Source organism: Saccostrea cucullata, unplaced genomic scaffold (genome assembly GCF_032062105.1).
Source record: "Saccostrea cucullata isolate Sc308-1 unplaced genomic scaffold, CSIRO_AGI_Scuc_v1 ctg6, whole genome shotgun sequence".
NCBI lineage: Eukaryota > Metazoa > Mollusca > Bivalvia > Ostreida > Ostreidae > Saccostrea > Saccostrea cuccullata.
This window is the reverse complement of record NW_026938995.1, coordinates 654,014-797,521: the sequence shown is the minus strand read 5'-3', so window position 1 is coordinate 797,521 and position 143,508 is coordinate 654,014. Positions and strand designations below refer to the sequence as shown.

At 34.5% G+C, this 143,508-nt stretch overlaps 7 protein-coding genes across 16 annotated transcripts; 4 read left to right on the top strand and 3 right to left on the bottom strand.

The window, feature by feature from the left end:
* The first annotated feature begins 16,942 nt into the window (after positions 1 to 16,942).
* Positions 16,943 to 55,852, top strand: LOC134252009 (autism susceptibility gene 2 protein-like). Of its 5 annotated transcripts, none has more exons than XM_062734420.1 (16): positions 16,943 to 17,364; positions 19,463 to 19,552; positions 35,142 to 35,273; positions 35,604 to 35,639; positions 36,374 to 36,400; positions 45,907 to 45,952; positions 46,084 to 46,549; positions 48,712 to 48,989; positions 49,285 to 49,502; positions 49,893 to 49,937; positions 50,133 to 50,225; positions 50,565 to 50,663; positions 51,837 to 52,029; positions 52,317 to 52,388; positions 52,636 to 52,855; positions 53,072 to 55,852. In XM_062734420.1, the coding sequence occupies exons 1-16, from the start codon at positions 17,134 to 17,136 to the stop codon at positions 53,970 to 53,972; spliced, it is 3,147 nt and encodes a 1,048-aa protein (XP_062590404.1). In that variant the 5' UTR covers positions 16,943 to 17,133; the 3' UTR covers positions 53,973 to 55,852. The 5 variants fall into 5 exon arrangements, with proteins under 5 accessions (XP_062590404.1, XP_062590407.1, XP_062590405.1 ...); XM_062734421.1 differs by having other exon boundaries at positions 16,944 to 17,364; positions 51,837 to 52,023; XM_062734423.1 differs by lacking the exon at positions 50,565 to 50,663.
* A 6,448-nt stretch (positions 55,853 to 62,300) lies between these two features.
* Positions 62,301 to 67,029, bottom strand: LOC134252027 (coiled-coil domain-containing protein 86-like). The gene is made up of 4 exons (XM_062734443.1): positions 66,849 to 67,029; positions 66,346 to 66,475; positions 66,095 to 66,169; positions 62,301 to 62,954 (listed from the first exon to the last, which is right to left on the bottom strand). The coding sequence occupies exons 1-4, from the start codon at positions 66,959 to 66,961 to the stop codon at positions 62,889 to 62,891; spliced, it is 384 nt and encodes a 127-aa protein (XP_062590427.1). The 5' UTR covers positions 66,962 to 67,029; the 3' UTR covers positions 62,301 to 62,888.
* Positions 67,030 to 67,074: 45 nt separating this feature from the next.
* Positions 67,075 to 78,596, top strand: LOC134252026 (pleckstrin homology domain-containing family M member 2-like). Its single transcript, XM_062734442.1, has 16 exons — positions 67,075 to 67,240; positions 67,471 to 67,580; positions 69,043 to 69,152; positions 69,525 to 69,649; positions 69,942 to 70,004; positions 70,478 to 70,603; positions 71,053 to 72,152; positions 72,430 to 72,499; positions 72,724 to 72,879; positions 73,241 to 73,329; positions 73,554 to 73,680; positions 73,831 to 74,057; positions 74,356 to 74,581; positions 74,923 to 75,099; positions 75,674 to 75,793; positions 78,037 to 78,596. Exons 1-16 carry the CDS (start codon positions 67,169 to 67,171, stop codon positions 78,145 to 78,147), a joined length of 3,009 nt encoding a protein of 1,002 aa, XP_062590426.1. The 5' UTR covers positions 67,075 to 67,168; the 3' UTR covers positions 78,148 to 78,596.
* A 620-nt stretch (positions 78,597 to 79,216) lies between these two features.
* On the bottom strand, positions 79,217 to 99,123 carry LOC134252056 (espin-like). Its single transcript, XM_062734491.1, has 10 exons — positions 98,549 to 99,123; positions 97,364 to 97,547; positions 95,870 to 96,055; positions 93,492 to 93,614; positions 87,087 to 87,174; positions 86,012 to 86,564; positions 85,359 to 85,614; positions 84,162 to 84,329; positions 80,287 to 80,366; positions 79,217 to 80,119 (listed from the first exon to the last, which is right to left on the bottom strand). The coding sequence occupies exons 1-10, from the start codon at positions 99,040 to 99,042 to the stop codon at positions 80,086 to 80,088; spliced, it is 2,166 nt and encodes a 721-aa protein (XP_062590475.1). The 5' UTR covers positions 99,043 to 99,123; the 3' UTR covers positions 79,217 to 80,085.
* Positions 99,124 to 108,479: 9,356 nt separating this feature from the next.
* LOC134252019 (uncharacterized) lies at positions 108,480 to 114,223 on the top strand. The gene is made up of 15 exons (XM_062734438.1): positions 108,480 to 108,553; positions 108,880 to 108,936; positions 109,061 to 109,187; positions 109,489 to 109,578; positions 109,797 to 109,984; positions 110,432 to 110,480; positions 110,682 to 110,781; positions 110,974 to 111,104; positions 111,475 to 111,951; positions 112,076 to 112,377; positions 112,471 to 112,647; positions 112,776 to 112,924; positions 113,335 to 113,461; positions 113,689 to 113,824; positions 113,877 to 114,223. The coding sequence occupies exons 1-15, from the start codon at positions 108,490 to 108,492 to the stop codon at positions 114,100 to 114,102; spliced, it is 2,400 nt and encodes a 799-aa protein (XP_062590422.1). The 5' UTR covers positions 108,480 to 108,489; the 3' UTR covers positions 114,103 to 114,223.
* A 1,722-nt stretch (positions 114,224 to 115,945) lies between these two features.
* Positions 115,946 to 136,146, bottom strand: LOC134252055 (NAD kinase-like). Of its 5 annotated transcripts, XM_062734489.1 has the most exons (12): positions 135,715 to 136,141; positions 135,157 to 135,177; positions 131,651 to 131,734; positions 121,021 to 121,150; positions 119,646 to 119,754; positions 119,469 to 119,554; positions 119,247 to 119,349; positions 118,685 to 118,818; positions 118,270 to 118,369; positions 117,835 to 117,992; positions 117,602 to 117,684; positions 115,946 to 117,448 (listed from the first exon to the last, which is right to left on the bottom strand). In XM_062734489.1, exons 1-12 carry the CDS (start codon positions 135,888 to 135,890, stop codon positions 117,274 to 117,276), a joined length of 1,359 nt encoding a protein of 452 aa, XP_062590473.1. In that variant the 5' UTR covers positions 135,891 to 136,141; the 3' UTR covers positions 115,946 to 117,273. The 5 variants fall into 5 exon arrangements, with proteins under 5 accessions (XP_062590473.1, XP_062590474.1, XP_062590470.1 ...); XM_062734490.1 differs by lacking the exon at positions 135,157 to 135,177; XM_062734486.1 differs by lacking the exons at positions 115,946 to 117,448; positions 117,602 to 117,684; positions 117,835 to 117,992; ... (4 more) ...; positions 119,646 to 119,754; positions 121,021 to 121,150 and adding an exon at positions 126,595 to 128,691 and having other exon boundaries at positions 135,715 to 136,146.
* A 195-nt stretch (positions 136,147 to 136,341) lies between these two features.
* On the top strand, positions 136,342 to 142,904 carry LOC134252054 (TRAF-type zinc finger domain-containing protein 1-like). Of its 2 annotated transcripts, none has more exons than XM_062734484.1 (10): positions 136,342 to 136,490; positions 139,193 to 139,385; positions 139,787 to 140,315; positions 140,404 to 140,471; positions 140,757 to 140,917; positions 141,062 to 141,164; positions 141,373 to 141,931; positions 142,065 to 142,146; positions 142,339 to 142,447; positions 142,540 to 142,904. In XM_062734484.1, the coding sequence occupies exons 1-10, from the start codon at positions 136,450 to 136,452 to the stop codon at positions 142,570 to 142,572; spliced, it is 1,878 nt and encodes a 625-aa protein (XP_062590468.1). In that variant the 5' UTR covers positions 136,342 to 136,449; the 3' UTR covers positions 142,573 to 142,904. The 2 variants fall into 2 exon arrangements, with proteins under 2 accessions (XP_062590468.1, XP_062590467.1); XM_062734483.1 differs by having other exon boundaries at positions 142,330 to 142,447.
* The last annotated feature ends 604 nt before the right edge of the window (positions 142,905 to 143,508 follow it).

Here is a 143,508-nt window from a genome sequence, read left to right as displayed (position 1 = left end):
GAAAGAGGTTGTGATCTTGTTATCGTTAGTAACATGATACGGAAAGTCTTCATGTAGGGCTTTGATGATCTAAATCAGTTTTCTCGGTATTCTATATTTCTTTATATTAACCCAAAGCCTGTATCCGTGCACCGAACGTTTTCTAGAAGTCCACACGATGGATGTACAGGATAAGGTTCCACTCGTTGGCTTGCTCTGGGATGTTACTTAAGATGAATTTCTGATTATCAGCCTCTCTCCCTCTCCGAAAATCTGCCTGCTCTTTTCTAAGAGTGTGGTCAACTCCAGCCACTATTCTGTTGACGATTATTTTGCTGATTGACTATAGACAGCAAGCTCACTCCTATCCAGTTGCTGCAGTCCTATAGGTTGCCTTTCTTGAGAATTTTAAGATTAAGATTAAGACAGTTAATCCATGAATTGTCATATTAGTTCAGAAGCATTCTGAAGGTAGTGTAGATTTAATGTTGTTCAAATCATGTTCCCTGGGAGAAGGGCGGGGCCAAAATAGAAGATCAAATATGTAGTTCTAAATAAATCTTCTGAAGCCATGATTATCAAAGAAATATTGAATCATCCTCAAGTTGTGTAGATAAAAAGTGTGAACGAAACATGACCCCTCTCCCTTTCGGAAGGGGGTATTTGGAATCACTTCCATTGCTGAACGATTATTGCTTTTTTCTGAGCAATGTTCTCAGGTGGGCGATGTTGCCAACGGGTTTCTTGTGAGGTTTTAGGCCAAAAACTCGTCTTGATGATAGGTAGCATTAAAGAATCAATCGGATGCGCTTTGTTACCACCATTTCTCGCAAAAGTGCAATTTTCCCCCATTAAAAACGTTCTTGTAACATTCATCCTCCACATCCTTCGGAAAATGGTTGATCGAAAATGTCAACGGTTTTTACGTTTCCCAAGACGTCATATACTCTCACCACAACCTTTTCATGAGAGTTGTGAAAAAGTAACTTAAACGAATACGGTCATAATGTATTTTTGGTCATAGGCAGATATAATACCAGCTATATACAGGATCACTTAACTAGAATGTAGGGTGATATTGCTAAAGTTCTATTAAATTTTGGTCCATGAATAACTTCCGGGATTATTGATTTAGCACCCGCCCTCGCAAATGAATCAATGTCTGGCTATTTGCAGATAGTATGCAGTGATCAGGATCAATGCTGCTAACTCTATATTACATGTATTTATAGGAGTTGGTCTGAAATAACATACATGATTTAAAAAAGTATATACTACTAACATGAATCTTGGTTAAATAGGCTGCATTAGAATATTGAAAAGGGATATCACAACATTTTGAGCAATAATTGGGCGATGGTGAATGGATTGATTGATTGATTGTATTTTGTTTTACGTCTCATTCTAAATGTTTCATTCATAAAGAGACGTCACCATATACCGATGAAGGGCTTCAAATTGTTGATGCCATCGTAGGCAAGATAACGACATATTAGGAAGACAAGGCAACATAAAATCAGCTTTACCTCAGACACTGAGTGCAAATGATTGCCATAGTACAAAATCGATATGTGCTTGAAAACTGATTTTAGAGAGACTTGTAGAAAAAACGCAGTTTTCACGCAAAAGTTGACTACAAAAATTAATGCTTTACATTCAAAGCCTTGTTTCGAATTTCAGTGAGTACTAATAGTTCTTCTCTCCTTAGCTTCATTCATCTTTTCCAATTAGAGTGAAATTTTGGATTGATTGGATCAGTTGAAAAAGTTACCCAGAATCGATAGAAGTAATTAAGACCTCATCCTTACCACTCGCATCCAAGGAATCACTGACACTAGACTTTATAGTCAAACAAAACGTTGGATCCTTCTATTCTGCCGCGACTTCTTGTCATATGATCTTAAAATGATTTAAGATTTTTTACCTCACACTATATCAGAAGTAGAGAATTAAAATAAATAATCTCTTTTTATAAAGTTTTTTTTTTAAATCTACGATGATTACTGTAAAGAAGAGAGTATATTTTGTGTGAACACTTTATAACAGGACGTCATCTCTAACTATCCTTTGCATTTGTCATATTTTGAACGTTTTCCGTTTTGCAGCGTTCCTCTGGAACCCCTGAGTTTTCTATTGATACGATTATCTAAGTTGCCCAATACATAAAACATTCTTCAGCACATTTCTTTTCTTCAATACAATGTTATAATGTATAGATTAACATCCCCAGCTATCTATACCATCAGTTATTACATGCATAAATGTTTTTGATAAAAGAGAAGTTATCGCTCTTCTTTTTTTTACTTTCTATATGGTCATTACTATTAAAATTTATTTCATACATGTATTTTTTAATCACTGATTTTGCACTTCGATTTCAAAGAAACATTGTTAGTCGTTGAAATACGATGGCCATATTTAGCTGGATCTAGGCAAACTGTCATAAGAATGCATTACTCCGGGTCTATGAAATCCTTTTTTTGGCAAAAAATCATGAGCACATGTATAAGTTATTTCAAACATATATTATCTGATATTAATGCAATTTATTTATCTTTCTAAAATAGCTTAGAATGTTACACAAACGTGCTTCAAGTCCTTAGGATTATAAGTAATTTAAACATTCACAAAAGGAAGTTAGAGTGTACTAGCAATTGAAATTATCCTACAACAGCAGTACCACTAGCCGTTCGTACATTCACATCAGGCTATCATTTCCAGGAAGTAATAATAAACATTCAGTATCTCCCTCAGAGACGACGGGAAACATTTCCGTGACATATTCAAACAATGAAGTGTCGACCAATATTAAGAGGAGAATCGCAATTGGTTTCTCAAGTCATAGTGCTCTTTCTGACAATGTAAGAATGCTGCCCCTTCAGACAAATGGAAAGCTTATAGCTATTACGATTTTTAATTTCTTATCCGCAAGCACAGCTTATCATTTGGACCGACCATCTGAAATTAGTGACTGGTTAAATAAAGCATGTATAAACAATTCCCCCCAAACTTCTCAAGATTGATTTTCATTAACTATACGATAACAATAACTATGACATGAAATTAAAATCGAAAACAGTTAGAAGTATGATGTTGTGCTTTCCTGGCCCAGTGCTTCTTGAGAAGAGGATTTTTAAAGATTTGTTCAATACTTTTCTATGTAAAACTTGGAATTCCCTATTGTGGCCCTGCCCTACCCCGGGGGTCATGATTTTAACAATTTAATATCTACACTACCCAAGGATGCTTCCGCATAAGTTTCAGCTTTCCTGGCCCAGTGGTTCTTGAGAAGAAGATTTTTACAGATTTGTTCTATATATTTCTATGTAAAACTTGGATTCCCTATTGTGGCCCCGCCCTACCCCCAGGGGTAATGATTTTAACAATTTAATATCTACACTACCCAAGGATGCTTCCGCATAAGTTTCAGCTTTCCTGGCCCAGTGGTTCTTGAGAAGAAGATTTTTACAGATTTGTTCTATATATTTCTATGTAAAACTTGGATTCCCTATTGTGGCCCCGCCCTACCCCCGGGGGCCATGATTTTTACAAATTAATATCTACACTACCCAAAGATGCTTCCACATAAGTTTCAGCTTTCCTGGCCCAGTGGTTCTTGAGAAGAAGATTTTTAAAGATTTGTTCTATATATTTCTATGGAAAACTTGGATTCCCTATTGTGGCCACGCCCTACCCCCAGGGGTCATGATTTTAACAATTTAATATCTACACTACCCAAGGATGCTTCCACATAAGTTTCAGCTTTCCTGACCCAGTGGTTTTTGAGAAGATTTTTTAATGACCCCACCCTATTTTTGTCTTTTATTGATTATCTCTCCTTGCAAGGGAACTTGGCCTCTCATTTTAACAATGTAAACTTCCCTTTACCAAAGGATGCTTTGTACCAAGTTTGGTTAAAATTGGCCCATTGGTTCTTGAGAAGAAGTCAAAAATGTGAAAAGTTTATAGACGGACAGACGGACGGATAGACGGACGACGGACAAAATGTGATCAGAAAAGCTCACTTGAGCCTTTGGCTCAGGTGAGCTAAAAATCAGTAGAAAATGGTGAAAAGATTGATTGATTGATTGTATGTTGTTTAACGTCCCTCTCGAGAACTTTTCACTCATATGGAGACGCCACCACTTGCCGGTGGAGAGCCGCAAATTTTTGTCCTTTACTCGGCACTCAGGGTCATTGAGCTGGGAGGGATCTTTTTCGTGCAAGCACCTACTGCGACACGGGACCTCGGTTTATACGCTCTCATCCGAAGGACCGGTCTCCATGTCCCACAGTGGGATTCGAACCCGCGACGTAATGATCAACTCCTTACTTTGTGACTCTAGAGCAGACGCTCTAACCACTGCGCCATGCGGGCGACATGGTGAAAAGAATGAAAAGAAACAAAAAAATGAAAAACTGCCACTTTAAGATGGGATTTGCGAAATCTAGCAAGTGGATTATAACTAAGTAACACCATATAAGGAAGATAAGCTTTCTTTGGTGAAACGGATGTTAAAGATCACGATAGGAACAGAAGGTTACCGAAAAATGACGGAACGAACATGGACAAAAGCACAACTACTAGTATCCACTCACTCACATCCAGACTTTTTGGCAGCAATACGTTAACCTTAATTCTCTCCGTATTAGAAGATGCAGAGCTTGGAAAATTTTTCCACTGGGATCGGTCAGAGGCTACTCGGCGTGGCGCTTTCCAGAGCCCCTGCTAGCACCGTTCCACCCAACCTCAACCATCCACCGCCACAATGTTTTGGGGCAGCCTCGTTTCCTTCTCCCCAAGGAGGTCGGACTGAGGGCTACAGCACTATAATCCGTGCTAATTCCATCTCCTCCTTCTAAAACTCGCTTTGTTACCGATGTTTCTGCTTCTGTTATCTCAAGAACTGCCTTATTTGGAATACCTTCTGACATGAAAATACTCAGTAATTCTGAACCACCTTGTCTGAAAGAAGTAAATCCTCTTTCCTTCTCCCATAGTAAGCTTCCACATCTTACAACCTGTAAAATTACGGACAAGACTAGGCTCTAGAAGAGACTTTGATCTCTTTTTTTTATTAACACTATCCATTGCTTATATATATATACATATAATTATATGCAAATAAATTTCTACAAAGACGTCCGCGACTTGCCTGATGAAGTCTAGTCTCCAGAAAGATGCACCGGTCAGCACTATCCTCTTTTTGATATCAACAGTACCTCCACCGTCCTAAGTGACATTGGCGACATGATCTATATGAAGCTATGTATATGAAGCTATACTGGATTCATTATTGTTGTTTTTATTCAACACTTTGCATTTCAGCTTCATTCTAACTTTTGCGGAGCAGTCTTCTAGTTTTTCGTCTTGGACTGGATATACCTCATTATTGATGATAGTAGGGTAATATCATCCGCAAGGTCTTTAAGCATGGTTGAGAAGTCCAATCAACTTTCCGATTTCTCTGCCTCTGTCTGTTGCATCAACTAGTCTATCACAAGGAGGAAAAGAAATCTGACATACAGCAGCCTTGTTTGACCCAGTCAGAAAGAGGACGTGATCTTGTTATTGTCAGTCACATGATACGGAAAGTCTTCAAATAGGGCTTTGATGATCTAAATCAGTTTTCTCGGTATTCTATATTTCTTCATATTAACCCAAAGGCTGTATCTGTGCACCGAACGTTTTCTAGAGGTTCACAAAATGGATGTACAGGATAAGGTTCCACTCGTTGCCTTGCTCCGGGATATTACTTAAGATGAATATCTGATTATCAGCATCTCTCCCTCTCTGGAAAACTGTCTGCTCTTTCCTCAGAGTGTGGCCAACTCTAGCCACTATTCACCAACTCCTCATGGGAAATCCATCTGCCTGCTCTTTCCTGAGAAAGTGGTCAACAGTAGCCGCTCTTCTAATGACGAGTAGTTTGCTGATTGACTGTAGACAGCAAACTCAATCTCTCCAGTTGCTACAGCCCTGTAGGTTGCCTTTCTTGGGGGATTTTACATATTAGTCCATTGGTTCATACCTTGGACACCTTATTCTCCTTCCATATCTGGTAAAAGGTATGCTTCAGCTCCTGTTTGGTGTGATCGAGGTTTGTCTTGAACAATGCTGCTGTAATCTCATCTGTTCCAGGGGCCTTTCCAGTGTTATGTGCTTTCAATGCAGCCCTGGTTTCTTTTGTGGTAGGTCACTCGAATTAAATGTCCAGAACATCCCCTCTTCATGTTCGTCTTGTGGTAGTGACTCTGGAATGTCTATGTTGAACACTTTCTCAAAGTGTTCCATCCGTCTGGCAAGCCTTTTATCCTTATTCTTCAGTAGTTTCTCATCTTTGATCTTCACTGCTGCTGTTTGTCTGTTACTCTGTACTGTCAGCTGCTTTTCGATGCTACAAATAAAATTCACACAATCTTTCTCCAGTATCTTTTTGTGTACCAATTTCATTGACCGCCATAATTCTGTTGTACCCATTTTTATCACTCCTCACCTTGGCGTTGAAGTCCCCAATGACGATAATGATTTCGTTCTTGTTGCATCCATCCAAGGTCTCGGGTAGCTTCTGATAAAACGGGTCCATCTCTATCTATTATTTCTCATTATGTCGTGCGTGAGCTTGAATCATCGACACTCTCACTCGACACTGCATCTTGTTTAGAATCGTACTACATGTATTATGGTTCTCTTGCTGATGGGATCCATTCCATGATTGACTTCACTGCCTGCTCATGATGGCGACCACTCCAGTATGCATTTTTAAAAATTCCTGCTGTAGATCACAGTATGGCCCAGGTCCAGTCTTATCCTTCCAACTCTAGTTCATCGGCACTTGCTGATTCACAGAATGTCCAGTTGTTATCCTTTCATATCCCTCGGGATCTGTGTTGATGACCTCTCCGAACACAGTTCTTGCATTCCAATGTCCTATGGTAATTATTTGAGTGTCGCGTTTCAACAGTCGTCGTTCTATTGCCACTACTTACGGTGCCCGCTTTACCAGCTAGGTCTTCTTTGCTCTTTGAGGTGATTGTTTCCGTAAAGTTTGTCCTGTTTTTTCCTGGAGGAGGTAGGTGGCATTCTAGTTAATCTTGGAGGCTGAGTGGTTTTCTCTCAGTGTCTTTTCCTTTTTCTGCGTCGGTCCATGGCATCTACTTCAATCTATCCGATGCACTCATGACGATCAATAACTCTTATCCATGCAGCCCCAGCCGAAGGAATTTTTGGCAGCAAAGGGTCAGAAATGTTATCAGCTAAGAGAGGAAGTTCGTTTATTTCAGTACGATATGCACAGTGACCCAAGGAGTCACGAAGATTCAGAATTCAGAGGACAGAAAGAGTCAAGACAAGGTTGAAGGAAAATTACAGGGAAAAAGACAAAGCAGTCAAGAAAAGTGCGATAGAGGACAAGAGGAGACGGGTGGCAGAGAAAGCTGAGCGAGTACAGAAAGCAGCTGGAGGCAGAAGGAACTGTACAGCATAGAAAACAGCTGACAAGAAAGAGTAATAAACAAACAGCAGTCGTGAAGTGCAAAGATGGAGAGCAGCTGAAAAATAAAGAAGTGAGGCTTGCCAGATGGAGTGAACATTTGAGCAAGTACTCAACAGAGACACTCCAGAGTCACCACTACAAGATGAACATGATTAGGGAGAAGAGGTGGACTTTTCAGTTAAGCCACCCACCACGCAGGAAATAAGGACTGCACTGAAGACGCTTCGAAATTGAAAGGCTCCTACAGCAGATCAAATTACTGCAGAAATGATGAATGCAGACCTTGATAAGAGCAGCCAGTAGTTGAAGCACACCTTTGACCAGATATGGAAGGTGGAAAAGGTGCCCAAAGAATGGACCAGCGGACTGATCTGTAAAATTCCCAAGAGAGGCAAGTTACAGGACTGCAGCAACTGGAGGGGAGTCACATTGCAGTCCCTAGCCAGCAAAGCACTCAGGAGGATAATCATTAACAGAATACAGACTGGAGTTGACCGCACCCTGAGAAAGAGCAGACAGGGTTCAAGAGAGGAAGAGAGACTATAAACCAGATCTTAATTCTCAGGAACATTCTGGAGCAAGTCAACGTGTGGAATGCTACACTGTACATCCATTTTGTGGACTCTGAGAAAGCTTTCGACTCGGTGCACAGAGACAGCCTTTGGGTCATGATGAAGAAATATGGAATATCCAGAAAACTGATTATGATGGTCAAAGCCCCGTACAACAATTCTCAGTGCTCTATGATTGATGACAACGAGACCACAGACTCTTCCTGTGATGAAAGGTGTAAAACAAGGACGCTGCATACCAGGCTTCTTGTTCCTCCTAGTGATAGACTGGGTGATGCAACAGACCGTCAGAGAAAGAGAACAGGAATTAGATGGGACGTCATCACTATGCTTGAAGACCTCGACTTTGCGGACGACATTGTCCTAAATTAATCAGCAATGAAACATCTTCAGTCTAAGACAACAAACTGGAAGAAAACGCAAAATTTTGGTTGAAGCTGAATGCTAAGAAGTGCAAAGTGATGAAGATTAATAGCAAGAGTGACTTCAAGCCTGACAGTTGGAAACAGCGAAGCCGACGAGGTGGACAGCTTTACCAACCTCGGCGGCAATGTCACCAAGGATGGAAGAGGAACTGCTGACATCAGAAAGAGGATAGCAATGGCCAGTGCAACCTTCGGGAGGGTAGCCAATATCTGAAACACTACAGACATCAGTAGAAAAATAAAAGTCTCCTTCTTTAAAAGAAGGTCCTCTCTGTATTATTATACGGATGTGAGACCTGGAAGCTTACCAAGACAGAGAAAAAGAAAACTGACATCTTTCAGAGCAAGTGCCTCAGAAGGATCCTTAAGATAAGATGGCAGCAGCATATCCCAAAAAAGACAGTTCTGGAGATGGCAGAAGTAGAAAGCAGCAGTGGCGAGGTGAGGAGGAGGATATGGAATTGGATCGGTCATGTGCTTAGAAAGGATCCCACGGAAGACTGTGTTGTGGCCCTCGGTTGGACGCCTGAAGGGAGAAGGAAGCAAGGTCGCCCCAAGACAACATGGCGACGGATGGTGGAGGTGGAGCGAAACAATGCTGGCTGGAACTCCTGAAACACGGCACGCCGTGCAGCCTCAGACCGGCCCCAGTGGGAAAAAGATGCCCAAGCCTTGTGTGCCTCCTGGCACGGAGAGAATTAAGGTAAGGTCCGAGTAAACACGAAAAACCCAGTACTAATCAACAGCCAATAGAAGATGAGGAGATAACATACATGGGTCACCAAAACGAACGACTACCACAAGGAAATCGGCACCAGGATCAGCAAGGCAAACAAGGCTTTTGAATGTTTAGGTCCAATTGGAAATCCACAGACTTAGCATCCACACTGAGATCAGGATCTTCAACATCAATGCCCTTAGTGCCCTTCTGTATGGGTCAGAGTGCTGGAAGACCTTTTGGCCATTGCAAGAAAACTCGAAGTATTCTAAACCAAATCCCCTAGACACATTCTTAAGATCATTTGGACAAACACTATTTTCAATGAAGAACTTTTGGAAAGAACCGTTAGAGCGTCTGCTCCAAAGTTGCGGAGTAAAACCCTGTCACATCGGGACTGCGTCTTCACCGAGATCGCACAACGTCCATAAAAAAGGAAAAACACCGGGGTGAACATAGTAGAGTCTCCTACATCGCTGTGACAACGCAGCGAGATGTCCAACGAACACGCATGGGGTCTCCTTTGGCCATGCACAAAGTACGCAGGGTCTGAGGAGAACACAGAAGAACGTTGTAGGATCGTGTAGAAGCAAGGTAATATCTCCAATTACCCAGCTCCAAAGGCATGTCATGAAGACACATGATCGCAGCATGAACGCAGTGATAGAAAGTAGACTGCGCTTCCACAGAGACCTCATGCAGTCCTTGGAGAAGTCACTGCTTTAACGGCTTTAAATGAGATTAATCGTCTTGTAATTTTTTACTGAGATTACACAGCACAACAAGGAATTGTCATTGCGGTCATTGCACGCCCTTGCTTGGCATTTCTACCGCGTCCGTTGGCGATCAAAGTGCGCTGTTTCGCCGCTGTTAAAGTGTTGTCAGTCACCTCTCAAAACAAAAAGATGACCTCATATTCGATTAGAAATAATTCTTCTAACGTATTTTTTAACCTCTGGTCACGTGCCTGTGAGTCCTGAAAGATTGATTGATAGATTGTATTTTGTTTAACGTCCCTCTCGAGAATTTTTCACTCATATGGAGACGCCACCACTTGCCGATGGAGAGCTGCAATTTTTCCTATATTCGGCACTCTGGGCCATTGAGCAGGAAGGGATCTTTTTCGTGCTACTGCTACCTACTGTGAGACGGGCCTTGGTTTATACGGTCTCATCTGAAGGACTGGTCTTCACGTCCCACAGTTTACATTCATAATGAAATTAAAGAATTGATCAATTTGAAAAAGAAGGGTTTAGATTTTTAATAAAATGTCCATAATTCAGTTCTAAATTATTCAAATAGATCATTTTTAATTAATATACAATGTACTCGTATAACGTCGTGTGATCGTAACCAGCGCTGTGAAAACGCCGTGAAGGCGGGGTTACAACTCCTAGCACGCCTTTAAAACTCCGCGGAAACGCATTCGATCCCAAGAAATCTTCGTTGGAATGTAGTAGTAAGCGGCGAGATGGCCGTAGAAACACGTCAGTCGCCGTAAAATTGTAGTAATTTACATTTTTTTTGAAATCCCTTGCAAAACCACTTTTAAGAATTTAACAACGCCGTAATGACTCCTTTGGGACGCAGCTTGGTGTGATAGGGCCCTAAAGTGTTGATCCTTACAACTTGGGTTTGAATCCTACAGTAAAAAATGGAGACCGGTCCTTCGGTTGAGACCGTAACAATCGAGGTCCCGTGTCATAGTAGATACTGGCACGAAAAAGATTCTTAAATGCTCAATGGTTATGGAATGAAATGTCATCGTTCCAAACCAAGGCCAACTTGTAATTTTTCTGAGAGAGCTATATGCGGACTCATTTTTAGAATTGAAATTAGACGAACTATGCGCAAAACATTTATGGTCTCTGTCCCCCTCTCCTTGGGCCTGATGGGTGGGCTGAAACCATAAAAATAAATGTAATCTTGAAAAATATTTTTTTTTACGTCTGGTCATCAAGCAGTCAAACAATTGGCATACTAGTACTTGTAATAAGCATTGGACCTTCTACTAAAATTTTGAAATTCATGCCTCAAGGGTCAAAGGTTCTGGAGCTAGGGCTGGGCTCTATTGAATGTATGATAAAAATGCATCTTTTCTTTAAAAAATATTCTTCGCTTCTGGTGCCCGTTTTACAAAAGAATTACGACTTAGACCTAAATTTTATTCTGATCATTACCTTCTATTGCTTATTGGTTTGAAAAAAGTGTAATCTTTTTAAAAAGAATGTTCCAAGACAGTTTATTGAAGCAATTTCAAGCAGAATTTAATAACTTTTGCAGCAGTTTACAATAAGCTAAAAATTAATTGGTCTTAGTCGTAAGTCCTTTTGTAAAACGGGCCCAAAGATATTAAACAAACTAAATGAATAGTTACAATAAGAAAGGGTGTCTTTCCAAAATTCTGAATTTCATAGCCCTGTGATCAAATGTTCAGGTGTTAGGGCGGAGCTATAATTATTACATAATGAAAATGCAACAATTCTTTGAAATTTTCTCCGTGGCAAGTATTATGCTGAACGCAAATCGCAAAAGCAAGGATGCCTCTTCAATGCTCAATGGGTATATAGTGAAATGCATTGGCTGTTGATCGTTCCAAGCCATGACCTTCCAAAATTAAGTACGATCCTCTCCAATTCTGAGAGGGCTATATGCTTTGGAATTTCCTTCTTCTGCTTTTTGGTATTTTACAAACAAACTAATGGCTTAGTTATGATGACACTAGACAAATCTCCGTTGTGGTTGTATATTTTGCAATTATTATCATTACTGTAAAACTTAGGAAAACAATATATGATCCCAGGGGGATCACTCAACGAAGTTTGGGGACCTTAGACGGACTATGTGCAAAAAGGTTTTTGGCAGTTTTCTTCCTGTCCTTGGGCCTGCATGTACTTGTGTATTTCATTGAAACCATCAGAAATTTCAAATGTAGTTTCTGGTAAAAAAACCTGGGTTTTTTTCTTGCTTTAGTAAATGTATAAAAATGAAAACAAGTCATATGTTCAACCATTGGCATGATTATAATAAGTGACAACGCTCTCTAGCATGTTATTCACAACGCGTTTTTGCACTTTTATAAGTGATAATGCACTAGCGCAAGGTCACGACGTGCTAGTGTGAAGTGACAACGTGCCGGTGCGTTGTTTCTTACGCTTGATGTTCTTTTGCATGTGACAACGAGCTATCGCAAAGGGCATGACAACGCGCCGGTGCGTTGTTTACAACATGCCAAGATGACCTATTGCTATATGTTTTCGTCCGTCGTCGTCGTCTTGCGTCTTCCGTTGACATTAAAACTTTTTCAACTTCTCTGAAACCGCTAATTTCAATCAGTTTTGACATATACTGTATACACTATATCACTTTTTATTCGCGATAACTTTATTTTCGCGTATATACGCGAGACAGTGTATTCGCAAAAATCTTATTCTCGCGTATAATGGTATTCATCTAGATTAAACAAAGCAATAACCACAATTCGTGAAAAATTTGTCTCCCTAATCATGCAAGAGTCGATGACTATCTCGCGAAAATAATGTGTCGCGAAAATGTTGTGATCTACAGGACTAGCAACTTTTATGGACGAAAGGAAACAAAATTGTGAATTTCATGGTCCCTGTCCTCCTGGGTCCTGATGAGTGGGTCAAAAACCACTAAATTTAATACAGTCTTTAAAACACCTGGACGTCAAGCAGTCAAACTGTTGGCGTGATTGTAATAAGCATTGAGCTCTCCATTAAAATTGTGAAATTTATGGCCCCTGCTGCAGGGGTTCTGGTGCTAGTGTGGGACTCTTACTGTTGAAATTATAGTGAAAATGTATTATTGTACTAATATTTCTCGAAAATTCTTCTCCTCTGCTCCTGCGTATTAAGCCGAACTATGTACGTAGTTTTAATAAGGAAGGGTTTCTCTCCTAAAATTGTGAATTTCATGGTTCCTGGTTCAGGGGTGCTGATGTTAGGACGGGGCTCAATTGATCATAATGTGAAAATTCTTTGAAAGTCTTTTCCTCTGTTCCTGGTTATTGCGCCGATGAAATATGATGAGCAATAGTGCTTCTTCGAGAATTGTGAATTTCATGGCCCCTGGGTCAGGTGTTCTGATCTCAGGGCGGGACTCTGTTGATTGTGTAGTGAAAATGTATTAATTCTTTGAAAATCTTCTCATCTACTCCTTGGTATTAAACCATAAACCATGTATAGTTATGATAAGGAAAGATGTCTCTTCCCAAATTTTAATTTCATGATCCATAGGTCAGAGGTTAGGGTGGAGCTTTATTGATTTAATGGTGAAAATGCTTTTTAAATTCTTTGAAAGTCTTCTCGCCATGGGTGTTATGCCGATGATCTATGTACATAGTTATGATGAAGAAGTGAATTTCAAGTTTGTACCTATAAAGTTGTGAACGTTTATTTATTTGATCTCTCATTGTCCACAGTCCGTGTACCACTTTAGTTTCTCCAGATATTATGCGGAAACAAAAATGTTAAATAAGATAGAATGTATGAGGTTATAACCTTAACCTTTGATATCAAAATCAATAGTGTTCTTCTTTAGACCAAAGGAAGTTGATATATAAAATTTTATTGCAAAAGCTCGAAACATTTGCGATATTTCGCGCGGAAACGAAAGTGTCACAGACAGGCAGAAATACAGACAGGCAGACAGCTATAGACGGACAGAAGGACAGACAGACCCAAATCAATATCCTCCACTTTCACTGAAAGCAGGAGAAAATAAAGTTGACAAACTCTTGTCAAAGTGTAACAGTGTATGACTTTTGATTTAATGTCTTTAACTTTCTTTATTAGCAGATTGTTCGAGTAAATGACAGACAGACGGATAGATTGAAAGAAAGTCAGGCAGTAATTAGTCTATTAAAATCGGATTTTTGGATCCGCCCTTTTTTATTATTGTTGCCTCACCTCGTTAAAAAAAGGATTGGGTCTATGATCAGATTTTAATCTGTTTGAAATCGATGGAAGACGGACATGTCTTGTTTATATTAGTGGCGTTCATAAAAATAGTCTAAGACAAGCTAATTCAGAGAATCTGTCTCCCCTGCTAAAGGAAAAAAGAAGTGCTAACCTGGGAGGGGGCTGGGACAATCTAAGACGGGTGGGAGGGGCTTAGAAAAATATGGTATAAAATTGAATTGCAAAAATTCAAAAGCTTCCTGAAATATCGCCGGAAATGAAAGTTTTACACAAATACAGTCAGAATATGTAAATTAACGACCTTGACCTTTTGACCCTAATAGGGGGTTGTAGTATAAAATGTCATTACAAAAGTTCCAAGGCATCTCGAGATATCGCGCAGAAATGAGTGTTAAAACAGATTTTTGAATATCTGACCTCGACCTTTGACCTTTTTACCACAAAATCAATAGGAATCTTCCTTTGGCCATAGGGAGTTATTGTGTAAAATTTCATTGCAAAAGCTGAAAGGCTTCTCGAAATATCACGTGTAAAGGAAAGCTTAACAGACAGACAGAACTACAGACGGACAGATAGACAGCTATACGAACAGGCAGACAGACCGAAATTAACATCCTCCACTTTCAGGGGGGGGACAAATATATAGGCACTTGTTTTTTTAAAACATTTTTTTTAACCATAGTTATTATAAATGGGCCAGGGGTTCTTGTGTTAGGGTGGAGCTAATCTAAATATGAATGACAGAAACAAGTGTCCATGCTCAAAAACAGCAAGGCTCCGCTGAAAGTGGTGGATACTAGTATTAATTTCAGTCGGTCTGTCCGTCCGTCTAGCTGTTTGTCTGTCTAGCTGTATTTCTGTCTGTAACGCATTCGTTTCCAAGCGATATGTCGTGAAGCTTTTGAACCTTAGCCATGAAATTTTACACAATAATTCCCTATGGCCTAAATAAAGATCCGTATTCATTTAGAGGTCAAATGGTCAATGGTCAAGGTCATAAAATAAAAAAAATATATATCTGTTTTAACACTTTCGTCTCCGCGCGATTACTCGAGAAGCCTTTGAGCTTTCGTAATGGCATTTTATATCAAAACTCACTATGGTCCAAGGAGGACTCCTATTTATTTTGAGGTAAAAGGATTCAAAGGTCAAGGTCGTAGATTATATCGTATTCTGTGTGTGTAATACTTTCATTTCCGGGTGATATCTCAAGAAGCTTTTGAGTTTTTAAATTTTATGCTATAAATCCCTTTTTTTCTTTAGCGGGTGACACAAATTCTCTGAATTAGCTTGTTCATATTATTGAAGTTCAATACATACAGTGTGAATTTAAGTTCATCTATAGTCTAGCCTGGGTCAAAGAATTTTTTTCATGTGAACAAAAAGGGGTAAAAACTTTCAAAGTCGACCAAGATTTTTTTCTGTTTACTGATTAGCATTTTCTAATAAGCGTGTCTGAAATGGTTATTTTAAATCCCAAAACTCGAATAGGATTTACAGTATTAAATGTGAATCTGTTATGATTTTATTGTGAATCTATAGTCACCCCCTTTAATACATAGCCACTTTAACCACTACTATAGTTAAGTTATCCTGAGTTATACGTGCATTCCTAGTATACGATTAACTTGAAAAATCGCGAAGATCTGGAATATGCTGGTTGTATCTCTTGATTTATTTCCTCATAGGGGAAAACCTCGCTGGAGTCACTGAAATCTTTGATGTGGAAACCCACTTACATATATACATCAGAGAGTTGACTGAAATAAAATGCCCAACCTTTGTGAGTCATTTCATACAGTATAAAGAAATAATTTTTATGAATGCTTTCAATATCTGATTAGGGCATATTTATTTGGGTCTATGTACCATACATACAAAATTTATAAGAAAAAAAATGAATCATCCTAATTTTTAATTTTCATTATAGTTTAATTAAAATATAATTAATACAATAAAATATATCCATTTTAATATCTCACATTCTTTTATTATAGCCTACACGTATAAATTTAAGTTTCATTGTTAATAAAGAAAAATTTCAATCTATCATCTCAGTCAGATAGTCCTTTCTTGAGCCTGCGATATTTTATTTTGGTGCTTTCGTGCACAGGCACCTGACGTTATGTACATTTGTTTCTTTTAATAAAAATATACCCCCTACCTAAAATTTAAAAAATATACCCCCTACCTATAATTAGGTCGGGGGCATTTTTTAAAAAAGAAAAATAAGTAACGTCAGGTGCCTGTGCATTCATGCATTTAGAAATATAGAACTGTCATTAACAACTCCTTGATTTCAGAGAGAGAGAGAGAGAGAGAGAGAGAGATTTAAATTTTGAGCTAAAGAAAAAAGAAAGTTTTTAATTCAATTTTACACACAACTGCTTTGACCAATTAACGCGATAAAAGTTGGAACATGCAGACTGCTCATTGCAGGTGTAGCTTTAAATTTCAGTCGCATATCTTACATTAGACCAGATAAACAAAGAAATGCTGATGTAGCAAAGATTTATAATATAGAAATTGTATGTTTTAAAAAATACGATTTTCCTATTAGAGCTTCTGGATGGAAAATATTTGAAATTCAAGAGATTATTAGCAACCTGTCACAAGAGGCGGATCTCATTTTTCGTAAGGTGTGAATCAATAATCAGGTAATTCAAGTTATGAAGTTGTGATCCATTCAAGTAAAAGATAAATAAGTCAATATTTTTCGTGTCTCCAAATCACTTATTTGTTTAATCTTTTCTCGACATTCCAATGCTACATTATTTCGGTGTAGCGGACCGCGGAGGAAAATATGAATCAATTGAGTTGTTCGGCCATATTGTATTTGTTCCGCCATTAGAAAGAGTGGATGTGTTTTGACTTTACTTCGATATGGATTCCTGTTTATGTTATGTTTGATTGGAGTTCAGATGTCCCTTCCTCAGTACCTGTTGACTATTACAAGTCAATTAACGAGGAGGACTTTTGCCTCATGACTTGGATTTTCCGATGGAAGGCGATCAAAGAAAACAACAGCGCTTCACAAAACGCCGCGAAAGAGTGCACAGTAAGCTAGACCCGGACGGGGGCAAAGATGAAATGGACAGTTCTCCCTCGCGGTCGGATTGCGACAAACCCAGGGCCAAGCCACCCCGACGACGGAGAAACCGCTCCCATTCCCATGACGAGGACATCATTGATGGATTTGCCATCCTAAGTTTTAAATCTTTAGAAGATTTGGTAAGTTTGATAAACTGACTTCAGTCAATCAGTGACTTCCAACATTTTCTACACACCATATATATTAGCCTACCATGTGTTTTGTTTATGTTGGTGCCTTGAAAACATGTATTAGGCTAAGTACTGAAAGTATTAAGATGTTTTTGCTTCACCAAGAGATGTAGGACGAATGAAGATGTAATTTAATCCGAGATTCCTCTGACCACCCTAATCATAAATAATCTCTCCCAGGATATTGTGCATTATGGTCTGACATTTCTGGTTTCACTAAATTCAGTATTGTTCTCATTAAGTGCAATGAGCTACAAATTTATTTAAATGGATTTTACTCTGTCATTTGTATATTTATCATGAAATTTGTAATCAGCTGATCAGCAAGCTAGACAGTCCTGATTAATTATCATGTGTATTGAACTACTATCAAAGGGAGTTGATCAATTATTCTACTGTCACATTCTTTTGACTTTTGCCTGCATAGTAAATGACCATAAAATGCATTAGGATTAAAATAATATTTTTTTTTATTATTATCATTGTCCAAACAATAATGTGTGCCATAATGTTTATAAATTAGATTTCAATCATGCATGTACAACATTGACCCATGTCAATGTAACAAACAAAGCACAAAAAGAAGAAGAAATCAAAAGGGTGTAACATAAAAGTGTATTTGATTTGAAACAACATTCATTTTTTTCCTTTTTGATTCAAAAAATATTAAATGTATACAGTTATGTACAGATTACATTTGGTGGCAGTATGACTAAAAAAAATTCATTCAACAAATTTATTAATTTGAAAAATGTATTCGCATGCAATCATTGAAGGAAATAATGCACATATTTTAGTTTTTGGGGGTCTGAGTCAAACAGTGTCTGAATTTGTCTTACAAATATTTCTAGCATAAAAAGTTTTCACAATCATTAGTAAGGAAAACAAACTATGATTCGATACAGAAAAAGTCTTTTATGTTGAAAAGTTTGGGTGATAATCTTGTGAAAGATAATGATCCAAATTCAAGACATCATTAAAAAATATCTGAAATATTATGATCAAGATAGCATAGCTTTTGAGTTACTTTGTCTTTGTGGGAATGAAGTAGAATCTCAGTCTGAGAAATTGTCCATGATAAGGCAAATTTTACAGATATACTACAATTTTCAAAATGAAAGCAACCTAGTAAATTTCAACCATTGCGATTGTATTTGTAAAGTCTAAGAATAAGGGATACTTTTCAAGGGTAATTTTCAATAAAATTCCTTAGAGGTGATAATGAAAACTGATTTATTTTAATAAATGATCAATCTAAATATATGTAGATGATAATATGTGGCGTCATTATGTATTTAGCAACTTGTTCATTTTCAGTGGATGTAATTTACACCGCACAATATTAGTGTCTGTGGTATATCATGAAAAAGACTAGCAAAACAAAATTGTACATTATGTAACATGTATAGACTTCGAAACTTCATACAATAGGACTATCAAAGTTAACAAGTACACCTTTACAAAGTTTGTAGACAATCAAATCACTCTTACTGAAGTTTTATTTGGTGCCATCTTCAAAATTCTGAATTCCTAGTCTCAACAACAAACAATGTTGAATGAAGAAATATATTGATATACATAATACATGAAACGTTTAATGTGTCAATTTGATGAACTTTAAAGTGTCTGTCTTACTGAAAACGTGTAAAGGCAGTGTCTAATTTGATCCAATATAAAGTATTCTTTCCCTGTTGCACAGAAACAGATTAAAATTTTCAATCATGCATTTCCTCTTGTTGCTCTGAAGTGAACCAATACTCAAGTAGGTGTACAAATATTATAGTGTAAACTGTAGATAGTTATACAGTGTTAGATGATTCTGATAAAAAACCTATACAGCTTCAAATGACAATAGTTGTTTTGTTGAGTTCATAAATGAGTTTTCATATTGATAGAAACATTTTTCAGTGCACCTTATATATTAAATTCATCCAGTGGTAATACTTGAAGCTAATTGATTGATGCATGCATGCCTTGTCAACTCACAGCATACAAGAGAACAAAGGAAAGTCTAACAATATTTTTATCGTTTGTACTTTGCTTTCAGAACAACTTGATGAAACCCTCGAAAACCATTGAACAGAAAGACAAAAAGAACGATTTTGTTAAAAGAAAGAAAAAGAAGACGAGAATAAAGGTAGTGTTGATATTTAGCGATTGTATGTCATTAAGAGGATGGTTACATAATAGGGGCTGCGATCAGAATACAGAGGCACTAGAAACCTGAATTGTCAGGCTTGAACCTTCTAAACAAACATCAGATTTTGTTACAACATCTGACAAAGCACAGGTTTAGCATTGTTAACATTTTTTTTTAAAAAATGAAGGGTCCATAAAATAAAATAAAAAAAATCAATTGAGAACAGGTGACATATGCAGTTGGAATGTGTTGAATTATAAACATGTGTTTTGAGTTTTAAGATTTGTTTGAGGGGAATTTGAAGGCAGGATAAAATTAAATGATCAGTGAAGGTGGTTATATTGACATAAGTTTTGACTACAGATTTTTTTTATGTAGTGGATGTGTTGTTGAGATTCTGTTTGATTAAGAAGACTTTTACAATTGAGTAGCCAGTTCACTTTAAACTCAAGTTGATTCATGTTGGGAAAATGTGTCATTCGGATATTTGTGAATTCTATGAAAATTAAACAGTGTCAAGGTTTCTTATAATCATTCCACTAAAACCAATTTATTACCCCCACACCAATATTTTCTCTCTGAGTCATTATCCCCATTTTTTTATCTGATTGTCACTATAATAAATGACATGCAAAGTAGTTACACAAATATGTTTTCTCACATTATTTCTATCAGCTGGATTCACCAAGTAAATATGTGGACATTCTTTCACTGTTTCTCAACATGTCATCAGTGTGCTTCATACACAAACCCCTTTTCCCCCAATACCCCCTTTTAAAAAGATTTGAGGATAAGTCGCTGCTATAAACAGAAAGGAGTGACACGGTTAGAAAGGACAGGCCTGGGTCAAAGGGTGGGTAATGAGAGAGATGGATGAATTAGTCCGCTGTATAGGAGCTGTCAATGAGAAAGACTCGCGCACATCATGACAGGAGACTAATCATTAGCTCACATGCAACTGATAAGAATTCTGGGAGAGAAAAAAAATGCCCTCTCGGAGCAATGATACAGTGGATTACATTGTCATGTTTTTAATTTCATATGCATGCCTTTAATGTTAAGCTAACCACTTTTAATATCTTTATTCCTTTTAGAGGGGGAGTCACACACCACAGTGAAAATAAGTGTAAAGCTCAGGGGGGAGGCTCAGTTCCACTGTGTCTGGAGCCCGTTATAAAATTGGCTCAATGCTTGATTTAATTCGAGATAGATTTTGTGTATAGTGCAGTCATAATCAGAGGAATGGTAGCCAGGATTATGAGAGGTTAGCTGTAGGCTCCTCTTTAAATGTGTGCACTTTTCAGATTCATTTTGCCAAGCTTGATGATTGCCCTTTTCGTTTCCTTCATAATGTGACATTTTGTTATGGATTCAAAATGTTACATCAGTATTTTTTCTGATACAGAATATTTCTACCATTATATCTGGAGTCAGTTTAGTTGCTGAGAACATACATGTCCCATTTATCCCTTGATAAGCTCTTGATTATCAAGACATTTTACCCTATGCAAATTAATTTTGATTTTTCGTTTATGTGTGACTGTCTAATTTGCATCAATATTATGGTCTTACCCACTGGCCAAGGCTCTCTTTGAAGATAATAGGGCTATGTAATAATATTGATATTCCAGTGTATTGAAGTTTGTTGCCAAAAAAATATCTCGATTGCAATACAATTTTTCAGTACTCCATTATACCAGCATATCACTTGGGCTTTGGATTTCTTTAAAAAATATGAAATGTGAGATGTTGAAAATGTTTGCAACTAAGCCAAACAGTAAGGTTGCCATTGGTTTGTTGCATTTCTGATTTTCAGTGCAAAACAACAAGAACTTTTTTAAATCATAGATACTAGATAGACGTACACAAATAAACATTTCATGCTTATAAATGGAGGTTAAATGAAAAAGAAAAGATCATCTTAACATTTAGTGAAAATATTGCAATACATATCGTAATACATTTAAAAATATTTAAGTTTATTGCAATCAGAAATTCCCGGCTGATACCCAGCCCAGGATAATTCTTATCCCTCTGAGTTACCTCCCCTAGATCCACACGTAGGAAATTTCTGTATATTAGTAATTAATAGTACAATAAAATATTTGGTGATTGATGACATTATATCATCATTATAACACTGTGTCATCGTTTTCTGGTTGTTAATGAAGTGAGATGTTAAGATTAACAAGTGCTCTGATACTTGTAATCTGATAAAATTAATCATCAAGTTAATATTTTGCAAGCTGCTTTACTCTTCTACTTAGGACAATAGAAGTGCTGAAATTTTAGTCATGTGGTAACTACCCTGTCCACTTTACTGTAAGTTAAATTTTGACTTTGCACATGTTAATTGTATAATTTTCAATATCAGTTTTAGGCAATAGTTTGACTGGAATTTATCTAATATATGATCTTGAAGATAGTACTTAGAATTAGAGATCGTGGAAGAAAAAAATGCACTGTTAATTGTAATTAATTTCAAATGTTATGGTGCCAGAAAACAACGACCTGTGTCTAAGCTTGATGCACAAATATGCATGCCTTCCTGGGAGGTCTAGAACTGAAGTAATCTTATGATTCAACTAAGACTGAGGAAGAATTATGAAAATTGAAAAAAATCAACTCGGTTTTCAACTTTGGAGGAAAAAGATGCAGCTAAAAGTGCAGTGATTTTTTTTTATTAAGCTTTATTCTTTACTGTGCATTATGAACAAGAAAAATTTCGTTTGGTCAGATTTACTTAATCATTCACTTTCTTAATTTTTTTTTGTTGAACATGTTGAAAAGTTCATTTGATTTTTAAAAAAATTATTTTAAAAGGAATGAATTTAAATTCAAGTGTATGATACAAAGTCTAATGGGAAAATTGATTTTTATGAAATTCTTGATGAGGAAATTGATTTGCACCAGTAATGTATTGGATTATAATATAAAATAGATATATATTAAAGGTAATACTACCATGCGTTAAATGATTATTAACATGGATTGACATTAACAGTGTAGAATTGCATATAATTTACATGATATTTCCTGAGCCAGAGATTTAAGGATAATGAGGACTTGTTAAACATATTGGAATTGTAGTTCCTATGATTCATTATTGATGATAATTTCAGGTTTTCTCATTCTGCTAACCTGCACAGATTCCTAATGTTTATGATTTTAGATTGTTGGGAATGATTTTATTCAAATTTCAAGCATTAGCAAGTTAGGGTTAGGTAAACAGAATTTGACTTATGGAACAGTTTTTTTGAATAGTTGACCTTTGTACACAGTAGCATTCCAGCTCTTCTAAATTCCCCTGAAATTTTTTGTGTGCTAAAAAATGTCTTTCATCTATCCATTTTGTATTTTTCATAAAATAGTGTGATGCATAGAGTTAATATTTTATGCTTTTGTATGTAATAATAGAATGTGCAATATTACTAACATTGCACATCTTATTAAGCATGAAGATGTTAGAGTGTCAAATAAAGACCTATGCATCGCTTTGTTACTGTGGAGTTGAGTGGTCTGCGAGATAAAGTAAAACTGAGTCAATGCTACTGTCAGGAATAACTCCTGAGTCAGCAATTAGATAATAAACTTCAAGGACACATGTACTAGGAGCTTCTAGACTGGCCCAGAAGTAACTGCCTTTGGTTTGGCCTCAAACCAGTGAATGTTCACCATCACTCAAAAAATATATTCTGGAAATAAAATGGGCAATGGCTTGACTACCCTCTTGACTCTTTTTTTAAAGAACTTTTTTGGGGGTAAACAACTGCCAAAAAGATATGCTGTCAGAATTTCAATGCAAAACTTGACATTTGTGTAAACAAACAAAGGGGAGGGCAGTTGGTGAGAGAACTCCTTTGTCTGTTCTATTGAACACTTCTTTAACTTCTGCTCACAGTCTGAATTTTCATTTTCTTAGTAAAGTTGTTGTTTAGATAATCTTTGGATGAGCTTCAGCATCAGGTGCCTTGTAGAGTTTTCTTGTTTCCTTATTACTGATACGATTAATTAATTTTGTTCATGTGAAACAAGCTAAAAAATGCTTCTTTCTGCTTGCAGAAATTTTTTGTTTCAATATCTTTAATAAACACTACAAAGGACTTGGTCATCCATGGAATTAGAGTGAAAGGAAGAAACCAAGACAAAAGTTGCTCACTAAAATAGTTTTCTGTTGCAATGAACTGATATCAAAATGTATAAAGTAGTAGGTGATTTATATGTATCTAATAGGGCTCAAGACAACATTATGTTACATCTAACTGACTGGGTCTAGTTATGTCTAAATGTATAGATTTTTTTATTGCAATAAACCTGATCATGGTGCTGTGGACAGTTGAAAGATTATTTCTGTATGCTTAGCGATGTTTATGGCGGGGCCATATAGTGTTCATGTCTGTCTTCCTTCTTCCTTCTGTCTATCCTGCCATCACTGCATTTAGCTTGGTTTTAAAGAATCTAAATAAGATAAATTTATCGAACTTCGAATGCTGATACAAATTGATTAGATCTATTCAGCTGCATTACCATTTGTGCCTTGACCTTCTTTTGACCTTGACCTCATATTTTCTTTAATTGAAGTTAAGTTAATTAAGTTTAAAAGCAACTATTCAAGATATTTCCATGAGACTCATTTGCTGATATATATGAATGAATAGTATTAATTTAAAACTTCATAAAAAATTTGTGACCTTTGATCATCATTCCTTTGACCTTGACTTTAGTCTCTTAAATTAGTGATTATCTCAATTCTAGAGACACTTGAGACATTTCATCAATACGTGTTTGCTTATATATGTATACATACTAACGATTGAGAGCTGAATAGTATTATGTCTAAACCATTAGACAGTTATCAATATTTTTGTCTCAACCATAATCAGAACAAAGCAAACATGCATTTGTTCATGCTAATTCAACAATGTCATCTTGATTTGACGTTGCATATTTCTCTATGTATATGAGTTTTAAAAAATATGACATTTAATAATGCAATTTAAATTATATCAGTTATTTCACTTATCTAATAGATCTTTGGACACTAGTCCAAATGTTCTAGTCAAGAAAAAATTTAATGCTGAACCCAGCCTCATTTGGGAAAGAAGATAACCAAACTACCAGATGCTTTTATATAAAAAACCATAGGGATGCTTTCTCATTATCTGATTGATTTGACTAATGCTTTAATATTCTTCTAATAGGACATGAAATAAATGTATAGCATATTTTATCATAGAATATGGCAGATTGACATCATGTTTTTATTGTCCTGTTAGTAAATCTAGGAACTCTTTTCCAAAGTACTATCCATAATGGATGGTGAAGTGAAATCCAGATAGCTCGAGATCTTGCTGGCAGAGAGAATTTGATTTCTAAAGTCGAGGGCCATGATGTGCAAGCTAGTAATTCATTTGTTTGTCTTGCAGGAGTGTTGTTATGCAATGAAGGCACCATCATTTTAAAGTCAAAAGACCCACTATAATGGGCAAAAGAAATCAATAAATCTCATACAAAAAAAAAAGATCACTGCTTATACTTGAATATTTGATGAGATGTTATGATTGCCGGCACTCTATTCAGAAAAAAGAATGAGGTGCCATGTCGATTGATGTTGTCCTGAATAATTGATCAGGGTAGATATTTTGAAACATCCAAATTTAAGAGTTGTAGTTCTTGTTACTTACACGCTTTTGACAAGTTCACCATATTGACATGCAGGGACTTTCTGCTCAGGAAGTTTAGATGTGAAATAGATAAAGCAAAATGACTTGCATAATGCGTAGCTGGAAATAAGAAATTTCTTTCAAATTTGTGGTTTTTAAAAATGATTGGCACTTGACAACCATAGCATTAAAGGTGTTTAATTGAAGTGCATGTGGTGTTTTCAAGCTGTTACCTATATACAGTTGGTAAAGCACACCAGTAGAGGAATGGTTTGTACTTATACATATAGCCTGACATATGACACTCTTTTACGGTGTACATGAGGACAAATTATTAAGCCTTGGTGGTCCCTTCTAATGACTCTTTAATTGTACATATATAGTCTTACTGTGTACATCCATTTCATATGATTAGTGGCAACACAGAGAATAAATGTGTGAATTTTAGATGTATTTTATCTTCCATTAATTCAGGATCCACCAACTTGTCCAATAAACATGGGTAAACAGTCAATGAATTAATGGCTTAATTAACATGATTAAATTTGTTTTTTTCTGTGAATTAAGAAGCTAAATAAGGGAGGTAGATTTTTAGGTCTCCTGAGTAAACTCAGGTGACCTATTGCTATCCGTTTTTGTCCGTCGTCGTTCGTCGTGCATTAACATTTGAACATTTTCAGCTTCTTCTCTGAAACGACTGAACCAATTTCAACTAAATTTGGCATAAAGCATCTATGGGTAAAGGGGAACAAAAATTGTGAATTTCATGATCCCTGCCCCCTGGGGCTTGAGGGGTGGGGCCAAAACCACTAAAATTAATGCAATCTTTAAAAATCTTCTTCTTTACTTCTGGACATCAAGCAGGCAGACTGTTTGCACGATTGTAATTAGCAATGGTGCCTCTACCAAATTGTGAAATTTATGGCCCTAGGGTCAGGGGTTCTGGTGTTACAGCGGGGCTAAATAAGTATATAGTGAAAATGCATTATTTCTTTGAAAATCTTCTCTGCTCCTGGGTATGAAATAAACCAACTATGTACATAGTTATGATGAGCAAGAGTGCCTCTACCAAGATTTTGAATTTTATGGCCCCAGGGTCAGGGGTTCTGATGTTAGGGCAGGGCTCTATTGAATATATAGTGAAAATGCATGAATTCTTTGAAAATCTTCTTCTCTGCTCCTAGGTATTAAATAAACTAACTAAGTGCATAGTTATGATAAGCAAGGGTGCCTCTACTAAAATTGTGAATTTTATGGCCCCAGGGTCAGGGGTTCTGATGTTAGGGTGGGGCTCTATTAATTATATAGTGAAAATACATGAATTCTTTGAAAATCTTTTTCTCTGCTCCTAGGTATTAAATAAACTAACTAAGTGCATAGTGATGATGAGCAAGAGAGCCTCTACCAAAATTGTGAATTTTATGGCCCCAGGGTCAGGGGTTCTGGTGTTAGGGCGGGGCTCTGTTGATTATTTTCTAGTGAAAAAACATGAATTCTTTGAAAATTTTCTTCTCTGCTCCTAGGTATTAAATAAACGAAGTACATAGTTATGATGAGCAAGAATGTCTGTTCCAAATTTGTGAATTTTATGGCCCCAGGGTCAGGGGTTCTGGTGTTAGGGTGGGGCTCTATTGATTGTATAGTGAAAATACATTAAATCTTTAAAAATTTTCTTCTCTGCTCTTGGGTATTAAGCAGATGAACTACCTATATAGTTATGATGAGCAAGGGCCCTAATCTTCCAGAATTGTGAATTTCAAGGCCCCAGGGTCAGGGGTACCATAGAGGGGGGGGGGGCTGTACTTATATACTGAAAATGAATGAATTGTTTGAAATCTACTCCTTCATATTAATCAAATATTTTTGAAAAGCAGGGATGCCTTTTCAAGATCTAGAATTGTGCAATGTGTGGATCTAGGCCTAAGGGTCAGGGTTTATGTATTGAAATGCATTTTTTGTTCCTCTACTCTTCCCATGGGTATTAAGTAACCAAACTAAGCAACTGCTAAGTGTATAGTTATGATGATCAATGGTGCCTCTTTCAAATTAGTTCAATCACTGGAAAGTTGTTGCATAATGCTCAGGTGACCTATAAGGCCGTTGGGCCTCTTGTTTATCATAAATATGAACTTAAATTAAGTTTATAGGTCCTAAAATGCTGGATTTACAGAATTTTACATTAAATATTTTGCTTTTCCTTGGTTGCCGGGTTATTTACTAGAGAATAAAAGTACACCGTACTTTCATCTTTACATGATACATTTTTCTTCTCTCTTTGACACTAAGAAGATGATTACAGCATAAGCTACAATGCTGTGGAAAGATAATTTTATAAATGAAGTCAAGGATGCCTCAGATACCGCTGCTTCAGATTTACATACAATCTGTTTTTATTTCCTGACATCAATACATTGATTTTTCTGTCCCATAAGTAATCCCTGAGATTTATAAAAACCATGCATTTTGCTTGGTTGTGGCAAGGAAATTGACCTGGTGCTAGGTTTAGCCAGAGATTTGGTATGTTTGTGCTCCTTCGCAGATTGAAATGATGCCTAATTCTTTCATCTCTTGGTTGGGACAGAGTAGGATCGGAATTCTAAGCCTCCTTGAATCTGATAAATGTCTTCCCTTCTAAGTAATCTTTTCCAATACTACCAATTTAGACTTGGGAGGGGTGTACTGCATAAAACGTGTTTGTCAACAGATTTCCGTTGAATTAAGTGATGCTTTATTGCTAATTACAGAAAGAATTTTCTCTCTTTTTCCACCTTTGTGGCTGATGTGTTTTTTGGAGTGTTCCTTTTATTGTTGCACCTACATGATATTTTGGTAGCTGGATTCTCGACAGGGAGATACATTACGTTTCATGTTCGCAGTAGATTGCATGAAAGTGTTACGCCTGCCAGCTAGAGCACAATTAGCAGAGAGGGCTTTTTATTTGCATGAGGATTTTGTAATACCGACAAATTTAACTTCATTAGATAAAGTGGAGGTGTGACCTATGCATATCTGTAAGTAACTTGATTTATTAATGAATTACATTAATTTTTTATAGGTAAGATGGGTTCAACAGATATGCATAAGCTTTTTTTTTAAGAGAATTGTTATAAATCATAATATATTGAATAAAAAATTGTATGAATATTGGATGTAAATTAAAAGTAATTATATTCACACCATTGTATTAAATCAGGACTATTTTTGTTTTTCAACTTTATTGGAAGGGAAATGCTCATTCATAATTTCCTTTCAGATTCTGTTTGTAATCCCTGTTTCATTTTGAGTTCTTTCATGTAAAACAAATGGCTCAACATACTAAATTTGAAGTTGAAAATACCTCTGATTTAAAAAAAAAATGTGTGGAAGTCTACTTCAGAAAGTACATGTATAAGTCCAGAGTGAAAACAAGATGCTCATGATGTTAAGTCATTTGCAATTGTTAGTAGATAATGCTAATTTGCATTCCTAGTAATGAGACTGAACCATTTGATTGTTGTGTTGGCATTTCTGTCAGGGCTGATGTTGTTACAGTTGAGGAGAGCAGTCCCTTCTGGGGATCCCTTCAGCAACACTTGATAATATCAGATCTTTTTCTCCTCCACTCAGGAGACTCTACAGAAATTGCCAGGAACACTACCATCAATATTCATTTACAATCTTTTGTGTGTATGTCTGTGTTTTGTGTGTTCTAGATTTTTGTGTCCTCATAATGAACTTTATAGTTATATTTTTTTTTATTTCTAAGAGATATATAAAAGGAGAGGAATTAGTTTTCTTGGACATTAATTTTGGTTTATGAATATTTTAATTTAGTACAATAAATTTTGATTTTAAACTCAATGTTACCATAAATTTAGCTAAAAATGTAGCAGGATAGGATTGTTAAGTGAAAACAAATTTGGAGGCTTTTTCTATTTGAAAATCAAAAAAACTTCATATGATGACTTTACCAGAGCCTCAGCTCTTTTTTGTTCAATAGTTAGCACATGTATGCCTTTGAAATTCAACCCCCCTCTTGGTGATTATTCTTCAAGATGGCTGCCAAAAACAAACAAATGGTCAAACAAACAAAAACAAGCAAGAATGACAGTATAAACTTTTTCTTTCTGTGTTTGATGATTAAGTTAGAAAATCTGGATGAAACATCTTCTTCTAAGACTCCTTTCAGTGACATAGTGGATGGGAGTTGACTTCATCAAGCTTGGCTTAGAAATCTGTCAGATGCTATAAAAACTTGTCTTTCAGTTTCTCTTCAGAGCTTGGCGGAGGGAGATTCAGTGCTGGCTTGTTTAATGAAGATTTGCGCTGGTGATAGGTTCAGAATAAATCAATCGGCAGAAATGTTAAACCTCTTTTATGGAGAATTAATCCATTTTCACCTTTAGTTATAGGAATTCCAATTATCAGAATGCAATGAGTCCCTGATTACTTATTATATCATCATTGATTTAACAATTAGAACATTGAGAAAGATCTGTTACTGCAAACACTTATTAGGAAGTGGTAGGGTAAAGAGATTTATGGTGTTAAATTGTCTTTGTCAATGTCATCAAAACCAGAATTTGTCCTTTATTAGCACAATTTATTACCTTAGAAATGTAAATTTCATCCAGTGGCGTAGCGTGCCTCAAATAGATGTGTAGGCACTAAAAAATGAAGCCGAAGGCTTCAGTGAGGCGCGAAGCGCCGAAAGGTGGTAGGTGCGGGAGGGGGTCACCCCCTCCTGCGGGAGGGGGGTTGGGGGACCTCCCCCGAGAAAATTTTGAAAAATAGACGCAAAATTAGCACTTTTGAAAGAAGTTTTTTTTAAAGCAAACTCTTATAGATTCCAAAGATATATCATATGTCACCTCAATGTACATAGAAGTTGAAAAAAAAATTCTAAGCAGATTATTTTTGGAGACCCCCTCCCCGTGATTTAAATATTTGGAAAATATCGGCATTTATATTATTTGATATAAATTTGAATAAATAATTAGAAAAATTGGTGTTTGAGTAATATATTTTCATTGTTTTGTAGAAACAGATAAATTTTATACAGAGAGAGAGAGAGAGAGAGAGAGAGAGAGAGTGAGAGAGAGAGTCTCGAAAGAGATTTGGTCATAGCCGATTCTCACTCTCCCTTTGCATGAACCTGTGTAAAACAAATTTTAAAGTTTTAATTATTTAATATAAATATATAGGAATGCTGCTGAGAGAACGGAAAAATGGAAAGAACGTTTTAAAGGTTTGAAACTGCATGTAAGTTTGATACTAAATTTCGGTTTCATTTGAACGAAAACACATTACACTACAGTAACTTGGTTAATTGGTATTAAAACATCAAAAGGTTTCTACTTTGTTGGGAAAACTCGATTTTTCTTAATTTGTCAAAGATTGCAGGAATGTCTCAGGGCATCTTTGTATGGGGTACTCAGTTTGACTGCTAACGCCACTAAAAGAAACAAGACTGTAAATTATGTTTTACAGCTATAAAATACATATGTACTGAATTTCATTTTTTTGATTTTATTTATTATTGACAAATTAATTTATTACATTAATCTTATTTTAAAAAACATAAAAAACATGACCATATATTTTGACCAAAATTATGTGTAGGCATTTGCCTTTTTGCCTTAATGGACGCTACGCCACTGTCATCACAAGCTTGCCTTCAGAAACTTTTGATTTCAAAAGGTGCAAGTATTTAAGAAGCTTAACTGCTTACATAATTGAATAAAATACACATGCATCTTCCTATCATAATCTTGGCTGTTATTTAATTAGTTCATAAAAAAGCCTTTTTTAATTCTGCGCTATTTTTGTGTGTTTAATTGCAGGGATAGTACATATCAATCCTTCACACTAAAAAAGTTTGTGTTTAAAATAACAATTATTGAAAGGTATTTCACAGTTTATTAGGACAAGGAAATGAAATGTGTACACTGGACATGTAAGCATATCCATTTATAAAGAAAATTTAACAATACATTTGTGGCTCTTTAATCATTTTAAGCTACTTAATGGACTGATTTTGCATTCCTTAAGTCAGGGTGCCTGAGTGCAGTTCTTACCAAGGCCAAATTTGGCATTCAAAAAGTCTCATTTTTTCCCCCTTTGAACTTAGTACGAAACACATTATTTTTCTTCTTTCTTCTTTTTATTTTTTTTGGACTCAAATTTGATGATCAATGTGCCCACATTTAGCAGCTTTGATAATCAGAAATCAAGGTAAAAAAACAGCAACTTGTAATTAGCAGGTTGAACAAAAAGCTTAAAAGATGAATTATGCATAAAAATGATTAAAGAAATCATTTTTTATGGAAGAAATTAGATGTTATTGGTATAAAAATTTCCATATCCATGATATCAGGACAGATTTATAATACAACATGCTTTCATGGGATTGAAATTTAATTACATGTTTTAAGATAATTTGAGACATGAACTGAAATTTAAATGAAATTTAGTTCACAATTGAGTGAATATGCATTTAAATGCTCCTCTGAAGTCCTAAATCTTTTTCATGAAATAAAATATGCACATTAAATCTGATAAATGTGCTACCAATTGATGGCAGTCCTTTGTGCTTTTTTATACTTTAATGGCATAATCATTTTAAATGAAGAAGCATCTAGAGCTTTTGATGTGATGGTATAGTCTATTTTTTGCCACTGAGAAGAGAAGTCTGCCACTGAATGAGTGCTCCTTCTCATTAGGTACATCCCTGTTGGGCTGGGAGAAAGAGACAATTATTTTGAATCTGATATAAAGAGCAGGATTGTCAACCTAAAGGCAAGCATTCCCAGCGTACAGTAGGACAGGGAGCAATAAGAGATAGTGGTCAGCCGGTCTATAAAATCAGTGTCTGCTGATGGGCATTTTTTCACTGGAAGCAGATCAGCTCTTCTTTTCCTATTTGCTCATTGTCTAGTCTCGGCAGAAATTTAAAGTAAATTTGATTACTTGCTTGAAGAGTTGGACCGTTCAGGCAGATATTATTGCCATGTATGGTGAACTGTATGGGGATCAATACATTTGGAGAGAATTAATATCGGTTACAAACCCTGGGCCTCGTATCGATTCACAGTGTCGAGTGAGGAAGGGCGACATATCTGTATTTTAGTTTTCTTTAAAGAGGGTGATGAACATTTGATAGCACAAGGGAAATTTCTCTGTCGTTGGATATTTTTACTGGTAGCCATTCACTTCAGCAGGTAGGATTTGTAGAGCTTGAGCAATGATGTGTGTGTCAAGGTGTATTTGCTCTTGACCACTCATCCATTTAAATGATAACACTTTGTCGAAAAGCAAATTATTGATTGGCAAATGCATTAGTTTTATTTTGAAGCATTTTAAAGAGTCTAATCAACTGTACAGTAGCATGTTTCCAAGAGAATGAAATAATGAGGGTTGTCAATTCAGGTACTCTTTAGCATGGGGTTGTCCGATTAATTCATTATAAAACACCCTCAGTGGCATTGATCCCTTAATACTTCAAAGTATGTTGATTGTAACACTATGCTGAGACATATAAACTTGAAAATTGCAGAAATTTTTCAAATGCATTACCACAGATTGCTCCTCAATTTACAGAGTTTATAATAATAGAACACAAGACTTCTGAAATGTGTTGTCATTAATTGAAGAGCTCTTGATCTGCCAGATGTCTTTGCACGTAAAATGAATAATTTCATGTGTGGCGCAAACACAATTTTAAGAGGGAAAGAAAAAGGAGCCCTAATAAACAATCTTTCATCTCTAGTGCAGAGGATTGTCCTAAAAATCTCTTACTTTAGTGTAGGAAGTCTTGAAGCTTTTCAAGAACAGAAAATATCTGGTGTAACTTAGTTTTCAAGCAATGCCGATTGTGTTGAAGTGACATTATTGAAAATGCCTCATCAGTTGATAAATTCAAATTTCATAGGATTTCTCCATCAGACATGTAATCTTTTGCTAAAAAAGGTTATTTGTCATTTTAAAAGGATTACGTTAATCCATGGCCGTCCTTTGGGCTTTTTGGCTGATTGAAGGTGGTGCGTAACACAGTTAATATCACTTGTCTGGAAGGATCTGGTGTTTAATTTCGCTGAGACTCTGTCAAAAACTTGCGCTTCAAAATACTACAGTAGCTAGAAACATTGCACTTTTTATCTTAAAGAGGGTAAGGCTGCTCATCACAGGGAAACGCAGGGATTACATAGCACAATATCCAGTCTTTTTTATCCCCGTCGTGAGATAACAATCAATAGCAATGACTTGGGCACAGCCACGCTCTTCCATTTCCTAGCACCGGACTTTATCCCAGGATATGTTCAAGTGAGCCCTTTAACACAAAAGTAATAAAAAGTTTATATCAATTCTTTTCTTAATCATAGATTTTTGAGGGAAAGATAAACTAATACACAGCTGGGTCCCGGCCCCTGTTTACAGGCATGTGACAGATTGATAAGAAAATCCTTGTGTATGAAGTGCGCTTGTTGTCCTCGCCTGTCTCCGAGACACCGCGTAAAAGCCGTGAACAGGAAGCCTAGCGCACCACAAAATCCTATCAAGGTTCCGAGTAACATCATGTTTTGTCCCTTTTTTTAAAAGGCAGTGTCTTGTCAAGTTGGCAGAAGAAAGCATTTGTGTTTATATGATCTGTTAAATTAAGACATTTAGCAGGGTTTGATGTCATATGTCAAGATTAAGTCATGTCGGTAAAGTAGCTGGTAGAAGGGAGGTGGTGATTTCAGGAAAACAAATGGTCGTCTAAGTGTTTTTAAAAAGGTCTTTTGTAGATATGTACTTTTTAACATGTCAGAGATTATGTTCATATGCATGTTAAGTGCCTTAAATGGAAAAATTTAAAATTAAAATGAAACCACAGATAATGACCATGTAACTTAATGTAGCATAAATTATGTATTGCCTCTTTTTAAATAACATTTTACTAATCTTGACAGTGTCTTCTTTCAGACAAAGATTTAAAAATGTGTCCATAAAAAATATTAATAAACCTTTGGGTAACAAAGTTATTTAAGGCATGAAATGAGAGATTTCTGTTGAGAGAAAGAAGTAAAAAAAAAATTAAGAATGAATGTTTGAGAGATTCGAAACTTTTGTTGAAATATCTGAGGATAATCCGCTATTATAGGATGGATTGTCTATAGTCTTTTTTCTGTGTCTGACACTTCCATATTGGATCATTTGTCATCATTAAAAACAAACAAAGGAGAAAGGCAAACACTCCTTATGCGACTGGTGTCAAATAAAATATTCAAAAAAATATATTATCCATATAATATTACACATGCAATAACAAACCAACAAAATCAGTTAAAAAAACACACAAGCTATTGAGACTAAACAAAATTGGCAATATATGGTTATTACATGCTCAAGGAAATGCAATAAATTGATGTACATTGTATTCCTCATTTTGAAATTTGAAGATTAATAATATATGAAACATGAGAAAAGCATAAAAAATTTGCTGAATTGTGTGCTTTATGCAAGTATGCTAGAAGTAGAAGTGAAGATAGCACATCAAAAAATAACTAATTTGGGGAAAGCAGAGAAAAAAATGCATTTGAATGACGGCATAATGCTAAATCCATGCAAACAGCAGAATTAGTTCAATTAGTTTGAAAAATACTGTGGTCTCATCAATTTTCACTGGCAACAATTTTTCGTGGATTTTGTAAAAAGATGTTTTCGAGGATACATAATTTCGTGGACAAAAGCATTGCTCATACAAATGAATATCATTTTTCTTAAATCAATGAACATTTGAATTCGTGGATCTGCTCAACAACGAAATCCTCGAAAACTTGTTCTCAACGAATATTAATGAAACCACAGTAAAGAAAATGATTCTTTATTTGAATTTTGCAATACTGTATAAAAATGCAAAATTTAGAGTTTTGTAATTCATGTAAAATTTTATTTTGTTACAGCCCTGTAGGCCTTTATCCCCAGCCCTGAACCATCGATTCAGTGATAACTCCTCAGTACACAGTCCATACAGTGACAGGACGGAAGAATTCTCAGACCAGCGGTCGGGATGTCGGGATGGAGGACTGAGTGACGTAAGTTTGGTCTTCAGTACTAAGGGTGATCGTAATCTATTTTCAGTCCAATTTTCTATTTAAGAATAAACCTTTTTTTATAAGAAGAAATCTTTTGCAGAAATGACCATATCATACAAGTCCTCTTTATTCATTTATTCAACATTCACCAGAAATTTCTGTGTCTGTTTTATTAGCAAGCTGCGTCCTTCTCAACATTATTACCATAAAAAATGTTTTTTCAATCACTGCAATTTTCAAAACCTGTCAAAAAAGTACCTTGAGATTACGGAAGATCTTTTTGGTTAAGATTTTACATTAACATTTACTGTGAATATTCATGTATTGTAGGTCAGTACCCATTCAAGCTCTGGAAGAGGATATTTGGTAAGACTTTTATTTTAGTAAAACATTGTACAAAAAAGGGCAACATTTAGATTTCAGTTGTTTATGCAATATGTCTCAGTATTTATGATGTCATTGGCAATTAATTTGTCAAAATCTGAACTTCTGATCTCTGCTAAATGCTGAGAATAAAAGCAGTCATCCCCCAAAGCTACAAAATGCAGATTAGAACATGCGAGAAAAGTGATATTGGTAATATAATTTGAGGGTAGAAAATGTAATATCCTGATATTGTGATCGGTGCAACAACTTGCAGCAAAAAATTTAATGTGCTGCATCTGTCACCCTCAAGGTCCTGTTTTCCGTTTTCATATTATCAGCTTGAAGCCGTAAACCTAGACAAGCTTAAGTTCCATACAAGGCATAGAGGTCTCTTTGTATTGATAAAAAAGAAGACACACTACTTGAAACCTAACCCTGTAATAAGCCTAGCCATAAATCTCCGGCTCCCCAATTCATCAACACAAATTTGACAGTCATTCAGGGTCATTGATTTTATTCTGCATTGAAATTATACACAGATTTTGAAATCTTAATTTGAAGCCCGAAATATCGACAAGCCCTGCAACAAATTTTTGTGATTCGTGACAAAGAGAAAGCAACAGAAAATTGTGTGCAATTTACTGACACACAAACCTCATTAATGACTTTACCCATAATGCAATCTTCCTTCGCATGCACATGAATATTAATATGCTGTCGTTTGTTGTTTGCAGTGTGACAGTGAAAGTGGAGATGAACGGGTAAGTGCATTTAAATCATTCGACGATGGCTTGTCTTTTTTTACAGATATATATATTGGCGCATATAATAGGTGTCAATGAAATGTTTGTCAAAATTGAAATCGATAGTGTACTATGCTAATCCGGTGCTTCTGGAGGCTTATGTCTTTTGTTAACACGACACTGGCGGGGGATATCCAGCGACTGTTTGTTATTGCTTTTGTGTCGTGGATTAGGAGGAAAGGTGAGTGAATCACGACTAATGTCAGTTTGGAGGGCTGTAGAGTTTGTACTTTCTCATCTGAAGAACCTCTTGAGCTACATACACACTCTCTCTACTTCACACACACTGCATTGAAGGACACTCGGCATTGTCAAAGCCAGGGATAGAAGGTCTGGGACAAAACGTAAGAGCTGTATTTCATTGTGAAGGGCCGTGTGTGTAGCTTTGAGGGTGCTCAGATTTGCTGCTTTGTGCAACCATTGTGGAGCAGCTATTGTGTAAGCTATTGTCATGTTGGATTTCTATGAAGGTTTGTGCATATGAATTAGGATGATGGAAGATTAAGTTTTCTTCAATTTGAAGTTGAGGTAGAAGGAAAAAAAATTCAGAAAATGTAGTCATTTCAATGTTTTTTGTCATGAACTGCTAGCTTTAATATTTTATGTTTTCAGTGTACTCTGATGAGTATAAAGATGATCATGTGCTTTATATGTTGATAAGATATCTACAAAAAAGGAAGGAGATAAGAGTACTTGACAATGCTTTAGTCTCTGTGTTTTTTTATTGTTGAAAGTAAGGTAGCTATAGTATGAAAGTATTTCCATGAATCTGACACACATCCTTTGGGGTCCTTTGGGGATGACAATCAAGAATTTTTTGTCACTTGATGTAAAACATTATTAGAAGAACAGTGTTATTTTCTATTGATGAAGGCATTTTTTTGACAGAATGTTCTTTATATTCATGAACAATGACAGTTTAACTTTGGTATCATGAAACACCTATATCTCAGATACCATGGATATGTCTAGGTGACTTGGAAGTCCCATCCACTTTTTCCGTATACAAGAATTGCCTTGATATCTCGAATCCTTGAATATCTCAAAGTTTTTTCTCCGCCTCATAAAATTTGAGGTTAGGAGATTTGACTGTATCCTCTTCTTTTCATGTTGCATTCATATGAAAAGTGTTAATATATATTGATTGTTTTGTTGGCTAAAGCACAGAGGTTTTACTGAGTGCTGATGCAAATATAATAGCAAGGCTTTCTGTCATAAAAAGAAAATCTTTGGAAGAGTCCTAACTGGTTCAGGTATCCTATTGTTGTTCAAAGATACTGGAATAAGCATGCCAAGTGAAATGTTTAGTTAAAAATACACATTTTTATCTTAATTACAATATAATAAGTTTGTGGAATAGAATATGAAAAGTTTGCATCATTTAGTAAGAATAAATGCTTTGATAAACACCTTAAGGATGGAAATGTGTGCCATAATAATCACCATAAACATGCAAAGCTGATACAAGATAGATTTGGATTTAATATCCTACCAACAGCAAGGTTTTCATGAAATGAATAGAATGTTTTATTTGGAAACACCAAAAAGGATGTAAACATGTGCCTCACAAAATTAATGACCTGACTTTCTGCAGCAATTTTCCAGGACTAAAATTGTCTTTGATGCAATCATTCAAATTAATGGTCAATTTATTGCCAAGTTGCCTGCATGCAATACCTCATCATTTTGTAGATGCTTCAATTTACTTAATAGGTGAAATAGTAGAGCTTGGTAGCAAAAGTATTTCAAAATTGATTCTTAGATGTTAGCTAGGTTTGCAAAGATATTGTAAGTGAAAATAAAAATGGTTCTAAAGGACTCAATTTCAAACAAAACTTGAAGAAGGTGGAGGTGTAATATCAATATTTTCAAGGCCTGCTGTGGCCAAAGAGGTTGAAAGTTGAGATATAATATGGACGTGTATGTTGGAAATTTAACACACTATTATTATCATTCAGTTATGATGTACAATTATATTGTAAAGGAGACTTATCGTGACGACAAATAGGTGTAGGAGAAATGACGATTTTTTTGCAAATATCATAACATATCATTATTATTTATGAAGCAAGGACTATTGTTGTGAAATTTTATTTAATTAGCATTTAAGCTATAAAAACATAATTACCGTACATGCAAAATATTTTTGTTTTTGTTGAATGTGATTGTTTTGATTCCATATCCTGATGATGATTAAATTATAGCTTAATTACTCAACTTAAATTGACATCATCATTCATTTTAAAGTAAATTATCATTCCGTTGAGCTAAATTTGTTAAAACAAATTATTATCTGCCTATGATAAAATTTATAAATCTACAGTAACAAGCAAATTCAAAGAATTGTGGTCCCCTGCTTTCAGTGTCTTGTGTATGAGATGTCATTTTTTTATGGCATTTTGTGTCAAATATGAAGGTCCTATGAAATATCATTCAGAAATTATCACTGAAGTTGATTTTTTTAAAATAAGGTCAATTGTCAAGGTCAAGGGGTCAGAAGTCATAGCATGCTCGGAAATATCTTGTCACGAGTAATGCAAGTCAAATATGAAAGCCATATCTCTTCTCAATCAAAAGTTATAAGGAAAAATTAAGATTTTTGAAAGTAGGTCAAACTTCAAGGTCAAGGTCTCAGATGAAAAATTATAGTGTTTTTAGAAAGGTCTTCACAGGTAATACAAAAGTTTAATATGAAATCCCTGTCTCTTCTCATTCAAAAGTTATGTCCAATTTAAAGTAATGTTTACATTTTTTAAAAGTAGGTCAAACTTCAAGGTCACAGGGTCAAAAATCATAGTGTATTTAGAAAGGTCTTGTCATACATTATACATATATTACATGGCTTCGAGGGCAGCATACCAGAATATTTGCCCCAAGGTGATAGGAAAGCCCTGGAGTGTAATGTCGCACGATGCCGAAAGCAGAGGGCGACATAACACTCCAGGGCTTTCCTGTCACCGAGGGGCAAATATTCTGGTATTGCTGCCCGAGAATAAAGCCATGTAATATATGTTATATAACATTTTTAAACATTGAACCCAAAACGGTCATCCGACATCGAACATATTTATTGAACACTATGTACACATGTACGTTGAGTATAATTCCGAAATTTCCCGTCCTGTTTCATGGCAGAATGTTTTCAGTATGCTGACACTTTTGTTGATAACCTTTGTTACAAATTTCAGGAATTTTTCTCCTCAATTAAATTATCTAATTCCTCTGAATTCAAATGAACAAATCGCAGACGTTGGTGCGACTTTTTAATTTTCGCGGAATTGTTTACGTTTGCTTAGCAACTGCCTCTAAGAATTTCGAACCCGACATATTTAATATGCAGAATTATTGCACATGAGGGAACATAACTGTGTTTGGGAGGGCAACATAACTGTTTCCGGTGGAACATAACTGTATCCGGCGTGATTCGGCAGTTTTTCAGGGCATATGGATAAAAGTATTATATTTGTGATATAATTGGAAAACTTCTTCAAAAATGTTATATAATAAACTTGTATAATATGAAAGGCGTATCTCTTCTCATTCAAAAGTTATTTCCAATTCAAAGTAATGTTTAAATTTTTTAAAAGTAGGTCAAACTTCAAGGTCATGGGGTCAAAAATCATAGTGTATTTAGAAAGGTCTTGTCATACATAATAAACTTGTATAATATGAAAGGTGTATCTCTTCTCATTTAAAAGATATGACCAAGGTTAAAGTTTTTGTGACATACAGACAGACGAATGAAATTTAATGCCCCTTCACTATCACGAAAGCGGGGGACAAAAATAGGCTATCCAATAAAGAATAAGATCCATTACATGTATATGTATATGCTGAGTACAGCGTGTTAAAATAAACGAAAGCAAGAGAAACTCAATTAAATAATCTGAATGATCTACAGAAATTTTTGATTCATGCTTAGTATAATAATTTACAGTCAATCATCAATATTTTGAAATCGCTTGCACCAAGAAAAGCTATGAGATATCCCAAGATTTGAGATATTGAGGTATAGAAATATAGCGAAAAAATGTGTTCAGACTAAAAAGATCAATTTGATATACGGATGATATTTGACATATTGGTGTTCAAGATACTGAAATTCAGTTGTACTTGACAGTGTTTGAAAGTTTTTATGCCGTTTTTCATCCTTGATTGACAAAATGCTTTTCTCTGCAATAAAACCTAATTAATGATGCTTCTATCAGAAACCAAGTGCTTTAAAATCTGATATTTTCATACAGCTCTAATGATGATGTAACTGTGGAATCATTATGAGGAGGGTATCTATCACATTCTAGGCTGTAGGGATTTCTATTGTTGTGTTGTTTTATGAGTCATGTAATTTGTTAAATTCAAAAGATGGTTCATCTTTCATGTAATTTTTTTTTTTGTCATTCTAACTGGCAGGTACCCCAAGGAGGCTATATCAGTATTTTATTTCCTAGTGTAGACAAATTAAATTGGTAAATTTATTGTTAAAAGGAATATGATCCTGTCTGTTATCAAATTGGCAGAGTGAGGAAAGAGGGAATGTTTTTGCCCTGAAAAGGATAAAATGTGTGGTACAGTTGATTCCCTTGATGTAAACCTGTAGATGTAGATTTCTAGTTTTCCTTCAACCAACCACTGTTTCAGTATCCTTTTGGGTATTCAACTGAAATGGTAAAGGAAAGATGTAAATCTGCCATTAAGGTGAATTATTTATCCCACAGACACCATCAGACTGTAATACATTTTCTCTGTGTTCAGTGTGGGTATTAGAGGAATTAGTTTTTATCAGATGACTGATTCATGGTCAATTTGGGTCTCTTGTTTTCTTTTTTAATATCCTCGGGAGAGTCCCGGCTCACTTAATGGCCTCTTTTGTAGCCGTAGCTAGAACAACCCTCCAACCATCAGTATGCACCAACAAATGAATTTTCTCCTGGAAACTGCCTCCCCAGGGATCACTTGTAATTGTCAAAATAATTGTGTTACGGTAATTGAAATTCATTTTTCATTCTGTCTGAAAACATAAAGCATTGCATTAGTCTGAATGTTCCATAGATGGTGTGAAAGCAGAATAAAAGCAAATTTGATTTGCCTCGCAGTGTCTTATTTCCCCAGTGGCGTTTATTTGTCAGCACGGTATTGGAGGCAGTGGAATTGCTGCTACTTTTGATGGGTTACGTTAAATGATCTCTTAACTCTCTCACCTCCCTCTTGGTCCATCAAGATAAAAGTCCAACTCTCTCATTCTGCTTTTGGGGAGAAAAAAATATCGATTTTGAATTTTAAGATGGCTAAACTAATGTTTTTAAACCAAAAAGCCAATTAAGGAAAAGCCTTAGGATGTATTAATTAAATTAAGCTTTTTAATACTTTAAACAATATCTTGAAATTGACAAGTCATAGGGTTTGTATTAGTGAGAGATATGAATGTAATTTATACGAATATGAAGAGTGAATGAATTAATGAGGAAATTTTTTTTATAATGCAGTTAGTTGACCTTTATTAATGTTTGTTAAAATTTCATAACACTCCCACCAGCAAATACCGTCCTTCACTTTGATTTATCTCTGGAGAGTTTATGTTTTGTGCTCTCAGAAATACAATATACCTGTATTAAAGAGACCTTTTTAAAAAGTTTTTTATAATGTTGGATGAAAATAGATGTTATATGAAGAATAATACATTAAAATATAGTATGTCATTCTTGGCACTTGTGTCATAACACTAGCTCATTATGTCTGTCGTGGCTATTTTTTATAGTTTTGTCACAGATATGTTTAACATGGTCTTTGACCCAGTGTATGTTTGTTTGGAACCTTTTAGCAAGTTTTAATGGGAAATTGGCAAAAGGTCTGCCTGTCATTTTAGTTGTAAGTAAATATGGGCAGATTTTCAAACTAGCCCTCAAAAGGCACAGCTTACCTTTCATTAGCCTGCTTTAAATGTTTTTCCTGTCGGTAGTTATTTAAGGAGTATATTGTATTTACTGATATTGAACCATTGACACTCAAATCAACACTCATCTGTTTATCGGGTTAAGTCTGTGTGTTGGGCCAGATAAAAAAAAAAAGCTATGAATGATAAATCTAGAAAATATGTTTATGGACTTTAAAAATTTGACAGGGTAGAAATGGTGTTTGAAGTCTGTGTTAGAACTGAAGAATAGTTTATCCATATGGATCATAGTTCTTTTCAAAGACAGATCAAATACGAAATTTTCCCTAGAATTAATGATCCATGGCGCTGTTTTCACCCGGCTTTACGTGCTAAAAAGGATTTAATTAAGATCTCTCTGCTACAGACTTTTCGTATTTGTGACATTTTTTGTAGCGAACCTGAAATGTTATTCAACACAGCATTGTATAGACCTCTCTCTTTAAAATATTTAAGCCCTCTTAAATATTGGATTAGAGCTGTTTTTCGTTTGAAGTTAAATGTATTTGGAAATATTAACACAGTGTAAGCTTGTTATATTAGCATTGATAGCTTCTGATGTAGGACAGCTGCTCTTATGTACATGTAGCTTTTTTTTGTTGCGGAAAAATTGATGGTAGAAGTATATACATTTCATTGTGAATAATTTACATGGCGACACAGCTGTTGATATAGTTACATAAAGGGACATCCTTCACAAAGTGTGCAGGAAAAATAATTTGTATTGATTGTGCATGAGCTGTTATATTGAAAAATGTGTTGAACAAGGGATACATGGATTACGCATTAAGTGCCGTCTGCTCACCAATACACTTGAATGGTGAGTACTGTATGTTTTCCGTAAACGAGGCAAAAAAACTAATTGGGGAGCCTATAGAATGTCCAATATAGCAGGCATGATTACCACTAATTTCTGTTTAGCTATCATAAAATTGAGAATCGATTTCTTCTTTTCCAATCAGGTTATGTTTTTCGAGATACTAAAGAAAATTTAAGCCAGCGGATATCTCTTAGTCCCAGCAGGCAATTTCATTTAAGGATTTGCTCAAATAATGTAAGTGTATCGCGGGTCCCACACGGTGAAATGTGGCATCGCTCATTATCAGATGTTATTTCATGTTTTATTCTTACGTTTTAGATACCTACAAAGTCAAGGGATTCTTTCATTTCAAATTCCCCAGACACCTTTATTTGACTTATCGGAGCTTTTTATGCAATCTTTAAGGCCCCCATGATTACTATAGCAGAGCCTCGCTATTTTATGTTTTGATGTTGATCTAGGGTTTAGCTGAATGCAGGGGAGTATGAAAAATGCATTCATTTGAACTGTTAAAAAAACCCATTGGAATTATTCATCAATAATAGGGGAAAAAAGCAACACCAGCCAACAATTACTGAAGAAATCAATGTTGGGCTTTTATCTTTTGTTCCAAAAAGGGTAGCAAAGAGAGAAAAATATTCGACTGATTTGAGAAATACTGTGTTAGGTATGGATGAAATTCATTTGAGCGGTGCTCTTCTGCATCCCTGAGTTTGTACAGATATTGATCTGCCGAGCCAGGGCTGATGATCTATCACCAAGGATTTATGTAAATTTGTGCATTTATTCATACCATGTACAATTACATGCATGGAAGCAATTGCTGGATGTTTGTAGTGTATTAATAATAGCTCCACCAGATTAGCTTGTAATACCAAATATTATCATAGCAGATACTGTCAGCGGTGTACTGTTGGGTTGGCAGCAGTGTTAGTAGCTCTAGCGAGCATAGTACAGCGTTGATAGACTCTGACAGCTTCACAGGAGAGTACGTGTATCATGGAGTGGTTTTTTTTTAATGGGAATAAGTAAATTACCTCTTGGTGAGTAGGCTTGCTGCTATTTTGTTTAACCCTCATTAACCAGTGACAAATCTGAGCAGGAATTAGTGATAAAGCTCTTGTAATATTGTGTTTATTTTGCTCTCATTAGACGAATAGGCTTTACAACATCTTTGCAATTCTCTCCAAAGGTATGGACTGAGTATTAGACTAAACAACCTTCTCAAACACCGTACAATTAGAGGGCTGTGCAGGGGCTGATGGGACCATGTTTGTTCGGGGACCACCTCTCCTCGCTCACTCTTTTGTGTAACTCTTTAATCTTCAAGTATTTGATAGGTTTTAAGCAGTAAATACCATCCTCCATTATCCACTTATACAATATGAACAATACTTTTATTTGGTCATTGACAGAAATTTTCTGAGGATGGTTGAACTGGTTTTATTTTTAGATGAGTTATTTTCGTCTGTTGTCGAAGTCTTGTATCGTAGTCATCAGGGGAGATTTCGTGGATGGCCTTCGGATATTTAGACTAAGATGTCTGGATAAGAGAGAAAACTCAATTGTCAGTTTATATTATATACAATCATTGCGTATCCATATTAATATAATGTCTCTTCATAGCAAGTGGATGACTTGATGATCCGTGTTACTCCTGTGTATGATTTGCCTGGTACGAAGTGTATCACTTCAATGTTTTAAAGGGTCTCGTTAATATATCTTTGGTGAAAACTGTAAGATGAAACTGATGCACTTGATGTTACTGGTTTGTTAAAGATCTATTAAAGAGAGCTGAGAAGCTTTCAAGCATTATCATTAGAAGATTATTATATACATTATTACAAAGATTTATGTAATTGAAATGAGTTATAGGGGGGAAAAAGATTTTTTTATAGAAATAATACATCCTGTATTGTGATTAAATTTTGATCTTGGTGCCAGTAATTAAGTTGGTGTGGGATTAGATTGGTGGTGATTAGCAAACTTAGGGCTAGTAATTTCACTGATCTGAATCTAAGCCTGTATTTGAATTTTTGGTTGAGAAAAGGATATAATGCCCAACTAGAGACAAAATTAAACCTTGTTAATAGCTTTAAGAGTCTAGGATAAATTAAATAACTTAATGATTTCTTCAAGCTTTTACTAAGAGAACAGCATTAATGGATTACCAATATGACTTTCTAAAAAGGTCTCATTGAAAAGAGAAAACCACATTGAAGTAAGTGTATTATAAACCAAGACTTAGTAGTTTACAGATCTGGTGAAGCTGAGAATGTGCCATATCGGCCTGGACTTTGTTTTATACATGCTGTAGAGGTGATAGATTCTGTGCGAACTGACAGAATACTTGTGCTTTGCTGTTGGGCAGCACTTGAGTCCATTCAGCAGGCTTAGGATTTATGAAACATCTTGTCAGTTACTCCCTCTTTGTGTATATTATTTGTCTGTCATTGATAAACAATCACGGGGTGATTTTTTTTCATTGATTGCAATGCACCATGTAGCTACAAGATTATTAGTCTGTAGTTACTTCTTGCAAAAAGATGGTGAGCGTCATTTGTGTCTTTTCCATTATTATTTTTGGTCTATTTGTGATGTTGCTGCCATTCATGGAAGGAAGTTTTACTGAGACTATAGTTTGATTCCATTTACAAAGTTCATCTGGCTCTGAGAATTTTTATTTATATACATGTACTGTGTTTTTCATTTCAGGCATCTAATGCAAGTTCAGATTTATTTTCAACATTGAACCATAATCGTAAGTATAAAATTTTATTTTATTTTCACAATACATTTAGATTCTTGTCAAACGAAAAAATGTGTTGCTTGTCATATTATCTGTTGCCGAACATGATAGGTGAATGAACCTTTATTTTGTATGATTGACAGGAGAATGTCCCGCCCCTTCCACCACTTCCTGCAGCAGTCCCTGCTCTACACCAATCACATCCACTGCATCATCACAGACAGATAGTGGTATAACCACGGCAACTGTTACCACGACGACAGCAGCCAGCGCGTATACCACCGCTACAGAAACCAACCCTACCGCCTCTACGACCACCACCACCAGTTGTACTGTGGGAACCACCACAACCAACTCATCTGTGATAGCTAATGGACCTTTGATCACATCCAGAGAAAAACCAAGGTCACCCATCTCATCAAAACCAGTCGACTCGAGATCCCCTCATCTGAAGAAACCATTTCCAAGGGCCTCCAGTGACACACTTCTGCACAAGGACCAGCACAAGTTTTCTCCCTCCCCCATACGAACCCCTCGTAGGGAGGACCCCAGGAGTGACAAAGACTTTCCTTTGCCACCAAGTTTTGGATTTTCCAAGCCTTGGCATAGGTATAATCTATCACTGAGTTTTCTACTATCTTTTATTGGAGTATGATTCTTTAAAGAATGCCACATGGGGTAACATGTTTCTAATACATCTGTTTATCAGCTGCTGTGTATGAAGAATAGAATGTAAACTGAAAATTTTTAAATGTTAAATCTAAAAGAAGATATATTATTTAATAATTTTTTTGATAATAGTATCTTAAAAATACCAATAAATCTGAGAATCAATAATTTCCTAATTTACAACAATTTCTAGTCTTAGATAAGTTAAAAAATTTGAAAATCATTTTCATTTCCTTATCATCGATTCACAGGCACAATGAATTTAATTTTTCATTGTATTCAAGAGCTTTTTCTTAGAAAAGAAAAAAACGAACAAATGTCAAAAGAGAATCAGGCTGCCTAGAGTATTTGATAACATTACTCAGGTTTAAAGATGGATTATTAATCCACAGGGATTACTTGAAAATGAACATCACTTGAAATAGTGAAATGACATTTGTCATCAAAGTAAGCAATTTGATTTGAAGTCTACTTAAAGATGATGATCAAATGTCGAAGGAAGGGGTTCATAAAGGGAAATTCTCTTGCTTGTATGGATCTAAAACAAATCACTTGTCAAATAATTTGTCAGATATTGTCAGGAATTGAATACTTTTGAATTTTGTGCCAAGTGCTAAAAAAATGTTTTAACACTTTTTCATAGGCAACTGATCGGCAAAGCAAACAAATCACCAACACGGGGTTAAAGTCTGCGATAAGTTTGATTTACCTGTTCTGCTGAAACTTGATTTATTCTTTATTGTGAGATAAACTGGCTTGGATGGCTCTAATCCTTCCTTACAAATCTGCTTTTTAATGTCATCTTAAGCTTGTCAACAGCTGAAATGCACAGAGATAATACCTTATCGTGTTATAGTCGTGACTGTTTTTACATGTGTCGAATATGAGACTAAGCCTCTCTGGTATCACTTTTCATTATGCAAATTGATTTGTCGAAAAAACTTTCAGTTTGTCAAAAATAAAATGCAGATTATGAAATTGATGCTGTCTTAAACATTCACCTATAAACCTTGTTTTGCAAGAAATAAGATTAATTCTGAATCGGAACGAAAAGATATTAAATGGATGTCGTTAATCTTCATTATGGGCTGTAGGGATCAGAGAAATGGGTTTTACTCAGATATTTAAAACTCACCTGTTATGTAACCTGTTCATCTCCCCGTGCTGTTACTCGATGCTTTTACTGCCAAAGCCAACCTGTGCTGATCTGTATTTGTTGGCATGGAGTACAAGTGCATACTGATATGCTCGGATACAGATTTCTTTGGCAAAAAAAAAAGAAGAGAGTGATTTACAGACTGTCAGTAAAAGTAGTAATGAGATCTGATAATTACTAGAGGCCCAACTTCTCTCTGCTGACAAATGATAAGTCTCTCATTCACACAGAAACGTTATAAATTAGTTTAATGTCAGAATATGTGATAAAGAGAACAAAAATCCAGGAAAAAATGTAATTTGGCTTCAAATGTATATTTAATCCAATCCATAAAGCATGCATTATTGATTTTAAACATGCAGAACTTTCATCCGTCTTTATTAATAACATCTGGAATGTAGAGTAAATATAAAACTATTGTTATTATTCACTGGGGGGCCTGAAAAATTGATTTATGGTTATGCACAATGCAAGTAAAGTGTTCAAACATATTTTTACAATTTGTATATTTTTATTACAGAAACATTATTTATTTAAAGGAGTTTCTTGCTTCAAATGGCTTGAGAATTTATATGATTAAAGCAGATTTCAAAAAGTGTCTGTACTAATTGTAGGTCCCTCTTTATATTTTTTGTGTGCTCTCTCTTGATTCAAATCCTTTTTTTTTAAACCTCAGGTAAGGATACTTTTCTTATTTGTTCCAGAATTTTAACATCCCATCAACAACTTGTTAATTTTATTGACACCTTCAATTTCAATAAATTTGAAAATTCAGCATAGATGTTTTGAATTTCTTTTTTTTGGGGGGGGGGGGATTTTTTTGTAATACCTACTTACCAACCCAATATTTGTATCCTAAGTCAAGAGAGGACAAACAAATAGATGTATTTAAATAAAGCCTTATACTCATATTGTTGCAAATATACATGCTTTTTTTTTGTTTCAGTGGCAGTACCCCTCACCTCCACAACCCCTATCCCCCTGTGACTCACTCCCCGGGGATACCTCAGTTTGGTCTGCATTCCAGTGCCCCTGGTCACAGTTCCTCCTTCTCCAGCCTGCCCCCCAGCCCCCTCCACAATCTCCTCCCACCCCCAGGGCCTCAAAGTATGTTTGCAGCTCCCCTGCCTCCGGGGGCTGCCAATGGTTCTTTGACGTCACCACACACACTAGGAGGGGCCGGTCTGTCAGCACACGCTTCTCCAGAGTCCATGTCCCTGGCCAGTAAGTGATTTAAGCTCAGGCAATGAAGAGTGGCGAAACTTGTTTATTTCTTACACTTGTATCTCAAAATAAAGGGTTTTATATTTTTATACAGGACAGTAAGCTTTTTTATATAAGAGCTAGTATTCAACATTATTGATATATTTATTTTGCTTCATGCATGGCTAAAAACAAGTCAAAATAAAAACTGAACAATCACTTGAAATCAAAGCCAATACTATGAAAAGCTATATGTAAAGTAAGAAAGATGATAGTTTTAAATGAAATTTGATTAAAATAATTCTATTTGTTTTAGGTCAAGAAATTTTGCGAGAGGAACTGAATCGACGATTTTTGGCGGCCCAGGAGCGTACAAGTCTCCCTGTCATTGGCTCCACCCCGTACGGTCGAGCGGACATACACCAACATCAGCACATGCATCAACATCAACACCAGCATCAACACACACATCAACACATGTTTGCCCTGCCAGGTCTTACTGGGTCATTAGTCCCCTCCCCAGCCCCACATCTGGTAAGTTGCTGTAATCAGTGTAGAATGTAAGTGGTTAGATTAAGATGACAAGCCATCAAAGTCATGTGAGTGATGACAGGCCATCAAAATCATGTGACAAGATAAATAATACAAAGATAACAAATATACAGTGCAAGGTAACTTTAAAAATTCGGAGTTATTTATTTATACAGTAAAACTTTTCCTATTTGGACACCACTGGGCACTGATTCCTTAAAAATAAGCTGCAGAAAACAATTTATTAAAAGAGACAAAGTTTACATCAGTATATGCAAGATTTCAATTAACTTCTAGATTAGGCATGTTTTACTGTTTAACTTTGAATTACAAATATTTTCATTTAAATGTAGGTTAAAATAATGTATTTTAAAACTATCTATTTCTTTTCAGTATGACAAGGTCCCAAAACCATTTGAGTCATCATTTTATAGAGCTGTAAGTTGTTTTTAATATAGAATTGGTAGTGTTTTCTACATTTCTTTGGTTATTTTTATATTTAGATTTATTTTATTCAAATAGACTTTGAAGATGTGTTAAAAAAATTGCTGTTTAGATTTAGAGTCAGATTTGTTCCACCAAGTTAGGGACTTTTTGAATTATAATGTCAGTATTTTTGTTTGATTACTTCAGACTCCAGGCTTGCTGGGCTATCCCATGGTGCCACCTCTTGTTCATTCAGGAAGTTCCCTTAATTCCAGTTCATCGGGAGCTTTTCAACCAAAGGTATGCATATTTACTTGTTTTCCATAAAGAGTTAGATATTCAAGAGCCATAGAACTACCCATAGACATGTTTGTACTAATTAAAATCTAGATGATGCTTTGTTGTCTTGCATTAGATATACATGTAACTGGTAATCATTTCTTGATTTAAAGGTGTTGTTTAAAATTTAGTTTATGTCATCAATGGCTATAAATCAATTTTGGATAATAATTCACACACTTTATTTGATGGGTGAGGAGAAAAAAAAAATAACTCATTACTCAGTTGCTACACAGAAGTGACATAACTCTGTGAGAGCATTCAATAATGTATTCCTTGTGTTATGTGCTCCCATTGTAGAAAGTAGCTGGTGGCCTGTTACATCCCGGTCAGCTGATCCCAGCCCTGAGAGAGCAAGAGAAAGTCCCTCCTCCGGCCGCTTCTCTGCCCCACCACAAAGTTAGTGTAGCCACAGGCTCTATCCTCACCCTGCTTAGTGTTCTGTCTAATTGTTCTGTTTAAATAATCTCTGTCGTATATTGTAGTTGCATGCAGTAGTACTTGTTTCTAAGTGATTTCAGTTTTAGGGAAAGGGGGAGGGGTTCTCCTCAAGTGCTGTATTTTCTGTAAAATATAATATAGCTGTATCCAATACAAAAGCAGTCAAACAATCTTAAAATATTTTTTTCCTGAAAAGAAAAATAGAAATGCTCTCTCACGATTTAGTAAAAAAAAAAAAAAAAAAATTCACATTTCTTAGATTTGTGAATGACATGCATTTCTGTCCTGTACATGACATGCTATCTTGACAGAAGCTTCCATTATCTAGATAACTCAGTTTTCTTAAATGTTGTGAATTGTAACCTCTTTATAGACCTCTGTGTGTTGAAATGTCAGTATTTAAATGTAGTATTTTCTTCATTAATATAATATTTAATTGGACCAAACAGTACTTGCTTGCTGAATCTTATTTTGTTATAGAAATGAATTTTATTTTGAAAAAGTAATGCATTAGGGATGTACAGTGTATTTGGGAAATTACACATTATTCCATTTGATTAGATGGAATTTATATGTTACTTAATTTTAAAATCATCATATCTTGTCACTATAGAGCACTTTTAACAAAATTGTTTTGTCAAAAAGTATGTGAAGATTCTTAAAATAACTCTCCCTCGTCATTTCTCACATGGTCTTTAATTCTTATGTCATTCATTTAAAAATGCCTGGTACAGTTAGAAGAAAGTTCTGATGGGCAGAAAAACTTATTTTCAGCAAAGTTTTACTTTAAGCAGGGCAACTTTTTGAAAATATTAAAGTGAATCTGAAAACAGTGAAAAGCATTTGAAGATTGTGAATTCAGCTTGAAGTTTAAAATAATGTTGTTTAGGTATGAAAATTTTGAATATAATCAAAGCAGTAGATTGATGCCATGTAACCCATTACCAGTCTTTGAACACAGGACAGGAAACCCGCATCTTGTTACTAATAAAGTACCTTCAAATCATGGAAAGAATTCATGGTATTATCCACTGATTGAAACTACCAGTATGAAAGAAAGTTTAGGGTAAACTACAATACATGTAGTTGATTGTAGAAGTTGTGTGTACATGTAATTTACTGTCTTTTCAGAAAAGTGGTAAGTGGTGCACCATGCATGTTCAGATAGCCTGGAAGATTCACCGGCACCAGCAGGAGAGTTCTGAAGTCTCCAAAGGAGGGGAGGGTAAGAGTCTGGACCCCCTCCAGTCGGGGCGTAACCTGTCCAGTAGTAGTCTCCACCGACCCACCGATCTGTCCACACCGTCCTCACTCCTAGGTAAAGGTCTGTTACAGTAGAAATGTTTATGTTGATTTACGTACCTTTCAGGTACAGATCCATTAAAAAAGAATTGTATATCTTGATTTCTGTTTGAAATAATATATGTTGGATTCTTCATTATTTTTGTTAATGGAAAGCATATCTAAATGTGTCAGTAGCTGTTATATATAAATATGTATATATTTACATGTACATACCGGTACTTAATAAAACATGATGAATCTCACCATCATATGAAGTTTAAAAATAAAAATTGATTTTGTTGTTTAATTGTTTTGACATACTTGTAGGTATGAGTTCATTCCCTAGGCCCTCACCTTATCCATTCTCCAGCCATGAAGGTTTTGGTGGATTAGGGAGAGGTAATGAAGAGTTGTCCTTTATTTCTCTCTCTTCAATGTATTTCTGTATTACAACTTCTTGTCAGTTTTTGATTAACAATAATTGTACATCAGTTTATGTATGTAAGGTAACTACAGTCCAACTGGGAATAATTATCTCATGGTTATTGCTCTTTATTTAACATTAATGTTAACATTATGTTTTTTGACATAAATATAAACATGTAGACATGTATATGAATCTATAACTTTGGTTTCAATGTTATAGGTGGAAGTCCATTTGGTACCCCAGGTAGGGAAATACCAAAGATTCCAGGTATAGCTTCACCACAGGAGTGGAGTCGCCTGCATAGATCCTCCCCTTTGTTTTCTGGATCACATTGGTCAAAACCAGATGAGAGGGAAAGGGAGATAGAGAAGGAAAAGGAAAGAGAGAAAGAAAGAGAAGTGGTGCTAGGACTGGACAGACGAAGGGAAGAGAGGGAAAGGTATTAAAAAAAAATACATTTCTGAATTATTTTTATGCTAACGCTTACAAAGAATTGTGTATTCCTGTAATGCTAACGCTTACAAAGAATTGTGTATTCCTGTAAAGTATGAAAAAAAAGAAATCACAGATGCTTTTCTTTTTAACTAAATTAAAGAATTTGTAAATAAAATATTAACAAATCAGTTGCTTTCAGAATAAAATATTTGTATTTCAGAGAAAGGAGGTCAAGTGATAGAGAACGACGTGGAAGTGTTGATTTAGAACAGTCTAAGGACAGACCATTTATTGGAGGAGACGTGCGACATCCTCACACAGTCTCCTCCCATTCCAGGTCAAGGTCAAGGTCACCACTTGTGGGAGGCAGAGTGGGCTCTGCCAAATCTGATTCTAGTTACAATCGTGATGATAAAGACATCATTAAAGTGAAAGAAGAAAAAGTGGATGAACCTGAGGTCTCTGTGATGGACAGAGAGAAGTTCAGGCCCGATTATTTACATGGTGCATCTAACTTAATGGACCGATCAAGGCTCCTAGGTGGGCCTTCTCAATTCCCTTTTGGTGCAGATAGGATTCCCCCTCCCCAGAGTTTATGGGGATCCCAGGAGAAGAGTTTAATGGACTTCAGTTATCACAGTCTCCAGATCCAGAGAGAAATGGAGCAGGAACGGGAACGGATGCTGCGGAGACTGCAGCCGCCCGCCGTGGGTCTGTACGACCCGGACCGAGTCCGCAAAGACGAGATTTTACTCCAAGAGGAGAGACTGAGGCGAGAGTACTTCGATCGCTTACCACAGTTTGAAAGGGAACGATTTGAAAGAGAAAAGTTAGCTTTAGAATCCAGCAGGCTAGGCCATTCTAGACATTTTGATCCACTGAGAGCGAGTGGTCATTTTCCAAGAACTATGAGTCCTCTTGTGAATCACAGTGGGCTGAAAGTAGGGTCCCCTGCTTTACTGCAAGGACCTCCCCCTCCCCTTATCCCCTCCTCCTCAACCCCCACCAATAGAAGTCATTCAAATTCCCCCGCTATGTCTAAACTTAAACTACCGAGCAATCCAGATCTTGACAAGAGGGACTCTTATTCCAGTTCTAACTTAGACGGGCATGGAAGGTAGCAGATGTGTGATTGATAGATCTGATTTTATTTTCTTATCGTAAACAGAGGTCAATCAACTTATTTTTTTTTCAAATCAAAGTTTGTCTGCCAATAATTATTTTTATCATGTTATTCACGTTGACATTCCTTTCCCTTTTTTATGGGGGAGGGGGTTGCTATAAATTATAAGACACATCTTTTTAAGATGAGATAGTGTCAATTTGGGAAAAACATTTACTTTTTTATGGAATATCTGGACTGAAATTGGCTTAAATGTATCTGATTGAAATACTTAAACAAGAATGAGGATAAAATTATGAATCAGTTTTTACTTGGAAAATTAAAAAAAGTATAGGAAACTTTTCTCTCCTCATAATCAATCCATTATATTTTGGCAAATAGACAATTGGCTTATTCAATAAGAAAATTAATAGGTAGTGTGTGAAGTTAGAGCAGACTAGATCAGGTGAGCTTTGTGGTCCTGTGGTCTCCTCTCATTTTATCCCAGTGTATGGCAGCTGTACATGACAAACACTAGTTTTTCCTAAAGATCTCTTATATTACTCAAATTGTAAAGTGGACTTGTTTGTGGACCGACAGTCTTGAAGTTACAAATTTATACCGTTCTTATGTGAAATTTTGTACTTAGTTTAATATTCATATTTATGTTAAGTGCATGTGGGTTTCTGTAAGTTGAAATTGATTTCATGAAATGTAATAATTTTAAAATGTTACAAGTAACAAAAGTTCTTTGTACAATTCATGTACTGTCTCTATCATTGTAAATTTTGCAATTTAGTCCAGGGAATAAGAAAAGTTTTTAAAAATTAGAGCTTGTTTAATAAATTGCACAGTGTGGTATTACACACATAATTTGTCAGTGAGGGAAAGTCTTTTTCTGTGTTTTTAATATATGTATACAAAACAATCTTATAGCAAAGCTTAATGCAATATTTCATACAAACCACATTTTTATACCAATAGCATCCAATGCAATACTTATTTTTCTCCTTGCAACATAGTTGCCAGATGTTTTCAACATTTTATGTACAGATATATATATATGTGTAATGTACAGGTCATGATTTTTAAAAATAATATTAGATATAGAACTTTTTTCATTCAAATTTGGAGTACAAATGTACCAGTATTACAAATGTACAATAAAATGTGCTTTTAAGAAAGTTCCAAGGACAGATAATTTTCCTTATGTTATAAACCTTATTTGTCATATCCATTAACTTAACAATTTACTTTGAAGCCACAAGGAATGAAAAATTACTGTAAGTGTCACTTCATTGCAGACATGTTTGCTATAAGCATTTTTTAAAGTTTTACATAAATGAACTTTAAATTGGCCCAAATATTTCACAAAGCAACAGATGACTTATCCATCTAAAAGATGTTGTATGTCAATCTATTCTGGAAGTGTCAAAATTTTCATTAAGTGCAAAGGTCACTGTATAAAACAAGCTATGTCAAGCTTGCTGGTCAAGCTTCTTTAAGGAAGGAATTTGAATCCTATGTTGATTTAAGGTTTGCTCTCAGCAAATAAAGAAACACACACATATAGACTTATTTATACATCAATACCATTCATGGTAGACTTTTTTCCCCAATAGAATCAGGGTTATTTATAGTTTCAACTTTGATGCAAATTAATATATAAGATATCAAAACAAAGAAGTTATTTTAATATATTGTTAGGTGTCATGGAACAAAGTTGTGCTTACTCTGAGAAATACAAAATGGTGGATCATTCAAATTTCTGTGTAAATATAGAGAACTGATATTACTTTTATTGGTGTTTGCATATACACAATTATATGTCAATATATAATCACAAACATGTTCAGTTTTTACAAACTGAAACCAAAAATAAAATGTGAAAAATGAAAATATGTTGTGATCTCTTTTCTTTCTCATTTCAATTGCATTATTATTGTTGTTCATATATACTAGTACTCTACGCAGACAGTGTACATTTATTTTATAATGATTGAATAGTTTGTAATAGTTATATCTTAAAATGCAGAAATATGTCCATCGGACATGAATGCCCTGCCGAGGATATATTAGTAATGCAACATGAAAAATTGTATGAAATTTGATCAGAATATCTTGAAAAGTTGAATTGCTTACATCAGTATATATCAGCATATGAAGTTTGACACTAATTTCTGAAAAGTGAGGTCAAAGGTCAAATGAAAGGTCAAGGTCAAAAATGTTAATGCAATTGAATTGCTTACATCAGTATGTATCACCATATGAAGTTTGACACTAATTTAGGGAAAGTGAGGTCAAGGTAAGAAATTGTTGATGATGAAAAGCTCTCATCAGTTGTATCGGTATATAAAGTTGAAAATATTATGAATGGTTCTTTAAAACTGACATAAACATAATTTGATAGAAGTGAGGTCAAGGTCAAATGAAAGGTCAAGGTCAAAAATGTTGATGTAGTTGAATTGCTTACATCAGTATGTATCAGCATATTAAGTTTGACACTAATTTAGGAAAAGTGAGGTCAAAGAAAAGGCCAAGGTAAAAAATGTTGATGCAGTTGAATAGTTCTCGGTATGTATCAACATGTGAAATTTGATAACACCATCTTGAGTGGTATCTATATCAGTACATGAAATTTGAAAAATTACCTTGATTGGCTTCTTTAAAACTGAGCTAAACACTAATTAAAGAAAAGTGTGGTAAAAAAAAAAGTTAAAGTCAAAAAAGTTGATGCAGTTGCATAACTCTCATCAGTATGTATCAACATGTGATGTTTGATAACACCATCTTGAATGGTTTCTTTAAAACTGAGCTAGACACTAATTTAAGAAAAGTGAGGTCAAGGTTAAAGGAAACAGGAAGAATCAAGGTCAAAAAATGTTGATGCAGTTGCATAGCTCACATCAATATCTATCAGCATGCGAAGTTTGATGAAAATATCTTAGTTTGTTTGAAACTGAGCTAAACGCAAAGTGTGACGGAAGGACAGAAGGATGGAAAGACGGACATGACAAACATTACATGCCCCGGCCATATTCATGGCAGGGCATAAAAAATTTCTTTACTCCTGGACATTAAGCAGCTAAATTGTAAGCATATCAAAAAGCCTCTACCTGAATTGTGAATTTCATAACACCATGCATGCCAGGAAAGATGAAACTTATAGGGAAACATCCTCAGGTAGTGTAGATTCAAGTTTGTTCAAATCATGACCCCCGGGGGTAGGGCGGGGCCAAAATGGCCGACCTAAGTTTTACATAGAAATATATAGGAAAATTCTTTAAAAATCTTCTTCTCAAGAACAACAAAGCCATAATTGATCATATTTATTTGGAAGCATCCTCAGGTAGTGTAGGTTCAAGTTTGTTCAAATCATGACCCCCAGGGGTAGGGAGGGGCCAAAATGGCCGACCAAAGTTTTACATAAAAATATATAGGAAATTTCTTTAAAAATCTTCTCCTCAAGAACAACAAAGCCATAATTGATCATATTTATATTGAAGCATCCTCAAGTGTAGATTCAAGTTTGTTCAAATCATGACCCCCGGGGGTAGGGCGGGGCCAAAATGGCCGACCTAAGTTTTACATAGAAATATATAGGAAAATTCTTTATAAATCTTCTTCTCAAGAATAGCAAGGCCATAATTGATCATATCTATTTGGAAGCATCCTCAGGTAGTGTAGATTCAAGTTTATTCAAATCATGACCCCCAGGGGTAAGGAGGGGCCAAAATGGCCGACCAAAGTTTTACATAAAAATATATAGGAAATTTCTTTAAAAATCTTCTCCTCAAGAACAACAAAGCCATAATTGATCATATTTATATGGAAGCATCCTCAGGTAGTATAGATTCAAGTTTGTTCAAATCATGACCCCCAGGGGTAGGGCAGGGCCAAAATGGCCGAAAAGTTTTACATAGAAATATATAGGAAAATTCTTTATAAATCTTCTTCTCAAGAATAGCAAGGCCATAATTGATCATATTTATTTGGAAGCATTCTCAGGTAGTGTAGATTCAAGTTTGTTCAAATCATGACCCCCAGGGGTAGGGAGGGGCCAAAATGGCCTTTTACATAAAAATATATAGGAAATTTCTTTAAAAATCTTCTCCTCAAGAACAACAAAGCCATAATTGATCATATTTACATTGAAGCATCCTCAGGTAGTGTAGATTCAAGTTTGTTCAAATCATGACCCCCGGGGGTAGGGCGGGGCCAAAATGGCCGACCTAAGTTTTACATAGAAATATATAGGAAAATTCTTTAAAAATCTTCTTCTCAAGAACAACAAAGCCATAATTGATCATATTTATATGGAAGCATCCTCAGGTAGTGTAGGTTCAAGTTTGTTCAAATCATGACCCCCAGGGTTAGGGAGGGGCCAAAATGGCCGACCAAAGTTTTACATAAAAATTAGGGATGTCAACGAGTACCCGGTTAACCGGGTACTCGATCGAACGTCCGAGTATCGAATACTAAAATCGGTACTCGGTTACTCGGATGTATAATTTTGAATAGTTCTAAACTTATTTATTAATGCATTAAACAATCTGTCTTAAAACGTAAAATGCTCATTGCACTTGTACATACAGTAATTAGGGTTTCCTACGACTCTAAATGACCGTTATCGCCTGTGGCAGTGTTTATACAGTAATTATCATGACCAAGCACCTAACGTGACCTTGGGTACCTGGCTTTTCTCACCTTCGGCTGTCTTCTTCCCTTATTTTTTGTTTGGCTTTAATTATTTGTTTTCACTGAACATCGTTTAAGATCCATTATGTTTAAATAAATTAGATAATTTTGTTATTTCTCCGAGAAGCCTTAAATTCTCGGGAAAAGAGCGGATGATATTACACGTGCGATATTACATGCCAATTCAACTGGTTAGCAAAGGCTTTAAAAAAAAACTGATGTCCATCGTTGCACCAAACTACAAAATACCGTACCGTAATATTATAAAGTCTAGGATCGAAAAATGTACGAAAATCGTAAATCCGCTCAGTTAGGAGAACTTGATCAAGTTCAAGTTGATACTGTACGTAGCTCTGACGACTGATACCTGGTCGTCAAACGCGACTAAGAGTTACATTACAATTACGTAGCAGATTTTTTTTTTTTAAACAAAAACACTGTGAACAACTTATAATTTTAATTCTTGTGTTTATTTGATAAATAAATTGAATATTAAGTATGTTATATTAAATTTCGTCGGGCACGAAGTGCTCATCATTATTATGACAGAAATACATTCACGGATAGGTCTCCTATCATTGCATCTGGTTTTATTTCTACAAGAGTTTACAATGTTTTTTTAGTTTTCATTTACTTGTTCATATTTATTTACACTTTTACCGAGTAACCGGAAAAACGTCCGAGTAACCGAGTATTAAAAATCGACCGATTTGACATCCCTAATAAAAATATATAGGACATTTCTTTAAAAATCTTCTCCTCAAGAACAACAAAGCCATAATTGATCATATTTATATTGAAGCATCCTCAGGTAGTGTACATACAAATTTGTTCAAATCATGACCCCCGGGGGTAGGGCGGGGCCAAAATGGCCGACCTTAGTTTTACATAGAAATATATAGGAAAATTCTTTATAAATCTTCTTCTCAAGAATAGCAAGGCCATAATTGATCATATCTATTTGGAAGCATCCTCAGGTAGTGTAGATTCAAGTTTATTCAAATCATGACCCCCAGGGGTAAGGAGGGGCCAAAATGGCCGAAAAGTTTTACATAAAAATATATAGGAAATTTCTTTAAAAATCTTCTCCTCAAGAACAACAAAGCCATAATTGATCATATTTATATGGAAGCATCCTCAGGTAGTATAGATTCAAGTTTGTTCAAATCATGACCCCCGGGGGTAGGGCAGGGCCAAAATGGCCGACCAAATTTTTACATAGAAATATATAGGAAAATTCTTTATAAATCTTCTTCTCAAGAATAGCAAGGCCATAATTGATCATATTTATTTGGAAGCATTCTCAGGTAGTGTAGATTCAAGTTTGTTCAAATCATGACCCCCAGGGGTAGGGAGGGGCCAAAATGGCCGAAAAGTTTTACATAAAAATATATAGGAAATTTCTTTAAAAATCTTCTCCTCAAGAACAACAAAGCCATAATTGATCATATTTATATGGAAGCATCCTCAGGTAGTGTAGATTCAAGTTTGTTCAAATCATGACCCCCGGGGGTAGGGCGGGGCCAAAATGGCCGACCTAAGTTTTACATAGAAATATATAGGAAAATTCTTTAAAAATCTTCTTCTCAAGAACAACAAAGCCATAATTGATCATATTTATATGGAAGCATCCTCAGGTAGTGTAGGTTCAAGTTTGTTCAAATCATGACCCCCAGGGTTAGGGAGGGGCCAAAATGGCCGACCAAAGTTTTACATAAAAATATATAGGAAATTTCTTTAAAAATCTTCTCCTCAAGAACAACAAAGCCATAATTGATCATATTTATATTGAAGCATCCTCAGGTAGTGTAGATTCAAGTTTGTTCAAATCATGACCCCCGGGGGTAGGGCGGGGCCAAAATGGCCGACCTAAGTTTTACATAGAAATATATAGGAAAATTCTTTAAAAATCTTCTCCTCAAGAACAACAAAGCCATAATTGATCATATTTATATGGAAGCATCCTCAGGTAGTGTAGATTCAAGTTTGTTCAAATCATGACCCCCGGGGGTAGGGCGGGGCCAAAATGGCCGACCTAAGTTTTACATAGAAATATATAGGAAAATTCTTTAAAAATCTTCTTCTCAAGAACAACAAAGCCATAATTGATCATATTTATTAGGAAGCATCCTCAGGTAGTGTAGGTTCAAGTTTGTTCAAATCATGACCCCCAGGGGTAGGGAGGGGCCAAAATGGCCGACCAAAGTTTTACATAAAAATATATAGGAAATTTCTTTAAAAATCTTCTCCTCAAGAACAACAAAGCCATAATTGATCATATTTATATTGAAGCATCCTCAGGTAGTGTAGATTCAAGTTTGTTCAAATCATGACCCCCGGGGGTACACACCTAAGTTTTACATAGAAATATATAGGAAAATTCTTTATAAATCTTCTTCTCAAGAATAGCAAGGCCATAATTGATCATATTTATTTGGAAGCATCCTCAGGTAGTGTAGATTCAAGTTTATTCAAATCATGACCCCTAGGGGTAAGGAGGGGCCAAAATGGCCGACCAAAGTTTTACATAAAAATATATAGGAAATTTCTTTAAAAATCTTCTCCTCAAGAACAACAAAGCCATAATTGATCATATTTATATGGAAGCATCCTCAGGTAGTATAGATTCAAGTTTGTTCAAATCATGACCCCCGGGGGTAGGGCAGGGCCAAAATGGCCGACCAAAATTTTACATAGAAATATATAGGAAAATTCTTTATAAATCTTCTTCTCAAGAATAGCAAGGCCATAATTGATCATATTTATTTGGAAGCATTCTCAGGTAGTGTAGATTCAAGTTTGTTCAAATCATGACCCCCAGGGGTAGGGAGGGGCCAAAATGGCCGACCAAAGTTTTACATAAAAATATATAGGAAATTTCTTTAAAAATCTTCTCCTCAAGAACAACAAAGCCATAATTGATCATATTTATATTGAAGCATCCTCAGGTAGTGTAGATTCAAGTTTGTTCAAATCATGACCCCCGGGGGTAGGGCGGGGCCAAAATGGCCGACCTAAGTTTTACATAGAAATATATAGGAAAATTCTTTAAAAATCTTCTTCTCAAGAATAGCAAGGCCATTATTAATCATATTTATATGGAAGCATCCTCAGGTAGTGTAGATTCAAGTTTGTTCAAATTATGACCCCCAGGGGTAGGGCGGCGCCAAAATGGCCGACCAAAGTACATAGAAATGTATAGGAAAATTCTTTAAAAATCTTCTCAAGAATAGCAAAGCCAGGATTGGTCATGGGACTACTTTTGGATTTAAGCTTTTCAAGTATAAACCAATTCTGCTTTTTCCTAGCCACAGTGCTCAGGTGAGCGATGTGGCCCATGGGCCTCTTGTTATAATATAAGATAAAATGAATCATTTACCACAGAAATTTTGACAAAGTTAAAATTTTCTTTTTTTTATCAAGGGCATATAATTCTTTTAAAACTTTTCAAGGTGCAAAATGATCAGCTCCTTGTAATCAGTCTTGTAAATTTGGTTTATTTCCCTTTCATTTTAATCTAGCAATATATTTTTAACTAGTTTATAAAATGATTCAAAATTGTTCCAAAACACTTCATTATACATTGAATACCTTACAATGTATGCAATGTAAATTTGAGCATCACATTAGAATTTAACAAAATCATCACTATGAAAATAAATAATTTTATTTTTATCAGGTAAAAAAAGAACATATATGTATCCAGTAACACATATTACATGCAATATACACAGTTCCTTGGGCTAAAATGCTCACATGAAACATTGGGCATTCTCTTAATTAATTATATTCAAGTGTACTGTATAATTGTCTCTCAAATCTGTTTGTATAATATCTCTTGATTAAAAAACACAACATTTATTAATGGCATTAACAAATATGAGAATTTTTTACTAGACTTCCAAAGTCAATAACAGCTCAGCAAACAAAATACATAACTCCAGCTCAAATTCAAGCCTCCCTGATGGAAACTCTTGTTTGAATCAATAAAATTTCGGTGACTTGGTATGCATCTGTTAGGTGGCATAAAAATCAACGCCAGACACACTTTGATCAAAACAGCTCATGTGAGACAATTTCTCAGGCATATAAAAGTATTGCATCTCATCAGAAAGTCTTGTTAAACTTAAGGTTTCAGCATCAGGTCTGTGAAATCAATAATGCAAAGAGTTTGACCAGCAGCATGTTTCTGAATTACATCACAACTATTTTTTACGATCACTATTATTCAATCTTTTCATCTCTTCTCAATCTGTCGCAGCTGTTTCTTTTTCATTCTCTTGATCTTGGCTGTATTTTTAATCTGTTGAAAAGTAATTCAAATTCAAATTACTGGTAAATAGACAATATAGTTTGAAACTAGAAATATTTGAGAAACTTGTAAAAAAGGAGCCCGAAACAATATACTAAGTTTGATGTCTCTCTAGTAAATTAGTTAACAGGACAGGACAATATCTTTCTGTAGTTTAAATCCTTGACCTTTGACTTTGTGACCTCAACATCATTAGAGGTTAATTATTCTTCAGGGGAACCAGTGTACCAGGGTTCTTAAAATATTGAGTGCTTGACATATTCCTATGTCCAGTTTGACTCCTGACATTAGACCTTGTGATGATTGTGTCCTCAAATTCTACAGTGGACATTTACTTTTGATTGGGAACCAATATACCAAGTTTGATGTCTGGCAAGCTAAGGGTTCTCAAGATATAAACAAGGAACATAATCTTCCCATGACTAAGGTAGTTTGCCCTTTGCCCTGTCACCATGTGATTTCAAAAATAAAATGGGTCATGCCATGTTTGATGTTAAGTTTGATTCTATCAACAAAGAGTTCTAAAGAAATAGATAGAACAACAACTGGTCTACAGACATTCTGACTGACCAAATGAGCTAAGCAATATACGCCCACCTTTCTAAGCCTGTAAGGGAGATAAAAAGGTCTAAATCAAGTGTAAATAAGATGAGTATGAAACAAAATACAATGCCATTGAGACAGTGACCATCTCATAGGGCCCCGCTATTAGCAAAGGACATTAGGATGAAAGGCCTTTTATCCTATGGCACTTTTTGGGTGAAGTCAGTTGGGGCCAATGGGATGAAAAAATTTCAGAGAACTACTAGAACCTTGACCACTAACCTAAAAATGTGGTTCCAAAACAATGCACACCTTTACCTATTTACACCCTTGTGGCTGAAGATTGAACCAGGAAAGGGCAAGGGGAGAGAAAATAAGCTCAGGACAAGGATTGTATACAGAGGTTTTTTGATCATGTCAATTTGGATACAAAATTAATTCAAGTTAAATGGATACCCTCTAACTACAGATTACTCTATGAGTAAAGTGTGAACTCTTGGTTCCTAAACAAGAGGCCCATGGGCCTTATAGGTCACCTGAGCATCATGCAACAACTTTCAAATGATTGACTTTGGTTCATGTTTTAAGCTATGGCATTCACAATTTTGAAAGAGGCACCATTGCTAATCATAACTATACATTTAGCAATTGTTTAGTTTGTTTACTTAATACCTATAATCAGGGTAGGCCACTAGGGGAACAAAAATGCATGTCAACTAATCAGTAATATTCAGCAATAATCAGGAGTGCCCCTATCACACACGAACCCCTGACCATAGGTCTACACATTGAATAATTTTTGAAAAGGCACACTTGCTTATCAAAAATGTTCGATTAATACCAAGGAGCAGATTTCAAACAATTCATTTTCAGTATATATGTATAGCCCGATCCCCCCCCCCCCTTTGGTATCCCTGACCAGGGGCCTTGAAATTCACAATTCTGGAAGAAGAGCCCTTGCACATCATAACTATATAAATAGTTCATCTGCTTATTACCCAGGAGTAGAGAAAAAGATTTTCACAGATGTAATATATTATCACTATATAATCATTATAGAGCCATGCCCTAACACCATAACCCCTAACCATGGGATCATAAAATTCACAATTTTGGTAGAAGCATTCTTGTTCATCATAACTATGCCCTTAATTAGTTTATTTAATTCCTAGAAGTAGAGAAGAAGCTTTTCAAAGAATAAATGTCTTTTTACTATATAATCAATATTCAATAGAGCCCAGCCTTAACACCAGAACCCCTGACCCTGGGGCCATAAAATTCACAATTTTGGTAGAGGCACTCTTGCTCATCAGAACTATGTACTTATTTAGTTTACTTAATACCTAGGACAAGAGAAGAAGATTTTCAAAAATTTAATACATTTTCACTATATATAGTCAATAGAGCCCCGCCCTAACACCAGAATCCATGACCCAGGGGCCATAAAATTCACAATTTTTGTAGAGATACTCTTGCTCATCAGAACTATGTACTTATTTAGTTTACTTAATACCTAGGACAAGAGAAGAAGATTTTCAAAAATTTAATACATTTTCACTATATAATCAATACAGCCGCGCCCTAACACCATAATCCCTGACCATAGGGTCATAAAATTCACAATTTTGGTAGAGACACTCTTTTCCTTTATAACTTTGTACTTAAATAGTTTATTTAATACCCAGTAGCAGAGAAGAAGATTTTCGAAGAATCTATGCATTTTCACTACATAATCAATAGAGCCCAGCCCTAACACCAGAACCCCTGACCCTGGGGCCATGAATTTCACAATTTTGGCAGAGGACTCAATGCTGATTACAATCATACCAACAGTTTGACTGCTTGATGTCCAGGAGTAAAGAAGAAGATTTTTAAAGATTTCACTAATTTTAGTGGTTTTTGCCCCACCCCCCAGGCCCCAGGGGGGCGGGGACCATGAAATTCACAATTTTTGTTCCCCTTCACTAAGAGTGCAACGATAAACCGAATGACGGTATACCGCGGTTTATTTTTCCACGGTTCAGTTCACGATACGTGAAACTGATATAACGGTTCGGTTCAATTGGTCCGTAATTATCCGAATCGTCCGTTTTGGTTCGTCATTTACATTTTCAAAATGGCTTCCGCACGAAACATGTGGTCAACGAAACTGCAGAAATGACAAATAAACTTGTTTCCAGTCTCATATTTAACGGTTCGAAGGATGTTACCACTTTCCTAGTGTTAGTGTAATGAGCATTTTATAAAACTTTTGAGTTTAAAGTATATGATAACAAACGTCTGACTTTTTAACCCAATATGTCATGTATCGTGATACGTATCGTACCTTGAACTGAATACCGTGATACGTATCGTATCGTGGGGTAGCCGTATCGTTGCACCCCTACCCTTCACCCATAGATGCTATATGCCAAATTTGGTTGAAATTGGTTCAGTGGTTTCAGATAGGAAGCTGAAAATGTTCAAATGTTAACGCATGACGGACGACGACGGACAAAAAGTGATAGCAATAGGTCACCTGAGTTTACTCAGGTGACCTAAAAATATTTGACCACATCTGACATCTATTTTTCAAAAGCATTACTTACCGTTTGAACAACCTCTGATTTTCTTTCATTTTCTAACCGTCTTCTTTTGTTTTCTTCTTGTCTCATTCTCTTCATCTAAAAGATAAAAAATAAAGTCCATTTTTAGTTGACACAAAACTTAGTACTGTACTCACTTCTGATCAGTAATATGCTAGAATCAGTTTTGAATGAGCTCAAATTTAGCAAAGTACAAGTCCAGCCATTCTTGTTCTTTAAACAGCTGCAGTATAAAACCTTTGAGCTTCTCCTACCTCCAACTCTTTAGCCCGTTTCTCTTTTAATTCTTTTTCGTAGTTTTTAATTGATTTTTTCTCTGCTCTCTTCTTCATCTTCTCATCCCAGTTTAGAGCCTTCTTTTTGGTAGTTCGAATTGCAGAAAATCTATTTCATAAACATATAATGATAATTGTGATTTTATTCATAAAATTATGGAAAGCATATACATCAGTCTATGTGAAAAACATCGGACTGTCGGACTTGACCGATGTGCAGTGTCTCTGGTCCGATGCACAATTTTTTTCATCTGACCAGAATGTCCAATGTCTCGATGTGCAGTTTTGAGCTTTACTATTTTGTTACAGTGTTAAATGACTCCATGTCATTTACCCTGCTTTACATTCTCATCATACATATAAGTTTTTTTTCTGAATCTCATGAATACCCATGACAAGGATGTTTATAAATTTTGTTATGTCTGTACTCTTATGTCTCATCAGTGAGGCTTTGAGTGAATAAAATGTTTCAAAGTTCATACCGTTCATTCCTTATTGTTTTCCATGGCCTCCCAGATTTCGGTTTACCTCGAGGTATATTATGGTATGTTTCTACGACTGAGTTTACACGATCTTTACTTGTATCACTTTCCATAATGACCGAAAGTGTCACGCTAAAAATGATCAAAATCTACTGAAAACAAACACGTGTATCTTGTGTTGGAAAAAAATAGAAGAGTTCCGATTAACCGGAAGTTAAGCTGACAACTTTCATTTTCTCAAGAGAAAAGATGGGTTGGTGTTATGATGTGAATATAGTGCTGTTTTAATGATGTAGATGGATATTTCAAGATGATCAGCGATGGCTTCAGCATTAGAAAGACATACCGTGAAAGAGAAAATCCTAGAGAACGTCGCTAAAGCCGTCAAAAGTGTAAGATTTCAATGTCAACATGGGAGTCAAGTGTCACATGACTTATCTATTGTCTTAGTCAGTAACAGAGAATGTATTACATATATTTATCAAAAAATTAATCTCATTTTCAGTACAAACGATGTCTGTTAATTATAACAGATTTGAATCCATGTATTTAAATCGGATAAAAGCCTGAAATGATGAAGTATAAAATATTTTTTTCTTATATTGTACGTCTTATTCATCAGATTCAAGGTAAATATGTAACAGCTGATCCTGAAAATCCTGTCTTCCTCGGAAATGATGATGAGTCTTGTCAGAAGTTATGTGACAACCTTGATCGTGTTTTCTTGCATGGGTAAGAATACTGGTTTTTATCTATATTCATGTTTTATCTCTTCTGCACGCCAACACGAAAACTTCAAATCTACCGGTAATCCTTATCCATCTATCCATAAGGACTTCTTACAGTTCAGTGTAATCTCATTTCTGTCTAGAAATGTCTTTGTTGTAAACTATTAGGGATGGGTATCGCCAAAAATTTCGTATCGCGATATATCACGATTTTTTCCCCACAATATCACGATAATATCATAATATTCTTATAAGCAGTTTTTACAAAGATTTTATATGAAAAGTCATTATTTTTCTAAAAAATATGCAATAAAAACAAAATTTTACTTTCTTGAAATTTTTATGTATACAAAATCAATTATGTTTGGACGGTAAGATGCCGTTCTTTTCACTTTTTAATCATTTTTTATACTTGCTGGAATTGTAATTTGAAAGATTGAACAAATAAATGAATAATTTTTGGATTTTATAATATGTACCTAAAGACCGGTATTTAGATCTCTGTATCACGATACGTATCACGCAACAAAAAATCGCGATATACCGGTATACCGATAAAATCGCACATCCTTATAAACTATCATTGTTTTTCTTATCTTCACATTTTTTTCTTTGATTTCCTTATCAGCATGACTATATTTGACTTAAAAAAAATTACATTTGCTGATCAAAATAAATATGTGCATAAGATATGCATTTAAGATACAAGAGTTCATATCAGTAGCTTTCATGGCACTCAAGTGATGCTCCATTTTGAATGTATAATAAGACCCACTTTAATACGAAATAACTCCTTATAAGAAAAAAAGCACTTGTAAGATGTAATACAAATTCCTCACATGATCACATGCAAGTTTGTTATTTACTGCTTTGTATTAAGTTCCTTACTTTGATAATTTTAAGTAATTCTTAGATGTACTTTGAAAGCATTTTTTTAGTTTACATCTTAGAAATTGCATTTTCTTCATTACTTTAGTAATATGTGTACTTTGGTATTTACATTTCATATACTATGGAATATGGAGAAAAGTGCAAGTTAAGCATGACTCGTCAATTTGAGAAAAATCACATCTCTGAGGCAGACTTCTCTTTAACAATCTATGTCAAAAATTATGTATTTTTTAAAATTATTTTTATTTCTTGTAAGGTAAAAGATTCTATTCTAGTGTTTCTTGACAAATCCCATTTATTCCCCTAATAGTAAATTTTTTTTAAACATTGAAATAAAATTAAAAAAAAATATATCTGTACAGACTCCATTCGCTAAACTTCTGGTTATAAAAAATACGACAATGAACAGTAGCAATATGCTCTGTTAAATATAAGCTTGCATGAACAAATGCAGGCTATATTAAAAGCTCTTAGTGGATATTAATCTTAAAATTCTTGAATAAAATTTGATATGAGAAATAGATGTTTTACAGTAACTCATCTTGATTAATTGTTTTGCCGTGTGTTTTTGTAAGGCTGAAGCACATACAGCGTGGATACCTGAGAGTGGTGTCAGAATTCACAGACAAGCAAACCATCAAAAAGATAAAACAGCTTCAGAATGTTACAACAGACTTGGGAAGAGGTATCCGTTTTTATGACCTTCCCATAATGCCACATATTCTAAAAATTTTATGATATTGAAGTATATTATTTCCTTAGCTAGTTTCAAAAGTCTATGGTTCAATTATATTTCATATTTCTTTCATATAATTCACAAGCAAGTATTACAAAAAGTAAACAGCTGGTTGTAATTAAGTTACTGAACTTTGTTTTGTTATAGAAGTGAACAATTTAAATTTAAATGAGCAAAAGTTTTATATAAAGCTACTTTTGATTTTGAACCTCTCTAAAAGCTTAGATACAACCATTAAGATATGGCTTATATAGCATTATATCTTCCTTATGGTAATGAAAAACTCTGTAAAGATGACTTTATTTTTATTTTTAATTACAGGAAGAGCCTGGCTGTTCATGGCATTAAATGATTGTTTGCTGGAGAGCTATGTAAGGTGTTATGAGGAAAATATCAAAACTGTTCGAAAACACTACGTCAAAGAGGCCCTGCTTTTAAATCAACAGGTGATATATACTCATATAACTGAAACTCATTAGGAAATATTTTAGCTAGAATCAGCTTTTTTTATAGCATCTTCATTTAAGTTATTGATTTTTAATAAAGATTAAGTTTGTCTTTTTGGGGAAACAGGAAATAAGTACTTGTTAAGTATTCTCAATGTGACAAAGCAATTTAGTGCTCTTAAGACTGGCTGTTAATATTTAAAATGAAGTGCATGTTATGTAATAAATGTCTTCAGGCTCTCTAAAAAAATGAAATCAGTGCTGTCTATATTGAATTTTTTTTCTTTTGCAGAGTGTTAATGTGTTGTTAACTCTGACTGCAGGCTTAGAGTTTGTAGTGTTTCAGTTGGAATATGTAAGTTACATTTATTCATTTAGTGTATGTTTAATATTTACTTATATATTGTGGAATTATCATTGTCCATGGTGTTACCAATGTACTATATAAATTTTTTGGATCACCATTACCAACAAATTTACAAGTACATTGGAGCATCACTTCATTGAACTTGGTATCAACAAAATGATGAAAGATGTGCCCAGGAACTAGTAAAACTTTGATTGATCATGTATATCCCTCTTTCCCCACAGTATTTAGCAGAGATATCATTAAAAGTTTTGATGTGTTTTATTTACGAATTTGAGATAAATTGCTTGAAAATGCCATTTTAAAAGTGTTGAAAAAAAATATCTGCTGCAAAATATCACTTTGACTGAATCTTAAAAGAGCACTGGTAACACCCCATCCCTTTTTAGTCATATGTTTGTATTTATTTCTCTTAAGCAACAGTTTTACTTACATTAACATCTATTTTTCTCTCTGATCAGGACCTACCCTATCTGGACCTGGGGGTGTCTCCCCGCCCCCGATCTGTCTCCCAGCTATCAGCCCAGATTGACGACGATCGTGTGTCACTGTGCAGTATGGATAGCATTGCCTCAATCAGACCCTCGGTATTACACTGTTTCTATGCTCCACTAGCATTATGATTATTAGTTGACTGAGTAAAATAAAAACATGCTCATAACAATATCTTTAGTAATGAAAACTTTCTGATTATGAAAAAAAAAATTCCAGTTTACTGAAGAAGGAAGCTACATTGATATAATGAATAATGGATGACAAAAAGCTTTTTTTTGATGCCCTTGATTCACTACAAATAAATCTATTTTCCTTAATTTGAAATAAAATTATTTTTATAAATTCTAAATGGATAATTTTTGAAATATATTTTCCATTTTAAATGTTGAATTGTATTTAACTTGATATACATGTAATTATAAGTTATGGATGTCAAGATAAGAACATTTTTGCTGCCTGTGATTCACCATGAACAAATCTTTTTCTATAATTGAAATGGTAAAATAAATGGTAAAGAATTTTTTAAAATTCTTTTTTTTAGAATGCCTACTCTTCCATAGAAACTTGTTCTGACACAAGTGATACAAGCAGCATTGATCCAAATCTCCACTTGCTGAAGAATGACAGCTGTGCGGAGAATAAGGCTCAGCGACTGGACTCAGTTGTGGCTGGTGAGCTCGAGAACTCGCAGGAAGAACCAAGCATTGAGGTTATTAGACTCAAAGGGCATAGCAAACATGGGCATAGCAAAAAACGAAAATCAAAGAAAAAAAGTGCCTCTCCTGTACTCATTGAACCTTTAGATGAATATGAGGAGGAATTTGTGGAAACTGTGGAGGAAAAGTCAGTGGAAGATCCACAGCCTGAAGTTAAAACTGTGGAAAAAGAGAAAGAACCAGGGTATGTCTCCAAATTTAGAGAAGAGGAAAAGCTACAAGATATTCTGAGTTCTATTGGAGAAAGTCACACAATACACAGAAATGAATCATCGGAGAATGATTTCAACAGTCTGATAGATAGTGAAGTGGATGGCTCTCAAGAACATGTCAAGGAAATGAATGGAGTTACTTCTAGTGTGTGTGAGAGTGAGAATAAATCCACGGAGGTTGATGTGTACAAAAGTCAGGAGGTAAAGGAATATGATTTCAGTGAAGTGGATGAAGTGAGTGAAAAAATCAATGATTTTCATATTGAAAACAGTTCTGTAAACCAAAAAGTTCAGAAACAAAGTGATGAGACTGATGTGTGTATGTCTAGTATTGGGAATGTGCAATATAGTATTTCTAATAACCATGACAATGTAACCTGTGATATTAAAGACAATTTATATGGCAGTATTAATGAAGATGTAGACAACAAGCAACCAGACAGCAAAACACAGACTAGTAATGAAAAAGATAGTGGCCCAGATAGTCAGAGCAGTGAAGTGACAAAGAGTACATCAGATGATCTAAGTATATACTCCTCTAGTTTTTCTACAGCAGATAAACCATCTTCAGCTTCTCTGATGCAAGACATGGTGGATAACATAATCAGCCAATCAGATGCCACGTTACAACCACACATGTTTGAGGAAGAGCCAGAGGAGTTGACGCTGAGTGTAGAGAAAGATGTCAACCAACTCCATCCTGGGGAAGTTAGGTGGGTTGTGAAGGTGTTTTGTTGTAGCAGTCAAATTGTAACACTACATGTACATACTAACAAAGATTATATCAAAGAATCAATCTTTCAAGATTCTCACTCTCAATGTTCAAAAATTTGACTGGTATATAATCTCTATAATATAGTTTTGATTCACTGCTACTTTCTTGTACGAGACTTCAGACTTTGCACAAAATTAGAAGTATTATACTTGCTTATTATTGCTACAGTTTATACTGTGTGTAGGATTTGTTTTTTACTAGTCAAGTTTTTATAGGTTAGAGAACAACACTAGGTTGGAGCTTATGCTGAATATATTTGAAAATTCAGAGGAAAAATTTGTAAGGGTAAGTTTTTTGTTCAGATATCTTAAGATGCATTTGCATGTACATGTATATATGTACTTTGTATTTTGATGGTAACAATTAATTGGTGCAATATTTCCACTTTCCAGCTCAGAAGGTGAAAAAATAAAATTTGTACACATCCATTGTCTTTTAAATATTTAAGAACCATAATCTCTGTCATTTGCTAGTCTGTTGTTTATAATCCTATGCTTTATTTTGACCAGATGTACGTGTCACGGCTGGGTCACACGGACGGAGATGACCACCCTGTGTTCATACTTCTCACTGACCACGGAATCTACCTCCTCAACCAAAACCAAAGCAACTTTACATTCATCAAGGACTGCTCTATACCATACTCTTCTATAGACTACATCTCTGTAAGGAGTAAACCTCCTGTTTTAAATTTTTTTTTAATGCTACATGTATTTAGTTTATACTTTCAAACATGGTTTTATGTGTGTGAGGATGTGTATGTGTGTGTGTGTGTGTTGATGGGGGGGATATGACATGCAGCCAAACTCCTTATCTCAAACTCAATGGGAACAAAAGAAAACCTTGTGATTAGGGTAAATGGGGCTAAATTATGTAAAGAAAATGTTCAACTCACTTCAAATATTTATGACCCCCTTTTCAATAAACATTTAAAACTATATCCCTGCTTTTAAAATTGTTCTACTAAAAATAAATCAGAGTGTGTTTATAGTGTATGTGACTTACAGTAAAATTGCTTTTTTTCAGTTAACAATCTCGGACCAGATTATCCACATTGTGTGTAAGAAACGAAGAAACCAGTACTGGCTAACAACAGGAAGTCAGCAAGTCACAAGGTAGCGTTTACTGGAAGTCAATACATGGAATGTTTCTAACATCAAAAACATATTGAAAAGTGTCAGACATTCTGAATTATCAAGGTTCTACTCTATATGCCTTTATAAGAATCTCTTATACCCCTATTACTAAAATGAAAAGATAATAGGAACCTCTTCCCATTGTAATGATGGCATAATGTTTAATCCTTTGAAATCTAATATAAAATGTTATACTTTATCAGGTGTATCGTAGACTGCATACAGGATCAGATGAAGCATCTACAGGACAAACAGATCAGTGTGCTGTCTGATGCCAAAACTCAGATGATAGCACTGAGAAAGCACATAGCCAAGGAAAGCAGCTGTGAAGTAAGGGCTCTTTTACAGTTATATGTGTATGGGTATATGTATAACCAGAATGCATAAAGATTAAACTGCAATGGAAAAAGTGAAGAAACAAATGATATATATACAACATGATGAGCATTCATTTCTTGATCCCCATATTCTCTGATTTAGACATCGGAAGTGGAAATTGCTTGCTATTCTTTGGTACACTGGGGATCCGATTTAGAATCCAAGAAACACAAAGTGGACACAGCCTATCGGGAGGGGCACCTGCTATACAGAGTAGTGGATTCCTCCGGGGGGCTGTCAGGGATCAGCAGTCAGATATTAAATACAGTACAGGACCCCAAGTCTCTATTGTATGGACAGAGCTGGAAATCAGCATATGTTATATTGAGGTAACATGATAAATAATATTGATCTGATGCTGTTTGGAAGTAAATGTTTTCCTTATGTTATTTTTGTCCAAACAAATATAACAATAATTTTTTTATTCAATTCATTTTTAAAATTTGGTGCCATAGAGTGCCCTTTGTGTTTGGACTCAAAATTTAATTTGCTTGTATGAGAGTAAAAACTAAATTGAATCAAAACTTTTCTTTTACAAATTCACAGGAGTCAAAAATAACTTTTTTACTTACGAGAAAGAAGAAATTATTTTACCATCCCCTGCACTGTGTAGTTTTTTTTTGTCAGAGATGGAATGTTGTGTGTGTACTTTGAGAAGAACGGGAAGCCCGCCATGTTTGTCCACATGGGTGATGACTGTACCGGGTGTCGCCGCGCCAGTAAGTCTGACAGGGACCACTCTATAGAGGTCATAAAACAGGACGGGTCGTCGTGGCAGTTCGCATTAGCCAATGAAGAAGAGGCTAATGACTGGCTACAGAGATTATGTCAGGCCGTGGCCGAGGGCTTACAGGTAGGATGGAGATATTTAGATTCAAGGTCATTGGTAGAAAAATGAAAAAAAAAAATCTGAAACTGGTCCATAACTCTTTAACTGACACTGGAAGTTCATACTTCATACAACGATTGCATATGACTTAAAAGTATGTCATGAACTGATCCAACATCATTTTGAAAGTCATACTAAGAAAATTAAAATTATAAGGAGGCCATATCTTTTTCACTGAAATATAAATGATTATCCACAAATGGACTTCTACAATCCATAGATTTCTCCAAGTTTTGTTCTCTGTCCCTTTGAGATAACAAGATTTGTCTGTAAAACGATAATATATCAGTTTGTGTTTTTTGTAGAAAAAAGAATTGGCTAAGCCAAGCTGTCTGCCCTGCTGTGCTATCCTGACCTCCAACAAGCTCTTCCTTTTTCATGAGGATCTACAAATCAGTTTCTTCAGAACGCTGGGCAGTGCTAATATAGCTGATATTGTGTGTGTTCTTATTGATCCTGCAGTCAACACCTACTGTATATTGGTGAGTCTACATACCCAATACACTGTATCATTTATTCCTTCTCCAAACTTTCTTTTGATCTTCAAACAAATATGTAACATCACAATCTTTATCTGAACACTTGATCAATAATATATGTAATACACAGATTCACCAAACCTTTTAAATTACCCATTTCACAGGCAAATTGTCTCATTTGATGTTCACGGCATATTTTGCGTGAATGGCAGAAAAATAATTTATATTATTTCCTATGAAATACTTTATATGCATTTATCTTGAATGATTACACGAATTTTTCACAGAAAAACAAAATTATCGTAAAATCTTTTACATTGTTTCCACATGAGATGAGCATAAAACGAGAATAATCAAAATTCTTCCACATTAATTTTCGTCAAAGCTTATAAGTTGAAATTCACATTAGATATAATTATATAGCCACCAGGTATTTTTAATTTTTATAGCATATTTTTCAAAAATAAAGAAGGAACTTATATAATATACTATTAATTCTTAATCAAGGTAGACTAAGAGATTGGGAGAAAAATTGAATTTCACTGTGTATCACATGCTGGTACTTTACTTTTGATAGGAGTTTGAGTCCTATGATGGTGGACATAGTCAAGACAAATGGGTGTTCTACTTCAATGATGAGGCTGAGAAAGAGAGGTTTTGTCAAGTGCTGTCCGACATCTGGATAAAATTTTTCCAGGTAGTAAATACATGTACAGTAAAACTCGGTTATAACGAAGTCACAGGGACCTATGAAATCACTTCGCTATATCCGTAATTCGTTATATTCATATAAGAAATTCATTAAATTTATATAGCTGGGGATCCAAGATGACTCCGCTATATCCGTAAATTCGCTATATCCGTGTTCGTACTAAACGAGTTTTGCTGTACCTGTATTTTCTTATGAATAGATGCAATATCGGGGTACAAATGATTTAGGCTCTGACATAGAATTTTAACAGCTGGACAAATGTGAATTAAACTTCTAACTTTGTAAGCTCAAACTGTGCTAGCTGCAGGCCTTTGGACATAAAACTTGGACGAGCTCACTTTTCATCTCAGACTCACTTTTCCACTACATGTATTAATTCTTTTGGAAAAAGTGAGACTGAGATCAAGTGTGAGCTCATTTATGTTTTATGGCCCCCAGGCCAGAACTGTAGCTCTTTGCTTGAGAAAATTCAGACAGATAAAGCAGATAGATACAGATCCATGCGGTGTAAAAACCTTCGATTTTTAGCTCACCTGAGCCGAAGGCTCAAGTGAGCTTTTCTGATCACATTTTGTCCGGCGTCCGTCTGTCTGTCTGTAAACTTTTCACATTTTCGACTTCTTCTCAAGAACCGCTGGGCCAATTTCAACCAAACTTGCCACAAAGTATCCTTGGGTGAAGGGGATTCAAGTTTGTTCAAATGAAGGGCCACGCCCATATTCAAGGGGAGATAATGGGGAATTAATGAAAATTTAGTGGTATAATTTAAAAATCTTCTTCTCAAGAACCACTGTGCCAGGAAAGATAAAACTTATGGGGAAACATCCTCAGGTAGTGTAGATTCAAGTTTGTTCAAATCATGACCCCCGGGGGTAGGGCGGGGCCAAAATGGCCGACCAAAGTTTTACATAGAGATATATAGGAAAATTCTTTAAAAATCTTCTTCTCGAGAATGACAAAGCCATAATTCATCATATTTATATGGAAGCATGCTCAGGTAGTGTAGATTCAAGTTTGTTCAAATCATGACCCCCGGGGGTAGGGCGGGGCCAAAATGGCCTACCAATGTTTTACATAGAAATATATAGGAAAATTCTTTAAAGATCTTCTTCTCAAGAATGACAAAGCCATTATTCATCATATTTATATGGAAGCATGTTCAGGTAGTGTAGATTCAATTTTGTTCAAATCATGACCCCCGGGGGTTTGACCAAAGTTTTACATAGAAATATATAGGAAAATTCTTTAAAAATCTTCTTCTCAAGAATGACAAAGCCATAATTCATCATATATATATGGAAGCATGCTCAGGTAGTGTAGATTCAAGTTTGTTCAAATCATGACCCAGGGGGGTAGGGCGGGGCCAAAATGGCCGACCAATGTTTTACATAGAAATTTATAGGTATATTCTTTAATAATCTTATTCTCAAGAATGACAAAGCCATAATTCATCATATATATATGGAAGCATGCTGAGGTAGTGTAGATTCAAGTTTGTTCAAATCATGACCCCCGGGGGTAGGGCGGGGCCAAAATGGCCGACCAAGGTTTTACATAGAGATATATAGGAAAATTCTTTAAAAATCTGCTTCTCAATCATTTTCTAAAAAATAGCAAATCCATGATTGGTCATGGGACTACTTTTGGATTTAAACTTTACAATAAAAAGCCATTTTATACTAGTCCTACCCTTGGTGCTCATGTGAGCGATGTGGCCCATGGGCCTCTTGTTTGTCGCTCACTTCAAGCATCATTTCTTATAGTTTATGCTTTTTTATGCTCTTAGAATGGTATCCAATAATTTATCATATACTTTACTCAAATTATTGATACTTATTTACCTTTCAATGGTCCAAAATAGTCCTCTTTGGATTCGGAATGTCGATTTAAAAGATTTCCATTTTTACATCCATGTCCACAAACAACCCTTCTTGAACCGTTGAAAGGTAAATAAACATTTAGGAATAGGAGTTAAATGTGTGGTTAATTATCAGATATCATTTATAAAGATGGGAAAAACATAAAATATAAAAACAAAAAAAACATAACAAAACATAGAAAGTGCTATATCTGTTAGCTTCATTATATGGGGAATACAAATCACTGCTCTAAGTGCCATTTCATTATAACTGTGTTTGCTATAAGCATGTTTTACTGTATTTAAATAAGAATGTTATAGGGAATGAAATTTTTTTCCCCAGCTAACATGATAATTTTGATTTCACTAGATTGAGGAGATGCCTGTGTTTGAGATTGAAGATTTCTCCTTGCAAAGAACATGTAGAATGACTGCCACACAGCTGGAGAACTCCCTCAAAGTCAGGGAACAAAAACGATGAAAATGTACAGCAGGAAAACTGAAGCAAATTAAGACAAGGACAAAAAAGAAAATACAGAGTATTATCAATATCCTGTTGGTTGTTACTCATTTTAACTTGTGAAAAAAGGGATGTCTTTTTTTTTAGAAAAAGAAACCTTATGCAATATTGAAAAGCTGTGATTATAATTTTTTCTTTTAAGTGGAGAGAATGGGAAAGTTTGAGATGGGCTGCAAGGAGAGCTTGCATGGCTGCAAATTATTTTAATAGCCATCTTTATTTGAAGATGCATTGTGGTAAATGTATTTATTTTCATTTATTTCAGCAAGTATCAGTGAATTATTTTAAGTGCTGTTCTTTGTTTTCTTGCAAGGTACTCAATTACATGTACATGTAAATTATTGTGAAAATTAAATGGTTGGTATTGTTTATTTTTATGTTGCACTGCTAAGACTGTTTTTAATAAAAAGAACATCTTATTCTCTGTCATTTGTTATTACATTTGGAAGTTGAATGTACAAAAGGCCCTTGGGCAACAATGCTCACCGAGTCACCATTCACTTCCCAATATCAGTTGAGTTCTGCTACATGCATCAATTTAAGTTTTTCAACAAACTATCACAGTTAACTGTGCATGGTCTGATTTTTACATCAAATAAGGGTCCAGATTCAGCTGTTACTATACCTTGTCCTTTACATATATAATTCCCTTTATCTACACTACATGTATATTGATTTTTGATGCCAAATTTCATTCAATTATATGAAGGTTTAAAATAATCTGCAAATGCATCTTTACATAACTGAAATCAATTTTTGGACATAATTGTGTTTTATCAATGTTCTACTTTCACAGCATATTCCTTGTATTTTGTCAATGTTGGACTTCTACATTATTTATTAGGGCTTTGTTAAAGTAAACCTCCTGGGATAATCCCAGGTCACAAAATTTGTATTTCTAATGTCATATCCAGAAATTTTCTCCATATCTTAAGCGTATTTATCACAAAGTATGACAGCAATAGACAGGAATTTAAAATCGGTTGAGTTTGCAAATTTTTCACACTTAAGTATTTAAGAATACTTGACATGTTTGTGTGACATTTATTTTCATAACAAATACAAGTATTAACACTTGATTCACATAAAATTGCAAAACATTTAATATCATGTACAATTTTCTATGCTCTGTTACTGAATTTGCGTAAATGTGACCATCACACAACATCTTGTCATATATATGACAAATTTTGTTGTTGTGCATGACTGATACTGTAAAAAGAATGTAGCTAAAAATTAAGAATTCGAAAAGATCATTAAAAATCATAGATAAATCTTTGTAAAACTGTAAGTACTGCATGATTTATCACCCATTTTTGGCAAACTTATCATCAATATTATTCCAATCTACAATGTAAATGAACATATACATCTGAGATTTAAAATTTTGTGAAGAACATGTACATGCTTTCATTTTAATATGATATGCATCCAAAGGATAAAACTGAATATTCTTCAACAATTGAAATTTACAGCAAAAGTACCTATTTATAATTCTACTGATTTGGAAGCAGTATACATTGCAATTATAATAGCACCTCTTTACAACCAATACTCTCCAATAAAGGAGGGGGTACACAGAAAGTTACAAACATCATTTCAGAAATCAACAACCTTTTCTTGTCATTAAAAATCTTAAAATGCTGAAGATCTATTGCAAAATACATGTAATAGCTTTGTTAAAAAAATGTGTTTTTGCATTTCTGCTGAAAATTTGACAAAACAAGCAAACAGCATAAGACATTGCACAATAAATATAAACATTAATGTAACAAAAATATCAACAATTCAGACAATTGCACAGATTGTGGGATTTCATATACATATTGAGACAGCAATTTGAAGTCAGAAATCGTAAATAAGATTAGAAGCATGCCTGGTGGACAGCTCCACACACTGCTACTTCTTTTTATTTGCCTGCTCTGCCGAAGCTCTGAAAAAAAAAATAGATGTGCCTCAATTTTTTGTCCTTTGTTTTACCAATTCCTAAAATTCCTAAACCAAAGAGGCAAATACAATAAAACATTCAGCTGACTGAAATTCAATGCAATTTTGCACCATAAAAATAGTCTTCAAATGCATATACATGTTGTTGCTTACTTTGCTTCAGCCTCCTTCCTTTCTATCAGTTGTCTCTTCCATAGTGGCATGTTCTTAAACCTGGCTTCTATTTCTTCAAGCTGCATCAAAACAATTTTGATAAATTAGAATTCTCAAAAGTAAAAACTAAATTTTATTTGCATAATGGTTGTGAGTGAAAGGTTGCCAAAGACAAACAAAAATGAAAAACTTCGCATAATTTAAGTTTCCAAAAACAGAGGTTAATATTTTTTTTCATCAATCTTGTCGTGTATAGCATTTTGAACATTCTTATTAACTTTAAATTGACACATAAAAAGTAAACAATAAAATAATTAATTCATGCTAAAATTCTATATAAATCCTACAGTGAAAAAAAACCCCTCTTGACATGACTTGTCTAACCAGAAGTCTCTGTCGAGACTGAAGCTCTACTGGTTTGTACTTATAGCAAAAGAAGAGAAAAGTACTTAGGCAGTTGGGAATTGAAACTTTTCAACAGCAATTAATAGAAAAATGATCGTTGATTAAGTCTCTTTATGTTTTAGTGTAGTCTACTTGCATGCCACATTACATTATAATCAGACTAAAACTGTATTTGGAGTAGCATTTTGAGAGTATTAAACAGAAATTTCTATTTTTAGTAACCGTGGCAACACCGTTCATTGAAGTGAAAAACTATACACAGAATTATGTACCTTAGTGTAGTCTACTTGTGTGCCAAGTTATATTGAAATCAGACCAAAACTGTAGGAGGTGTAGCATTTTGAAATAATTTCACAGAAATTTCTATTTTTAGTAACCACAGCAACACCGTTCATCGAAATCAAAAACCGATATAGAGAATTATGTATCTTAGTGTAGTCTACTTGTGTACCAAGTTACATTGAAATCAGACCAAAACTGTAGGAGGAGTAGCATTTTGAAAGAATTTCACAAAATTTCTATTTTTAGAACCACGTCAACACAGTTCATCGAAATCAAAAACTGATAAATAGATTTATGTACCTTAGTGTGTTCTACTTGTGTGTCAAGTTATATTGAAATCAGACCAAAACTGTAGGAGGAGTAGCATTTTGAAAGAATTTCACAGAAATTTCTATTTTTAGTAACCACGGCAACACCGTTCATCGAAATCAAAAACCGATACATAGAATTATGTATCTTAGTGTAGTCTACTTGTGTGCCAAGTTACATTGAAATCAGACCAAAACTGTAGGAGGAGAAGCATTTTGAAAGAATTTCACAGAAATTTCTATTTTTAGTAACCACGGCAACACCGTTCATCGAAATCAAAAACCGATACACAGAATTATGTATCTTAGTGTAGTCTACTTGTGTGCCAAGTTATATTGAAATCAGACCAAAACTGTAGGAGGAGTAGCATTTTGAAAGAATTTCACAGAAATTTCTATTTTTAATAACCACGGCAACACCGTTCATTGAAATCAAAAACCGATACACAGAATTATGTATCTTAGTGTAGTCTACTTGTGTGCCAAGTTATATTGAAATCAGACCAAAACTGTAGGAGGAGTAGCATTTTGAAAGAATTTCACAGAAATTTCTATTTTTAGTACGACAACACCGTTCATCGAAATCAAAAACCGATATACAGAATTATGTATCTTAGTGTAGTCTACTTGTGTGCCAAGTTATATTGAAATCAAACCAAAACTGTAGGAGGAGTAGCATTTTGAAAGAATTTCACAGAAATTTCTATTTTTAGTAACCACGGCAACACCGTTCATCGAAATCAAAAACCTATACACAGAATTATGTATCTTAGTGTAGTCTACTTGTGTGCCAAGTGATATTGAAATCAGACCAATACTGTAGGAGGAGTAGCATTTTGAAAAATTGTTTACAGACGGACAGACAGAAGACAGACAGACAGACAGACAGACGGACGGACGCCGGACGCATTACTATCGCATAAGCTCTTCTGGTCTCTGACCAGTAGAGCTAAAAATCACTTTGCTAAATAATGTCTCATAGCTGCAGCAATGTAATCCTCTCCCTTTCTCTATTTTTTTATCGGGAGGGAGCTAGAATACATGTATCAAATTAAACAATTAGAAAGTGCTACATTATTGCTGCTGTCTGACAACATCTTTTGCTTTAGCCTTTGATACAGTGTTACAATCTTAAGCAAACATATAAAGATGATGGGCCAAAGCGCAAAATAACTAGAAATATGTCCATAGGACATGAATGCCCCACCAAGGATATATTAGTAAAGCAACATGAAAATTTGTATGTGTATAAAATTTGATCACAATATCTTGAATAGTGATGCAGCTGAATTGCTTACATTAATACGTATCAGCATATGAAGTTTGACACTAATTTCATTAAAGTGAGGTCAAAGTCAAAGGAAATACCAAGGGCAAAAACTGTTGATTCAGTTGAAAAGTTCTCATCAGTAAGTATCAGCAAATGAAGTTGAAAATATAATTATAAATGGTTTCTTTAAAACTGACTTAAACAAAAATGGATAAAAGTGAGGTCAAGGTCAAATGAGAGGTAAAAAATGATGATACACTTGAAATGCTTACCTCAATATCTATAAACTTATGATGTTTGACACTAATTTAGGAAAAGTAAGGTCAATGTTAAAGCAAAGGTCAAGGTCAAAAATGTTGATGCAGTTGCATATCTCTCATCAGTATGTATCACATATATGAAGTTTGATAAAAATATCTAGAAATGATGTCTTTAATAAAACATCGGTAATCAAAGATTATGAAGCTCACCTCCACAAATGTTATCAGTGTAAGTTAAATGCAAATCTCTCATCATATTTTCTTAATATTTAGTATTTATCCCAACAACAATATTCTTGAAAGTTGTGTTTAACCCCTTACATGGCATATACACTTGTTACTTGGGAATGAAAATATAGGTCAGATCCAGCATCCAAAGCAAGTCTGGTAGTGTCTATCCCTAGATGCATCATCCATGCAAGTTTGGTTCAGGCAGGACGTATAGTTACTTGGAAATGAAAATATAGGTCAGATCCAGCATCTGAAGCAAGTCTGGTAGTGTCCATCCCTAGATGCATTGATCATCCATGCAAGTTTGGTCCAAGTAGGGCTTATAGTTCCTTACGAATGGACCTGCTCCAAAACCTTTAACCTGGTCACTCATCTGGAAAATGTAGGTCAGATCCAGCATCCGAAGCAGGTCTGGTAGTGTTCATCTCTAGATGCATCATCCGTGCAAGTTTGGTTTGGGAAGGGCTTATAGTTCCTTGGAAATGGACCTGCTCCAAAAACTTTAACCTGGTCACTCATCTGGAAAATGTAGGTCAGATCCAGCATCCGAAGCAAGTCTGGTAGTGTCAATCCTTAGATGCATTGATCATCCATGCAAGTTTGGTCCAAGTAGGGCTTATAGTTCCTTAGGAATGGACCTCCTCCAAAAACTTTAACCTGGTCACTCATCTGGAAAATGTAGGTCAGATCCAGCATCCGAAGCAAGTCTGGTAGTGTTCATCCCTAGATGCATCGTCAGTGCAAATTTGTATCAACATGTGAAGTTTGATAACACCATCTTGAATGGTATGTTTAAAAATGAGCTAAACACTAATAGAAGAAAAGTGAGGTCAAGGTCAAAGGAAAGTTCAAGGTCAAAAAATGTTGATGCAGTTGCATAGCTCTCATCAATATCTATCAGCATATGAAGTTTGATGAAAATATCTTGGATAGTTTCTTTGAAACTTAGCTTTGAACAGAGCTAAATGCAAAGTGTGACGGAAAGACAGACGGAAGGACAGAAGGACGAAAGGACGGAAGACGCACATGACAAACACTATATGCCCTGGCCATTTTCATGGTGGGGCATAAAAAATATTCAGACTTTGTAGTTACAACAAAAAGATATATACACTGTACCTTCCTCTTTTCCTCATGCTCTTTAAAGGCTTTCTCTGCCAGATTTCTGGCCAACATTTGTCGTTTCCAATCGGGCATTGAGTTTCCAGACTTATCTACACTCTCAACCTGGTCCATAAAATTTTTGGGATCAAAGTCTCCCTCTAATACAATTTTTTCTTTCTTTGGCTAAAATGAAAATACATTTCAAATTAAATAACACCCTACTTGATGTCCAGATGAAGATTTATGAAGAATGCATTAATTTTGCCTCCATCCTTCTGGGGCCCAGGGGGACAGATCACATGAAATTGAACAAAAATTCCTTTCTTAGGCTTTACCCAAGGATATTATATATTAAATTTGGTTGAAAATGGTTTGTGACACAAGCTGAAAATGTTCCAAAGTTAGTGCATGTTTCACATTCAAAATAGCATGCCAGAAAACCACAGGAGTCGGAAGTTTTTATCGTCAAAAAAAAAAATTTTTTTTTTACGATAAAAACTTCAGACACCTCATCTTCGCTAGCCAAGGGTTTCTGATACACTACTCTCCTCATAAACCCTTGGCATACGGTGTTGATAGAAGTTGGGTTTTTTTTCTCGAGTTCTGATTGGGATTCGGTACACCCGGTCGACCAATCAGCAATTGTTTTTTGTAAATGACGATATTTGCGTTCGGAATACTTCTTCACTCTTTAATCTCGGAAATGAAAAACACAAGTAAACAACGATCTGTAAGATAACATATGCAATTCTATGAATAGATATGGTGTCATTCAATATCTTCTAAATATGTGATTAAGAATCTAAATTGAACCTTCCGATTTGTACTATAAATAATAAATAAACATAACTCAGTGATTGCTTCTTAAATATTCTTGAAAAAGCTTTTGATTTAATTTTCTTAAACACGCGTCTTTATTTCTGCCGATGACACAATCTCTGTGTACCTGATTGATTCGACATCATGTGACAAAAACAATCCCGTCTTTTGACTTCACCGTATGCCAAGGGTTTATGAGGAGAGTAGCGTATCAGAAACCTTTGGCTAGCAAAGATGCAGACTCCTGTGCAGAAAACAGACTGCAACAGGTCACCCGAATGACTCTAGTGGATTTGAAGGAGACACCCATTCAGATATTTTAAAAAAAAAATTAAAATACAATATATTTTAAAAGAAGAAAAGCAACCATTTGAAAAGCAAAAGTATTCCTGCCTGATAAGAGTGTTCACTAGAATTATGATTAGAAGCTCCATTGGTTAATGAGCCTGTTTTTACTGGTCCTCCAAATGAGTATATGAAGTTCATTTTTCCTTCCTCCGTTGGTTTTTTGGTTTTCTTTAGGGTTGGGGCAACAGCAGCCTTCTTCAGCTCAGCGATCAGTCCTGTGTGGGGTGGGGTGGGGCTGCTCCTGGCTGACCCCGAAAAGGAGGAAGTGGGACTGGGTCTCTGTGAATTCTCTGACATGTCTCTAGAAAACAGAGCTCTGTAGTATAGAATGTTGTTCTAAATGCACCTCAACAATTTTTATAATCTTTAGAGAAATTTCAAAGGTAAATTCAGGAAAAGCTTTTTAAGTACTGTATACAGGGAAATTTTCGCACCCGTTTTATTTTCGTCCCTTTCGCCCTCTTCTTGATTGGGCGAATTTACAACAGGGCGAATTCAAATTACACAGCATATTTTCTTAAAAACAAACTATGACTGGGCGAATTTAAAATGGGGCAAAATTGCTCACAAATGCAAAAGGGCAAAAGTAACACGGGGCGAAAATAACCCTGTATACAGTATTAAATAAAGCAGATGTATATCTCAAAACTCTGCAATTTTCAAGTCCATTTCATGAATTCTAAAATGTGAATACTGACCTTGGTTCAATTCTGTTACTGCTGACTGATTCATGTTCACAGTTGGATGACCCCTGGCCATTGACTTGTACAGTTTTGACTTTGTCATTGAGTTCTGTCAACAGTAATGTCCTGCTGCTCCTGTAGGTATGGGGAGATAACTGTTCTACCACTTCCTTCTCCCCCTCACTCATCCTGGCTCTGTTGTGTAGTGGCGACACCTGGATCACAGGGGCTGCTGGTCTCTGGGTCAGGGGAGGTAACTCTCTAGCCACGCTATACCTCTGTAGGAAATCTGAGGTGACGAAGGATTTGTTACGGGTCACTGGTTTGTTGATACTTTCGGCTTTTTCTCTATGGATTGCAGAATGTGTAGAGTCAATGTTAGGATGACTTAGTGAGGAGTCCTGTGGTTTATCAAATAAGGTGGTATTTGGAGAAGTTGTATGGTTGACTGGTACAGGTATGTTCCAGTTATTATTTGTCTCATCAGACAGCTCTATTTGTCTGTAATCTCTCTTTTCACATTCTCCTGTCTCCTCAGAAAGTGTGCAAGATCCAGAATCTTCACAATCTGTGAATTATAGAACAATCAATGTTAATTTGTCAATATACTGATGCATACTGCACCTATATGCATTACCATGCACAACTATGAACAACACCACTATTTTGCCTTCAGCATATTTACCTTGTAAATCAACAGTATATTAAATATGACATTTTCTATTTCTCAAGAGTAAATGCACATGTCTGTGAAATTCAAATGAATAAATATGATCTCAACCAAATGATTTAGCCTGTATGTTTCTAAGATATCAATTCAAACACTTAGTTTGAACCTTCTGTGCATTTTCCCCCATTTGAAACGCAAAGAAACATTGCATTGTTGCATAGGAGCCTTATAAAACAGTAAACAGTTTACACATATTACTTTAAATGAAAATTGAATCCTTGAATAAAATATTGAATCCACTGTGGCAATTCAATTTATTCATCCTTTAAAATGTAATGTTGGAAAGGGTGAATTTGGAACTTGATTCTAAGCGGTAGTCTTGAATGAGAATCAGGCAAGGTGTAAACAGGAAACACCTACCTAGCCTCCTTGATCTACTGACAATGGACGCTGTCTCTAAATGGTGAGTCCAGGACTGGCCTGCTTCTTCCTCATCAAAACCAACTTGCTACAAAATCAAAGATAGAAGTACATGTACATCTTACCTTAAAAAACAATATGCATTAGCAAAAATTATCATATATTATGAGTTAATGATTGAAAGTACCTCAAGCATATAAGAATATACTTACTTGTTCATAAAACATTTAATTTGGCAAATACATGTAATAAACCAATGCTACCATAACGAGATACATTAATAATAAACAATTAAGATAATGTACCAGTACTATAAAAGTTAACAGACTAGTATACCACAAATCACACAGAGTTGATCGTAATATTGGGAGAATTCATAAATTATTCAAAAATATATTTAGTGATGTCCTGTTGGGTGCCAAAATGAGATATCGGTTATCATAGTCTGCTATTAAGGTCATCCAGGTATCTGTCTTTTTATCCAATACTAGCTCATTTTGAATACTCTAAGTATTATAAAGACTTGTTTAATTGCCCTTCTTTGACCAGAGGGACTATAAATAGTCTCAGGGTCATGACAATGCCCCTAGTAATAAGCAACCATTGTGCTTTTTAGTATGACCCCCTTTTGAATCTGCATTGTAAAATCATACATCTTTAAATTTTTTTGTGGTAAGGGTTTAAATGAGTTAAGCAAACATTATCAGAAGCATATACATTTATCTTTATTATCTAATCAGGAAAACTGACAATGATCTGAATTAGATTGATTTTAATTAACTTATTCAAGCAGTCTCCACTATGTTAAAAACTTAGTTATAACAGTCACTGTAATCTGTGAATTTACATCCCTATATCTGCAATTCATTACATCCATACAAGGAATTCATATAAAATGTATAGATGGGGATCAAAGAAAACTTTGCTGTAGTTGTGAATTCACAATATCTGTGTATGTACTAAAACAAGTTTTACTGTAAGTTTTTTTTTTAAATAGCCACAGTGTCAAAGGTAGATTAAAAATTATACATTTTAATTTATCATAAACTTTAAATTTTAATGAAAAATATTCCATTTGGTGAAAAATGGCCCAAAGGCCAAAGACATGCAATGCTAATGAAGTTCAATCTCTTTCACAAAAGAAACAAATATTTTATAAAAGATAATTTATTACATATCAAAACATATTGCAAACAAAGAAAATTCAACAGCTGTACAATACAGAAACAAATACCCAGAACATCTAAAGTGAAATGATTACTGTATAAAATATCATAATATCTGGCTGGAAAACTTAAATACAAACAGAATTAACATTATATACTACTACAATTATAGCAAAATAGATATGAAAGATGGGTAATGAATGTATAATCAAAATGCAATTCCATAGTTAATCTTTAGTCCAAAGAAAGATTTTGTGATTTCTGATCGAATGACTGATTTGAAAATGAAAGGAGCATGCATGCTGAATATGACTTGAATTCGGTTAACTTAGATGAGCTAAATTATATAGATATATACCAGTAAAATAACTATTATGTGTACTGGTAATCTGGTATTGTGGAAATCAATTATTAGTGTAGTTAATTTGACACAATCTCTGATTATAAGGTGCTACATGGTGAGAAATGGTAAAATAAAATGTGAGGTTTTTTAAACATTTCAAAACAACACAACACATTAATATTCTAAGAAGCATACATATCTTATAAATGTGAGGAATTTTATTAGGTTTCACTCATACATACAATTACATATTATAGAACACAGGCTATCAAGACCACAATGCTCATGCATCAATCCAGAAGCTGACAATTTCACATTTATCTTAACTGAGTTTTTTTTAATACTACAGTCAAACAATAAAAATGAATCTCATTGTTAAAGCGTATGAAGGAATGCATGGCTTCAATTATAATAAATCTGCTTTTCTTCAGAAACATGATGCGTTTGTGAAACACAGATGCCCCGGTATGGCAGCTTATGGTAAAGGTTTAAGTTTCTCAAATGCAAGTCAAACCCCAAGGTCAAGTGACCGGGTATTTGAGTCAATGGCAAATATGAAAGCCCAAGTAAATACCAATCATGCACAAGTTATGGTCAAGGTTAATGCAGTCTAAAAGTGGGTCAAACTCCAAGGTCAACGGGTCAGATTTAATTGTATGCATGGAAAGACCTTGTCATAAGTTTTTAAAAAGTAGATTAAACTCTAAGGTCAAAATTATTGGTATCTAAGGGAAGGTCTTGTCACAGGAAATAAACCTGTGAAATTTAAAAGCCAGATTACTAACTGTTCAAAAATTATGGCCAAGGTTTAAGTTCTTGTGGAGAAACAGACAGACCAACGGACAGGGCAAAAAATATATATCCTAGAATTTTGGTTAAAGGGGCCTTAAAATACCTTATAATCATATAGTAAACAAGTTAATATTCCATTTCCAAATGTTTCATGTACCGGTAACTTTGAAAACAAGTAATAGAAATTTTGATTAAGATTTACAAACTTAATAAAGTAGTACCAGTACTGGGAATTTGAAACTTTATATTTAAAAGACTTACAAAGGACAATCTTTGATCAGAAAAATTATGTGAACTAAAGGATCACATCAGCCTGGAGGTATAAACACAGCAATGACCTATACCAATTCTTCGAGTAAACCTATCAGTCCTTCTTACCTAAGGTAATTCATGATCATGTACTGTTTCCAGGGAAATTTATACCCCATTTTATTTTCACCCCTTCCGACCCATAAGTGGGCAAATTCAAAACAGAATGAAATCACTGAATATAATGATTTATGAATCAATGAACTGTGAATGGGCGCATTTCAATTTATTTATTGACAACACCTTTTATATTTAAAATGTACATTGAAAACTGTTTGCGAATGTGAAAGGGTGAAAATAACACGGGGAGAAAATACTTTGTATAGAATATTTTATCTCAGAATTTACTTGAATATTATTTTTATCCAAAAATCACCTAGAAATATTATGGGTTTTTTTGCATTTTCAAAATAGTATGCTACTTCTCATATACAAACATACAAATGTAAAAAGTAAATAAAATCATTATACTTTGAGTATTTCTATCACAAATACCAGTTTAACTCTTTTCCCCTTAGACCTTTCCCTCCTTTACCCCTTAATGACGACTTTTGACGCCTAGCCCCCAACCCTTAATGACGAGTTTCCACGTGTATTTCGTTGTTGATTTGACTTGAAATTACCGCTTGTTTACAAATTATCAGAGCACAGGTGGCCACCTGCAGGTTAACAAATGATTGCATCATACTACAGTTAGAAATCACGTGATTTACCTGTGTAAACAAACAATATTCCACCAAAATTCAAAATGGCGGACTGTTACATACGATGTTTTTTTGAAAATGTTACTAGTAAATACGCAATATTTTCTCATCCAGTAAAGCATTTCATGAAATTCAGTCTATAAACTACCTATTTCTTGAAAGGTTTGAAAATTATAATGATCTATATGTGTAAATATACTCCAACATAAGTTAGTGAAGTTCGGGACCGCGCAGTGCCGATTTCGTCACCTGTTTCTCACAAATTCAGAAGATACCTTCCATTTTACACATATTCATTAATGTACAGGTGTAGAAAATAATTATTTTAATAGAATTGGATCATTAAAGTGTCCAAAAACGTTCAGAAATCAAGTTTTAGGACGCATTAACACAGATTGACATTGAAGAAGCACTACAATTTATTAATTTCTGAGTAATTAAACTTATAAAACTGATAATAAATAATAATTTAACCATCAATTATATCATCACACATGTTTTTTATTATTTATACAGACAATTTTGGCTTATTAAAGCCGTTTTACTTGTTGAAAATATCTAATTTTCTATTTACACCTGCTTTCACCTGAATTATTTTTTTAACAGAAATTTCCGACTTAAATTATGTAAAAAGATTTGAGAAATTTAATTTATTACGAATCCAATGATATATAATACATAATATAAATGAATATATAATAGTTCAGTTTTAAACTGCACTCCAACAATAAAACGCTGTGAAGGGGCAGCCAAAACACTTTATGGCCAATTTCAATTTTTTCGGTTCGGTTCGGTTAAAAATAAATTATCGGTTTTCGGTTTTTTCGTTCGGTTTTCATTTTGAGAATTTAAATAAAACATCTTTATATATATCAAAGGATAATAAGGATTAAGGACATTGTAGAAAGTACTATTTTGCCGACACAAATTTCTATCCATTTTATTCAACAGATCAAGTTGTTAAATGTAACAAAAAATAACAAAGTAATAAACTTCTTGTTTAAAATAAAATAAAATAAATAAAATTATTGAATAGAGTTATCTTGTTACAAACAATTGAAACATTCAAAATGTGAAATATTCCCACACGTGTGATTTGTTTTTCCTTCCACATGTGTATGATTACTGTATGCCATGTTTAAATGTCTTCGATGTTACCTGTATTTTCATTGGTTAAAGAACCCTTCATTGAAATAAACAACCAATCACAACGCGTGTTGCAAGCAGGTGTATTATATAAAAGATAAAAAAAAACCGAACCGAATTCCGGAAAACCTTTCAAACCGAACCGAATGCCATTTCTTATCAAAAATGGCCATCGTCAAATCGTTTGTAAAGAGTTAAATACATGTAACTTTCTGTTAAAAATTAAATAAGGTTGAATATTCTAAGAATTTTCAAAATATAAATAAACAAAAACAGAGAAAATATTGATTTTTTTCATCTTTTGTTATGAGAATAGGAAGAATGGGTTATTTAACAGCAAAGAAATTATATCACTATCTACTTTTATAATTAAAGCCCGGCCTCCACTCAAAAATTATCATGTTAATTTAAGATGCACACACATATAAATAATTTAGGCATATATACTGTTGCCAGCAATCATTAAATTTCATTAAAAAAAAATTCAAAACTTCACTGGGTTTTACATGTAATCCTATGTTCTCCTAACATTAAGGTGTATTTATCTTACCCATATCCTAAATTTTGTTAGTAAATTTCAACAAAAAAAAAACAAGCTGTTAAAGCAGTACCATAAATTTCAATATTGAAAATTGATGAATCATAGAATTATAAATGTATATATAAAAACAAGAGGGTCACTGGGGCTACAATGCTGCCCTGAGTAAATATTAATCCTGCAGTTTTCTTGAATAGAATTAAAAAAAAAAAGATTCTGTTTTCTCAATGGGAATTTTAGTTCCCTCTATTTTAGCCCAAACCTAGACCCCAATGAAGCAAGATTTTTGTCAATGAACTTATCTATATATCTCATTTGTAAACATCATAAGTTCAACAGCATAATAAATTGCCATCTAAAATGATGTTGAGATTTGATAACTTAGTTGCAATACACTAGTCGGATATATTTTATTTTACTCAAGGATGTTTTCTTAGCATTTTGACCTCACCATAGCATTTTGCCCTGACTGTTTTTACCAAAAAAAAAAAATCCTTCTCAGACATTTTTCGTTTTTACTGATAAATATGGTACAATTAATTTTTACATGAAATTTCCAATTTCACATTTATTCTAAAATTATTTATATTATATGTGATATGAATATCTACCCATAAACATATGAACTTATAAATATATGCATATGTCACACATAAATATTGAGGGAAAAAAAGACTCTTATTAAATAAAGTTTCCACTGGCGTCCATGCATAGATTTGAGTAATATTGTTCTGATGTTACCTTAGTAAAACCTTACAGGTTCCTTCATCTGTCAATAACAAAAGGGTTAAACACAATAGAAAACAGCAAAACAATTGGACATGCTATACATTTAACTTACATGCAAAATACACCATCATGGACAAAGATATTACACAGCATACATCATGTTCTTGAAAAATTAATATCAAAGTCATGTATGAATGCAAAAAATTATCAAATGAAGTGGAAATTGAGGTAATGTTAAGGATGTTTTTCAATAATATTGCACTCTGATAAAATGACATTTATTAAGCTGACGTTCCTTCAACATGACAATTTCACGTTTCAAAGTGTGTATGCAATCAAAGCAGTGAAAAGTTTGGGAAATCACCTTAAGAAGAATTGTGTAGGAAAGTTTGATTTTAATTAAAAATTTTAAAATAAACTTGAATTCCTGAAAAGGTAGCTCAAACTTGATAGATTTTTTTTTCTCGATTTGGTTGACATACCTAAGTAATAGAGGTAAATTAAGGTCACAACGAAGATAGTTTACATGTTTTCAATCAATTAAAAGATGATAAAAGGGACTTGACCCAAACTTTGGGAACACTGATCTTGATGTTTTACAGAAACTGACCAACGGATGACATAAACTTCCATGTAGACATAATCTCTTAAGGACTTTGTTGTAAGGTTAACACTTACTTTTACTTTGATTTCCTTAGCACATTGATCATTAGAACACTTCTCTGCTAACTCGAAGGCTGTCAGACCCTGGTTATCTGTTATATCGGGATTACAATTGTTCTCCAATAGAACTCTCACAACCTGAAATACGGACAAGGTCTGTCTTAATTACACTCATAGTGTAGTTACGTGAAGGCTGCTGTAATTTCTGCTTCTGAATAAAAATCATCAAAAATGTAACTTCTCATTTTCAGCTTGAAAAAAAAAATCAATTGAGGTATATAAGCCTTACATCTCATCTATAGAATTACCTGTAAACTAGCTGAACGACAAATTATAGTGTCCTTGAAAGATTAATCCACTTAAAAATTGTAATAGATCCTTATTAGTGTATGCCAGCATCTGAAGACACTTTGAAAATTCTCGAATGTAATTTAATTAATGAAATCTACAAAATTATATTGATTCAGATGATGCAAACCTCACTTAGGCTGAATAATTCAATAAGAAATCCATGACAGCTAAGGGTCCTTTTTTCCTACACTACTACCTTTATTTGAGTGGTAACAGATGTCAGGGATATTTTGGAGACCATCAATAATTACATAGCAGTGACAGTGACAGATAACTGAAATTCTAGTAATTAGCAAACAACCTCGGCTTCTCCGGTCACAGAAAATGCATGATCAACAATGACCACATTTTATACCAATTAAAATCTATGGCAACAGGTAGCCCATGTTCCAGGTAAATGTAGATAAAGCTATAAATAAAGTCCTGACCAGACACACTTTATTGATTTCTAACTTCGTGACGATCAATTTTCAAATGCTTGGTGAATATACTGTACATCTAAGATGAGTTGGAAAATCAGCAATTAAGTCACAATGAAATGGACCTGAAGACTAAAGAGCAATATTACATCAAAAGAACACAGTACATGTACCTCATAGAGTTTGTAGTTTGAAAATATTGATTCAATAATTTTAATTTCAAAGGTTTCAACTTCTCAAACTCTGCAAAAACAAGATTAGAATTTACTTTAGAGATCTCAGAATTGCAAGTCACAATGCTTGTAGCTACCGGGTATCATACCAAGATTCATTTTGTTTGAAGACTTTGCAATGCAGATTTACATATATCTCAACACTGTCTGGTTTCTTATGTTCAATCCAAGGAATTGATAATATATAAGGAACCTACACAATATCTATTTTAGCTGGCATTCAAATTTATCACACAGGCAGGTCATGGGCAACTAATTAGCATACTGGTATAAGCATAAAATGTCCAGTTCCTATTTATTAAACATATATATAAAAATTCATATTTTAACAATGATCATAAATTATCTCCTGAAAGACTGTGCACAAGGCACTAGAATATGAATCCTGTTAAAATATAAGGATACATGCAGACAGTATATGTACTCATAATACCTTATATGGCTCTCAAATATTCATCAACATCTTAGAAGCATAAACATCCATTTGCTTTTAAGTTTGTCTTCTGAAATTATATTCAAACAAACTGCAACTGCATGCACACTGTGTGCTTCTTCATGTCAAGGTATTCTACAGGCATCAGTGTTTGTTAAGGGCGTTTACCCTACAAATCACTACAGCCCACTCACGAACAAAAAAAATTAAAACCTTAATATCAGAACAGAGGAATGATGAATATCTACCTGATGTAACATACATAGATATCTACCTTTTTTCTGAATCACAACTTGCAATATTGATTGTTAGAAATAACCGAGTACCTTGGGTTGATGTAATCCTAGCTTTCACAGTAAACTAAGGTGTCGCCACATCCTCTGCCGGGAAGCAGGTGCAATGCTAATAAAGTGTGACTGTTATCTTGCATGACAATATTGAGAAAGAGTCATCACTGGGTTAGAAAATAAAGATAACCTAGCAGTGCTTTGGAGGCATTGTATCTATGTTCTATAGAAATGGCATGATAATCAAGCAGGCCAGAGGTGAAGATGATAAATTAGGTTATATCCTAACGAATTTTTACCTAACACTTTTGATGCTTAGTCTGTCTTTTGCACCTCGCATAACAACTTTATTGGTCACCTTGTACAATACATACTATGAGAATGTGCTTACATCATTATTGATTGCTGTATTTATACTTTATTAGTTTTTCTTCTATCTGACCAGGTGTAGGTAAAATGTCAAGAAATGTAATCAGTCAAGACCTTATGAACAAATACTACTCCACTTCTATCTACGTGTGATGTGATAATGGGGAAATTAATAACTTACTTTCCTATTTTTCATATGTCAAAAGTGTTCAAAAAAAGGTTTTTTTCCCAATAATACAGAAAAACCAACATCTACCAGTAATACAAAAACATTTTTGATACACTAGAGCATAAAAATAACCTTGAGATGTCCCACTTCTGCTGCATTGTGGAGAGGACTGCCTCCAAGGTTATCCAGGGTGACCTTGGCCCCTCCCTCTGACATCAGCCACCTAACGACCTCAGCGTGACCCATGCTGGCTGCGTAGTGAAGACAGGAAGCTCCGTCAAAGTCCCGCTCATTTACTTTACATTTCTGTTCCAATACCTGTAAACATGTACTATAAGCTTTAGTTTTAAGATTCAACTACAAGAGTGTAATTATCTGATGCCCCTAAAATCTGAAAGTGTTATGAGTCAATGACATAAACCAGTTTAATAGAAAAAAGACCATTTATAACAATTGATTCCTCAATATGTTTTAGAACCTCAAAAAATAAGTTAACAAATGGAATTAGAATTGAAATAAATATTATTGTATAAATGCATTGTTCAAATATTTTCTATGCAGTATTTTGACATGCATTAGCTATGGTTACCTTCTTCTTTCGGAGTTTCACAATGTTGGTCATTTTTTTTAAAAAACAAACATGGGTAATAGAAGATTATGAAGCTCACCTAGACGAATGTTATCAGTAACAGTGATGCAAATCTCACATCATATTTTTTTTATTTAGTGTCCATCCTGAAATTAATATCCATGAAGTTTGGTTTAAGGACCAGTAGGACATAGTTTCTTGGGAGAGTACATGCTTCCAAAACTTTATCCTGGTCACAAATCAAGAAAGATCTTTAAGTTCCAACATCTGAAGCAAGTGTCCATTCTTAGTTGCATCTTCCATGCAAATTGAATCATAACAAGCCACACAGTAATAGAGCTACTTCAAAAAGAAGCATCATCCATGCATGTTTGGTCCAGGTAGGGTTTATAGTTACTTGGGAATGGACCTGTCCAAAACATTAACTTGGTCATCCATCTAGAAAATATAGGTCAGATCCACCATATGAAGAAAGTTTGGTAGTGTCCATCCAATGATGCATCCTTGCAAATTTGGTCCAGGTAGAACTTATAGCTACTTGGAAATGAACTTGCTCCAAGAACTTAAACACTTGGACGCCCACACTTATGCTGATGCTGTGGGTAAAGCATAAGCTCACCAGACTTTGTAAAGGTGAGCTTAAAAGTGGCTTGTGCATCGAAATACTCATCTGAGTCATAGTTTGGCCTTGCTTTAAAAAAAAAAATCCCCTCATTACTCACACGAACAAGAAATGTTTCAGAAGTCATAATTCCCTCAGGAATCATAGATGTGGAATAAAAATAAAATTAATCTGTATCTCATCAACATGATCAAGATACACGTGTTTAGATAAAAAGTGCAGAAAAATAGGGGGCAGACTGGCAGATAGATGGAGGGACGGCTAGAGTAGAATGACAGCTGGACAGACAGACAGATGGACAAACGAGGAAACCTAGTTCCCTCCAGTTTCGGCTGTAGGGGACTAATACACCAAGTTTGAGGTTTTTTTTCAGAACAGGGTTATTAATTAGTTACTAATTAATACATTGACTTACCAAGAATTTTACACAATCAAGATGTCCACTCTGGGATGCAGCATGTAAACATGACATGCCATCATATGCATGGATTTTAACAGTGCCACCTTTCTGAACCAGTAGTTTAAGGACCTCTAAATGCCCACTCTGTGCAGCAATATATATCGGGGTTGCTCCATTTGTCATTTGCATGTTCACAGATCTGTAATAAAATAGCACGACATTACTGATTACACTGCAAGAAAAACTTTTTTTTCACATGAGTAAATGTTATTGTTAAAGTCAAAATCACGATCATTATACATGTAGTAACACCAGGCCTAGAAAATTCTCAGAAAACTTTTAAACAACTGACTCATAACAATTAAACCATGCATATTCATTTTCCCTGTTTCAGTGTTTGAAATAACCATGCGCCTGACCGCCAGAGATGCACAAATTTTACATTGTGGGTTTTAAATTGTTGCATGTTTCAAGGTTCAGATAGATGCGTGAAAAATTTTCATCAATCAAAATTCTGATATTTGATAAATCTCACTCAAATCAACTAACAATATCGATGACAAAGTCAATGAAAGTGTAACAAGCAAACAAGTAGAATTTGTCAGCTTATAAGTTTGAGATTGAAGATATGGTGATCTGACCCCTTTCAGATCATTGGTAAAAGGAATTTATAAAAATAGAACAAATATTTTCTCATGCTAAATGATTATTGGCAAGCCTGGTACATTTAACTAGCAGTCAGCCCTGCATGTCTGGCATATTGTAAAGTAAGTTTCACATGCTGTCCTTTTCAGTCAACAGCATACCGGTTATTTTAGAGACATCTCAAACCAGGGGCCAGAGAGGGATATTAACCTTTCTTGTCCTTTGAACTTGGTAGTCAAGAGATATCTGTCCGAAATTTAGTTCTTGCAGAGAATTCAAAGGAATAAATTGTCTAAATCTCTTAAAACCTATACATGAAAAGTCTTGTACATTGCATACTTGATTCTGACAATCTGTGCACCCTTGTAAAACTGAATATGTGTGGCAACACACTTCATAGTGAGCAGATATTGTTCAAGCATCAAGCTGACGGCTCTGGATCCGCCTTTGACAAGTATGCTAATTAAATTTTATTCAATATTTTTTATGTCTGATACACACACATGTGTTCATTAAAGAAATCAAAAGAGATCATTTAATATATAGCACACACACCTAGGTGAATCCTGTAATAGAATTTGAACAGTGTCCACACTTCCACCAGAAGCAGCAAAATGAAGAGGCAGAGCACCACTTGCTGCTTTTATCATGGCTAAATCACCCTGAGTATTATCAAGAATCCATTCTACAAGTGAAGCATGTCCATATCTAGCTGCCAAATGCAGTACAGTTGCTCCAGTGCCATCTTGATCATCTGGAGTTAAGGGAGGTTTGGCTTGTTTCAGTAACCATTGTACAGTGGCTAGTTTCCCTGAGGCTGCAGCATCATGCGCTGGAGTAGAGCCGACCATGGACCGCTTGTGGTGGTTGAAGTGTCTGTTTTGAACAAGATACTCGATGACATCTACCCTACCCGCCCTTGATGCATAATGGCAGCAATTGGCCCCTTTATCGTCAACGATCTTGTCTGTGAGTTGTTCAGGATTTAATGTCGATAGAAAGGAAATATTTCCATCTGTTGTTGCTGTGAATATTTGACTTGTCACCATTTTCCCCCAAAAATTGCCCTACCTACATTACTCACTCGCACTTGTCGTCTGCAACCGGAAGTTACCTGCACTTTTGGAAAGAAATATCACAAAACGAAAAAGTTGAAAGACCAAAGCCGATATGATGTCATTAAAATCGATATTGTATATCTTTCTTTCTTATAAGGACAGTAACAATTCCACTTTTCTAAAACTTTATTTATTATTTATTTTTACAAGTGTGTGAAGGTCTGACATATAGGACAAATCAAAAAATAAAAACTACGAAATCGCGGAACAGGCAGAGCAGACGGTAATATGGCGGCGCGTTCAAGTTGTCAACAGCGAGGTATAATATGAATACTTTTTTGGATCTCGTAACCAGCCTCTATAACCAGGCAGAGCGCATGCGCGCAACAAATTTACATCGAGATCGGAAAACAGAGGGGAGGAAATTCGGAATATATAATGAAAACTAGTAGTGCTATTCTTAGATGCAGAAATTTATGCATAATTCAATAAAATATTATTTAAAAAGCAGAAGAATGATTAAGTCAACTTTGCAATTAGTATTTATTTATTTTTTAAAATCTTTTATTCATTCATTTATTTATTTTATTTCTTTAATTATTTTTTTAATTCTAATAATTAATGAACTAGGTAACTTAATTATTTATTCATCAGAGAATTTATTTGTCTGTTTATTTATTTATACATTCTTCTCTTCATTAATTAATTATTCTAATGAGTAATTAATTCCTCTATTTATTAATTAATTATTTTATTATTTAATTAATAAATTTATTGATTAATCTATAATTTATGTGTTAATTCATTTAGATTTTAATTTGTTTGTTTATTTGTTTACTTACTTTATATTTGCTTGATTGTGTATTTATTTATTGGTTTCTTTCTTTCTCTCTCTCTCTTTCTTTCGTTCTTTCTTTATTCATTTAATTATTTTTTTTTTATTATTTATTTATTTATCTATCTATCTATTTATTTATTATTTCTTATAATTAAGTAAATGATTGATTTTCTAATAAATAGATAATTAATTTATCATATTAATTCCTTTTTATTATTTTCTAATTATTATTTATTCATTAATTTAATTATCTATTTATATATTTATATATTTATTAATTAACTTATTAATTTTTTTTCATTCATTCATTCTTTAATTCATTCATTCCTACTTTTTCTGTTACAAACTAGAAAACTGACCAGTCAGCAAGGGCCCCGCCATAGGTAGAATTAAAAGGGTGCAGCTTACAGAATGATTAATAAATGTACAAAGAAAAAGCAACTGTATTCTTAAAATTTCAACATAATTCCTGAATACTAGTATTCAAAAACCTGAAAATAATATTCTTGTATTTACATTAGGCAGTAAAGAACAACTTAACATTGAATATTTAAACAATTATGAATCTTGTGTTTTATAAAATGACAGCCTTCAATGAATGCAAATATCATGAAGGCTTGACCTCAACTTCGAACAAACAGCAATTGCAGACAAAGGTTTTCATTAATCTTAAAGTGACAGATAAAGAGAAGCCTACTAAATTTTCTGCAGCAGGCTAGATAATTAATCCCAAGGGATTAATTGTACCTCTCTCATCATTTTCTTCTAAAGTTACAATACAAATTTTTTCAGTATTAATGATAGAATGGGGTTTTTATACAACTACATTAAAAATTAAAAACATTCTTGAATTAATATATTTCCAAAAAAAAGGAAAAAAGTGAAAAAAAGTACCCTGGTAAATCAAAAAATCTTCTTTAATCTATTTCTTTTTTTAGGATTCAATGAAATCATAACTATCAAACAAAAATAAATAATAAAAATGTATTTTTAAATCCACATTTCAGAGTGTTCATAGCATTCCAAATTGATTTAACTTCAAAACAAACTTCATTTGCAGACAGAGGTGGTAATTAATCTCAATGTGACAGATAAAGATAATGCTCTGGATTTTCTTCAGGAGGAAAGCTAATTAATCTCATGGGACTCCTAGTAGCATTCAGTTTACTGAATGGGAACATCTTCAGCAGTTATCTCTCTTTGCCAATGCATTCTTATAATGTTAAGGAATCTACCCCACCACCCCAGCTCCAAACCAAGAGACATAGAGAACCAAACTTAGCATCAAAATATGTATTTTTGCCTACTGAACTACCGTACCAAATTCGATCTTAATTGGGCAACCATAAAAAAAGTTGCACGTTCATTCTTATGCATAGTTAAGGAATCTACCCCACCACCCGAGCTCCAAACTAGAAGACATAGAGAATCAAACTTAGCATCAAAATATGTATTTCTGCCTATTAAACAACCATACCAAATTTAAACTTGATTGGGCAACCATAAAAAAAGTTATTAGAAAAAAACAGAAAATTTGTGGACGGAAGAGTGACAGACGGACAGACAGACAGACGGACGGACAGACAGACAGAGTGATTACTATAGGGCACCCGCAAATCCTTGCGGGGCCCTAACAAGTTCTGTTTATGTATTGCCAAGATTTGCGTTCCCATCACCATGATCTGTAATTGTATCACCGGGGTCTGTATACCCATCACCAGGGTCTGTATCATCTATCACCAGGGTCTGTATACCCATCACCAGGGTCTATATACCCATCACCAGGGTCTGTTATACCCATCACCAAGGTCTGTATTATCTATCACCAGGGTCTTTATACCAATCACCCTGGTTTATATACCCATCACCAGGGTCTGTTTTATATATCACTAGGGTTTGTATACCCATCACCAGGGTTTGCATACCCATCACCAGGGTTTGCATACTTATCACCAGGCTCAGTATTTTCTATCACCAGGGTCTGTATACACATCACCAAGGTCTGTATTATCTATCACCAGGGTCTGTATACCCATCACCAGGGTTTATATACCCAATACCAGGGTCTGTATACCCATCACCAGTGTCTGTATGCCCATCACCAGGGTCTGTATACCTATCACCAGGGTCTGTATACCTATCACCAGGGTCTGTATACCTATCACCAGGGTCTGTAAACCCATCACCAGGGTCTGTATTATCTATCACCAGGGTCTGTATACCCATCACCAGGGTGTATATTACCATCAACAGGGTTTGCATACTTATCACCAGGGTCTGTATACCCATCACCTGGGTCTGTATACCCATCACCAGGGTCTCAAACCCATCACTAAGGTCTATATACCCATCACCAGTTTCACTGTTATCTATCACCAGGGTGTATATTCCCATCACCAGGGTCTATATTATCTCTCACCAGGGTCTGTATACCCATCACCAGGGTCTGTATTATCTATCACCAGGGTCTATATTATCTATCACCAGGGTCTATATTCCCATCACCAGGGTCTATATTATCTATCACCAGGGTCTGTATACCCATCATCAGGGTGTATATTCCCATCACCAGGGTCTATATACCCATCACCAGGGTCTGTATACCCATCACCAGGGTCTGTATACCCATCACCAGGGTCTGTATTATCTATCACCAGGGTCTATATACCCATTACCAGGGTCTGTATCATCTATCACCAGGGTCTGTATACCCATCACCAGGGTCTGTATACCCATCACCAGGGTCTGTATTATCTATCACCAGGGTCTGTATACCCATCACCAGGGTCTGTATTATCTATCACCAGGGTCTGTTTACCCATCACCAGGGTCTGTATTATCTATCACCTGGGTCTGTATGCCCATCACCAGGGTGTATATTCCCATGTATATTACCAGGGTCTGTATACCCATCACCAGGGTCTATATTATCTATCACCAGGGTCTATATACCCATCACCAGGGTCTATATATCCATCACCAGGGTCTGTATTATTTATAACCAGGGTCTGTATTATCCATCACCAGGGTCTGTATTATTTATCACCAGGGTCTGTATTATTTATCACCAGGGTCTGTATTTTCTCTCATCAGGGTTTGTATACCCATCACCAGGGCCTGTATTATCTATCACCAGGTAATGTATACCGATTACAAGGGTTAATATACCAATCACCAAGGTCTGTATTATCTATCACCAGGGTCTGTATACCCATCACCAGGGTCTGTATTATTTATCACCAGGGTCTGTATTATCTATCACCAGGGTCTGTATACCCATCACCAGGGTCTATATACCCATCACCAGGGTTTGTATACCCTTCACCAGGGTCTGTAATAACTCTAACAAGGGTCTGTTTACCCATCACTTGGGTCTGTATTATTCATTACCAGGGTCTGTATTATGATATTATCCATCACCAGGGTCTGTATTATCTATAACGAGGGTTTGTATACCCATCACCAGGGTTTGTATACCCATCACCAGGGTTTGTTTACCCATCACCAGGGTCTGTATACCCATCACTAGGGTCTGTATTATCTATTATGAGGGTCTGTATACCCATCACCAGGGTCTCTATATTCTATCACGAGGTTCTATATACCCATCACTAGCTATTACCAACCATCAGGGTTTGCATATCTGTATACAGGATTGGCATTACCTTTCACGTACGAGGATCTGCATACTTATGAACAGGGTCTGTATACCGATCATTTGTTTCTCTGCATCATCAAGGGTCTATCACCAAGAGTTTGATTTACAAGAGTTTGGTTTTAATATCAGCTAGAGTATGTGCATTGCAGAGGATCTGTCAAGAGTTTCAGTATTCACAAGAGTCTTTGACTCTATATATCACGCAGGGTCTTTATCACTAGGGGTCTATGTATCACCAATTTTTGGTCTATGTATCATAAAAAATATGTATTTCACCAACGGCCTGTGTATCATTAAGGATATGTGTATCACCAAGGGTCTGTATTACGAAGGTTATGCGTATCACTGAGTGTATGTGTATCACAAGTGGCCTTATTCTACCAAAGGTATCTGTATCACAAATGGTATATGTTTAACCTTAGGTTTGTGTATCACCGAGAATGTTTGTATCACTAATGGTATGTGTACCACCAAGGGTCTATTTATCTGCAAGGGTCTGTCTATCACCAAGGTCTTGTGTATCACCTTGATTATGTCTATCACCAAGGCTATGTGTATCACCAACGGCTTGTATATCACAAGGGTCTATGTGTCACCAAGTGTTTATGTATTACCAAGGGCATGTGCATCATAAAGGGTCTGTCAAAAACCAAGAGTCTGTGTTTCACAAAGAGTTTCTATCACCAAGGGCACTATGTTTATCACCAAAGGTCTATGTATCACCAAGGTTATGTGAATCACCAAGGTTCTATGTATCACCAAGTGTTTGTGTGTATGACCGAGGATATGTGTATCAGCAAAGGTTTATGTATCACCTAGTGTATGTGTATCACCAAGGGTCTATGTATCACCAAGTGTTATCGTATCACCAAGCGTTTGTGTGTATTTCCTAGGATATGTGTATCGACAAAGGTTTATGTATCAACCAAGAGCCTGTATATTACCGAGGATATGAATCACCAAGGGTCTATGTATCACCAATGGTATGTGTATCACCAAGGGTCTATGTATCACCAAGTGTTATCGTATCACCAAGCGTTTGTGTGTATTACCTAGGATATGTGTATCGACAAAGTTTTATGTATCACCCAAGAGCCTGTATATTACCGAGGATATGTATCACCAAGGGTCTATGTATCACCAAGGGTCTGTGTATTACTAAGGGTCTATGTATTACCGAGGGTCTGTGTATCACCAAGGATATGTGTATCACCAAGGGTCTGTGTATTACTAAGGGTCTGTGTATTACCAAGGGTCTGTGTATCACCAAGAGTCTACGTATCACTAAGGGTCTGTATTAACAATGATCTGTATCACCGAGGGTCTGTGTATTACCAAGGGTCTATGTATCACCAAGGGTCTATGTTCACTTAGGGTCTGTGTATCACCTAGGGTCTGTGTATCAGCAAGGGTCTATGTATCACTTAGTGTCTTAGACCTTGGTGATGGGAATATAGACCCTGGTGATGGGTATGTAAACCCTGGTGATAGATAATATGGACCCTGGGGATGGGTATACAGACCCTGGTGATAGATAATACAGACCCCGGTGATGGGAATATACACCCTGGTGATAGATAATAGAGACCCTAGTTATGGGTATACAGACCCTGGTTATGGGTATTCAAACCCTGGTGATGGGTATACAGACCCTGGTGATAGATAAAACAAACCCTGGTGATGAGTATATAGACCCTGGTGATGGGTATACAGACCCTGGTGATAGATGATACAGACCCTGGTGATGGATATATAGACCCTGGTGATAGATAATACAGGCCCTAGTGATGGGTATACAGACCCTGGTGATGGATATATAGACCCTGGTGATGGATATATAGACCCTGGTGATAGATAATACAGGCCCTGGTGATGGGTATACAAACCCTGGTGATGGGTATACAGACCCTGGTGATAGATAATACAGACCTTGGTGATGGGTATACATAACCTACTGATAGATAATACAGACCCTGGTGATGAGTATACTGACCCTGGTGATGGGTATACATAACCTGGTGATAGATAATATAGACCCTGGTGATGGGTATACAGACCCTGGTGATAGATAATACAGACCCTGGTGATGGGAATATACACCCTGGTGATAGATAAAAGAGACCCTAGTGATGGGTATACAGACCCTGGTTATGGGTATTCAAACCCTGGTGATGGGTATACAGACCCTGGTGATAGATATATAGACCCTGGTGATGAGTATATAGACCCTGGTGATGGGTATACAGACCCTGGTGATAGATGATACAGACCCTGGTGATGGATATATAGACCCTGGTGATAGATAATACAGGCCCTGGTGATGGGTATACAGACCCTTGTGATAGATAATATAGAACCTGGTGATGGGTAAACAGACCCTGGTGATGGGTATAAGACCCTGGTGATGGGTATATAGACCCTGGTGATGGGTATACAGACCCTGGTGATGGATATACAGACCCTGGTGATAGATATTACAGGCCCTGGTGATGGGTATACAAACCCTAGTGATGGGTATACAGACCCTGGTGATAGATTATACAGGCCCTGGTGATGGGTATACAAACCCTGGTGATAGATAATACAGACCCTGGTGATAGATAATACAGACCCTGGTGATAGGTATACAGACCCTGGTGATAAATAATACAGACCCTGGTGATGGGTATACATAACCTGGTGATAGATAATACTTCAGACCCTGGTGATGGGTATACAGACCCTGGTGATGGGTATACAGACCCTGGTGATAGATAATATAGACCCTGGTGATGGGTATACAGACCCTGGTGATAGATAATACAGACCCTCGTGATGGGAATATACACCCTGGTGATAGATAATAGAGACCCTAGTGATGGGTATACAGACCCTGGTTATGGGTATACAGACCCTGGTAATAAATAAAACAAACCCTGGTGATGAGTATATAGACCCTGGTGATGGGTATACAGACCCTGGTGATAGATGATATAGACCCTGGTGATGGGTATACAGACCCTGGTGATGAGTATACAGACCCTGGTGATGAGTATACAGACCCTGGTGATAGATAATACAGACCTTGGTGATGTGTATACAGACCCTGGTGATGAGTATACAGACCCTGGTGATAGATAATACAGACCTTGGTGATGGGTATACAGACCCTGGTGATGAGTATACAGACCCTGGTGATGAGTATACAGACCCTGGTGATGTGTATACAGACCCTGGTGATGAGTATACAGACCCTGGTGATGAGTATACAGACCCTGGTGATGTGTATACAGACCCTGGTGATAGATAATACAGACCCTGGTGATGAGTATACAGACCCTGAGGATGGGTATACAGACCCTGGGGATGAGTATACAGACCCTGGTGATGGGTATATAGACCCTGGTGATAGATAACATAGACCTTGGTGATGGGTATACAGACCCTGGTGATGAGTATACAAACCCTGGTGATAGATAATATGGACACTGGTGATGGGTATACAGACCCTGGTGATGGGTATACAGACCCTGGTGATGAGTATATAGACACTGGTGATGAGTATACAGACCCTGGTGATAGATAATACAGACCTTGGTGATGTGTATACAGACCCTGGTGATGAGTATACAGACCCTGGTGATAGATAATACAGACCTTGGTGATGGAAATATAGACCCTGGTGATGGGTATGTAAACCCTGGTGATTGATAATATGGACCCTGGTGATGGGTATACAGACCCTGGTGATAGATGATACAGACCCTGGTGATGGGTATACAGACCCTGGTGATACAAATTACAGACCATGATGATGGGAACACAAACCCTGGCAATACATAAACAGAACTTGTTTATAACAGAAAAAGTAGGAATGAATGAATGAATAAATTAAAGAATGAATGAATGAATGAATAAATAAATAAATAGATAAATAAATAAGTAAATAAATAAATAAATAAATAAATAAATAAATAAATAAATAAATAAATAAATTAATTAATTGATAAATTAATAAATAAATAAATTTAAAAAAATAATAATAAAAAGGAATGGATATGATAAATTAATTATCTATTTATTAGTAAATCAATCATTTACTTAATTATTAGAAATAATAAATAAATAAATAGATAAATAAATAAATGAATATATAATAAATGAATAAATAAATAAGAAAGAAAGAAAGGAAGAAAGAAAGAAAGAAACCAATATAAAAAAATACACAATCAAGCAAAATATAAAGTAAGTAAAGAAATGAACAAACAAATTAAAATCTAAATGAATTAACACATAAATTATAGATTAATAAAAAAAATTATTAATTAAATAATAGAATAATTTATTAATAAATAGAGGAATTAATTACTCATTAGAATAATTAATTAATGAAGAAAAGAATGTATGAATAAATAAACAAACAAATAAATTTCCTGATGTAGTTACCTAGTTCAATAGTTCATTAATTATTAGAATTAAAAAAATAATTAAAGAAATAAAATAAATAAATAAATGAATGAATAAAAGATTTTAAAAAATAAATAAATACTAATTGCAAAGTTGACTTAATCATTCTTCTGCTTTTTAAATAATATTTTATTGAATTATGCATAAATTTCTGCATCTAAGAATAGCACTACTAGTTTTCATTATATATTCCGAATTTCCTCTCCTCTGTTTTCCGATCTCGATGTAAATTTGTTGCGCGCATGCGCTCTGCCTGGTTATAGAGGCTGGTTACGAGATCCAAAAAAGTATTCATATTATACCTCCAACAGCGCCAAACATGAATTAAGACCAGCGGATTCCTTTCAGCGTTACTATTTGAATAACAGTATTTTTTATTGTAAAAATTAACTTTTGAAACAGTTGTGCAATAAGTAATCTTTCATTTGCCTTTACAATGTGGAGAGTTAACCATCTCAAAATTTTCTTTGTTGATTGTAGTCATATCGTGGATTAAATGGCGAATACATTACATCTGACAGGGAATGCATCGGAATTGGATAAGCTGATCCAGAGCTTTGGTGGGTATATTTTTCATATCTGATCCAATGACCGATTGGCGTTTGCTCATACTTCCTCACCGTGTTTACATCAGTTAACACTGATGACTGATCAGTTTTATAGAACATAGTACAATGAAACCCTCTAATATTAAATATGATGGGTCTGAGAGAAAAAAAAACTTGAGGTATCAAATATCAAGGGTGCAAGATAATTACTGGTAGGTAATAATGCATGAAGAATCTAAAAAAAATGTTTGGGATGTAAACCGAACTTCTAGTTCTAAGAAATTTGATGTAGTGATGTTCAAGATATGGAAGTTCAACTGTACCTATTATTTTTTCAGAATTTGAAAACCAGCAATATGTGAAGCTGATAGAAGCTGAGAATCAACAGATTAATGGTATTATCCTGACAAATATCTCGTTAATTAAATATATTTGAAGCATACAGCAAAGTATAATATTTTTAAAAAAAACAAAACTTTTTTATTGTTTTACCATGTAATAAAGACATTTTTTCTCTAGCTTTGGAAAAAGATTTACTGGATAAAAAGGATACCATTACTAGACTGCAAGAGCAAATATCAAACTTTGACGAAGAAACAAAGAGGGCTCACAAACAATTTACTATTAATAGAGAAAATGTAGAAAAGTAAGATTTGAATTATGTCTGGAAAAATTGGATTACAAATTATGATTTTATTGTGAAATAATAGCCAAACAAAATATAAAAATAAACCTTGATTTAAAAACATGTGGTTAATAATACCCCCCAAAAAACATTGCAGAAACACATTTCCTAAATTCTGAGCACTTGGGATAAAATTTAAAGTTCTCAACTTTCTTCTAGTATTTCTTTAAAATTTCACCAAAAATTTTAAGATGCTTTTTTTCAGATATTGTGCAATATAAAATCTTTGAGTGTGTCTTTGAGTTTAGCTTAATTTTGACAGTTTGAAGAAAACAGCTGTTGTCTTAAAGGAGCATGAGGAGGCCCTACAGAAGAAAAATGTTGCCCTGTTTGAATTAGGACAAAGTGAGAGGTAAATAGAGGCAAATGTATTATGATTCATGTGAATTGTACATCAAATATTAATAATTCAAATAATTCAAAAGATGTAATAATGATAATTATTATATAAGAATTTGAAAAAATGTTAATGAATAAAATGTTCTTGGAGATTTTAAATATAAAAATAAGAAACCAAAGTTTAAGAGAGAAATGCAACATAATAGATAATTTAAATTGCTGTTTTTATAGTAAAGAGAGATTCCAAATCCTTGAGCATTACAAGAACATATGGAGTGACTACGAGGCTAAATACAAGAGCTTTCCTCTGGCTAAGACTTTGGACAGTCTTCAGGCAGAAAACGCACAACTGGAGGCACAGCTGAAACAAGAGCAAAACCAATGTGGAAAACTACGGGAGAAACTGGCTGATTTAAGTGGTATTACATACATTTGTATCATTGGGTTTGTCTGTTTATTTCTTTTTTTTCCTGTTTGTCACACATTTGTGTTTCAGAAGCTACATTTCATAGTATTTTATACCTGTTTCTGCATGGTACATGAGACTTTATCAGATTAGTCAGTCAAAATAACAATTCTCTTCCTCATCATTTTCATCAACTTAAATGACACAAAAATAAGTTTTAGTAAATCAAAAGTGAATTACAGTATTTGGCTAGAATATGTTCAGCCCTCTTAATTTTGATTGTCCTCAAAACACATTCTCCCAGTTAAGATTAAGAATTTTTGGATCTTTTCTCAGTATGTTATTAACTATTTGACTTTTGCTTGAAGAGATTTTTTTTATCCTCCCACATGTTGGAACTCCTGATGGTCCTCCTATTGACTGAAGAATAAATGACTTTCAATTATTTACTTTATTTTAGATGCAAGTTACCATGACGTAGGAAGATTTCATTCATTTGCTGTAACAATGTATCCTTTTTCTCACAATGTACAAGGGAAATTGAAAGCTTTCTTAATGAGATAAGATAAATCAGTATATATACTTACAACTTTTAGACAAATACTTCTGCTATGAAACCACATTGCAATGGCAAATAATTTGATTGAAAGGGTTTCTTACAAAATGAATTTTAGAAGAAAAGTTAGATTTCTGTACTTAATGATTGTTAGAGCTGGAATTAAACTGGAGACCAACAGTGTATTGAAAGAATATGAAAAGGTTATCTTGGACCTATTAAAAGCACAGGAAGAAAAGCAGAAACATCAAATGGTAAAAAAATTACAAAACTATGAAAATATTTTATTAAATAACAGAGATACATATATAATATGTAAAATTTCAAAAATAGTCATTTATATTATAAAAGTGAATGAAATACAAATATAGTATTTTTGTGTATTATTGTAATATATTGTATATCATATTACATGTATTTAAGTATTGTGTCTGTCATCCTTGCAGACTCTGAAGCATACCCACACTCAACCTGTGGCCATAATACACACAACACAGAGTAACCAGCAGCAAAATCTGTCCACCAGTCCTCAACAAGAAAACTCTGCTGATACACATTCTGATTCCATGCTTATAAGGTATTTACATAAATGTTGCTTTATATGATGTATGATGTGTCAGAACAAATCTGAATGAACATTAATTGACATTTACTGCAGCTTAGCTTAATAAATTTGTCCCTCACCTTTGAAGATTTTGATTAGCAAATTTATGTTAGTTTCAAATGTGTAAAATTCATAAAACTACAAAGGATGTAAAATAATTAGATTTAAACATTTCTAATGACCTTCCTCTTTAAAGAATCCAAATGACTGACTTTTTTTTTCCAAGTTGATTCAAAAAATGATAGTCCTCTAATACAAGTTATTTGAAAGTTACAATTCCATAGATATTTCAAATTACACAATTATAAATAAAACATTTTTTTGTGATATTCATTAATTCTAGCGTAATCAGACAGAGGGAGGATGATGAATCAGATGTCCCAATGCAAGTAACGGACAACTCCCAATCTACTCAAGAATCTCACAATGGAATTCAAACAATCCCTTGTGCTACTGGTTCATCAGAAGCTAACCAACAATACAGTCATGAGGAACCAATGCTTTGCAGCAGCTCAGGTGAAAAAATACCAAATAAAAAACCTTGTGGTCTACCTAGAGGAGAGGAGGTAATGATCTGTAATAAACAGGTCCAATTAGTCAATGAACAGGGCGACAACATCAAGACAGCGACTTGTTTTCCTTCCAAGCAGCCCCAATTACAGAGAACCATTCCAGCAATATCAAAGCCGGACAGAAGAGCCCCACCCCCACACAATAGTCCAATGATGCCTAAAGCATATCTACCATCACTAGCAGAAATGAGGGCAAAAGTTGCAATGCCAACTCCAAAGCCTAGTCCAAAACTTCAGACTGAAAGCAGGTGAAGATACCTAAATCTGTAAATTTATAGAGATGAGCACATTTCCTATTATTTTTGAAAAATATTTTTTGTTGTGTTGTTTTAGATTTTTAAATACTTTTGACAGTGTTTGTCTTTGTTACAGTTCAAAGAAACATCAGCTTCATATCCCATCCTTATCAAAACCATCAATAAGTCAAGCCGTCACAGTTCCATCAAATAAAGCTGGGAAACTAATGTCCAGTCAATGCTCAGAACAAATCCGGAAGCCAATTGCCAAAACTACAACAGTTGAAAAGTTACAGGCTTCCTTTGGTCATCAAGGTGAAGATACAATCCAATCAAATCTATGTTCCAGTGAAATTGCCAATGATAAAATGCCTCTCAAAGTCACTAAAATCCTTACTGCCCAGTCTGAAAGGCCAAAGATTTTAGAGTCTTGCAAAGGTAAAACCTGTAACAAAACTTTGTATCGAAAATGTATGTGAATTTCAAATATTGACTTAAATATTATTAAGAGTGATCAAAATCATTTTGTAGAGCAAAGAAATCCAATTTCTACATCAACAAAGATTAGTCCTCATAAAGTGGCTGCACCTGAAACTTCTCAAAGTGAAGAAATTGAAATGCAAGAGATGGAACCATCCAAGACAGCTACCACTCCTCATAGACCGATGTCAACCCTAGGGGATGTTAGCAGTGCCAGTTCTACACCAGGTGTGTTTGATCACACATGGATCTAGCTTCTTACGGTTTTTTTTCTTCTGAAAATACTGTATTTATAGACGTTATATAATTTTATGTAGTTCAAAAAGCATTTTAATAAAGCTTTCCTTTCTATCCAGAATCTTTGCAAGGATCTACAGCAAGTAGTGGTGGATTAAGTCCCTTTGATATGGCCAAACATTCTGAGAGAATTCAGATGTTTCACAAGTCCCCAGGCCTTCCACCTGGTCTTTATACTTCAAAGCCAATGTTAAATCCTACATCAGTGGTAAGCTTCATGTAGTCAAACGAAAAGCTTAAGTTATATTTTATTGTACATTTGGAATTGTTAAGAAGTGCATGTTGTACATGTATTAAGATCTTATATGCCTTCAAGTATTCTTCATGTCATAGCTTTATATATACAATGTACTGGTATAGATTTTCTTTAAGAAATGAAAAGTAACACAAGAAATATAAAGTCAGGTGATCGAATAGATGTTTATTTTGTCATTATCTTGCCAATGGTATAAAATGATATAAGACATTCAGAGAGAAGGATTACTCTCTGAAACACATTTGATATTTCACTCCCCTTGTTCAACCAATGAGCAATGAGCATTTTACAACTTGAAATACTTAATGCATGCAGACCTAGTGAAGTCACTGAGTTTTGACATCCACTTTTTTTGATTGCAGACAAATCCTAACTCAAAGATTGCAAATCCAGAGACTTCATCTTTTGTACTGCAAGAAACAAATGTAAATCCATTCAGTATGAATAAGTTCAACACATACGATGAAGGGAGCCCAAACCAGTGTTCAGGTACCTAGCATAACATCTATGGATGATTTATATTCCTGTGTTATGCATATTGTGAATTCATTATATAGCATTATATATATATGAAAACAACTTTATATTGTTTTGTGTTGCTTGCCGAAAACAGTTTACTCTGCTGTTAAAAATCAGTACCGGTATTTCTTTGTAAGTATTTCACTGTAACAATAATTTTAGAGTACATGACTTAAAACAATCATTTTATCTCTAAGGATTCAACGAGTTTAACCTTGGCGGAGAAGGATTCAGCTTTCAGAGCAATACAACTGGATCCCCTGGACCACAAGGATTCAGTTTTGACAATTCCACAGCAAAATCTGCAGAATCAAGAGGATTCAGCTTTCCCAGTCCTCAGAAAATTTCTTTCATCTTCAGGTATTTTATAATTATATTATAATATCAATACAACTGGATCCCCTGACACACAAGGATTCACCTTCGATGATTCCACAACAAAATCTGCGGAACCGAGAGGATTTAGCTTTGGAGATTCGTTCCAGTTTGGAGGGGAATCTGCTAAGGGAGATAAATGTGACAATTTTTTGTCAGTGTTTGGAAATGAAACAGGTGGTAGTCAAATGGAATCCAAAGAAACTAGTTTCTCTTTCTCCTTTGGTGGATTTTAGTTCATGTAAGAAGGAAAAACTTGTTCTTCATTGTTATCAATTGTTAATTTGTTGATGTGTATTTACAATTTTAATTTTTCCCAATTTACTGCTGTTATTAAACAATTACAAATTTTCACAATCTAGTTTATTTTATAAATCACCATATGATTGGTGGACATTTTCTTTAACACATTGTATCCCTGTTAATGTTATTTTTTATGCAAGAGGCCAAGGACCACAGTGCTAACCTGAGTCATTTTGGCCATGCTGTTATCATCCGATTTTTAAACCGATTTTTTGCCCTCTTTATTTCTACGAAAAGATTTGAATCCACAACTTGGCCCCACGGGGTCATGTTTGAAGAATACTTGACTCCACAGAGCTCAGGGTTGTTTGTTTTATGACCTTAATATTCAACAGAAAAATATTTTTTGAAAAGAGAACCACAACTTACAGTTCAAGTTTTTTGCTTTAAATGTGGAAATAGAATGAGCGTATTGGAAAAGTTATTGCCTCCTATTATATCTGAATTTACTTGAGGCCATATAGGACTTAAAAGTTTCTTATGTGTAACTCTTGCATATTCAAATGAAGCACATCTATATACATTGAAAAAAACAGTAGCCAATATCAGCAATAGTACTATTTATTTTATAACAAATAATAAAAATTCAATATAAATATTAAAATACTCCATGAAAATCTTTAAACATGACATTGCATCTTCAATCATAACAATAAGGGTTTTAAGCAGAAAATTCCATGTACATAAATGAAACAAGAATCTTGAAATTTGTTCAAAACAAGAAGCAATGAACCTTCTGCCAATTATTTTTCTGAGCACTGGATGGATTGCTTGGTGTACAAACATTGAAATAAAAAAAAAACAAAAAAACATTTATTTGACACATTCAATCACATGCAAAACAAAATCTTTGTTATTGTTGGATGCTTAAACATCATCAAAACACAAACCTGAGGCCTCATCAACAGAGCAAGAACTGACCAACATTTCTATTGGAGGTACAGTAAAACTCGTTTAGTACAAACACGGATATTGCGAATTCACAGATAGAGCAAAGTCATCTTGGATCTATATAAATATAATGAATTTGTTTAATAGTTATAACGAATTATGGATATAGCGAAGTAATTTCATAGGTCCCAGTGACTTCGTTATAACCGAACTTTGCTGTATAAAGAATTTTGGCCAGTGCTCCAAAATGTTCACTCTGTTGAACAGGCCTCCGATTTTGCTTCTCAATCTGGCTACATGTAAAGACTTGTAATGGAGATGTGCTTGGGGGAAAGGGTAACATTTAAACATGTTTAGATATTCATAGAAATGTTAACAAAAACTTGGTCCCTGTTTAATATTCAGATAAGTTTGGTTTTGTTTTTTGTAATAGTCAATTTGTTAGTTTCATTAAGTTTTTCTCTCTTGGTCAAAACTTCCAGTGCAATTGACATCATTAAGATATCTTATACAATCATTAGTGGAGTTATTCAATAATAATCACACTATCATCAGTTAAGATATTTGATAATGACAATAAAATCTGCTCTTTAACATGCCGTATATCCCATGTTTGCAAAATGGAAAGTTCTGCTCTCCAGAAAGTGGAATTTAAAAAAAAAACATTACATGTAAACATGTACATCTGTACATGTATTTACAAAATCAGAACCATTGTTTATGTATAATACAGTCAAACTTTGTTATCTCGAACTTGAAGGGACTGAGATAATACTTCGAGATATCCGAGGATTCGAGATATTGTGGGTAAAATACTAAAGAAATAAGCACTTGAGACTTCAAAATCACTTCGACATATCCACTGTATTCAAGTATAAAACATGTAACAATTTAAAATTGTTTCATCATTCATTATCATGTATCAACTATTAAAACATTAAAGAGCATCTAAAACAATGATCATTACATAATATGAGATCATATTAAATGTTCACACACTTGCAAAATGCAAATGCCTTCACCAAAATGATATGAATTTCAATTTCCAAGCTCATATTCCCTTTTATCTTCTATGCAAAAGTAATGAACACAAAAATGTTTCCATCTAAAGAAGTTAATATAATAACCACAGTTCCTCCAAGAGACCCATGCCTGCATAGGAAAGATTTTGACTACCGTAATTTTAAAGAATATTTGGATCCTTGATATTAGATATCTGGAGATGCAGCTTGAAATTACTTTTTTTCAAGAATAATGGGGTCCTTGATATTAGATATCTGGGGATGCAGCTTGAAATTACTTTTGCTTCATTATTTACAAAAGAAATTCTTGTAGATAGGAATACTGTTGACCACTGACAGGAACATATTGCAGGTTTAAACAATTCAGGTTGTAGTATATGGTAAAACATGTTTATATCATGTGCCAGGGAGAGGCGATTTTGCTTCATAATAATTATAATTCCTTATATCTGTTAGCTTCAAAATATTTTTAAAACCCACATGGAATGAAAATCACTTTGCTATAAGCATCAATATTTGTTAAAAGCATGTTTAACTGTATATATGCTTGCAATGTTTGTCTGAACACATTAAAGTATAATTCCAACTTTAACTCAACTAACTCAAAAGCAAAGTGAAATCTCTCTAGCACTTTATGACACTTTATGTATATTTTAAAATAACATAAAGCTAATGGACTTCTGTTTCATTACCGGTAGTTGAAAATTATAGATGTCCTCTTTTAGCCAAAATCGTGTCTTGCATCTCATTAAAAATTGAAAGATGTAACACATCCACAGTTTTGATTTGCATACCCTTTCATATTAAGCAAAAAAAAAAAAGATAATAACAATCCTTATGTTAAATATTTCTCTCAAGACAGGCAGATGATAACTAAATGCACATTACGAAAGATTTCTTAACAACTTTGTTTCTGGAGACTTAATAACACCATATTAAGGACTATTACCTCTGAAAATCTCTTTCATTATTATTAAAAAAAAACAACAGTCAACATCTGCCCTGTGCAGCCAAAGTATAAGGTTAAAAATGTGGCTGATGGTTATCTGTGGATTGTGTATAAAGTTGCAAATAATGGTTTCTATTTACAATGACTCCCTGAAGAAAACCTTGATTCATGAAAAGAAAGTCCAGTTTTGAGCAAAATGATATGATAATGATAATGTCTTGAGAGCAAGCGTGAAGCCTCCGTTAACTGCTATCATTAATACTGGCTGTACTGGGAGATTCTGTGAGACCTGGCATGGCTTTCTGGGGTTTTCGGACATTCCAGTGGAGACATTCGGCCAAAGATTCAAACCAGTCATCCATCTGATCCTTAGCACATACAGAGGGAACTGGGTACTGAGCTGTGGTGATTCGAACACTGAAACACCAAATCAATAGCTCATGAACAGATATATACATTTTCTTTCACAATTTCATGAATATTGCATTCGTTTAAATCCTGAATTACAGGTTAATGGCAAAACAGGTCAGTTGCTCTGAAGAAACTTTCATTTTAAAATTGGAAATTTACCTGTCTCCTTGAAAAATTTCTTGTCGATTTCTTCCATCAAGTGACACCCAAGCTGAATTTCTAGCTTCTGGTGAGACCATTATCTGGAACAAAATTCAAATAACTTACAACATTATAAACTACGAAATTTTTACCATCTGTAATCGTTATTAATAAGGCTTCAGTGTTTTTAGTTTTTTTAAAGAAAACCTATGAATTGTACACTCCTAGTAATACTGATTTGAGTCTTTTACCTTAATTTCTACTCCTGCTGGGACGACAACAGGTCGGAATGAGAGAGAGTGAGGACAGATGGGAGTGATGACTATTGCGGGGACATTAGGGTGGACCATGGATGCTCCAGCTGCCACTGCGTAGGCCGTACTTCCTGTCGGTGTAGAGATGATGAGACCTGGAACATCATTTACCAAGTAAATTGATTACCCATTACAAATTACAAAATCTCACAGAGAAGTTCTCTAAATGCAACAACTCTGATGTCAATGTGGTTACTCAGTTCAAAATCTTTGAGAGAAATTCTCTACACCAACAGTTATCATATCTATTATTCAAAATGAAAAAAAGTCTAGATTTTGGCATACCAATAAACCAGTATATACTTATTTTTCTATATTTTAATCAAAATCAAAAACATTATAGTTCTAGATTAAGGTGACTGGTACACTCACCATCCCCCTGTACTGTGGTGACTAGCTTGCCCTCCACGTACAAGTCAATATTGCTGAGGTAGGGAGACTGGCCTCTATCTACCACTACTTCATTGAACACCTGACAAATAAAATTTTAATGGAGTTGTTAGGGTTTCATCCTTGCAAATCCCTGTCCATATTTTGTTATGCTTACAGTAATAACATTTGTTCTGCCTAATACATATTCCATTTAATTAACACAGTTGAATAATGGTCAAAAACTGGAGATGTGAAAGTAAGAGTAAGTCAACTAAGGGCTCAAGTCTCACTATAGTATCTCAATGAAACTTAAATATAGATTACCCTGGTAAGTACAGTTCTTATTTTGTCTGGACAAGTTCAATGTATTAATGTGAGACTGACTTTTAAAGTAAATGGATAAGACTGTACTTACAAGTAGATGGGTTTTGGACTGAACAGTGCTGTGAGACCTCTGGATCTGCTTCACGTGTGGGATCTTAGCCATGTGGGAGTCCTTCCTACATATCACACACTTAAGTCTGTACCGCAGGAGCAAGCCTGCATTTCCTGTGATACACAAAAAAACAATATAATTGTCACTCTCTGCTTAAGTCATTTTTAAATATTTAATACTATACAATATACAGGGAAAGTATGCATGTACATTGAACTGCACTTTCAAAATAATTATTTCAAAACTTCTGTATGATCTTTTGAAATTTTGTGAAAATAGGACTCAACTGTTGTTTTTCAGGTTGTTGCAGTCTTCAATATACAGAATAACAACATACATGTACTGAATTTTTTATAGAGTGGATATTGTACTGGGAGGCAATTGACAATTATCTCTACCACTTTAAAACAGGAAGTATTTTTGGAAAATGCTCCCTATAATCTCATTTCCTTCCACGTATTTTTGTCAGAGTTGGACTTGGTGATTGCTAAATTTTCTGTATAATTTTCTGTAAAATTCAAACCTGCAAATCAATCAATACCTTCAAGAACTTGTGTGACTTGTTCCTTGTAATTATGAAAACTGAATGGAGTTAAAAATCCAAGGGATCCCATGTTGAAAGCCATCACAGGAGGCATGCTGGCCTATAACAACAAAAATCTGCTTTGTACTCACTTTAACTCAAAAATTAGACTATGGGGACTGTTAAAATTTAATTATCAATTAATAAAATTAAGAAAAAATTCTGCCAATGGTGTCTCACCTGGAAGAGAGATGATGCATATAACAAAGTACCATCCCCTCCCAAACATATGACAAAGTCAATTTTGTTGGTCAAGTCATCTTTATCTATAAAACAAATTTCTTAGCTAGAACTCAATCATTTTATTTCTTGGCTAACAAATTTCTTTTGGATTGTGTTTATAAGCATTTTACTGACCTTCTTCAAACGTTTTTATCTGTTTCTGAAGTTCTCGACACATTCGGCTGCCTGTACACATGGCGTCATCAAAAACCGCCTTCTCTACGTACACAACCATATGCTTATCCTTTGAAAAAAAAGAATATTCCATAAATAGATACAGATCTGGCTCTGTAGCCATAAAACTTAGATGAGCTCAATCTTCATCTCAGTCTCACTTGCTACTAATAATTCCTTACGTAATGTGAGACTAGGATCAAAAGCGAGCTCGTCAAAGTTTTATGGGCCCTGAGCTAGGTGTTACCCAAGTAACTTGCAGATCTTTAGCTTAAAAAGAATTTGAGGTCATGTCCCAATTTTTCAGATCAGTGAACTGTAGATCTGCAACTTAATACACTAAATCAGCTAACATTCAAGACAATCACTGCTCTGATGAACAAGAGGCCCATGGGCCACATCGCTCACCTGAGAAACTTTGACCATTCTGTTCTTTACCAGATTTCCCCCTTGTAATACATAATGCATCCCCACCCTTACCCCACTGATCATAATTTAGACATTTTGAAATCTACACTACCCCATGATCCTTCCATGTGCACAAAAGTTTCATCTTTTCTGGACCAGTGGTTCTTGAGAAGAAGATTTTCAAAGATTTTTTCTATATATTTCTATGTAAAACTTTGATTCCCCATTGTGGCCCCGCCCTTCCCCCGGGGGTCATCATTTGAATAATTTAGAATCTACACTACCCTAGGATGCTTCCACATAAATTTCAGCTTTTCTGGCCCTGTGGTTCTTGAGAAGAAGATTTTCAAAGATTTTTCCTATATATTTTCTATGTAAAACTTTGATTCCTCATTGTGGCCCCGCCCTTCCCCCGGGGGTCATGATTTGAACAAATTAAATTTACACTACCCTAAATGCTTCCACATAAGTTTCAGCTTTTCTGGCAGTGGTTCTTATAAGAAGATTTTTTAATACCCCACCCTATTTTTGTCTTTTCTTTGTCTCCCCTTGTGAGGGGACTTGGCCCTTTATTTTAACAATTTAAATTCCCCTTTACCCAAGGATGCTTTGTACCAAGTTTGGTCAAAATTGGCCCAGTGGTTCTTGAAATATACAATGAAAATGTGAAAAGTTTACAGAACACACAGATGTACGGATGTTTGACAAAATGTATATGATTATTTTCGTAGGTGAGACAAAAATGTAAAGCCTTTAACAGACTGGTTGGTTTTTGTTATTAGAGGACATTCTGTTTTCAAGCACTTCATCTAGAAAATGTTTGTATTTTTCATGATACATCAGCAATTAATCCTGATCATACATCATCCAGCAAGAAACATATATTCACAGTTACTGATCTTCAGAATTGATTTCTATACTACAATACCTGAATCAGCCACTTGACAAGTTGGGTAAATGCAGACAATGCGTTCTCATCATGCATCTTCTTAATGACCAGGACAGTAAGAGGGGGTTTGTTCCAATTCAGTTTCTGACTTCCAGGGTCCGGAATGGTTCTGTGCAAAAAAATTCAAATTTCAGCTTAGCAAAAATTGCGTATAAAATTATCCACAAAAATACATTAATTATAATAACATTCACTTAATAATATCTCCTTCATTTCTTTGTGGCTTTGAAAACCATGTTCATTTATTAATGCTTGAATGCTGCTTATCAAGCCATTTGTTTAGATTTCTGAGCATTGGCTCTTCCATCAATGAAATATACAATGAAATGATGGATGTCAATAATACAATATGTAACATGTTTGATCTTATTTTATATGATTATTTGTAGAGACAAAAATGTAAACAACATCTCTCTTTGTTTGTTTATAGTATGAGAATAAAAGCTATTGCATAAAAAAAATATATAACCTACATGTATATGAGCCACATATAAGATTTTGATTTGTGCTGTTTACTTCTCTCGGGAGTTATCTTTCAAATAACGATAACTAATAACTATTGCAAAAAAATGCAGAAGGTATCTGAAGAGGTTATATATGATGAAAAACATGCTGATGACAAGGAAATATGATGTTTTATGGCCCTGTCACATGATTATCTAGAACCAATCAGATAAATTGTATAAAATAATTATAATGAGGTAAAATAATTTAATACTTATTATTGTACTCTCACAAGCAAATATTCCTTTTCCTAAAGAAAAAAATCATTCTCACTATAAAATTGTACTTATGCAAGGACCATTACAATACCCTTAATCACATACAAAATGGTAAAATTTACATGTATACCTGTAAACTTTTACCCATTTTCAGCTACGTATGTAGAAAATAATTTTCATTGCATTTTGACAATTTTCTCATTGCATTTTGATTTAGAGTTAAAATTCTTCATTTAAAAATATTTTTCAAATCTATACTTTCATTGTCACTTACATGTACATAATAATATACTGAGTTAATCCACATCAAACTTAATAAATCCATAAACTTCTGGTTCTGCTGGGATGCATCTCAAAGTGTAAAATGTATTTCACTTTCTGAATTCATGATCAGAGAATTGAACATGGTCTGCCAATCAAAACCACTGATCCTCTACATTATTTTGCTTTGCAAGTTAACCTTTTTAAAAAATTAAATAAGTTGCTTCATTTCAACTTGGGAAAAAAGAAACCTCCTACAAAACACCCACAACCTCCAATTCAGAAATATTAAATGACATACTTGTACTATACATTGAAATTAATAGAGCACAATCCATATACACGGTACATTTTCCCCCTATTTACTTACAGGTGTGAAAAAACAACAAAATATATAAGGATTTAAAAAATTTCTTATGAACATAAAATCAAGTTAGACATGCCAATAAAAGCAAAAGCATTGTTAAATGCATGGACAAGTCATTTAAAGTAATATTTACGATAATAAAGTAGGGTTTATAATTCGTTTTAAAAACTTTTCAAGAACTACAAGTGTTGCTGTCATCATTATGACTGAAAACAACCAGCACAGAACCTTCCATAAACATGTCTATATAAATGAGAGAAATCACATTAACATTTCAATCTGGATTTTCTAAACTAAAATTCCATTTTTAGCTCACCTGAGCCAAAGGCTAGTGTGAGCTTTACTAATCGAAGAATAAAAGTAACAGACCCATGGTTCTGAAAGAACATTTTTTGAGATTTTTCCTACCGTATGTGTAGTCCCAAGTAAAACTTTGATACCCTTAATATGTTGCCTCGACAGTTTAAAAAGATTTGCTTCTTGATTATCTCCTTTTGGAAGGGGGTTTGGCCCTTCTTTTAACAATTTAAAATTCCTTTAATTTACACAAGGTTAGGCTACTCTTTGCCATGGTTGGTTAGAAGATTGAATGTCAGACAATAAGTGATCAAAAGGCTTTTTTGTGCTCCTAACTCAGGAGAGCAAAAGCTCACTTGAACTTTCAACTCGAGAAAGCAAACGCTCATTTGAACTTTCAACTCAGGAGAGCAAAAGCTCACTTGAACTTTCAACTCGAGAAAGCAAACGCTCACTTGAACTTTCAACTCAGGAGAGCAAAAGCTCACTTGAACTTTCAACTCGAGAAAGCAAACGCTCACTTGAACTTTCAACTCAGGAGAGCAAAAGCTCACTTGAACTTTCAACTCCAGAAAGCAAAAACTTATTTAAGCTTTTAACTCAGGAAAGCAAAAACTCACTTGGGCTTTTAACTTAGGAAAGCAAAAACTCAATTGAGCTTTCAACTCAGGAGAGCAAAAGCTCACTTGAGCTTTCAATCAGGAAAGCAAAAGCTCACTTGAGCTTTCAACTCAGGTGAGCAAAAGCTCAGTTGTGCTTTAAATTTAGCAAGTTTAAACTAACAATATTTACAGTGTTACTTGGTACCTAGATGAAATATATCAGATCATCCTCTTTTTCATTTACCTGATTAATGATGAGCTCTCTTTGAAACCACTTCTAGTGATATCAGCTCTCTGACATATCAATGACTTCTCCTGTATTTGGTCAGAATTCCTTACTGGCTGTAGGTAGCAATTTGCAAGAAACATAATTCCTCCATATATCACACAGATTTGTCGACCAGAATCCTATACGAGTCTTTTGGGCTTGATTTACTGTGGACATGCATTATTTTTTGCTTGCTGTCAGATTGTTAGAATTTATTCAATGGCTAAATGCTTGTGCTTTCTGCACAGTCAAAAAAACCTATAAGACTATTTGCAGACCATTTCAAAAGTCCAACATTGACCAGTAAACAATGTCCAACAATGTATTTCTCCTGAGAATATTATCATCTGTTTCATATCTCACAGTCAATAGTCAAACTCCACAGCTAAATGTAGAATTCTTTAACACAAGTATACAGTTTTATGCAATATTTCTTACAGACACTTCATTACATTCTAATCAATACATGACTTGTTAAAAAACATCAACGTTCCAATTAACATCTGGTTACTAATTACAAACATGATAAAGAAATGAACTCAAGACCAAGGTGATTCATTTTTTTTCTATTAAATATCAAATTTCTTGACTTTTCAATATGTAAATTTAAAATCTTTGTACAGAATTGAAATATACCAAGACTTAAAAAAAAAATGTCTATTCTAATACTTGTATACAAGTATACTTGTAATTGCCTTGTACTCACAATCATATATAAAGAAGTATTACATGTTTAGAGCATGATAACAGTTTTAAACACTTCCAAGCACTAAAAATTACAAAAATATATATTTTTTTTTTTTTGCTTCAGAATAAAAGCATTAAACATTTAAATATTGCAAGGGGGAAAAGTTATGGTGTAGCCTTCTTAAAAAATTCCAAAAGGCAACGTTAATAAATTTTAATAGAAAAAATATATTGCACACAGACTATTTTTAAAGTAGTAAAGAATTTAAATTCACTTACGAAAACTAATTTTGCTATAAAGAAAGACAATAAGACATCAAAATAATTCTACACTAACCACCTGAGTCTACTTATTCCTTCTTCTTAATTTAGAATATGTAGCTGTACCTGATATACAATGCTGATATCCTGATCTTGTACATCCTTTGGTTTTAAGTAAAGCCCCCATGAGAGTATAATTCACTTGTCTCCTGTGTTTCCCATTACAAGGCACAGACTTTACACAGACATCTCCAGTTTTAGGAAGAGCCAGTAAAAACAACTGATTTCTGTGTTTAACACTGACAATTTCAGCCAAATTTGTCAAGGTAACCACTTGGTAAGCATATACGTGAATGTTCGTTCTCAAAATTTTTGCGCATCATTCTACTGATGATTTGACATTTTCTGGATAAAACTGACTTCTTTTGAGAAGAACAATGTAAATCGACTTCTCAGAAAGACCTTCGTGCTATTTAGGTATTTATGGAGAGTTTAATTGTACAATCTGCTGGAACACACAAAGACCAGTGTCACTAACACCTCTTGACATGACATAATGACCTGACTTCCCTTAAATGTCACAGGGTTTTGTTTTATTTAACTTTTGAAAAATAGCATTACATAATTGAAAATAAATTTTTGCTAAAAGTTTTATAAAAGGAATTCTTTTATATTCAGTAAAAATTTAATGTGTAAACCTACATTTTACTCACAAACTAAATAAAAGTGCAAAGCACTTTTATGTTTTTGCAAAAGTGAGAAGACATTTTTTCAAATCTTATTCACCTGTTTTAAAAAATTTTAAATTATTTCTCTTTGAACCTTGCATGTCGCATAACTTTTCGATAGAGATCTTTAAGTTGTCAAAACAATCGATAAAGAAACTTAGGTTATCGTAATTATTTTACATAAAGTGTCCTTGACCATGGCCATGTTGACATGAACGACAACTCTCATAGCGAAAGTTGCAGACCGACGATGCCTTCGATTTGCACTTGATTGTTAAAAGATTGCGGAACAATATAGTATATAATTTATAACCTTGAATTTTGATATACTTTTTAAAAATATTAACAATTTTTTTTCAAACACTTTTACAGTGACATAAACATTTTCATAGCGTCCGTGAGAACTTTTTTTTGTTTTAATATTAAATTTGAAGTTTTTTGTATTCATAATTTAGGCATATATCAATCATGTTTATTAACTGTGCTTTATCAAGAAAGTAGTTCTTTGAAAAAATTTATGGATGTGTAAATTTTTTCTAAGACTTTTGAATCAAAACACAGGAAATCAATACATAAAATGAAGATTAAACTTCAATCCTATTTTCTGTCCCCTACTTTTGCAAAAGTGAGAAGACATTAAATCTTATTCACCTGTTGCTTTTAATACTTGAACCTTGCATGTCATAACTTTTGAGCGAAAAAAGATGGGAGGTTCAAATTTTTTATACAGTGCCCGTGACAAGACCTTTCCAAATGTACTACATTTATGTTTTTTTCACCCTATGATCTTATATAGGCCTAATCTATAACCTTGAATTTTGATATACTTTTTAAAAATATTAACAAAACTTTTACCTTGGTGAAATTTTGAAGAGCTATATTTCACAAGTTTATTACCTTTGACAAGGACTTTCCAAACATACTATGACTTCATGACCTTGACATTACATCTATTATCTTAACATTGTTTTAAATTTTGAATAAGAAAAAGGGGCATTCATTACATTACCTATGACAAAACCTTTCAGTAATTATTATATCTTGAACTTGTGTTTATAAAAAATCCTTTTTTGTCATAACTTTGCTGAAGAGACAGGGCTTTCACATAACTTCAGAAGTGCAATACTTATAATGTACATTTATTTGAACTTTTATTTTAAAGTTTGATTAACTTTAATAATGGGCAGACAACAAAACAGGACACACAAACATGACAGTTATAACATTCCATAAATATAATCTCACTCTCTGAGACACCAAAAGTGGAGCCAAATTCTTTAAACTTGCCAGTAAATTCAATGTTTGACATATTCTAACCAAATACATAAGGTCAAAGTATATTGTGTAAGCTGACAAAATGTTTTGGCTATCCCCTCACTTAGGGGTTGTTTTATAAGTCTTATTAGGGTACTGAACAGGAAGTGAATAGGCTCCAGGCCTCAAAAAATAGTCCACTGCTCGAATACGATAAAACCCAGCTACCAAGTCATCTGTCAGAACTTTAACATCAGGTACATAATTAAAGGCAGTGATGATGGAAGTGTTATTGTTGATTTTTGTATAAGGACCACTCTGTGACTTACTGGAGAATTCCACATCATAATATAGAATGCACTTGGTGTTTACGCAGTGATCTGACCAAGTTGTCAGAACTTGGCCCACAGTGATGTTGTGGACCACAACACTGGTCACTTGGTCTGGGGGAAGTTTGGATTTAGCACAAGCATGGATAAGGATTACTCCTGGTTGTATTAGTTGTGAATATTTGTGTCTGTATATATGGCCATCTTTCTTCTTATGGAAATATTTAACAGGTGAAGACATCAATCCTTCCTGAGAACGCATTTCCCTGAACTGCTGAACAGAGGGAAAAGATGGCTTGCCCTGTGTTTCCCACACAGCATAAGGGTTTGTAACTGTGTTGTCAATGTAATACTCCACTATTCCAAAGTCACCAGGTCCATCCAAATTCAAACTCACAGTTATTGAATCTGTCCTTTTGAGGGATGAGGTGTCATTGCTGCTGTATATAAGCACAGCTAGCTGCCAAGCATCAGAAGTTGGAATACCTTTGTAAGGCACATGAACACTTGCTAGTGCACCAACATTACTGTCATTCAAAACAACAGTGTTACCAAACTCTCCTGAAGCAGTTAAGTTTACATGTACCTGTTTGTCTCCCAAAAGTGACAATGCTGCCATTACAGTGTAAATTGGTTTTAAAACTAACTGGACAAAAGGAGTTGCTGTATTGTTCATTTGGAATCTTGCAGCCAGGGTTCTTTGTGTAAATTGATGAGGAACATAGCTCAGAAAGGCATTATCATTACTTAGAAGTGAGTAATTCATGAATGCAGGTAGTTTAGCCAAGATCATGTTCTGATGTTGGGCTATAACTTTAGCAACCATAGCAGCATAAGTGGAGTCTGCCCGCCATGCTAGGTCTTTATTCCAACCCACCATTGGATCTGCCTCATCATTAAAGAAAGGAACCATGGTGAGAAAAGGGTATCTTTTCTGAATATCTGACACTGTTTTAAGTTCATACTGATAAATTTTAGCTGAAGAACCATCTCCTTTTCTGTGGTATGACAGAAAATCTATCCTATTGCCTTTTTTGCCTGTGAAGAAGTTTGTACCGTTGACAACATGACTTAAGACAGCATCAGAAAACTTGGTATTTCCTGGCCCATCACATCCATCCCCAGGACCCCCAAACTTCAGGAGGGGACTGGCTGCTAACAAACCCTCTGAACAGGCATCGTAGTAATTCAGAAATCCCTGAACTGAAAACTTAATGTTGTCAAAATCATGACAATCTGGCTCATTCCACGTCTCAAAGTTCCAATCCATGACTTCGCTCAGGCCAAACTGGTCTATGTAGTTTGATGCTAACTGGGTTATCATATCCTTCCACATGTCTACCTGTGTTGAGTTATCAAAGTCAGTGAAAATGCCTGATGGGTTTCCCATGAGTTCAAATCCTGGTTTTAAACCATAGGTCCACAGCCAACCAATCACATCATCTAATTTTGAAAAATCGTATGTCACATTTCCATTGGTTTGTTTCACAGTAACAAGCTCCAACAACCAATGAATTCTGACCTGTTTTATACCACTGTGAGGAAGTGAGCCAATCAGAGCCATGTTTAGTTGCATGTCTTTGCTAAAGTCAAATTTGTAAGCATCCTTATGAGGCAATGGTGGAGAAAATCCTGTACTCTTCCAGAAATGTGTCAGATCATTCCTTATGTCTTTTGTATCAACATCCAGATTATATTCCACTGAAGTCACTAGGGATATCAAGGCAAATAGGTTACAAACCACCAGAAAAGATTTTCCTGGGAAGGAGCTCATTCTGAGAGTCTTTGGCTGTCCATCCATTGTTGGAGGATAAATAAGTTGGTGATCTCCAGCTTCTTCAATCCCCTGTACTTGATAACAGTCGTCACAAGACCTACAAGGGGGTTGAAATGACCTTGTTGATGTAATCTTTTCTAATCTTGTCATTATCATTTAAACATACACCATATACATGTGCACTTAAAAATGATACACAATGATTTTTCAGCAAAAAGAATGTTTGTTGAAACAAAAGCATAAATATACAGCATGAGTTAACTGTAGTGCACAACATCACAAATTATGATGTTGGTTTTGATACACTTTTGTTTAATAGCAGGAAAATCACTTATAACTTATATTTACTGTCTTTGCTTCTTTTTTTTATATCTCAAAATTGAAGATAATAATAAAAAAAAATAGTACAACAGTAATATGCAATCTAATATACTTGTAATACATAAAACAAGCTCTAAAGGAAACAAAAGTCAAGTGATATGTGAATTAATTTCAAACTCCTCTGTACAGAATAGTATGAAGTTTTATGACTAATTTTATTTAAAATTACAAAAAAAGCATAATCTGCACAATTCTTATGAGATTAAAAGGATGTCAAAAAAATTATTGTTGTTGTAACATTAATGGAAATATAAGTTCATTAATTTTTCTCCCTCTTCAGTCTTTTCAGACAATTATACTTCAAAACCTTACAAGGAAGCAAATATCTGAGCCTTTATCAAATCAATACACTTCATGACACTTGACCATCATAAAGGAACCAATACCTAGACTATGAACTGGAGAATAACAATTCATCACATTGAAGGAACCAATACCTAACTATGACCCTGATAACAAGAATTCATCATGAAGGAACCAATACCTAGACTATGAACCGGAGAATAACAATTCATCATATTAAACGAACCAATACCTAACTATGACCCTGATAACATGAATTCATCATAAAGGAACCAATACCTAGACTATGAACAAGAGATCAATACAATGTACCGGTACCTAGAATTTGACCCACAGAACAGGAATCCAGGAAGAACAAATAAGATCAGTTTTATCAAATTTACATGACAGACAGAACACAAAGACTAAGCAAATCTTCACTCTAGACTGCGTGATTAAATCTTTGTACACACAACATTTTTTGCTTTAAAAAACTTTAAATAACAGCTCAACCAAGACAAAGTTTAAAATTAAACAATTTCCTCTAGTTCTCATTATTTTGTCATTGTGAATATTGAATATCACTTTTTATCATAATACAAAACTGAATGCAAATGGCATCCAAAAATATTTGTCATAAACAGAAGACTTTCATCCCCTGGCAGTGAAGTTGGAGAGATTATGAGGAGAGTAACATACAATGAAGCGCATTGAAGTGGTAAAATTTTCCGTTCGAATGGAACGTTTTGAGCTATCTTTAGAACGTTTGTTGTCATCTTATGACACGCCCATTTCTTTAGAAATTGATAAAACGGTCAATCTGTTTATCCAAATACCTGTAGAACAGGTTTTCCATAAATATAGTAGCCAATCAAATTGACGACTATGAATAAACACCAAGTAAACGCGTGTTCGAGAGAGAGAGAGAGAGAGAGAGAGAGAGAGAGAGAGAGAGAGAGAGAGAGAGAATGTTTTTTCCGAAACATGTGTTGTGGTAACTTCAATAGACATGATAACTTCAAAAATATGTTTATATTCGTTGCAATTTGAGTTTTAGAGAAGCGGGGAGTCTCTAATTCTTTCTTCTAATTTTTTAATGGTCCATTTCAGTGTAACTCATGTTGTTGTGACCACCCACAAGTAACATGCAAGGAAGATTCCAGCGAACTTTTTTACCATTTTTGGACCATTTTCAGAAGTAACGAAGAGTGGGGTGTCCTAAAACATTACGACGAATATTTCTTTCTCGTTTCTATAAATATGGGCGTGTCATTATATTATAATTGACGTTCAAAGCATGACTCAGAACTTTTCATCCAAACGGACAATTTTACCACTTCAATGCGCTTCATTGTATCAGAAACCCTTGGCTCGCAAAGATGATACATGACCACCAACATACAATTTTATATATATACTTCTATACCATATCCAAATTTCAAATGCTAATTCATGACTGCATTCACAAGTGCACAATATTAAGTTTTACTAAATTTTGAATTCACTGGGAGAAGAACCAGGGCAAATACTGTAATATCATTTAAATTCCTGGGGGTCAATGTTTGAAGACGAGCAAGATATTGTTAGTTCATGGGTATGTAATGTCATGGGCATCTTGATCATTTGGTAGATTCAAAGAATCAACACATTGACAAAATAATCAATCAAAGGGATGTAATTTCATGGGTAGGGATTTTTCATCAAAACCACAAACATCGCTCCCTAAAAATAGGGATGAATCCACTGTATATATACATTATAGCTGACACTTTCACTGTAGTGTACACGTATGTAATAAAATACAGAAATGAATGATAAAAAGATTTTTGAACGAGCTCTAGAATTATTGTAAAGAACAAAATTCAATTTATTTTCCATTGAAACATAGGTCCATGTCCTAATGGGCCAATAACCCATGTTCATGTAAAAGTATACTTGTAAACAAGGTCTTATAATCACTCTTCTGTATTTATATATATCTACATATCCGAACCATAACCTTATCAACAATAAATTTAAAAAAGAAAATTGAGTTCTTGACATCACATATATTTGAATTTACTGCTTATCGCAGATTACTTCATGAAAATAATTATCAAATTTATAAATATAAATGCATACCAGGCATATACATGTAATTATCATAAAATTAAAATAATGGATTTCCATTTGGAAGAAATTTTATGAAAATCAGATGTATGTTCTGGTTTTTCTAATTTGTTCAAATGATGTAATGGATGTAAGTGTATCAATCATAAATCACATATTTATAAGTAAAGCATTGTCAAAGTTATACATGTACTTAGTAAGGTCAAGAAAAAAGATGTATTTAAATTAACATATATATAAAGGAAAAAGGGAATTATTAAAAGCATAAATGTTGATATACTTACAAAGAAGTGGCTGAATCATCCAAGATGGAACCACATGGACCAAACTTGCAATTTGGCATAACACCATACAGAGATTTGGTTCTCCTGAAAGACAAGATAAAAAGTCCATTTATTGACAAGTCATGTCAAATAATATGAAAATAAAGTATGGATCAATAATATCTACAAATGTTCAAATTGAAACAAATTTATAATTTATGAGAAGATATTAAGTTTATTTTTTCATCCTTTTCGTTTGAAACAGATGTTGTAATACAGGAATAGCTATATCCTTTTATTTACTTTCAAAGATGTTATCAAGTTAGTGGGTTAGCTAAAACATACCAGGAAGGGGAAAAAGGCTTTTGTTTAATAAAAAAAAAACACATTATCCTTTTGTAAAGAACATATCAAAAATATCAAACCTAAAACCACAGTTTCTTTTTCTAAGATCCGAAATTTGAACATTCTCTACTCCATTCATGTTTAAACCACAATATCAGCTGTTTTATTTTCCTATACACAGTCTACCTGAGTATTTTTGTTAGCGTAACTGATCATTGGCCCTTTTTTGGCAGGCATCAAAGGTTAACATGCATTTATAATAATATCAATTATAAACAAATTTGTCATTTATCAAACAATTAACAGTGTTTTATATTTCTTTGTTAATAAATGAATGATTGATAAAGCCTGCAAGCTAAGGACTGTCACCTTACTTGAAAGAACGATTCTTCCTACAAAGAATAAAACAGCAAAGATTTTTTTAAAATTAAAAACAACCAAATAAAAACAAATAATACACCAACAAGGCAATAACTAAATAAAACTTGTACTTTGTTTGAGCATACTACAATTGATAATTCTATGTTTGTAAGATGCTGTTATTGAAATACAATGTAGTGAAATTTTGATAAGAATCTAAAAGTCACGAAAGAAAGTCACGAATGAAGTTTCAATTTCACTGATCTGCCAAGAAATTTTCTTTTTAATTATCCCTCTTTAGAATAAAAAAATAACTTGCTTTTTATGAAAAAAGAATAGAATTTTAAACCAAATGACATGCCATGTGTATAGTTATAAGGCTCTAAATCTGACTGATGCAATTCATGAGGAACTTATACCCCTAGGATTTACTACATATTTAGCAACACAATTAAAAAGTTCTACAAAATTTTGACCACCAGAGAAACTAATAAATTAAGTAATAGTTTATTTCAAATATCACTAACTGAACACTTATAGATTAGTACAGATTTCTTTGTGTATTTGCTTCAGGTAAAAATTAAAAATAGACATTTTTTTTTATTATTTCTTAAAATTGATTTCCCTTTAACCTTGTACTTTTGAATACCCCTTCAGTCTCCAGTCCTGATAATGAGATACAATGTAGGTCAAAATAGTTTATGTGCTATTTACTGACATGAAACAATAGTACAATCGTTCTGTAGGTAAGGACCATGATATCAATATCCTAAAACTTCACATGCATCACACAAACACATGCAAACAAACTTTGAATACCGTATCACTTCTATAAAGAGGAAGTATACACTATCGTGACAACAGAACCTACTTCAAACAATTCATGGAGAAAATTATATATGACTAAATTTGATGCAAGTAGTAAATCAGTTTTGTTTTTTTTAAAATGATTCAATCAGTTAATACTTATCTTCTTCCTGGTTTACATGATGTAGTGGATAACAACTTAATCAAAGCTTAGCTGATACTTTGAACAGTATTCCACAAAAGTAAATACGGGGTGGTGCTTAACTTTGATCTTTTATGGAGCTTTCAAATTTCACATTTAGTACACTGATTTTTTTTCCCCACTATTTCACAAAAGTTAATAAGAAAACATAAAAATAAAACTGCATTTCCTCCTGTACAAGCTGTTATTTTACAAAATTGAAGATCAAAAACATATACAATGTAGCATTGTACCATTCACACTTTTAAGTTCTTGCAACTTTCTGAAATATTGAAACTAGAGCTACCCATTCATGTATATAAATAAAAAGGTGATATAATCATATAAATACCTCCATGTCCTCAAAAAAGGACATATCTGAAATGTTATATGCTTCTCCATACTGACTGTCCCCTCCATACGACCTACATTTTACTTCTAACAAGATAATGCTTTATCAAATGTACTGAAAAATCAATGGACAAGAATTTTATGCTCCAATCTCTATGACCTTGACCTTTCCCAAATGATTCGCCCAAGATTCAAACTTTTCTGCACTACCAAACCTCAAAAACTTTGCATTTCTTAACAGTTAACATTATAAATAATGTCATAAATTGCTTAGTCATTATTTTTTTTCCAGATGACTTAAGTTCAGGGCTACAAAACACCTAATACAGAAAAAAATAATGTAACTATATATACAGTAGTTGATAAACATGCACTGCTATGACCCCAACATCACAAAGACGCAATATTATAATGACAGCAACTCTACGTTAAATACGCATTTGCAATAAGCCCATAAGAGATCACATCCTTCAACCTGTTGAAATTAAGCATGTATTGGTATGTATTTCTCCTTTAATATATATAGTGTGGCATTATCAATGATGTCTATAGCATTGTCCACAGATGGCAAGAGCATGTGGAGACAATAAAACTATTCCTTATCTAATCATACTCTCTATATTATGATCCATACAATATATAAGAAAATACGGTAATTTTTACCATCAGCCCAGCTCAAATTCTTCTCAAACAATTACATGTACATAGATAGTACTTTTCAGAAAAATTAATTACATCATTATCATATTTATTGCACATCTTTTTTGTCTGAAGCGAGGAATAAATGGTACATGTAAATAAAACATACCCCCGGTAATATATAAAACATGCATATTAACATAAATATTTAGATATTTTGCTAGGCGAGGCATCCCTTTATATAGATGTGCAATATACCAATCTGAGTGATTGACACTTCTAACATGTGTCCATTGCATGTAAATAATTACCCTTGAATCACTGCTACCATAATCAATATATTAGTATACCTGATCTGCTATATCTTCTATTCAAAAATTTTACTGACTGCTTTAGAGTCGGTCATCCCTAAATACAAACTACAAGATAGCTAGACTGTTCCATGCACCATAAGCATGCAGGATGATAAATACAAGTAACCATGTGTTAAGTGGGGTATTATGTCATCAGTCATAGATCACACTTAATCACATTCTAAGGGCATCTCAAAGAAGTACCAAGGAGAGATGATTGCTCAATATTGTCAGTCCTTCACGTCAGATCTCTTATCCTTATAAAATCACCAAGTAAATTTGACTACAGTAGTATGTACCATTTACTAATCTATCTATTAAATTACTCAGTCTACCTAAATCATCTCACAAACAAGATTACAACTGAACAGATACACAACAGAAACACAAATATTTACCATTCAATATCAATGCATTAGTAAATTTAGCGCAATGAGTAAAAAATTCACCACAACAAGTAAGTTAATAAATATTAAAAGCAGAATTTTTACCTCCCCTTTTCCGTGTCTTGGCTTTTTATTTACAAAAAAAATTCAAGTATTATTATTTTTATTATCAATATAACTATTAAATATGCCAAAATATATGAATATTTACAATAAAAAATAAAATTACACGTCAATAAGGATGGTTTAGTTGATTATTGCAAAATTTAATTTTTTTATAGTACATATATATAACATATACTGGTGAATTTTTTTATTTCTTTTCACCTTTATTTTCCAATAAATAAAGTGTACAGTATTAAATATTACTCTTCAATATTAAATGTTTGAATTATTTTTTAAAAAAATAATTGTTTTGTTAACTGGACATATCACAAGTACAGTTTATGCAAATATTTGCAAGCTGTTAAAGAAATATTTTGGCATGATGTGAATACAATATGACACACACAAGTCTAAGTAGGGTTTAAAATATTATTTTTTTTAAGTAAAAATATTGCATATATCTAGTTTAAGTAGTCAATATCTGTCTTCACCTTTGACTGCTGTCAACAATAAGAAATTATCCTCAAGAAATAAAAATGCCCAAACTTAATAATTTACCTGGTCCTTGAAAATCTTGCATTTCTCCTTTTCACTCCATTAACTTGACTACCACCATCCGACTCGTCGGTGAAATTTTCACCCAAGTTAAATGTGACCATCTTGTCGTTGACGAGATCCATTGACTCTGACTCCGAATTGCTTTTCCGCCTGATACCGTTGACTGGTGAGCTCATCTTGCTACTTGTTCACTTCAGCAGGATGTTTACATTGCAGCGGAAGTCATCGTATGAGTTCACCAAAGCGTATCCCACCCAAAGCTAAGCTAACAAAACAACTTTTTTTCAAATACGAGTTCTTCCCCAATATTAGATTTAAAAAAACTTGAAATATTAACTATCTAAATCATAACTAAATATGAGATAAATCTCAAAGAGCACAGCAATATCCCAAGGTGCGAGACTAAACAGATGTGATTTCTTACAAAAAGAAATATATTGAACGACGAACCCGATATTAAAAGATAAAACTCCAGTCAACATGGTCAAGCTGTATTTCAATTTAGAACAAGATAAATACAAAAATAATAGCAGTAGAAGAAAACGATTCAATTTTTCATGGTTTGTTATAAAGAAAAGTTGAAACTAGTTACTAGGCCTAGTGCCAATCATATGCTTACCGCAGTGCGCATTTCATTAGAAAAACTTTTTGCGAACACGCGAGTTTCAAATCTGTTTTCTTCGAATTTACCTGGAAACGAAACTAGACAGGACACTCTTAGCCAAGTCCACAAATATGAGTGACAATGATGAGGACACGACTCTCTGCAAAAACTGGTTTGTAACATTTCTAAGGAGTTATTTATTAAAGCTAGTTTACTTTACATTGTCATAACAATGTTTAGCAATATGGTTAACTGTTTCAAAACAACTTTCTCTGTTGACACAAATTTACATTGTCATTTTTTTTAAATGATGACTTCTTTCATTTCTATGACATCAATGATTCATAAAACCTGTTTTGAAGTAATACTATCTTAGGTTACTTTGAGGTTTGTATTCAATTTATTTATTTAATCTATTTACCAATTAGAGCCCTCAATTGGCCGATATAGAAAGTACACTGTAAACACTAGCTGCAATAATGTAGCCCTCTCCGATTTTTTTTATCTGATGTTTTCTGGAGAGGGCTACAATTCCACGGCATCTCCGTAATGGTGCAAAAATATTTTTTAAATACAAGCGACTGCAGGCAGAATAAATTGTTTTTACATTCAACTTACTTCTAATAAGACGAAATTTTTATTCACTGTCGACATCCTAGCCCGTTAAACGCGAAAACCATGTAAATTAAATTTGTGCCTTACTCTACAGCCATGACAGTTCACGCGTGACGTACTGAGACTTGCGCTTGAAATTTAGAATAACTCAATAAAGCAAATGTCGATGTTTATAAATAATTGTGATGAATAATAATGTTCACTAAACATCGATAAATAAAATCATTCCATGTGTTATTTTTCCATAAACAGCGATATTTAGACTTAAAATAAGTTAATTCCAAAGAATCTGCTAACTATAGGTCTTTAATCTCATTGGCTGTCCCAAAATAAAATCTGTCAAGGTCAGTAAACATGGCGGATATATTTAAGTTGTGATGTTGACATACACAAAAAATAAGGATATATGAATTGTTCTGTATATTTTTGGATCGATTTATGTCTGGGATAACTACATTTTGGAAGTCAAGATAAGACATATTTAATAAAATAGCCGTTTACTGACAATTTGAGCAGTAATCTGTGCGGGAGTGAATCGCTGCTGCATTGCACCATTACTAAGAAATCCTATGAGGAGTTGTAGCCCTCTCCCCCTCCCCCCTGAACACTTTGATTTTCCATGAGGGAGTCTGTTATAGGGAGAGGGTTACATTATTGAGCTATGTAAAAAATTATAACATTATACATGTACACACACATTTAAAGCAAAATATGAATTTCCATTGTTTATAGGAAAAAGACATTAAAAGTAGGAATAAACATAATAAACGAGATATCTTTTGTTCTTATATCTTTATGCCCCCGTTTTTTGAAGATAAGGCGTATATATTTTTTCATTCAAGAAATAACTGTGTTGTCACTCATCAATAGCCCTAAAATTTACCAACTTTAACCTTGTCAATAATTTTGTGTGATTTTTAGTTGGTATGTTGTGCCTCAGAAAGCTTTTTGCACATGTTGAAAAAATAACACATTTATATTTAAAGTTGATAAAATAGCTTTATCATGTATATAAATATTTTTTATTCCTTGACCTTTAATTTTATCACCACTTTTTAAAAAATTTCAGTTACATGTATTATAGAATTCCTATAATTTATGAGTTTATCCACAATGTGAAAATTTTGGCCTCCCTAATAGAGGATCAACATGACTATCTCCTTGACTTTGGGTGTTGCCCCACATGTTAAAAAACTTTAAGTTTGGCACAATTTAACTTTTTTGAAATGGTTAATGTATGGGCTCTCATATTTCAAGATTAAGTATATTCATGAAGGCCTCCATATTTTACAAGTATATTCATGAGAACTTTATCTTTGACACAACTTTTTAATGATAAGTGTTTGGGATTTCATATTTCATAAGTATATTTAATGAGAGCAAGTTCTTTCTTTGGGTAACAACATATTTTCATTCCCTGACCATATTAAAGTTTTGTCTTGCTTTTGAGAAAATACAACCTTCGCCAAAAGCTGTCATACAGGGGCATCTGAGTGTTTCACACACATCCTGTTACATATTATATAATGCATCAGTGTTGGAAACTTGCCATTAAAATAAGCTGATTGCTAATTTAAGTTTTCAGTCATGCTTTAGGACTACTAGCCTGATAAAATCATTTCCCTTTTTAAATAATTATTTTTATTGCATTGTGAAAATAATATGCTAGCATAGATCTGTTTTTAAGCTGTCAAATGCCAATCCTATGAATCTATCAGTAGGAACAGTTGGCATAACTTTGATCTGTATTATATTTGTATTAAAGAATGACTTCTGTTTTAATGCTTCTTTACATGTACCAGTAACTGTTGTTGAGATTTATCAAAGTAAGTTTTTAATTGATAGCAATTTTAACACATATAGCTGGACATTGAAACAAGCAAATTGGTTTTCCCAGAACAAAATCTGTTTGTCACAGACAACCAGGTGTATTATTATTTAAAACATTGAATATATCTACATATACACTGGCTGTCTTATTCAGTATTCAGAATCATATTCTTTTCCTTTGTGTTTCAGCAATCAAGTACTATCTTCAAGTGTTTTATTTAGATCACATCACAGTATACATGCAGACAATAAATGACTTAGAAATCTAGTAAATTAGTTCTTTGATCCACAACATTAACAAAAATTCAGAGCAGTTGAAAGATGTCATTTTTAACTAAAATTACAACTGATAAACAGTTTCCTGCTACTAACAGGGTTTGTGCTTCAGGTCAACACCAATGTTTTAAGAATTTGAATTTTCCTTTTTAGTCGAAGACAGATTGCTACATCAAATTTTGTATTGCATGAAATGCACTGCAAAAGAAATATTTCCCTCTGTGAACATTGCAATGAGCCGATTCCTAGAGCAGAAATGGAAGTTCACTTCGAGGAGAACCATGCCAAAATACCTTGTCCCAAGTGTAACAAAGAAGTGGAGAAACAGCATTTGGAAATTCATGAGGTACATCTTTAGATAAACATGTTAGGTACAAATTAAGGTCCATGTCAACCCTTTAAAAAATTGCATGCCATTATAAATGTTAAGCAGAGGTCAAACTAGGATTCTTAGCAATTCATATTTTAAACAAATTTGCAAATATTTTAAAAGAAATTGATAAAGAATGTACCTTTAGAATATATTCAACATTATTCAGAGTGTGGTAGTTTATCATGAAAGAATTTTTTTTATAAAGATTTATATGTTAAGTGCTTATTGCAGTACTGGCTGTATATTGCATTTATAAAAATTCTTTTGGTTTATTGTCAGAAACTAAAACACCCATTATCATTGGCAAATGAAATAATAAGAATATAAAACATTGTTTTCATTATACTTCTGATATATATAATTTATGTTTTAAGGAACAAGAATGTCTCAAAAGACCAATCAAGTGTGTTTACTGTGAAATGGACGTGGCTAAGGGAGAGTTAGAGGAACACCAGGGATACTGTGGAACCCGCACAGAGAACTGTATACGATGTGGACAGTTTATAATGGTGAAAGACATGGCTCAGCATGAGGAGTCCAGGTGTAACTACCGAGAAATCCAACCCAAGAACAACAATAACACACCGGTGGATATTCCCCATCTCCCCAGTAATGGATCAGTTACATCAAACAGGAGAGCAGCCCCTCCAGTGGTGGATGACTCAGATGATTTCTTGTTTGGATCAGGTGAATTAAATTCCTTCCAGATGGATGAGATCCAGAGATTACTGGGAGTGAATGGGATGGGACCCTCACATCAGACAAGGGTGACTCCCCCCACTCGGACTACCGCCCGGGGAGGGACCCAGGCTGTCAGCAGTAAGAGTAAGAAAAAGGAGGTCAACTTAGAGAGGAGGAATGGAAATGGAGAAGTCGGTCATAACCAGAACCATCATGTCCATGGTGTGTATACACAGTATTTATGATCTTCTTTGTGACTAATGCTGATATTTGATATAATTTAATAACAGACTTTATTGATCCTTTTTAGACCAAACTTTTTTGCCCTGTGAATTTTGTGGAGAAGCATTTCCCATTGATGTGCTTGTTTTACATCAGGTATTTACACATATACTTATCATACCTGTGAGACACTAATGATAGAAACAATACAGTCAAAAAAAAGTTAAAACTGTTCAGATGGAAAAATAGAAACTAATTCACTATATTCATATATCAGTCATTTTTAAAATATTTATACTTGAAGTCAAAATCTGACTTTATTAAAACTTTTAATTTGCTCTCAAGTTCTTGCTTTTTATTACCCTTACATACATCAAGCTATCAATAGTGTGAAGATACAGTAGATAGAAAACTATGTACGTATGTTCAATATCTTTACAGGGTTCCTGTACAGAGGACCAATTGAGCTCACTAATGGCAGACACAAATCTCAGAGAGGAATCTGACAACAGAACAAACTACCCCATTTATCCCATTCAAAGACCTCTCCCTAACGTCATCGATAACCTCCATAGTTACATGGATGATTCTGATCCCACAGGGTAAGGATTTATACTCACTCCAGCTAATATCTATGTTTCCTCACCAACACTGTGAAATGTATTATGAAGTCAGAGTTTCTACTTTGTTTGAAAATGAAGATGGGGATATTTTATTATGCTATTTCCTCGGTTGTTTTATTGTAGGTTTATTAATGACGTCAGCCCAGTAGAACCACATGATGACCTGATGCTTCCATGTGAATTCTGTGATGAACTATTCCCACAAGATGTTCTTGTTCAACACCAGGTATTAATTTATATATACTACGTCTAGAATTAGCAATGAGCAATGACAAATGGTTTATTATGATTTTTTTGTCCAATTTTTTAGTACATAAGTACAAATATATTTGAAAAAATTATTTTTTCATTCCTGACATGTATCTTGTTTCATGAAATATCGTATCTCCTTTACAAAGCACCTGACACCTAAATAACTTTTTTATTTGTTTTAGGCAGTTTGTGATTCTGATGCATTAAAAACTCCAAGAGTGATGTCCCCTGTAGTAAGAAGCACAGGTGCCAACCTTAAAAGAGTCTCAAACACACCCAGGAACAAACCACAACATACTCCAAATATCAATTCAATTATTTACGGCAGAGATCATAATGCAACCCCTCCTGGACCCCACTCGCGAGACCTGGATCACACGCTGCGGAAATATGGAAGTTCCTCTTTTGATGTGTATGGTTCAAGAGGTCAACATCGAACAAGTGAAAGTGAAAATGTCTCTCCTCCGTCCCCTAGGAGGTCTACTTCTAGGACCTCCGTGAGCAGTGCTGCTCGCACCAGAAAGACATTAGGTAGCCTGCTCAGTGATAATGACTCTCCCCTCCCCTCATCCAGGCAGGCAGGTATACGCAGGACAGGGGATTCAAGGGAGGCTACTGGGTCCTTTGTTGGGATCCCAAGCACAAGAAAGAACAATGTGAATTTAAATAATCTTGCCAAACAGTCTGCATACTCTTCTGTTAGTTCTAGTCGAGGACCTGGTGCTGTATCTAAAAGAAATGGTATGTTTCCTCCATTATTTGTCCCTCAGTTTTTAAACCTGTGTTTATTTTATTAGTCCTACTGTGTTTATTTTTGTTGCTTGGGTATTGTGAGTGATGGCACCTTACTTTCTATGACTTTTTTTGTGGTCAGATGCAAAGAAAACAAACACAGGGGCCAGTCGACGAGACTATCTTGACCCAGACTTAGAAGTCGGTAACCTACGTCCAACAAGGTAATCAGGTTTTAAAAATACTCAGAATAGCATGAAAATGTCCTACAAAAGTACACACATTAAACATTGAAATAGAAGTGTAGGGTTCTGTTATTTATTGATGAAGCATAAAATTTTATAATTTGAAGGAAGTATATAACATCTGTTTTGGGAGTAACTTTTACAAACATTATGAACCTATAGTTATTCCAGGTCACAGAGGAACTCAGATGGTCAGTACCTACCATCCACTCCCGGTCAGTCTAACACAAGACAGAGGGACAGAACATTTGACTACGGTGGGGAAAGGACAACCAAAAATGTAAGTTTCTAAAGCAGTTTTACTAAAAATGTAAATAAAAGAGAGTAAATTTATCAACACTTTTTTTTTTAAATATTGTTTTTTTCCTACAGAGAAATCCAACAAAAAGAAGAGACCAGTATTAAAACGAAAGACTACTTTTGAATTTTGAACTTCACGCTTATTCATTTTTGAAGTAATATAAAATATCTAATTTCTGCTTCATAGTTGTGACCCTTTCGTTAGTATTCTTAGGAAAGAGGTGCATTTTTAATTTAAATCACTGTAGATTCTGCCTTGTGGATCAAGAGCTACCATAGCTGATTTAAAAGTTCTTTAATTAGGCATTGATTTTTCTTTACTGGGTTTTCACTGCTAGTTTTTTTGTTATGAAGTGCAGGAAAAGCATGATTTTTGATATACAAGTAATGTAATGTATATATAAATTTTGTAAGTCAGGTGACATTGTATTTTTTTTTTTTTAAGTTTTCTCTCCTTTGATTGATATTTCTTGAAACATGATTATTGGGTATATAAATTTAGTGGTATATTTAAGAATTAAACACCAGCAGTTATAATCGTCTACATTAAAATTTGATTTCATATACTTACATCATTATAAATACAGTTAGATACTGTTAGAACATACATGCTTATCATGCATTCATGCTTTAATATAGCAAATTTATTTTTATTCCCTGTTGTGTTAAAACATTTGATGAACTTAACAGGTTCACTGTTATAAGGATTCAAAATTGTTCATCCATTGTGCTTTGCTGTAATATATAGCTATATTGTTTTGGACAAAATTAACATTTTTTTTTTGTAATGATGTTATACAAATTGTTTAAGCATTGATTAGAAAATAATCAGTTACCCAAAACTGTGCGCAAGTACATGTACCGGGGTATTGTCATACATGCTGAATCACATATTTTTTCCACATTTAAAATGTGGCACAGAATTTCTTAGTGACCAATTTTGGCTTTCTTCATTATCTTGTTCTTCTATTTATGGCATCCAGGTACAGTTTTTGATTATTTAATTTCTATAATAAAAATTTTGTGATAATTTCTAATGCA

Bases quoted from the DNA above. Each gene is read 5' to 3' on its own strand.
- LOC134252009 (XM_062734420.1), top strand. From the start codon at position 17,134: ATGGAAGGCGATCAAAGAAAACAACAGCGCTTCACAAAACGCCGCGAA. The intron at 36,401-45,906 runs GTAAGTGCATTT...TTTTCATTTCAG, and splicing joins GTGAAAGTGGAGATGAACGG to GCATCTAATGCAAGTTCAGA. The intron at 46,550-48,711 runs GTATAATCTATC...TTTTTGTTTCAG, and splicing joins TTTTCCAAGCCTTGGCATAG to TGGCAGTACCCCTCACCTCC.
- LOC134252027 (XM_062734443.1), bottom strand. From the start codon at position 66,961: ATGGAAAGTGATACAAGTAAAGATCGTGTAAACTCAGTCGTAGAAACA. The intron at 66,476-66,848 runs GTATGAACTTTG...TTTATGAAATAG, and splicing joins AAAACAATAAGGAATGAACG to ATTTTCTGCAATTCGAACTA. The intron at 66,170-66,345 runs GTAGGAGAAGCT...TTTATCTTTTAG, and splicing joins AACGGGCTAAAGAGTTGGAG to ATGAAGAGAATGAGACAAGA.
- LOC134252026 (XM_062734442.1), top strand. From the start codon at position 67,169: ATGGCTTCAGCATTAGAAAGACATACCGTGAAAGAGAAAATCCTAGAG. The intron at 73,681-73,830 runs GTAAGGGCTCTT...TCTCTGATTTAG, and splicing joins CCAAGGAAAGCAGCTGTGAA to ACATCGGAAGTGGAAATTGC. The intron at 74,058-74,355 runs GTAACATGATAA...TTTTTTTGTCAG, and splicing joins TCAGCATATGTTATATTGAG to AGATGGAATGTTGTGTGTGT.
- LOC134252056 (XM_062734491.1), bottom strand. From the start codon at position 99,042: ATGGTGACAAGTCAAATATTCACAGCAACAACAGATGGAAATATTTCC. The intron at 96,056-97,363 runs GTAAGTCAATGT...ACATGTTTACAG, and splicing joins TTGATTGTGTAAAATTCTTG to GTATTGGAACAGAAATGTAA. The intron at 80,120-80,286 runs GTAAGCAACAAC...TTTTTTTTTCAG, and splicing joins AGGAAGGAGGCTGAAGCAAA to AGCTTCGGCAGAGCAGGCAA.
- LOC134252019 (XM_062734438.1), top strand. From the start codon at position 108,490: ATGGCGAATACATTACATCTGACAGGGAATGCATCGGAATTGGATAAG. The intron at 111,952-112,075 runs GTGAAGATACCT...TCTTTGTTACAG, and splicing joins AAACTTCAGACTGAAAGCAG to TTCAAAGAAACATCAGCTTC. The intron at 112,648-112,775 runs GTGTGTTTGATC...CTTTCTATCCAG, and splicing joins CAGTGCCAGTTCTACACCAG to AATCTTTGCAAGGATCTACA.
- LOC134252055 (XM_062734486.1), bottom strand. From the start codon at position 135,890: ATGAGCTCACCAGTCAACGGTATCAGGCGGAAAAGCAATTCGGAGTCA. The intron at 131,735-135,156 runs GTAAAAATTCTG...CTTGTCTTTCAG, and splicing joins CAAGACACGGAAAAGGGGAG to GAGAACCAAATCTCTGTATG. The intron at 128,692-131,650 runs GTAAGTATATCA...ACCCCCTTGTAG, and splicing joins GATGATTCAGCCACTTCTTT to GTCTTGTGACGACTGTTATC.
- LOC134252054 (XM_062734483.1), top strand. From the start codon at position 136,450: ATGAGTGACAATGATGAGGACACGACTCTCTGCAAAAACTG. The intron at 140,918-141,061 runs GTAAGGATTTAT...GTTTTATTGTAG, and splicing joins GATGATTCTGATCCCACAGG to GTTTATTAATGACGTCAGCC. The intron at 142,448-142,539 runs GTAAGTTTCTAA...TTTTTCCTACAG, and splicing joins GGGAAAGGACAACCAAAAAT to AGAAATCCAACAAAAAGAAG.